Below are 144,179 nucleotides of genomic sequence, written 5' to 3'. Positions count from 1 at the left end.
TAGGGTTTCATACATAAGAGCTCTCTTTCTTCATTTGAAAGGATCGGATTTTTGTTTCCAGGAACCTCATATGCAGCGAAAGAGCAGATCTTTGAAGACTTCAATCACTTTCAACATCCCTCTATCAAGCATTTATCAAATCCATTCATCCATTTAGGGCTTGGAAGACATTGAAGAACAATAGGAGATTACCGACTGAAGATTGGCTTGTACCCCTCCCTTGAGGGTTGGGTATGATTTCATGTTGTTTTCATGTCTTTGCATAAGATTCAATATATCCTTTATTCATGCTTTAGATCACTTTGCATCTTGATTTAGAGCATTTACATTATCATTTACAAGCAATTAGGGTTTACTTTCTAGGTTGCTCTAGTTTGCTTTCTTGCATTTTAGGACCTTGCACACACACTAGGTCTGCACACACATTTTACAAAACAACTTGGCTATTCGTGGAGGTGGAAATCACCGAAGCAGGGGTTTGACTAAGCCAAAACCCTATATAGCCGCCTATACACACTTTTTCAGATATCAGTACAGGTTTCGGGACTCGGGGGATGCTGCAGGATACAGATCCGGAGAGAACAGGTCGAGACAGCACTCTGCATCAAATTGTAGAGCAGAACACCAGGACAGGGGCGTGGGGCGCCCTGGTCCTGCCAGGACAGGGGCGCTGGGCGCCTTGGTCCCTGGGATAGAGGCGCTGGGCGCCCTGGTCCTCCAGACAGACAGCATTTCCGACAGTTTCCGACAGTATTCCAAATTGCAAAACAACAGTTTCCGGTGCAGAATCAGGACAGTGGCACCCGCGCCCCCGTCCCAAACATTCTCAGTTCGATTTTGACTCCGGGTACACATTTGCATTCTTGTTTTATCCTTGTGTTTATAGCTTTCCATTGTCTAAGTTCAATTCTGCAATCTTGTTGTTAGTTCATACTTACATTTTAGGATTAGGAATTGGACTTGCATAATCTTACCTTTCAATTACAACAAAGGAATAGAAACCCTAATAGGTAGCCCGTGGCTCTCTCTTTCACAAAAAGAAGTAGCCAATTGTGTGATACCTCTAGGCTCTTTCGTATTCCGTAGTGTGTGACAAGAGGTAGGATTAGGGCATGATAACCTAGTCTTGCTTTTTCCCCCACACATTTTGGTGAACCCGACGTGAATCTATCATTGCTTCTTCTTGCATTGCATCTATTAGATCTAGATCTAGATTTAGTGTGTTTTCATTTCATTTTCATTAAAAAAAAAGAAAAAAAAAAAGAGTGTGTTTCTTTGCATTGTGTGTTTAAATTTCATGCAACTTTTATTTCAAAATGTCCGACTTTTATTTGCAAAATGTTCATGCTTATGATGATTATTATGAGTATAGCCAAGATGAATTAGATGAAGCTTTAGATGAGTTTTTGAACCCTAAAGATGCCAAACCTTCATTTTACCAAAATCTCATAAACCTTGTTACTATGCCATTTCGTTGTGATGAGAAAGATAAGTTGAATGAGTCCTCTCAAGGGTACATTCCTATCAACTCTTCCACTAAATCTAGTAACATGGTTGTTTTCAACAATCCCCTCTATGAGGAGATGTCTCCTTTTGAATCAAAAGATAAACCTTTTAATAGATATGATCATGCTTTGTTGGATGATGCTCTTGATGACTTTGTGGCTTTATCGAAATCTCTAAACAAAAACAAAACCTCTAAATTGGTTAACATGATAAACTTGAATGAGCATAAAAAGCCTCTCTTTGAAGTCCAAGGTGCTTATCCTTCTCCCACCTTTCAAGGTCCTAAATCACCTCTCCTTACTGTCCAAGGAGGGTATGATCATGATTCCTTTCGTACTCTGAATAAACCAATCATCACTGTGCAAGGAAGAAAACCTATAAGTCCTTATAGTTATGCCAAGCAAATAACTAGAGAGAGTTATCATGCGGTTGCCCATACTTATCATACCAGAAATAATAGGCAGCCTAGTCCTCCTCCTATTATTCCAGTTTCTCTTCTGAATCCTCAACCAATTCTTTCACAAGCTCCACGTATTTCACAAGTTCTTAGTAAGGAATATGATCTCATAGAACAACTTAAATTTACCCCTGCTAAGATATCCCTTTGGGATTTGATTCAAACTTCTTCCGCTCATCATGGAATGTTACAAGATGCCTTGAAAGATTTGAATGTTCCTCCACCGAATACATCTAGTAATATAGCATCTTTGGTTAACTCTGTGATGAATCCTAAAGCTCAAATTGTGTTTACCCAAGATGAGTTGCCTACTAGTGAAATCCAACATCAATATGATCCCTTGATGATTGTGGTTATCATGAAAGACACTGCTATAAGACGAACACTAGTAGATAATGGCTTTGGTCTTAATGTGTGTAGCATTAATCTTTTGCATAAGATGAATGTGGATACATCTCTAATTGAGCCAGACTCTCATCCTATTCGAGGCTTTGATAATGTGGCTAAAACTTCATTAGGTACTATCACCTTACCCATCACAGTGGGGCCTGTTACTTTGCCTACTCCTATCCATGTTATGTCAGGAAATCTAACATACAACTTGTTATTAGGGAGACCTTGGATTCACAGTATGCAAGCTGTCCCCTCTACATTGCACAGACAAGTTAAGTTTATCTACAACAATAAGACATATACCTTGATAGGTGATACCAATTTTCAAGCTTGTTTGCAAACATCTACTTCCAAAGGGGGTGCCTCTAGGCCGCCCTCGTCTAGTGGTGACTCTTTAAACAAGATACCTATCGGTGAATCCTCACTCTCTGATGATCAAAATTCTTTGGATGAGTCTGGAGCTCCTGAAGAAGACTCTTCTCGACTTGAAACTACACATAAGAAGGATTTTGATCCTGAGAAGATTCTCGCAGATGACAATTGGGGATCCCTTGATTTTAATCCTACCTTTGTAGGTGAATATAAGGTTCCTTCTAGAGAGCTTAAAGCTGAAAAGAAGGAAGAAGCTAAAAATCAATCAACACTACCTGAACCTATGAGTAATAACTTTGTGGCCGCTTCTCAAACTTCTTCTCCCCACACCTCTAATTCTGAAGAGTTTGATTCTTTGTCTTATGAAAAACCGCCTTCTCTGTCTAAAATGGCTGATCGTTATGGTCGTGGTTTTCGCATTTTTGCTAAGCATGGGTATCATGGAAATGGTTGTGGTGCTCACGAACAAGGAATAAAGGTTCCTCTAGAGAATAATCTTCACAACTATGCCTTTGGACTTGGCTATAATCCCTGTAAGTGCACTAAAGCTTCTAGAAGACCATGTATTAGTGTTAATGCTATTTCTACATCTCTATCAATGCAACACCCCGAGTACATTGATGAGGATCCTTCGTGTGCCTGTGCTTTGTATTTTTTTCCTACCGATGATGCTTTAGCTGAGTTTTTAGGAGCATATGATACTCTTCCTCGTTATCATCACAATAGGGGACTCCCTTATTGTTTGAACACTGAAGCCTATTTTGGAAAAGAGACGGATAACGATGAGATTGTGAAAGAATTCCCTCAGCTAAAGGATACTCCTCAACAAAGTAATCTTCTCATAAGTGACACCACTAATGTTAAGATGGATCCTTGCAATGAGGAAAAAGTTATTAAAATTGGAAAATGTTTGGATGAAGAGGAACAAAAACAATATGAAGATTTATTGCATGAATTCCCCAAGATCTTTGCTTGGACATACTCTGACATGCCTGGTATAGATCCTAAGATTGTTACTCATAATATTGTCTTAGTCCCTGATGCTAAGCCCGTGAAACAAAAGATTCAAAAAATGAATCCTAAGGTGGCTTTGCTTGTTAAGGCTGAGATTGAAAAGTTATTGGAGGCTGGATTTATCCGCCCTATTGATTATTCCCCATGGATTTCAAATATTGTCGTTGTGGCTAAACCAGATAATAAAATAAGAATGTGTACCGATTTCCGAGATTTAAATAAGGCTTCTTTAAAAGATGATTTCCCTCTTCCGAACGTTGACATGATAGTTGATTCCACGGCAGGACATGCCTTATTATCCTTCATGGATGGTTTTTCAGGATACAATCAAATTTTCATTAACCCTCAAGATCAATTCAAAACTGCTTTCACCACTCCTTGGGGTACGTTTTGTTGGATAATGATGCCTTTTGGACTTAAAAACGCCGGTGCAACTTATCAACGAGCGATGACCCTTATCTTTCACGATTACATGGATAAGATTCTAGAAGACTATGTTGATGATGTTTTAGCCAAATCCATTCTTCGCATAGATCATATTAAGATCCTTCGTCAAATCTTTGAAAGGATTCGTAAATATCACATGCGCTTGAATCCCCGAAAATGTGTTTTTGGTGTGGATAGTGGAAAACTATTAGGATTCATAGTTTCGCATCGTGGGATTGAGGTGGATACTAAGAAAATAGATGCTATTGTCAACATGCCACCTCCTAGAAATGTGTCTCAACTCAAAAGCTTACAAGGAAAAATTCAAGCTATTCGTAGGTTTGTATCTCAACTTGCGGATCGTACTTTTCCTTTCACTCAACTTCTCAAAAAGAATATCACTTTTCAATGGAATGAGGATTGTCAGCAAGCATTTGAAGATTTAAAAATGTATTTGGCTAATCCTCCTATCCTTCGATCGGCTGAACCTTCTAAACCCTTCCTTCTTTATACGGCTGCGTCCTCTCATGCTCTTGCAGCATTATTGGCACAACATGATAAAGATGGTAAGGAGTGTCCGATTTATTATATAAGTCGTACCTTACTCGATTATGAGACCTGATATTCTGCGATAGAAAGACAATGCTTGGCCTTGGTGTTTGTGACTCAGAAATTGAGACATTATCTCTTAAATTCAGAAGTCCACGTCATGGTAAAGTTTGATCCGTTGAAGCATCTTTTCTCTAAAACTGATTTATCAGGATGCCTAGCTAAGTGGGTTATGATGTTAACTGAATTTGACCTTAAATTTGTTTCACAAAGGGCAATTAAAGGGCAAGCGTTGACCGATCACTTAGTTGAGGCCCCTTCACCTTTCTCCTTCCCTAACCCTGAGTCTTTTCCCGACGATTTCATCCTTTGTACAGAGAAAGATGAAACTTGGGAGTTATACTTTGATGGCTCCAAGTGTCATACGGGATCGGGGGCAGGTGTTGTTCTGATTTCTCCTACAAGGAAGTCCATTCCCTTATCTTATCGTCTAAATTTCTTATGTACCAATAACATTGCTGAGTATGAGGCTCTTATAGCAGGAATAAAGGCAGCCTTGGCTCTGAATATAAAACACATACATATTTTTGGAGATTCTCAACTGATTATAAGGCAAGTAACAAGACTGTATCAAGCAAAACAAGACAAGTTATCACAATATAAAGACCTTGCTATCTCTTTGTTACAAAAATTTGATTCGTACACCATAGAACCTATTCCTCGAAAAGATAATCGACATGCGGATGCAATGGCATGTGTGGCTTCTCTTGTATCTTTAGAGGACCCTGTGGTTGATCTTAAATTTGTTATTCACAACCTTACTTCTCCAACTATTGTAGATGATTCCAGTCTGGTAACATGTTGTGACTTTATAGACTCAGATGAATGGTACTCGCATATCGTAAGATATTTGACCGATGGTACCTTTCCTGATTCTGCTAATAGAAACACTAGGGCTAGAATCCGCAAGTTGTCTGCTAGATATATCATTCTTTCTAATGTCCTTTACCGAAGGGGTTATGATGGTCTTCTCCTTCGCTGTCTTAACAAATCAGAAATCCCCGTTGCTCTTGAAGAGGCGCATTCAGGTGCCTGTGGGGGGCATTTTGGAGGCAAATCCTTGGTTCATAGATTTCTTCGTATGGGATACTATTGGCAAACTATGCAGAAGGATTCTTTTTCATTTGTTAAGAAATGTCATCAATGTCAACAACATAATAATTTGATTCATGCTCCTGCCCAAGAACTCCGTTCTCAAGTAGCTTCTTGGCCTTTTTCCGCATGGGGTTTGGATCTTATTGGTAAAATCTCTCCTCCTTCATCTCAAGGACACACCTTCATTATAACCACAACAGATTACTTTACGAAGTGGGTAGAAGCTATTCCCCTTCGCTCTACCACTGCTGAAGTGATTTGTCAATTTCTTCTAGAAAACATCATTTCTCGATTCGGGATACCTTCTACTTGTAGCGTCCTAAAATTGCGACACTTGCAATTTCGACTGCATTTCGGTCTTCATGATGGCGACGCAACACGCAACCTGAATGGAGACCCCAAAACTTGCTCACGACACTAAAAACTGCATTTTTCATGCACCCTGGCCTGAACCTCCTTTGCACCCCGCTGTCCCGGAGGTGGGACCAGAGCACCCAGCGCCCTGGTCCCTCAGGACCAGGGCGCCCAGTGCCCTGGTCCCTCAGGACCAAGGCGCCCAGTGCCCTGGTCCTCCAGGACCATGGCGCCCAGTGCCTTGGTCCCTGGGTCCTATTTTGGGCCCGGTTTCCTAAGTGATATCGGGTCTTTTTGATTGCAATTTGGAAATATACTTCCCTGGTCGGCCTAAGGTCGGGAAAATCAGTCTATCAACCCTAATTGGCAAGTATATAAATGAAATTTTCCTCTCTCATTCGATATGATAGAAAAGGCGTGGAAACGATACTCAAGCATTCAAGCATTCAGGCAATTGATCATTTCAAGTCTCCATTCAAGGCTAAGTGTTGCATTCAAGTCAAGGATTCAACCATTGAAGAGGAGATCACTTATTACATGCTACATAGTACAACATACAACATCTAAACCTTCGCACATAAGGATACCAACATCCTTAGAACAAGGTATTAGTACTTGTTTTACATTACAGTCATTTACATTTACAGCTCTTGCTCATTTCTTGGTTAATTCCAAAACTGGGGTTTGACCTAAAGGCAAACCCCTAATCCCTAACCCCCCATCGTCTTCACTTTTCTGTGTGTAGGTTGCAGGTACGCGGCTGAGATTGAAGATCTGGAATCCTTGTGCAGAGACGAACCGATCCCCCTTCGTTTCGCGGATTTTTCGGAGGATCGTGGCGCCGGGCGCCATCGTCCCGACAGCTTTTTCTCAAATTTGCAGGACAGCGCCGTATCGACATTTTACTGCTAATTCCAGGTCCGCAGCTTCATCCTATAACCTAAACTCAGTTTATAAGCGAATCTTTATGACTTTCTATGCATCCTTAGCTTAATTTCCTTAATCAACATTCTTTACAAAAGAGAGTAACTTTGCTTTCCGAACCCTTGAAATTCATCTAGCATCCAATCTTACCTTGTGTGGGATTGGATCTTATGAGTTTCAACCCCTCTTTTGAATGTAAAGTCTTCCCCCTAAGTGAAAACCCATCGAATCCTAGCGAACCTCCCTTCTCTCTCCTCGGAGTTAGAAGAGGGGAGACCAACTAGGGTTCGACAACGATTTTCCGCTTTACATTTTGGTGAACCCGACGTGAACATCCTTTCTGATTTTTCATGCTTAGATCTGAAAATTGATTCCTTGATTACATTTCCATGTTTGATCTTTTGCAAAATTTTAGAGGTGATTGCATAAAAACCCTAAAATTTCTTTTTGAAAATTAAGCTTGTGAAATGTTTAATTATTAATGCTTGCTTCAGATCTGCTTTTCTATTATAAATTATCAATTCATATCTGTACTTTAATTTTGAAAATTAAGTGGTTAAAATGTCAAAACCCTAATTTTTGAAACCCTCTTAATTCAACCTTTGTCCGACAATTTGACCGATCAAAACATCTCCAAATCAGCTGTAACTTTGGATTCTGTAATAAAATCACAATATCTTTCATCCCTGAAAATTTGGAAAAAAGTTGCGAGGACCGTGTTGCACTCCGAGCGCCATCGTCCCCGACATTTTTTCCAAAATTTCGGGAGCGAGATCTTGCTGTATTTTCCTGCTAAAATCCAGAATTTTGGTTGATTTTGTCAATTATAACACTTTCAAAATTACAGTCAAAGTTGGTCTTGTGATTGCTTGGTTTAAGGCTTCTAATCATTCAAAAATCATTGAAATTGAAATTTTGTGTCAAAATTGTGTTCTTACTGTCCTAAATCTGAAAAGTGTGTTTGCATTCATTCGAAATTTCAGTGCTTTATTCAAATTCTTGCAATTTGTGACTTTTGAAATTAAGTGCTTAATTACAACAACTTTGATTTCCGCTTTCAAAATTGAATTTTGTATGAAATTGAGTCAATTTTTAAAATTCAAAACTTGCACTGCTTTTGACATTTCCTCTAAAATCATAAAATTCAAAATTTCAGTTTCCCTCTCTTTTTCAAAATTCAAATTTTGCATTTTTCGACAATCTTGATAGGGTTCAATTTTGAGATTGCAACTTTAATTTGGCCTATCTACAAATCGTAAAATCCCTCAATTTTTTCAGATTAGCTCTAAAATCATCATACCTTTCATCCCTGCAAATTTCGAAAAAAGTTGCAAGGACCGTGTTGCACTCCGAGCGCCACGGTCCTGAACATTTTTTCCGAAATTTCGGGAGACTGTTGTGATTGCATTTAACAGCTTAAATCTGGAAGATTGGCTGTTTTTACTGAAAATTGCTACCTCTAAATTCAAAATCTTTTCTCTCTCTCTAGTGCATGAGTTTTACAACAACAAGTCCTGCTTACACTATTCCCGTTAGACGAAGCCGTAGAATTAAGTCTTTCCAAGGTTTAACTACCGAGGAGATGGAACCTAATTTGAGTAGCCTTTTTAACGAGGACATGGGTAATTCCTCTAATCCTCCGAATGATGAAGAAGCTCTCCATGAAGTTTCCGTTGAACAACTTTCCAAATTGGATAACCAATTTGACGATTTTCACCAGTGGATGTCTCATGAGTATCCGGATAGTCAAGCTCTTCCTTTAATTGAGGGTCTAAAATGCATGCTTCAAAGTGATAAGAATGGAATTGATGTTTTGCGTGGTATTGCACACATTGTGGATTCGAATGTGATGCCTATGAAGAGTTGTGTTGAATCCTTAGGTTATACACAACCTCCTACACAAGTTAATCATTCTATTCCTTTGACCACTCCTATTGCTAGTATACCTACCTTTACATCAAACATCATGGCTACTTCTATACAAGACATTCCTCCTGTGATTACCAGTCATGGGGGCAATCCTCCTTCTTCAGTTAATCCTCTTCCTTCATTCAATCCAACTTCTTCGTACATTCCTTCAATGAGTGTTCCTATTACATCTTCACAAATGAACATGACGCAAGGGGGCAATTCATTTAACCATTCCATTCCTCCTTGTAGTGTTCCTCCTATCCAATCATCCCCTATGGTTGACTATCATAGGGTCCCACCACCTTATTCTCTACCTTCTTTCAATAACATAACACCTCCATCTCAATCTAACACACCTAATATGAATTCTTTGACTGAAGCGACCATTAATAATCTTGCACAAACTGTCTCTTCTTTACAACAACAAATTGCCTCTATGAATCAATCTAAGTTTAGTGTGCCCACATTTGATGTTGCGAGCCCACTTTCTCTTGACATTGTTCGAGCTATCCCTCCTAAACATGTTGAAATCCCACATCTAGAGCTTTATAATGGTAAAGGAGATCCTCTAACACATGTTAAGACTTTTCAAACAATTTGTACTGATTTTGCTTACGACCCAAGGTTGCTTGCGAAACTATTCACTAGAACATTAAGAGACAAAGCCCTACAATGGTATTGCTCGTTGCCTTCTTATTCTATTACTTCTTTCGAACAACTTGCAAATGCTTTCATTCAACAATTTCAAAACAATATAAGTCCTAAAGTTACTTTGATTGATTTAATGCATTGTAAACAAGGTGTTAAAGAAAAAGTGACTGATTTCATTGGTAGATATAAGCATTTGTATGCTCAAATTTCTTTTCCAGTGCCTGATAATGATATTCAAAGAATCTTTATTTCTAATTTGCAAAAAGATATTCTAGACAAACTTCTGTTTTCTAAGTTTACTTCTTTCCAACAGTTGTGTGCCACTCTTCACAATTATCAACTGACTGTGAGTCAAATGGAACAATCACATCCTATGGCTCTGAGTGATAAGGGTGATAGCAGTCAACAACCATTTGGGAAGTTTAAACCGAACAGAGATTCCATCAAATTCAATGAAAACATCATCAACAACAATGTGAATACAGCATCAGGTGTGCCTCCTATTTCTAAATTTTTCAGGAAAGAAAGAAAGTATACTCCTTTGAATGAATCATTGCATGATATTATGAATAAGTTATTGGGACAAAATGTGCTTACTCTTCCTCCTATAAGACAAATTGATCCTGCAAAAATTACTTCCCCTTATTTTGATCACAAAGCTTTTTGTCATTTTCATCGTCAACCTGGTCATGATACTGAAAAATGTTTTTCTTTAAAGGGTAAAATTCAGGATTTGATTGATAATAATACTATCTCTGTTTCTGGAGTGAATGATAAAGGCAACACATCTGTATCTCCTCCTAACCAAAATCTTCAGATTTTTACTGATCCATTGCCTTCTCATACCTCTAATGCAATTGAGGCTAATGATTCCTCTCTTTCATCTGATGGTCTTGTGTCTATGACTCCGAATGTGATTAACTTTGTAGAGCAGCAAGAAATCCCTAAAGAACCTTCCATCACATTTAATTCTAGTGAAACCATTAGAGCACCTGATGGTCCTTTATACATAGTTGCAAAAGTTAAGAATATACCTTGCCGTGGAGTGCTTATTGATCCTTCGTGCATGGTTAATGTTATTACTGAAGAATTTCTTTTTACTTTGCAATTGAATCAAGTGATATATGACAAAACAGATGTGATTGTGAAACTATTTGATGCATTTTTTTCTCTTGCAATTGGTTCTATTACATTGCCTATTGAGGTCCATAATAAATCCCTTGATGTGAACTTTGCTATTATTCCTTCTTCCGAACAATTTTGTGTGAAGCTTGGCTATCCTTGGCTATCTTCCATGAAAGCTATTGCTTCTCCTATTCATAAGTGTTTAAAATTTCCCCATAATGGTGAAGTTGTTACTGTCAATCATAGTCTCTTTAAACCAGCTGAAAGAACCTCTAGTGTTCCTATTGATTACTTTTGGCCTAAACAATTCCAATCTCTTCCTCCGCGAAGTGATCATATTTTCAAGAGTGGAAAACAGATATGATCCTATCTTTAAGTGAACCTAGAACACCTAAACTTGACATTCCTATCATTCTTGAGAAGGAAATTCTTCCTTTGAAAGACAAAACTAATGTCTTTCCCCAAGAAGATGCCCAACCCGTCCCCATGGATGTAACTATGTCTATGCCTAATAAATCTTTTAAGAGTAGATCTATACCTCCTCGTCATGATGGACTTGGTCTTCTCCCTAAACCAAAAATTCCTCCTTTATATGGAGCAGTTCCTCCTCTTGCCTTTTATAGAGAGAAGAGACCTTCTTCTTCTCCTATTATTCAACCGAAGAGGCCACAACCTAAACACCCAAGTGCTAAGGATGAGAACATTCCTCCTCCTCAATCTTCTCCACTTCCTACTAAGACTAGACGAAATCGTTCTGCACGTGAACGCCGGCGAAAGTGTCGCCTTAGAGCTCAAACTTTACAATCTCCAAAAACACCTTCAACAAGCATTATTCCATTTTCTCCTCAGCCGGATATTGAGCCTAAATCTCCTAAACATAAGATGCATGATGGTCTTGATCCTGTGCGAGTTAAAGATCCTATTTTTATAAATCTTGATGATGATATAGATGAAAATGTTATTCATGATGATAATGTTACTCCTCTTGCTTCTGATAGTGAATATGAACTTGTTGATGTTGATAACCATTTATCTAATGAATTTTCTAAAGCACTTATCCTAGCTCCTAGACAAGAACAATGTGGCTCGGAACATGAACATAGCCCTTGTTTGGATCTTGTGATAGCTCCATCTGCTGTGTTGGATGTTCCTCCTCTAGCATGTTCCCTGCCTTCCCGAAACATTGATCAGCAAGATCGGGGGGTAGATGACGTGCTAGACTAGTTACATTAGCATGGCAGATTCTCTCCCCCTCTCTTTTGTTACTTCTTCTATATGTTATTCTCATTCTTCTATTTGTCGTCCTTAGTGTTGTCTACTTGAGGACGATGCAAAGCATTGAGATCTCTTTGGTCTCTCTCATGTTGACTCAAAAGACACATGTGTTCCCTTCTTCTAGGTGACCTTCCTTGATTGGGGAATGAAGAACAATTATGCATACATACATATGATATATACATGACTTATCATACAGCATACTGACCCCGAGGCAAGCAAAGTCACCTCGTGCTTTGTGTTTGTGTTCATTATCCTTAGGTTTATCTCATACTTGGGGGCTAAATCTTTGCGATAACGTGCTCCTTTCCTTTCTCATTTTCTATGTGTATCACTACGTTAAAACAATCACCCCCGTTGAGGCATGTGCGATCGCTTTAACGTAGGGGGGCATACACCCTGACTATCCCTTCACGATACTTGAAAATTTCTTGGCGAACTTAGCTTTGCCTTGAAAATTTTTGGTATTTCTTTTGCATGACTCATAGTGAGGGAACCTTACTACTGACAGTCATGGTTCTCCCTCGTGATCTTCCCTTTTACTTTGTCAATCAAAGTCGTAAGATCCTTAGTCCACTGGGGGCTTGGTGTGTCTTGCTTCCTTGACGTGGTGAAAGTCTTTCAATGTTGTTTCCTTGTACTTTACCGGAAGTATGAGCATACATACTCCCGCTAAAGTGGGGGCTAAATGTAGCATCCTAAAATTGTGACACTTGCAATTTCGACTGCATTTCGGTCTTCACGATGGCGATGCAACACGCAACCTGAATGGAGACCCCAAAACTTGCTCACGACACTGAAAACTGCATTTTTCATGCACCTTGGCCTGAATCTCCTTTGCACCCCGCTGTCCCGGAGGTGGGACCAGAGCGCCCTGGTCCCTCAGGACCAGGGCGCCCAGCGCCCTGGTCCCTCAGGACCAAGGCGCCCAGCGCCCTGGTCCTCCAGGACTATGGCGCCCAGCGCCCTGGTCCCTGGGTCCTATTTTGGGCCCGGTTTCCTAAGTGATATCGGGTCTTTTTGATTGCAATTTGGAAATATACTTCCCTGGTTGGCCTAAGGTCGGGAAAATCAGTCTATCAACCCTAATTGGCAAGTATATAAATGACATTTTCCTCTCTCATTCGATATGATGGAAAAGGCGTGGAAACGATACTCAAGCATTCAAGCATTCAAGCAATTGATCATTTCAAGTCTTCATTCAAGGCTAAGTGTTGCATTCAAGTCAAGGATTCAACCATTGAAGAGGAGATCACTTATTACATGCTACATACTACAACATACAACATCTAAACCTTCGCACATAAGGATACCAACATCCTTAGAACAAGGTATTAGTACTTGTTTTACATTACAGTCATTTACATTTACAGCTCTTGCTCATTTCTTGGTTAATTCCAAAACCGGGGTTTGACCTAAAGGCAAACCCCTAATCCCTAACCCCCCATCGTCTTCACTTTTCTGTGTGTAGGTTGCAGGTACGCGGCTGAGATTGAAGATCTGGAATCCTTGTGCAGAGACGAACCGATCCCCCTTCGTTTCGCGGATTTTTCGGAGGACCGTGGCGCCGGGCGCCATCGTCCCGACAACTTTTTCTCAAATTTGCAGGACAGCGCCGTATCGACATTTTACTGCTAATTCCAGGTCCGCAGCTTCATCCTATAACCTAAACTCAGTTTATAAGCGAATCTTTATGACTTTCTATGCATCCTTAGCTTAATTTCCTTAATCAACATTCTTTACAAAAGAGGGTAACTTTGCTTTCCGAACCCTTGAAATTCATCTAGCATCCAATCTTACCTTGTGTGGGATTGGATCTTATGAGTTTCAACCCCTCTTTTGAATGTAAAGTCTTCCCCCTAAGTGAAAACCCATCGAATCCTAGCGAACCTCCCTTCTCTCTCCTCGGAGTTAGAAGAGGGGAGACCAACTAGGGTTCGACAGCGATTTTCCGCTTTACACTACTATAATCTCAGATAATGGGACATCATTTAAGAACAAGGACGTGAAGAAATTCCTCAAGAAGTATCATATCAAACATCAATTTTCTACACCATACTATCCTCAGTCAATCAAGCCGAATCATCCAATAAAATAATCGAACAAATTCTTCGCAAAACCGTGAATAAGCATGGTAAGGATTGGAGTAACCAGCTAATCTATGCTCTTTGGGCCTACCGAACGAGTGTACGAATTGCTACAGGAACTTCTCCTTATAATCTTGTTTATGGTGCTGATGCTATCATGCCTTTAGAATTAGAGATTCCATCACTTAGAGTTTCTCTCAAAGGTATAATAGATGATGACTCCTATAGAGAACAACGACTTCAACAGCTTGAGATGCTTGATGAACAATGTATAAACGCTCTTGAGCATATTCAAGCGTATCACAAGACTCTACAACGAAGCTATAATGATAAGGTTATTCAACGTTCCTTCTCAGTAGGTGACTTAGTCCTTTATGAGAATCAACGCAATGTGAATGCCTTACCTGCAGAAAAGGGAAAATTTAGTCCTAATTGGCTTGGACCATACATCGTTATTGAAGATTATGGATCAGGTGCTTACAAAATAGCGGATGTAGACGGTACGCCTCTTAAAGAACCTATAAATGCTATGCACTTGCGTAGATATTATGCTTAATTCTTCATTCCTTATTTATCTTCTTTTCAGTTCTTCAACATTGGGTAATATGTTAGTATCTCCTAATTAGAGCAAAATAGAATTAAATGTTATGATGTTTAATCTATATTGCTTCATTCTTGACAAGCGTGTTTCCTTACTTCATGGTTTGTCTTGAATTCATTTATGTAAGTTGTAAAAGATTTACATTTCCATTATGCTAGCATATTATACAGTGTCTTTATGTGTTAAGTAGAATCGTATCATGTTGTGTTTAAGTTCAAAATTAAATCACGTTAGTTATATGATTCTTAGACTTAATGCATATTTCTTCCCTATCATCAATGTAGTACTTGATTAAATATTTTAATTAAGTCACACATGTATCAATTTAATCACGGAGCATTGAGAAATCAATCACATGGAAATTAAATTCTGAACATACATGTACATTTACCAAATGTATTAGATTTAATCAAAGCAAAATATACATTGTTTTAAGCATTAAAGATAACACATTTGAGACAAAAGAGAAGCATGTATATATACATATATATATGTGGATCGTATACAAATATAGGTCACTATACATCCAAAATGTGACCTCTCCTACATCATAAAATCATCTCCTATCCTTAGGACTAGTGGCTGGAGAGTGTTGACTGGACGCTCCCTCCTGATCTGGCCGTGAAGGTGGACCCATGGGTGTGTAGCGCGATACAGACCGTGAGTGACTCCGAGAGGAACTCCTATGATAAGGATCGCGCGATAGGTGGTAGCCTCGGCCTGAGCTGCTGCTAGATCTCGTCGCGCCCGCTGAAGGTCCTCTGATAGGACTCTCTCTCTCTCCCTCCATATGTCTACCTGAACTCGGAATGGGGAAAACAAGTCCTCATGCCGACCCGCGTTCCCTTGAGGCCTATAGGCAATTTGTGAGGAACTGGGGATCTGTGCTATCATGGAAATGTCTGTCACTGCCTGCTGAATCAGGGAATGCCACTCCTGCACATTAGCTGTGGCAGTAGAATAGATTTTTGTATTAGTACCATTCTATATCATCAAAACATTAATAATCAATTTAAACCTACTATACCTGGGTCTCCCTCGTGCCAGTAGGGATCATGATATGGTAGCATCTGTGATTGGGATCTACTAGGCTCCCCTCGCTCGACTAATCTGTGCACGATGGGTGTAGGCTGGACGGTACTAGGAACAGGTCTCCATATCGCCTCATGTTCCCCCTGTTGGGGAATAAGAGGAGGATCCAGAGCTATGGTATCATCCCCTGAATGGTGAGGAGATGCATCTGACTCCCCCTCATCATCTCTATCCTCATCTGCATCCTCATCCTCATCTACATCCTCGTTCTCCTCATCATCAGTTCTCTCCTCCTCGTCCTCATCTCTATCTGTGTCCTCCTCCTCCTCGGCGCTGGGCTGATCGCCTGTAGGTGGATCATGATCTCCCACCTCCTCATGACCCTCTCCCTCCTCTGGCTCCTCTGACCTGGATCCCTAGTCCTCATCTCGGTCTCCATGTCTCCATGGGCCTGGGTGGCCTGTCGGGTGATCCGGTGGAAAGATAGGACCTGGATATGATCTCATAAACCATGAGACATACCTGTGCTGTGCTCCAGGCTCTGCAGAATAATCAGTGACTACATCCTGATCAGATCCCTCTATATCTGTAGTCTCGATGTCATCTATCGTCGGTCTCGCTACTGCTCTAGGTCTGGGAAGGACCCGTGAGTGTCGAGTATAGATGGGCACATCGGCTGGAACACACTGCTCTAGCCCGAACTGCCTCCGTACTCAGTCAAAGTAGAAGGGGACTATGATGTGTGAATATCGTCCCTGCAGTAGGCGGTTCCTTTGTAAGCATGCTAACTGTCTCTCCATCCCATCCCATCTGTGCATCCGCAGGTAAGGTCTCCACACTGTCACCTCGGCTGTCAGTCTATCAAAAATCACTCTCCAATATAACAGATCTCCAAATCTCCACTCGCTGGTAAGTGGATAAGCAAACACCCTAGGTCGCTCGCTAGCCGTACTCAGCGGAAAGCCAACAGGCCTGGTGCATGTGAAGTGCTCTAAAATCCATACCTGCAGAAGTGTGCATGTCATCAAACTGCAACCCTGTCCAAATACATACTCCTCAAGGTCGTGATAGAGATGTGCAAGCATACTCCGACCCCAAGCATACACTCTCCTGTGTCTCTCCATTGCTCTGATGCACCATGTGAGACCCCCATGCATGTGCGTGCTTCGCCCATTAGGGCAAACGGCTAGTGCTATGATGGCGATCATAAGGCATCTCAGAAGGGGTACCTCCCCTGTAGGATGTAAGATCCAGCTGACCATGATGCGACCTCTCGTCTCGCTCGACATGACTCTCCCTATGCAATATACCTGCTCCCTTTGATGATCCTCCGCTGACCGATCGGTCGCGTATGTAACAGTCGCTCCTCTGATAGGAAGACGAAGTATACGGTACACATCCTCGAGTGTAACCGTCAGCTCCCCTACTGGAAGATGAAATGTGCATGTGTCAGGATCCCATCGCTCCATCAATGCCATCAGCATTGCAGGATGGAACCGAATGGCTGGCATGAGGATCACATACCATAATCCTACTATCGACAATGTGTCTCTCTCTGCCTGAGTAAGTCGCGGAATCTGATCTCGCAAATTGCGAAGAATATGTCCCGCTGTATGCTCTCTCATGTACGGAAGGCCCTGCAACACAAAAACATAACTGTAATCAGTACTCGATCATCAAAATCGTTCATGCAAACTGTCGAACATCGTATGCCAAGCCCTGATTGGGACCATGGCGCCCTGTCAGGGACCATGGTGCCCTGGTTGGGACCATGGCGCCCTGTCAGGGACCATGGCGCCCTGGGGGGACCAGGGTGCCCCACAGGGACCATGGCGCCCTGGGGGGACCAGGGCGCCCCACAGGGACCATGGCGCCCTGGGGGGACCATGGCGCCCTGGGTGGGGCCCGGGTCAGCCTTCAAGGCCCGCAAACGATCACAGAAAAGTCAAAATGCAAAAAATCAAAAGTCAAATGTTCAGTCAACTCACCTCGTCCAGTGGCTCGTCATCAATCACGGCCTGGCGCAGGATCTCAACCCTTGTGGGATGCTCCGGTCGTCGTGAAGGCATGATGATGGCTATGTGGGCTCCGCTGCAATGAACAGTACTCAGAATCAACAAAGTGACAAATGCAAATGTCTCCTTCAAGGTATATACTTTCATTTCTTTATCTTTACCTTTCAAACCCTAATTTTCCTCTTTCACTGATTTCATCATAACTTGAGTTTGGGAGATGCGATTTTTGAACCGTTTGTTGCGTAGGAATCATATTTTCACTCCCCTACTTTCGGGATGTTCCAAAAAGTGCTCTGATGAAGCCTATTTAGTGAACGTCCCTCATCAATGCTCTCTTATACAATTTGTCGCAAGTAAACATGCTACCCTATTTCACCTCCCTGATAAGCAAGTCGAAACAGGGGGGGCATATAGCTACTCACAAATTTCATCACTTTCTTTAGTAAGGATTAGGTGATTTTGTGATCTAACGTGTGTTTTGTAGGGTGCGGTTCCTAACTGTGTACTGCAGATACCGCTGGGGGCTTCGTCTGACAACTTATGGATATATCCTTTTTTTAAATGATGTTTACTTTTCTGTACTTTAGCTTGCATATGCACGTAGTACTCATATGACCGCTAAAGTGGGGGCTAAATGTAGCGTCGTAAATTGTACGCACTTGCTAGGGTGGTACAATTTCACACCTAGTTTAGCACCCGCCTTAGTGCATTTTACATTTTGCATTGCATTGCTCCTTTAGCACTTAATTAATCAAATTAATTAGGTCTAAGGTCCTATTTCATCATCTTCCACATCACAAAGTCGGGCCCTTTCATTAAAGCGTGCCCCTTTCATTTTATTCCTCCAATACATCACTTAATCAAAAACCCTAATTAAGCCCTATTCTGAGCTTGGGGGCTTGATTTCGGGGGTCAAAACATCTCAAAATCACCTGTAACTTCGGGATTCTCTCTAAAATCATCATATCTGACGGCCCTGAAAATTTGGTGAAAAGTTGTCGGGACAGTGGCGCCCGGAGTGCACACGGTCCCGGACATTTTTCCCGAAATTTTAGGAGCGCGATCCAATCATAAAATAAAGCTTAACCCCAAGAAATTGGCGGGATATTCGATCTCTAGGTCGGCCAAAAGACGAAATTGCGACCTAGGGTTTCATACATAAGAGCTCTCTTTCTTCATTTGAAAGGATCGGATTTTTGTTTCCAGGAACCTCATATGCAACGAAAGAGCAGATCTTTGAAGACTTCAATCACTTTCAACATCCCTCTATCAAGCATTTATCAAATCCATTCATCCATTTAGGGCTTGGAAGACATTGAAGAACAATAGGAGATTACCGACTGAAGATTGGCTTGTACCCCTCCCTTGAGGGTTGGGTATGATTTCATGTTGTTTTCATGTCTTTGCATAAGATTCAATATATCCTTTATTCATGCTTTAGATCACTTTGCATCTTGATTTAGAGCATTTACATTATCATTTACAAGCAATTAGGGTTTACTTTCTAGGTTGCTCTAGTTTGCTTTCTTGCATTTTAGGACCTTGCACACACACTAGGTCTGCACACACATTTTACAAAACAACTTGGCTATTCGTGGAGGTGGAAATCACCGAAGCGGGGGTTTGACTAAGGCAAAACCCTATATAGCTGCCCATACACCCTTTTTCAGATATCAGTATAGGTTTCGGGACTCGGACAACGCCGCAGGATGCAGATCCGGAGAGAACAGGTCGAGACAGCACTCTGCATCAAATTGCAGAGCAGAACACCAGGACAGGGGCATGGGGTGCCCTGGTCCTACTAGGACAGGGGCGCTGGGCGCCCTGGTCCCTGGGACAGAGGCGCTGGGCGCCCTGGTCCCTGGGACAGAGGCGCTGGGCGCCCTGGTCCTCCAGACAGACAGCATTTCCGACAGTTTCCGACAGTGTTCCAGATTGCAAAACAACAGTTTCCGGTGCAGAATCAGGACAGTGGCGCCCGCACCCCCGTCCTGAACATTCTCAGTCTGATTTTGACTCCGGGTACGCATTTGCATTCTTGTTTTATCCTTGTGTTTACAGCTTTCCATTGTCTAAGTTCAATTCTGCAATCTTGTTGTTAGTTCATACTTACATTTTAGGGTTAGGAATTGGACTTGCATAATCTTACCTTTCAATTACAACAAAGGAATAGAAACCCTAATAGGTAGCCTGTGGCTCTCTCTTTCAAAAAAAGAAGTAGCCAATTGTGCGATACCTCTAGGCTCTTTCGTATTCCGTAGTGTGTGACAAGAGGTAGGATTAGGGCATGATAACCTAGTCTTGCTTTTTCCCCCACACACTCCTCAAGTGTTCAAATTGTTTTTTAAAGAGGTGATCAAGTTACTTAGATTGTGCAAAAATATGAGTAATGGAGATAGTGGATCCCATAATACTTTTTGGCAAGAATTGTTTCACTTGACAGGCACAAGATCCAAGAACGATGGTACAATTATTTTCATAAGCTAACTAATCATGTACATTTTTTAAAATGGCCCAATTGATTTTCAAATACATCATTAAGTCACATATATTGCCTAACAATATTGTAAATGCTAGGAATAGTAGATTTCTTGGCGCGGTTGCAGGAACTATTTCAATTGACAAAATTGTATTTAGCCTGAGAACAATTCACCACCCTCACAAAAGTGGATGGACAAAGGGAGAAAACACATGGATCAAAGAGAACTTAAGGAGCTACAACACTTCTATCACATGTCTGCAAGTATGTATCCATTTATAACACGTAAGGCTGTGATACTCTATTTTTGGTCATTTTGGTGTTTGCAGATAGGAGGGTAAAGGCTACTAGTGACTTAGGTGAGCATCACCAAGACAAATTGAAATTGTAATATGCAGCCCTGTTCTAGTTCTTTATTAATTTATTTTGCCTTTCCCAATATGTGTAATTCTGTCAAACAATTTATATACATTTACTGACAAACTACATTAAATTATTGATTCATGAAAACTGCCAATGCAAATAAATATTTGCAATACCAATCTGATTTGTTTCATTCATTCATAGCAGATACAAACTTTTGTTCACACAATTAGGATGTTTTCACATTCAATTTGGATATAACAATCAAGTATGCACTAAGCAAATAGACTAAGCACGAGTACCTTCTAAAATATGCCTCTTCTTGCTGCTAAAGGTATGAAATGTCCTTCAAAATCACCATCAAATGCACATACAAAGATTACTACAGGTCTTCCATGATATTTTAGTCATGTCACAGTCCAGAAACCACCAAACCAAGCCTTTAATAATCAGAAAATGTAACTCAAAAGTCTGCTCCAGCAACTACATGCAAGGAAAAGCACAACGACAATTCACATAAGAAATTCCAATCACTCCTTTTACCCTCCAAAATGACCCAGATCTGTTAGAAACCCTTAAACACCTCCAAACGATGATTTTGGAGCCTTCAAACACAAGAAAACACCTCAAATTCTCACGTGCCAATACCCAAGTTGGTTGTTGCCTACAAGGAGTGACTTGAGCTAGAAAAATAAATGCCAAACCAAAACCCACATATTATAATGCATCCTCATCACCTAGCCATAAGAAAACCTTTGTGACAATACCCAAAATAATGTCTTATTTTCAGAGATATGAGAAAAAATATGAATCTCAGGGTATCTAGAATAGTATGGCCAGCACTAGATAATGTTTCCAAGAGCTTTTGAAACTCGAACAACACTCAAAAAACTAAAGTAGAAATGCACTATGAAATACTTATAAGATATTTCCAACAAATATCAGCTAAAGTAGATCTTTCACTATTAAAGCTAGCCTTCTTCAAGAGGGATTTGGTCCTCAAAAAAGGTGAGATGGACCAAGTCCAAATCTCTAGAACCACACAAGGTTTTCTCAAAGAGAGATATCAAATATAATAAACTCAACCTACCAAATGAGCTCTCAATTCCCTTTTTATAAGCCATTTAGGGAACTTTCCAAAAACTTGCTTTAAAAACACTTTATTAATTTATTAACCCTTTTAACTCCAAAAAGTGATTTAATTTATTTTTAAAACATTTTCAGCATTTAAAGTCACTATTAAGCATTCCATCATTTAAAATTTTCATTCTCTTTCCAATGAGCTACAACACTAAGGTGCCTAATAAATGCATTTATAAGTAAATATAACTTAGTATTACACCCAATTGACGAAAACAACCAAAAAGCATAAAAAATGAAATCTGACTATGTAGGAGTGATCCAAATGATAAAAGATGATAAACGGACCTGACTTGGTGACTTACTAAAAATAGATGTTCCCTCCAAGAATATTGGAACCCAAATAGGAAGCCAAAAATAACCATCAAAAAACATCATGTGACTCCTACAAACTATCTGAGCTTATTGGTGAAATCAAATTACCCCTCTGAACATGTTGACACAAACCCTAAAAGTTAGCAACAACTGCACTACTAGAGAACCTAAAAATGGGGACATTAAAGTCTACCCTTCCCAAAGATTACTTGTCCTCAAGTACTACCAATACAATCCCACAATAATCTAACTGGTCCAAACTAAAACCAAGAACAATCCTTAGGTCCCAAGTTAACCTAGGAGATATGTAGCACCATGCACACAAGGCATTTCCCTACAAGGTAACAATACAAAAGACCTCCCGAAAACCTCTTGTAAGAAGAGCAATTAGATACTACATAAACTCAATCAACTCCTTTAGGAATTTCTCTTTGAGAGAGCCAAACCAATGCACCATATGAGTAAACTCCAAAATGTCAACACTAGCTCTCTCACTCACATCAACTACAAAACTACAAACCAATGTGATCCCAAGGTTCCAAACCAATCTAAAAAAGGAACCACCATGTTGACGCAACACCCCTCTAATCAAAATTGTCAGATCATCATACTCAAACTGCATTCTCCTCTCCTCAAACTCAAAAAAGTAACTATCATCAAAACCCAAAGTAAAATACCTGAAAAAGTTGAAGTCAAAACCATGAAATATATCCTACAAAGGCACACATTAACTGTGAACAAAAATCATTTGACATGAAACATATTGTATGTTTGTTTGCTTATTTCTTTTGATTGTTTTTTATTTTATCTTTGGTGACATGTCTTCTAGCTTTCTGGGATGTTTGTGACTAGAGATTTTATCTCTAGGATGTCTTTGGCTAGAAAGGCAAGGATGGGGCATGTTCACTAGTTTTTTGTTTGTGGATTGTTCCTTAGTAATATGATGACTCACCTTAGGACATGATTGTCTAAGATCATCAAGGACATATGGGTCTCATGTGAACTGGGGCATTCTTTAACTGTCTAATGTGTTTTCCTACATGCACTTGGTGTTGATTCATTTGGGTCTAATCCATATCCAGATGAGTTTTATCATTTTTCCATAATAAGTTTGATGATGACTTAAGCACTTAAAAAGAACAAGAATTTTCATCACCTTCATATCCTCTTTCTCATCACTCTTTCTTCTTTCTCATCACTTTTCTATTTTCATCCCCCTTTCATCTCTCTCTTTTCATCATTTATTTTCATCCTCTTCATTCTTTTCATTGCAGCAAGATCAATCAATCAAATTACTTTATTCAACTAATGCATGTCTATTTATCTCTTCATCAATTGATTTATCAGATCAATCAAATGGCTTCTTGAAATCTCAACGCCCCTGGATCAATCAATTGATCAATAATTAGATCACCTTATCTTTGCTATCATAAATTCATATTAGCTTAATCAGTTCAGTTAGCTTAATCAACTCCATAAACTTATCAATGTTGCTATACTGTTCATTTTCACCAAGTGTTTAGTTATGCCTCATCAACTGTGCATTTCATCAAATGTGCATCTCAGCTTAATAACTTGCACAATATCAATCATCCAATAATTTTCCCATAATCTATTGAGAGATCAATCTCTCGAGGGGGCATAACCAATCAATCACCATCCTTACCAGGATATCTATGGGGCATATATATCAGTTGATCAAATTGTTTTTCTTTGAAACAACGTGACAAGTTGCATTGTCTCAAATAGGGGCAAAATGTAGACACATAAAAATTGTTCTCTTAAATCAATCTCAATTTTTTTCACTAATCAAGTGGATCCATTATGTAATAATCTCATTTTCCATTATAGTCATCCACAATATTATTCTATTTTCTCCATTATGCCATTATTCTTCACTATATCATAATATTCATAGTATATCATATATTAAATAAATCCATTTAATAATATTATTTTTCATTAAATCTATTTTTCATCCATTTCCTAAATCTCTTTCATATCTATTTCATCCCCTGTTTATCATTTTTCATATCCATCTAATCTATTTTTCATAACATATAATCCATTTTATTTATTTTAAATAAAACCATTTTCTCAAACCCCTTTCATATCCACATCATCTCTTATTTATCATATTTAACCTCTATCTATTACACTCTATGCATGTGGGACCAACACCTCCAAGCTAATATTTTATCCCACATTCACTCTAATATATGATCCACCCCTCAGAACATCTATAAATACATTGCTCCCCCTCATGTCTAAGCCTGGTAAATCAATCCATCTCTTGCATCTTTTCTTTCTTTTGCATTCTAGTTAGTTTACTTTTACATTCGTCTCTCATATCTTTCAATCATCTGTCACTCATCCTCAAAATACGTCCATCATAGCTTTTTGTGCATGTGCTTTCTAAGAGCACCCATAATTTGAACACAAGATCTTGAGTGGTAGGAGAAAAATGGAGACAAATTCTTGTTGATGCATGTGTGTGTGTTTTGTTTATTTTGTCTTTGCATGTGTGTCTTCTCTTGTAGGTTCTTCATTGTCTAATGTTGAATCAACTAGATCTTCTTTCATAAGATTTCAGATTCAATTTTCTCCATCTACAATTCTCATGCCAGCTATGATGAGAATCATGTTTACAGTGATTAATATCTTTCCATGTTGAATTCAGGAAGAACATAAATTGATAGAAAGTATGCAGAGTCAACATACAACAAATGAATGACTAGAAGGTGACATTTTGAATTTCTCTATTTTGTAGTTTCCAAGAAGTTCCCGGCCTTTTATGATACTTGATAGAGATTTCCAACTCAATATCTAACTACAAGGAAGCCAATACAATACATAAATTTATGATTACTGTTTTTTTTAATACAATTTATTACAAATACCATTCTAGACCTACTCATTGATTTATGCCATACTTATGTGGGATTTGGTTTCACCAAGCTTTTATTTCTCTATTCACATTTTTGGTCTGCTACGACTGTTGCTTCTTCAACATATCAAACTTTCTCTTATTCCATTGACGCAGTCAAGTTAGGGAGACCCAATCAAGGACATCCCCGCCTTGCAACCTATAACACAAAACACCATGCAAGATATCGGCAACTGGTAACAGATCACAAGATATAGCCGGTAAGCAACCCTAACCGGTAATTGTTGGAATCCAAGAACACTAAGAGGGGGGGGGGGGGTGAATCAGTGTTCTGTCACAATGTTTACTTTTAACCTTATTAAAACATGCATTCACCAACCGATGCATATATAATTGAAAGAAGTAAAGCAATCAATGAACCAATCACAAAAATGAATACCATAACAAAGAGAATTTATACGTGGAAAACCTCAGAGAGGAAAAACCATAGTGGGATTTGTGACCCACAATATCAATCCATTGGCCATATGAAAAGATATTACATAATATGGGGGCCTGCACCTGCAGAAAGGCTTACCGCCTAGAGAATACTGCTCAATACAAATGAGTCTCACTAACTACAGTCAATTTGAACAAGAAAATATAAAACTTAACTCATTTAATGCATCTGTTATGCCTGATTGAGTTTCGGTTCAAGCTTTGATTGTTCTAGTTTTGTAACCTTAAACCCTTACCGAAATAACCTTCGGATTACTGATCTAATCACACAACATCCTCATTACAAATCATCATCTCTACTTTTTTACAAAATGATCTATCAACTGACCTAAATACCCTTACAATCCTTCATGACTCATGTTGGCTTACATAGATATTACAAAATGATTATACATGTCGGCTCATTACATATATACATAAATAACCAAATGAATTGTCGATTGCCAAGTCTCCCAATGATGTCGTCCTCCAATGTCGATACCCTGTATGTAAATCATGTCGGCCTCCAATGCTGGGTCTCCCATAGAATCCTTCCTACCGGTGAAGATACATGTCGGTGCCGGTGAAGAACCAAAGAATGAAGCCGGAACATGTTGCCATCAATGACAACATATGAAACCAATCAAATGAGTGTCAATTGACAAAAATATCCCCCTTTGGTTTTGATGGCAACACTCATGTGAAAAATGATAATGGTTTCCATCTCCTGGTTTCACCCTGAGATCGCTTCCTCCGAACTGAATATTCATCTATGATTATGATCTATACAAATACTCCATATCTCTTGATGTCAAGGATTTATTTTTCACCTATACCTCCCCCTTTGACATCAATGCCAAAAAAAACACCAAAAATCGAGATGAAAAATGAAATTTTGTACAAATAATGTGTCCCAAAACACCTTATCGGAGTTGAATATACTTGAAAATTTCCAAATAGGCTTTCTCCAAAATCTCTAGACAAGTGTCCCAACTGGATTTTAATGTGCCACAAATTGATACAAGTTCGTTAAGCATATGAGCATGTGACTCTTTCTCCTTAAGCTCTTCCAGTGTGGGCTTACCAACCATATCAAAGCATTCCTTCTTATGTACACTCAAAGAGTCTAACCGGGGACTCACCAATCCTCTGAGCCCTATAGCTCTCCTTATGATTTTGTCTCTATCCCTTTCAAGAGCTAAAATTTGAGCTTCTAATACCAAAATCTGCCCATCAATAGATGTAGTCAAAGAATTGGAACCATCAAAAGAATTGACTATACCTACAATTTTATCCTGAAAATATTTAATCACTTTATCTATATCTGCAGTAAATAATCCAGTGTTACATCATACTCCATATATATTAGTACATTTCCTTAAAGCATTATCAGTTAAATTCAATTTGTCAGAAATATCTTTCTTCTCTGATTCAATCAATTGATCAAAAGTGGCTCTCTTAGCTTGAGTGAATCTTTCCAATGCCTGTCGGTTAGATATTTACTGCAGTGATTGAAAATCTTTGGAAATGTGCTCAGTAATTATTTTGAGCTTGTTAGATGGGCTTGCTCCTTTGTCAAACTGGCACTACGGGACAAGTCTGTGCAAAATTGTAATTGACTGATCAATTATCCCTTTGTCCATTAATCCTTCCTTCATCATCTTCTGAGCTGCAATCATCATGAGCTCAATAGAACTCATCTCAGTTATGCTCTTCTACTCTACCTGGGAGGTGTCAATTGAAAACAATGATGTGCTTGCTGACGGTTCCCTGTCGGATTCATCTCCCTTATCCTATGATGGTTTAATACCTTTAATAACATCCTCTTTTGCATCAGTGGCTTCGCCACTTTGTGTAATATCAGTTTCTGCCTGTTCCACATGAACTGTATCATCAACCTGTACATTATGTGTATCTATCAGTATCTCCTCTCTGTCATGTACATTTGATTCTACCAGGGGTTCTACATCCAATTTCTTAGCATCTATCAGAATTGAGGGTGGAGTACCCACTATACCTTTTCCTTTCCCTTCAACTAGAATGTCAGTAGTGTTTGTCTTAGCTTTCAGTGAAGAGAAGAAATCAGGGTTGACAACAAAGAATTGTACCCATGCCTTGTGAGTTTCAATAATTATTTCATTTATTTCATTTACCCTACCTGCCATAAGACTAATTATCATGTGCTTGCTACAAAAAATTGTTCTGTCTGCAACTTCAAGTGTCATATCCAACTCATTTGGAGTAATAGAACCACAAGTAGTTAATAACTCTTGAATTTTTATGCGCTTGTCCTCCTCCATATCAAATATCTCCTAGCATCTAGATTTTCATATAGTTGTGTCAGTATTTTCTTCTCAATTTCTAACAAAGCATTCTTAAATATATCTAGGTATAACAAAATTGCTTCCTCAATTTATTTCTAGTCATCATCATCTAAGTGCTCATAATAATATTGTATATTTTTTAACATACCATCCTTAGTGATTTCATCTATCAGTTTTGCACAAGTCTTGGGAGGGATTATAGATATATTATCGGATACAATAGAAAGGTCTATGCCATCCATCTTCTTTCTTATGCTGGTATCACATGGTGCAGAAGGTGTATGAGATGTTTCCTTTGGAGCTCTTTTCTTTGCAGGTTGACTAGCCAATACCTTTATTGTGACCTTCCTTACCGGTTTATTCCTTGCTTCCTCGTTAGACTCCTCACCTTTCTTAATCAATACCCTCTTGAATGCTAAAGGAGTGTCATCTTCAGTTCCAGAGTCTGATGGAATAGGCTCAATGAAGATTTCAGGCTCTTTCCTCTTCCTTCCTTTTGCTGGAACAATATCCATTAAGGCCTTGATGTCCTGGGATACTTGTTCAACAAATTTGTTGGCCTTACCTTATTTTTGGATTATGGGAAAAACAGGTTTTGAAGGGATCCCGAAACCCTTTACAAAAGAACCTTAATAGATAAAAGCATTAAGAAACAAGAAAAGACATTTTGCCAAAAAACCGGCATAGTTCTGGGCAAAAATCAACATAAAAGCCCAACAAAACTAGCAACATCTAGCCAAAATAGAAAAAAAACAAAAAACAAATTACTTAATGTTTTTAAGGGCATTAGCCAAATTTTTGCTAATCCCTTGCAAATCTTTAATATTATCCTTGAGCATAGGGATTTCCTTGGAAGAGGCCAAATAAGCTTTTTTCATACTCGCCCTAGTTCTTTTTGCCGCACCACCAGGAACACTTTCCACTGTCCTTGCCTCAGTAGCATCCTCATCAATATCTAGGTCCACAATAGGTTTGGAAGTGTTGGAGCCATCAAGGAACTTGGTAATTTCCTCTAAATTCTTAGTCACAGAAGTAAGGATATCTGAAATCATTACCAAAAAGTTTTTCATGGTTGTTTTTCCTTTCTCTAGTTTACTAATTTGATCTTCCAGCTTCTCCACTTTTTCCTCCATACCCTTTTTCCACTACTCCTGGTTACTTTCTTCTTTATTTCCCTTCTCATCCTGCTGCTTATCAATTTTTTCCAAATTCTTGATTCTTTCATATACCCACTTGTCAAAACACATTTGAGCCTCAAAATGGTTTTTGAGTTTATCCAGAATAATCCCATCTCTAGCTTTATCCTGATCCCTGCTCAATTTCTCCTTATCCTTCTCCTACTTAGTTTCCATTTCCCTTTCCTCCTTATTATTCTAATTGTCCCGCTCCTCCATTGGCTGGCTAGTTGTTGGCCTTACCTTGTTGTTTCTCCAAATTCTTCCAATTGAATTATGTTTGAACCTCTTGCTTCTTTTTCTTTGCAGTACCAAAAGACTTTTCAGCCTCATCAATGGAAGCATCAAACAAAATTTTGGCATAAGCATCCAGAATCTCAGCATCAACCTCATATCCCATCTCTTCTATCCATATCTTCTGGGGTTTAACTACTTCCATTAAGGTTTCATCCTTTTTGACCATAAAGAAGATCTTAGTTGAGTATTTATCAACAATATGTTTACAAACCCTCTCTTTGGATTTCATTGCTTCTTGAAATGCTTTGAAATAAACCCAAAACTTATCATCTCACTGGATACCCAAGCTAGCAATAGATTGCTTCAATTGTCTTCCTATCGGGATATCAAATGCCCAATGTCTCTTTCCAAAACTGGGAGTTTCATTAAGGAAAAATAACATCAAGCAGACAATAAGATTCCCATACCGGAATATCCCCTTCTTCTCTCATTTAATCTTATCAAGGTTAATTAACAACTCATCATTCATCCATCCATAGAGATCTATTTTCTTATTTTCCCTCATAATCTTATGTGCGACATATATGCAAGAGCTAGAAATAGAATTGAGACAATTGGATTGAGTTACCTTATACCCAATGATCATGCTGCCAAATCTAATGTCTCGATTAGTGATGGTGCTGACCCTCATTGATTGTCAGTCTGAAGTTGCATTGGTGAGTTTGTTAACTTGATCATTTGAAATATTTTTCTCCAAACGCTGACCAATCTGTGGCAAACCGATGATGGCCCTAATGGCCTCCTTTGTGATCTTATATGGCCTGTCCAACCAAATGAACTCTCCATGAACTCTGCTCAGTACATATTGGATGATCTCATCTTCGAATTTAGGGATATCAAGAATGCCAGTAAACCCTAGATCCTCAATGTGCTTATACTCGGGCTTGATCTTTCTGGAGTCACCCATCAATTCATTCGTGTACATATTCTTGATGTCACTAGTAGCCAAATCGTCAATGTGGTAGTGAATGTATGCTCTGACATCTTCCACACAAACAACTCCTTCCAGAACACGGGAAAATTCGCCAACCAAATCATCCAAGGTGGCAATATGTGGGCATTGCTTGAAAATTGGCCTGGGACGATCCTTGACCTTGACAACAGTTGGATTTGCAATGAAAGTAGGTGCAGAGGATGATCCAGCTTCCATGATGAAAGATGATTGCGATAAATACCTGAGAAATGGTTGCTAGTGAATAACCCTAGAGAATTCTTTTAGGTGTTGGTAGAATCACTGATGAAGATTTCTGATCACATTGAATCACCTTAGACTCACTCTTTATTGCTCTTAATCACTTCGAATGTGAGGTGATAAAAAATGAAGTGGATTCAACCTTTTAACCTTCGAAAAACCCTAATCCGCCATTGATATGAATGACTTCCAGTGGAACATACTGGATCTCGGTCAAACATCTCCTTGTTGGATAAACTTTTTCCAATGTCTGGAACATCTTCTAGATCTCCTTCTTGGGGTTTATGTAATATTTTCCATGAAATTTTCCTACCCCTAAGGCATCTGCCTTAGTTACCGAATGAGCTTCTTGCCAGTGCAAGAACAATCTCCTATGTCGGTTGAGTAACTAGAGCACTTCCATCTACTGATTGATCATCTGACTTCTTGACCCATCTCTTGGTATGATCTTGCCGGATTTCATTGATCTTTTCTTTCCCTTTATCATTTGATCCATCATTGCTAACTAGTGGATTTTTGCTTCTACAAAACTTAGCTATGTGTCCAATCTTATTGCATGCATAACATGTAATATTGTTCTTTTGAATTGATTTGCTATAAACGATATAATTTATTGACCTGCACTGATTATCCATATGTCTAAATTTTCCACATACATGACATTTTACATTCATTCTGCAATCTTTTGTCTTATGACCATTCTTATTGCATTTAGAACATTGATCGGGAGTAGAGTTATAGTTCTGATTTGCTCTATTTCTACATTGCCTAGCCATATGACCAAATTTATTACAAACAAAACATCTACCATTGAATTTGTAAGAATTGAGTTGCCTTACCGGTGCCTTCTGGTTCTGATCTTCATTTATAGTACCGAAGCTTTGACCTTGTTCAAATCCAAGTCCACTAGAATCTCCATTTTGTCTTTGGCTTTTCAATAATTCATCAAGTTGTGCTAAACTAACCTTGAATTTATCCTTGTACTCACTTGCAATAGTTAGATCATCTCTTGGGATTATCATCTGTCTTTCAAGTTCTTGTTCATTGCTTTGTGATTGCACTAATTCTGTTCTCAACATATCATTTTCATGAGCCAACTGGATGCATTCTTCAGATCTGTCTTTCAGAGATCTCCCAAGGTTTTCTTCATTCATCTTCCGGTCTTCAATATCCTTTGACATACTCATAGTTAGGGCTTGCATTTCATTCCTCATGACCATATTCTCTTGACTCAGCTTCTGACATTTTTCATTAAGGGCATCTTTCTCTTTATTATCCTAATTTTGCATAAGTTCCTTCCTCCTAGCTTGAACTTATGACAACTATTGGGACTCATTAAATTTGAGTCAAGTTTTGAGGCCCACTACAAAATTTTGCATCTTCATTTTCAGAAGACCACCTAATCTCATCCGGAGTGGCCTAATTAGAAAGAGGGTAAAATGGAGCCAGTTGATTATTAAAGGGTAAGGCTTGGGAAATGTGTCCTATGTTAGGATTCCCAAAGATACTGAGAGGGGGGGGGGGTGAATCAGTATCTAACCGGTTATAGAATTTACTTGATTTAAAACATGTAAAACATATCAATACAGTATACTGGTAAACTAGAAATAATGCAGCAAACAAAGATAACAACAACCACATGAAAAGCACACCATAACACAGTAGTTTAACGAGGAAACCCGGTGTGGGAAAAACCTCTATGGGATTTGTGACCCACAATATTCACTTACTGGCCAATAAGTGAATATTACTCTTACAATAGGGGCTTGCACATGCAGGAAGGCCAAGTGCCTAGAGTTCACTGCTCAATTACAAAATAAGAAGTCACACTGACTTACAGAATGGATTATACAAATCCAATGGCTTGTACTACTTCAAATTAGCATCTGCTATGCCAGATCCAGTACTGGTTTTAGCTCTGCTTCATACATAAACCCTTAACCTATAATTCGCATATTAGGTCTGCCTTATTTCGCCTATCCCATTCTTACAAAATGTTCTACAATGATCTCATACATATATGATTCATATTACAACTTGCCATGTCGACTTACAATGATTTTACAATTAATTACAAAATACATTATAAACAAAATTCCTATCGGCTAGGGTGTCGGTATCCTTCCTTTGTCTGTCGGTGTCCTGTGTGCTGGTGTAGAGCCTGTCGTTGCCAGTTCCAGTATATTGTCTTGCCGGTATCATATGATTGCAAGATTGCCATCAATGACAAAACCTTCAATCACCTACAATTTATCATTGGAGTGTGCATTTGCCAAAAATCTCCCCCTTTGGCATTGATGGCAACACTCATGAGAAAAATCCAAAAAGTGTCATCCAAAAAATGAGTCTGCTAGAATTGTCTTACCAAAAAAATATGAGCTCCCCCTGAGATGATGAGCCATTTGCTGATCATTTTTCTCATAGCCTCTACTCCCCTTTTGACATCAATGACAAAGGTTTTCATTCGCTGTCAGTGGAGTCCTGCCTATTTTCTTGTAATTGGTGGGTTAAACTCTGAAAAATATCTGTCAAAATTGAATTGATGTCGTTGTTGAATGTTTTACTGTCTTTTATAGCCTCATGGGTTCTCTACACTGTACCGGTGAGTATGTGCATTTGCTCTTTCGGTGTCTTTAGTCCAGGAACCAGAGCCTCAGATATTTCTTTTCTTAAAGAAATAAGATACTCTAATCTTGGACTAAGTCGGCATTTTAAGTCCTTTGCTTTGTCCTTTATTCTTTGTTTTTCATTTTCCAGTTTCGTGATTTTCTCTTCTTGCTTTGCAATTTTCTTTTCAAATTCCAAAAATGAATCTGATGTCCCAATCAGATTGTCAGCAATATTGTTAATCTTATCATGTGTCTTTCTGATTTCCTTGTCAAGATCTTCTGTTAATACATCCATTTTGCATGTATCCCTGTATAGTTTCTTGAAGTGAAAAATGATTTCATTGAGTTTCGGTAAAAGAGTGTCTATCTCTCCCTTGTTCTTCTTAACTATATCCTCAAAGAATTTTTCTTTTTCCTTTATCAATCTCTCCTTAAATGTATCCTCATTTATTTTGTCCAATGTTATTAGATTATCAGTTATATACTTAGACAATGTGTCTAATTGGTTCAAAGAATCTTTGTTGTTTATGTTACACTTTGGAGCTATCATCTTCAAAATTGGTATGGTGTCATCAATAGCATTATATGCTAGTGCATTACAATCTGTTATTTTCTTAATTGAATCTAGCAGTACCTCTGTCACATTTGTTGGTTTGAATTCAGACATGGAGATTCTGGATGTCTATCCAACTGACTTCACAATTTGTAATCCATCAGTGGTGATAATAGCATTGCTTTCCTCTTTTACTAGAGGATCAGTTTGTGTCTCCATTTCAGCTACCAAAGGTTTAGGTTTTTCAATTGTAGCCGGTGGCACTGTCTTTGAATGTACTTGTGAATGAACTTGTTGTTCTTCCTGTTTCTTTGTGCTCTCTACTGATGGTTTCTCCGATGGTACCTCTGATGATTTTTAGTGGTATCCAATGCCGATTTCTTTGCTTGTGACTCTGTATTTTCTACCAGTTTCTCTGTGCTTGCCCCTGAAGTGTTTTTAGTTGGTTGTTCAATACCAGTGCTATCAGTTTTTCTTGTATCCATTGTCTGTTCAATTTTTTGCTCACTCCCAATTTCTATGTCTCCAACTCTATCTTCAAAATTTGTCTCAATTGTTGTGTCTTCTACCCGTGGCTCAATTGCCACATCTCTTTTCTCACTTGTTTCCTTATCAACCACAATGTTGACTTCCTGTGTGTCGATATTCATTGTGTACAACACCTCATAATCAGGATTTGTGTCCTCATGTGTTGTCTTCATAAACTTTGTTGCCGGTTGATTTTCAGTAGTGTCTACCAGTGGAGTATCTAAAGGCGGTGGGGGTAAGTTGTCTGTTATCTTTATACTGGGAGGTCCACAAACCTTGCCTTTTCCTTTGTCCCTATCCTTTTGATATACCTTGAAGGTTTTAGGTTTTTGATACTCTTCTTGTTTTTCTTTTTCTACCAGGAATATATCCCATGCATCTGTTGTTTCCTCTGTTATCTGATTCACTCTCCCTGCCATTAGTGCTACATGCCAGTGAGCAGTTGAAAATACTGTCTGGTTAGCTTCAGAGATCAATTGATCTATCTCATTAGGTGAGTTAACAAGATGTACAACAAGTAATTTTTCAATCTTTATTTTCTTGTCAAGCTCAACAATAGCTACTCTTCTAGCTTCTAGTTTGTTGTATAGATCTGTCTGTATTTCATCAACAACTTGCATCAAAAATTTCTTCAAAATATCGAAGTGTAATATTATACTATTCTCTACTTTCTCCTTGTCATCAGTGGATAGTGTGTTATACAGTTTGCTGATATTCTTCAACTTGCCATCCTCAGTAATTTCATCCAGTAATTTATCAATAGGAACTATAGTTTGTTTTGACTTCTTCTTAGGAGTCAACTTCTTTTTCTTTGGAGTTAATTTCTTTGCTGGGGGCCTTATTGCCTGTTGCTTCTATCTTTTTGGTGTAGGAGAAGGTGTCGGTGAAGGTTTTCTCTTCTTCTCAACTCTCTTGAATACTGCAGGCATGTCACTTTTTGAGGAAGTTCCCATCGGTGAAAGGTGTGTTTCCGGTTGGATTGCTTCTAATTCACCTTCAGTTATACCGGTTTTCTTTAGCACATCTTCTTTAATAGCTTTTTCCTACCAGGTTCCTTTTTTAACAGTTGCCTCAAACTTTTTAACTCTTTTCTTTGATTGAATTTGACTTTCTATAGTTTCAGCATTGCCAAATACTTCTTCTTCAGGTTCCTTAGGAGCTTCTAGGAGGGCTTTTGCATAGGTTCCTATTATGTTGTCATTAGTCTCATACCCCATTTCAGTGACCCAGATGGTTCGAGGAACAACTGCCTCCATCCAAATTTCATCTTTCTTTATTACAAAACAAATTTCCTTTTGGTACTTATCTACAATAGCCTATGATAACCTTACTCTTGTTTTCATTAGAGCTTTCAAAGCCTGAAAATACTCATTTAAGTTCTTTTCCCTATTCTCTCCCATGTTGTTTAGTAATACTGATAGTTGTTTTCCTACCGATATATCATATCCAAAATCTTTGGTGCCAATACCGGGTACTTGTTTGGTTATATATAGCATCAGACAAACAAGTAGGTTTCCAAATCTGAATGTTCCTTTCTTGTGTTTCTTTATCTTTCCCAAATTATCAATCAGTTCATCTTTAAGCCATTCACATATGTCTATCCTTGCATTATCATTTACTATATCATAGGCACTTTTAATGCATAGGCTAGAAATTCAGTTTAACTTATTTGCATGTGGTCTTGTAACCTAAGATCTGTTGGCATATGCACACTCCAATGAGACATTGTATGTGATTGAAGGTTTTGTCATTGATGGCAACCTTACAATCCTATGACACCGACAAGTTAGTGCACCGGCATCAGCAGATCACACTCTACACTGGCACTCAGGACATCAGCACCGGCACAGAAAAAAAAAAGTATACCGGCATAGAGGCCGATAGGATTTTGGTATATTATATTTTGTTTATTTTATTATTGTAAAAATGTGTAAGCCGACTTGGAAATTTGTAAAATGACTCTTATATATAAAAGAGATCATTGTAGAAATTTAGAGAAGTGTAGTAGAAGCATTTAAAGAAAATATTAAGCAGACCTAATGTGCGAAATATAGGTTATGAGGTATATGTAAAGAACATAGCAGGAACCAGTACTGAATCTGGCATTGAAGATGCTATTGTAAAGCAGTACAAGATATTGTATTTGTGTAATCCTTATTGTAAGTCAGTGTGAGTTCCCATTGAGCAGTGAGCTCTAGGCAGTTGGCCTTCCTGCATGTGCAGGCCCCTATTATAAGTAATATTCTCTTATTGGCCAGTGAGTGAATATTGTGGGTCACAAATCCCACCGAGGTTTTTCCCACATCGGGTTTCCTCATTAAAATCTTGTGTTATGGTGTGATTTTCATGTGGATGTTCTTGATTCTGTTTATTGCATTATTTCTTGCATACCAGTACACTGTTATATTATGTTCTACATGTTTTAAGTTAAGAAATTCTAACTACCGGTTAGATACTGATTCACCCCCTCCCTCTTAGTATCTGTGGGATCCCTAACAATTGGTGTCAGAGCTTGGTCCTCTATTTTCAAAAGCCTAACAACTTGAGGAATATCTTGACACTGGTAAAGATGGAAAATCTGATGAAGCAATTGGAAGGAGCTCTTACAGACTATGATGCAGAAAAGTTGAAAAATATCAAATTAGAAGATGATTTAAGAGCAGCTCAGGATATCATTCAGGCACTTCAAGAAAATCTTACTATTGCAAGAAATAAGAGAAGATAACTTTGTGAAAAATTGCAAAATGAGAATGATGAAAAGGAATCACTTAATGATCAGATAAGAAAGTTGAAACAAGAGAACATGACAACAAAAAATGAAATCCAGGATATGACTATGAGATTTTGCAAAGAAATTGAGGATAGGAAGAAGAATGAAGAAGAATTGACCAGAAGACTAAGTGATGCAGAAAATGAGAACACAAGACTTAGCTATGAAAATGACATGTTGAAGACAGATCTGATGCATACTCAGAATGACTCAAATGAACTGATGAGACAAAAAGAAGTCTTAGAAAGAGAACTAGAAACTGCAAATCAACATAAAGAAAAATTCAAGAAAAGCTCAGAGGAACTTGGCACCTTGCTGAAGAATCAAAAACCTAAAGGTGACACTTCTGGAATTGGCTTTGAAGTTGGTGAAAGCTCCGGTACTACAAATACTCAGGATCACAACAAACCGGTAAGACAACCTAATGCTTATAAATTCAATGGAAAATGCTTTAACTGTAATAAGTATGGTCATAGAGCAAATGAATGTAGATCTAGAAATTATCAGAATATCAACATACCCACCGGTCAATGTTCTAAATGCAACAAAGTAGGTCACAACTTTGAAAACTGCAGAATGAATGTGAGATGTTATGTTTGTGGAAGGTTTGGACATTTATCTAATCAATACAGAACACAAATCGGCATAGGTTATGGGAAAGCTATTCAGAAGAATAATGTAACTTGTTATGCATGTAACAAGATTGGGCATATTGCTAACTTCTGTAGAAGTAAAGGGACACCGGTAGACAACAAAATTTCTAGCTTGAAAGATAAAGAAAAGGTTGAAGAGGTTAAGCAAGAATTCTCAAAACAATGGATTAGAAAAGCTGATCTAAACTTTGAGAATATTCCTCCATCGGTAGAACCAGTCAATACTTCACCGGCAGGACAGAATGATGCTTCACCGGAAGGACATAGTAGTGCTCCACTGGCAAGAAGTTCTTCATCTAATTGAAGAAAATTTCCTTGAGGGTTTGGCAATCTATTGATACATGTGCTATTATTCCCTCGGTTAGAGATAAGAAGTTGGAAATTACTTATTACCGGCAAACAATGTTAAGTGAATACTTAACCGACATGCAATTAATGTGGTAGATGGTGAAAAGACACTATAAAAGTAAGGTTTTGGCTCCATTTCACTTCACCAAGATTTCAAATTTACGAAGAGCGTGAAGACTCCGAGCTAAGGCATTTCGAGCAAGAAGCAAGAACACTCCAAGTAATATCATCCATCCTAAAGGCAGTAAAAAGTATTTAATCATGGCATCCTCCTCTGCAATTGAATACATAGCAAACCCTACTGTTGTTGAAGTAATAAAAAGACCTAGGCCCATATTTTAGTTAGTTCTTGAGATAGCAAAGAAGGATGATACCTTAGGTGCTTTTTCTCAAATTCCTAAGGGAGTTGTTTATGCTGAAGACCCTAGAATGTACATCCACTACAACATTGAAGAGTTAGGAGATGAAGAAATTAAAACCATGTATAAAACTGTGATATGTGATAAAATCGGCAATGTAAAAGATGAACACAAGATCATTGAAACCCTAGGATTTATAGAGATCCTTAGCATTCCTGAATTTCCCAAGGATGTGATTAGGATAGTCTTAAGCAAGGAACATGGAGAATTTTTCTGGTTAGATGCAATCCATAAGATCACCAAGGAAGCTGTAAAAGCTGTCACAGGGTTATCGACCACCGGTAAGAGACCGGATAAAAACAAGAAGGTTTCAAATGACCTAGTAATAGACCTAACTAGTGCAACATTCGACAAGAGGTCTCTAAGGGTTAATGATGTAAAAGATATCAATGTGAGATTCATCAGTATGATATTAGGGTATAAAGCTACTCATGCTAATAGACTTAATTCTGTTTCAAGTTTATGCATTAAGAGTGCTTATGACGTGGTCACAGATAATGCAAAAATTGACATATGTGAGTGGTTAAAGGATGAACTAATTGACAACCTTGGAAAGATCAAGAAGGACAAGAAAGGAACTTTCAGATTTGGAAATCTATTAGTATGTCTGATGCTACACATAACAAAATAGGTTCCCAGTATAGGTTACAAAGAACTTGGATATGACATACCGGTAGGAAAATGATTGACTGAACTATTCAATAACATGGGTGAGAACAAGGAAAACAACATTCATGACTTTTTCCAAGCATTAAAGACCAAAATGAAGAAAAGAGTAAGGTTATCTTAGAAGATTGTAGACAAATACAAAGATGATATATGCTTTGTCATTAAGAAAGATGAAATTTGGATGGAAGCAGTCATCCCAAGGACAATTTGGGTAACCGAGATGGGCTATGAGACAGATGATCACATAGTTGAAACATATGCTAAAGCACTTCTGGAAGCCCCCAAATGAACCTAAGGAAGAAGTATTTGGTAGTGCTGAGACTATAGAAAGCCAAATACAATCAAAGAAAAGAGTAAAGAAGGTTGAGGCATTTGTAAGAAAAGGTTCTAGACAAGCAAAGGCTATCAAAGAAGATGCATTGAAGAAAACCGGTATAATAGAGGATGAGTTGGTAGCTCCACAACCTGAAACTCACCTATCACTGGTAGGTACTTCTTCGGAAGGTGACATGCCAACAACTTTCAAAAGAGTTGTAAGAAAAAGAGATCCCTCACCAACAACCACACCCTCTCCTAGGAGGACAAGGCAAAAGCAGTAGGCAGTGAGATCTCCGGTAAGAAAGGCCACACCTAAGAAGAAACTGACACCCAAGAAGAAGAAAAGGACAAACAAAGACTTGGCCCCTCTTGATATACTACTGAATGAAATCACAGAGGAAGGTAAATTGAAGAACATAGAGAAAATATATGACACTCTAACAGCTAATGAGAAAGAACAAGTAGAAAATAGTGTTATATTACATATGGATATGTACAAGAAGTTTTTGATGGAAGTAGTCAATGAAATACCAGATGAATTATTCCAAAGACTAGAGGCAAGAAGACAGGCAGTGATAGAATTGGATAAGAAAATAAAAATTGAGAAACTGCTTGTTGTATATCTAGTAAACTCTCCACAGGAAATTGATGATTTGATTGCTCAGGCCAACCAGTCAGTATTCTCTACTGCACACCGACATATTTCACTAATGGTGGGAAGAGTTAATGAAGTGACAGAGGAAACAAAAGATGGATGGGATATATTCTTGGTTGAGAAAGAAAAACAAGAAGAGTTCAGGAACCCTAAACCTATAAAGGTATATCAGAAAGATAGAGACAAGGGGAAAGGTAAAGTTGGTGGACCACCAAGTATCAAAGTTAGAGACAACTTACCCCCACCTCCTTTAAATACTCCACCGGTAAAATCAACAACTACTGAAGATCAACCGATAGCTAAGAGAATGGATGTAGAGGATAATAATCCTAATCCTGAAGTCCTATATACTATGAATGTTGATACTCAGAAGATCAACATAGTGGTAGATAAAGATACAATAGATAAGACAGATATGGCTAGTGAGCCTCCGGTAACTGAGGAAACTGATAACAAATAGGAGAAACCAACAGAAGATAATGAACAAAAGGTAGAAACTGAGACACAGATTGAGGAAATGAAACATACAGAGAAACAAACAGAGCAGAAGGCTCCGGAATAGCAACAAAAACAGGTACATAAGGAAACAGTGCCACTAGCAACTAGTGAAGAAGGAAAACCAGTGCCTAAAGAAATGAAGACACAAACAGACCTACCAAAGCTCAAAACAAGCTTGGTTACTTCCACCGGTACTTAGATTGATGGATCATCATCAGGATACAAATCAACCAATGTGACTGAGGTGTTATTAGATTCTATCAAGAAAATAACCGACTGCAGCTCACAGGCTTACACAGCAATTGATGATACCTTACCAATTTTGAAGGTAATTGCTCCTAATTGTAATATAGATAACAAATATTCTTTAGGACAATCGGATACACTGTGTAAATATATTTCAGAAAATATTAAGAAAATAAAGGAAGATTCAGTGAAGGATAAAGTAGAAGTTGAAAAACAGAAATTCTTTGATGAGGAAATAAAGAAGTGTAATAAAGATTTTGACACAATTCTACCAGAATTATGTAATTTATTGAAAAAGTACAAAAATTTGTATAAGGATACCTATAAAACAAACTTTTTGACTATAGATATAGACAAGAAAATGAGCAAGGTACATGATGAGATCAATAAACTTGCAAATAGTTTTGTCAACTCACCTAATACACTATCAGTTTTTGAGGAGAAGATAACAAATTTTGAAGAAGAACTACTTAAATTAGAAAGAGAGAAAGGAAGGATAATAAATAAGGCAAAGCATCTGAGATATAAACTAAGTCCAAGATTGGACTATCTAGCATCTCTGCGGAAGGAAATTTCTGAGGCACTGATACAGGGAAGCAAAACACTGGCAGAGCATTTGCAGCATCTCACCGATATAGTGAAGAGAACAGAGACAACAATAAAAGATAGCAAGAAGTTTATGGACAGTATAAACTTGATTTTGGGAGATCTTTTTCAGATTATAACTACCCAGTTACAAGGTTGAAACCACAAACTCTACTAACATCTTAACAACCTTTGTCATTGATGCCAAAGGGGGAGTAGTGGGATGAGAAAATTCAAATCACAGGACATGAATCATATGCTCAGGGGGAGCTCTCACACTTTTGGTAATATTTTTGGACTACACATTTTTGGATACTTTTTGAAATTTCTCATGAGTGTTGCCATCAATGCCAAAGGGGGAGATTGTTGGCATATGCACACTCCAATGAGACATTGTATGTGATTGAAGGTTTTGTCATTGATGGCAACCTTACAATCCTATGACACCGGCAAGTTAGTGCACCGACATCAGCAGTTCACACTCTACACCGGCACTCAGGACACCGACACTGGCACCGACACAGAAAAAAAGAAGTGTACCGGCACAGAGGCCGACAGGATTTTGGTATATTATATTTTGTTTATTTTATTATTGTAAAAATGTGTAAGCCAACTTTGCAATTTGTAAAATGACTCTTATATATAAAAGAGATCATTGTAGACATTTAGAGAAGTGTAGTAGAAGCATTAAGAAAAATATTAAGCAGACCTAATGTGCGAAATATAGGTTATGAGGTATATGTAAAGAATAGAGTAGGAACCGGTACTGAATCTGGCATTGAAGATGCTATTGTAAAGCACTACAAGATATTGGATTTGTATAATCCTTATTGAAAGTTAGTGTGACTTCCCATTGAGTAGTGAGCTCTAGGCAGTTGGCCTTCCTGCATGTGCAGGCCCCTATTGTAAGTAATATTCTCTTATTGGCCAGTGAGTGAATATTGTGGGTCACAAATCCCACTGAGGTTTTTCCCACACCGGGTTTCCTCGTTAAAATCCTGTGTTATGGTGTGCTTTTCATGTGGATGTTCTTAATTCTGTTTATTGCATTATTTCTTACATACCAGTACACTGTTATATTATGTTCTGCATGTTTTAAGTTAACAAATTCTAACTACTGGTTAGATACTGATTCACCCCCCCCTCTTAGTATCTATGGGATCCCTAACAAGATCATACTGATAAATTTGACATTGATATCCGTTACATCATTTACCCTTAGAGACCTTTTGTCGAATGTTGCACTGGTTAGGTTTATCACAATATCATTTGAGACCTTCTTAGTTTTCTTAGGTCTATTGCCGGTGGAGGGTAACCCTGTCACATCCTTTACTGCTTCTTTACTAATCTTGTGAATCGAGTCCAACCAAAAGAATTCACCATGAACCCTACTTAGCATAATTCTTACGATATCCTTGGGAGAATCTGGGATACTAAGGATTTCTGTAAAACCTAGGGTTTCTATTATCTTGTGTTCAGGTTTGACATTTCCCAATTCATCACAAATTATAGATTCATACATATTCTTAATTTCGTCATTACCTAGTTCATCAATATGACAATGTATATACATTCTAGGGTCTTCAGCATATACTACCCCTTTAGGTATCTGAGAAAATGCACCTAAACTATCATCTTTCTTCGCAATTTCGGGAACTAGCTGGAATACAGGTCTAGGGCATTTAATAACTTCAACAACAGTAGGGTTTGCAATAACTTCAGGAGTAGATGAGGATGCCATAGCTATAAATACCTTAATTTGCCTTAGGGATGAAAGATTTGATAGATTGCTTTGCTTCTTTGCTTGGAATGCCTTTGCTCAGGATTTTCACGCTCTCAAAGATTTGAATGCTCGGTGAAATGAAAATGGAACCAAAACACTTGTTTTATAATGTTATTTTCTTCACGTGCCACATTTAATTCTTGCTGGTTAAGTCACAACTTAACTTATTTGCCTGTAAAGAAGTAATCTCAACTTCTCACCATCAACTGAGGGAATAATAGCATGTTTTACATTCAGTTGCTAAACCCTCAAAAGGATTTTCCTTCAATTAGACGAAAAGTCTCCTACTGGTGGAGTGTTACTCTGTTCTGCTGGTGGAGGAGTATTCCCATCAACATTCAGTTCTAATTTTCTGATCCATTGTTTTGGGAATTCTTTCTTTACCTCTTCAACCTTTTCTTTACCTTTCAAACTAGGACCTTTGTTATTTGCCAGTGAGGACTTGCTTCTACAAAATTTAGCAATGTGTCCAATCTTGTTACAAGCATAACAAGTCACATTGTTTTTTCTAAATTGCTTTCCCATATCCTATTCCGGTGTGTGTTTTGCGTTGATTAGATAAGTGTCCAAATACTTGTTACAGTTAAAGCATTTGCCATTAAATTTATAAGCAATTGGTTGTCTTATTGGTTTGCTATGATCATGTGTGTTTGTAGTATCGGAGCTTTCACCAGCTTCAAAGCCAAGGCCATTAGTGTCACCATTAGGTTTCTGATTCTTCAGCATGTCACCAAGTTCTTCTGAGCTTTTCTTGAATTTTTCTTTGTGCTGATTTGCAGTAGCCAGTTCTCTTTCCAAGATTTCTTTCTGTCTCATAAGTTCATTTGAGTCATTTTGTGTGTGCATCAGATCTATCTTCAACATATCATTTTCATAACTAAGTCTTGTGTTTTCATTTGTAGCATCATTCAGTCTTCTAGTTAGATCTTCTTCATTTTTCTTCCTATCTTCAATTTCTTTGCAAAATCTCATAGTCATATTCTGCATCTCATTCTGTGCTTGTCTTAGTTTGTTTACCAGATCATTAAGAGTTTCCTTTTCATCTCCTTCTTTCTGCATCTTCCCACAAATTTCTCTTCTTTTATTCCTTGCTATAGTGTAATTCTCTTGAAATGCTTGAATGATATCTTGAGCAGCTTTTAGATCATCTTCAAGTTTGATATTCTTCAATTTTTCTGTATCATAGTCTGAAAGAGTTGTTTCCAATTGTTTCTTCAAGTTATCCATCTCTACTGGTTTCAAGATCTTCCTCAAGCTGTTAGGCTTCTCAAAATAGAGGAACAAGATCTGATACCAATTGTTACGATTTCCAAAGATACCGAGAGGGCGGGTGAATCAGTATCTAACTGGTTATAAAATTTACTTGATTTAAAACATATAAAACATATCAATACAGTATATCGGTAAACCAGAAATAATGCAACAAACAAAGATAACAACAACCACATGAAAAACACACCATAACACAATAGTTTAACGAGGAAACCCGGTGTGGGAAAAACCTCGGTGGGATTTGTGACCCACAATATTTGCTTACTAGCCAATAAGTGAATATTACTCTTACAATAGGGGCCTGCACTTGCAGGAAGGATAAATGCCTAGAGCTCACTACTCAATTACAAAATAAGAAGTCACACTGACTTACAGAATGGATTATACAAATCCAATGTCTTGTACTGCTTCAAATTAGCATCTGCTATGCCATATCCACTACCGGTTTTAGCTCTGATTCATACATAAACCCTTAACCTATAATTCACATATTAGGTCTGCCTTATTTCGCCTATCCCATTCTTACAAAATGTTCTACAATGATCTCATACATATATGAGTCAACTTACAACTTGCCATGTCGGCTTACAATGATTTTACAATTAATTACAAAATACATTATAAACAAAATTCCTGTCGGCCAGGGTGTTGGTATCCTTCCTTTGTCTGCCGGTGTCCTATGTGCCGGTGTCGAGTCTGTTGCTGCTAATGCCGGTATATTGTCTTGCCGATATCATATGATTGCAAGATTGCCATCAATGACAAAACCTTCAATCACCTACAATTTCTCATTGGAGTGTGCATTTGCCAACATCCTACACCTTTCATTTGGCCTATGAAGTGTTTTGCAACTTTCAGATTTTAGTTTGGATCAGTTTATTAGGTACCCATTTCAAAGGGTGAGCTGAAAGTGCATTTTTGGTGCAAATGCAGACTTTATTAAGTGGCCTAATTTGAGTGCCTATAAATTTTGACCGGTTGATCGTCATATTGAAATTTAAAGTGCATTGAATGCTATGCATAAATGTGAGTCAGAATGCCAAGTATCAGGTCTTTATGAATCCGTTTGATCAGTTTTCCAAGATGATTTCTTGAGCCACTTCATTCAGTTTTCTGCATTTTCATTGCTACATCTTTTTAAGTGGCCATTTTCATGAACCCACCATTTGCACCCAGTCAACCTTTTGGTCAAACTGAGCATTCCAAGGTCTTCTTTGTACTTCAAGGTATCTATGCCTCAGATTTGGGGGTTTACGAAGATCGTTTGATATTTTTAAGAAAGGCACTTTGAGGTCCCTGCGCATTGGTTTTATCAGGTTCACAGTGTTGACAGAGCCATTTGGTCATCTTTGACCATTAATATTTCTTCACCCAGGATTCGTCTTGAGAAACGGTTTGGCAGAGTGAATGTTTGTATATCAGACAGTACACCTGTTAGTTTGCGAAGTCCAGAAAGGTGTTTTGACCAATTTGAAAATTACATCTTTGGGATTAAATGTGAAAATGTGGCACAAGCGCCTGGAAGTTGCAAAACTCAGTTTAATGATCAGAAAATGGTGCTGATCGATTCTAGAGGCATGCTCAAGATGTCTGAGGCATTTCAAAGGTTAGTTGCGTGAAAACAATTTTTTTTTTTAATCGGACCCACATTGGGGCCCGACCTGGCTCATGCCCATGCATTAATTTTATGGCAAAAATGGTCTTAAATTCATGGCAATGCATATCCATACCGGCTCGATTGCAATTCGCCAGTTGGACAGTGAGAGAGCAGATAAACTCCAACACCAAATGCAAATTGGCATGTGGCAAATTGAAAGATTTGAACATCAAGGATGTTGTTGGAGGCTCATATAAGATAGTAATCAGAAATTTCATTGTACATGTGACTGAGAAATATTTGGAGATCCACTTTTTTGGGCTGGAAAGGGAACATATGACATACCAATGCAGGAGGGCATTAATAACTTTCAACAAATGCCATTGATGGTGTGTGGCAAATTGGTTGGAAACGCCATTGAAGTTTCAAACAAATGCAATTACCAGTGTAGAGCCAATCTCCTCCTATGTGGTTGTTGAAAAGCTCAAGAGGAAATTTAAGTAAATGCATTTGGCAGGTGAAAATAGAAAATGAACTCTCCTGCGCAGTGGCAAGTTAAAAGGCATTGGAAATTCAAACGAATGCAATCTCCTCCCTGCATGGTAGCTATTGAAACCCTCCAGCCATTCCCTCCTCCCTCATGTGGTTTGTAAAGATCATTAAACACCCCAAACCAAAGTCCAATGCAGTAGGTGGAAAATGGCATTGAAAAGGTTTAGAAGTTTTCAACCAAATGCAAGATAGCGGGTGTAAAGATTAATTCCATAACCTTTATCAGCTCCTCCCTGCTATGGGTTGAGCTTGCGCCAGAATGGTGAGAAAAGGTTAATAACTTTTAAAGTAAATGTGATTGGTATGTGTTAAGATAGAATCTCCCTGCCATGGTGTAATAGCATCCTCCCTGCATGCGAAACCTTAAGAAAAATGCAGTTCCAGTTATAAAGCCATTATCCCATATTGGCTTGGCGTGGGAAAATTTATGTATTTAAAAGAAAAGGCACACTTAACCATAGTGCCAAAACCTTGAAGGATTTTGACACAAGTGCAAGCTTGGCGCCCAATGGACCCCACGTGTGCGTGCATGAATCCCGAGGTGACAAGGAGGCTAGCTGGTGACCAAGTGGACCCCATATGTGCATGATTCCCGAGGTACCCAGATTTTGTGACTGAAAGGCGAATTAAAGATCGAGCAAGTTGAAGAAGATTCGACGATCATCATTGTACTACAGTGGAAATGCATCCGAACGTTAACCATGCAAACCAGCAACAAAGCACATGCAGAAAATGGTGGATTAACAAGTGAGCAAGTTCAAAGATGATCAATGGTTGTTCCTGATTTCACTATGGGAAGGTGCATGAAAGTTACCCTCGTAGAGTAGCGACCGATGAGCTGGCAGGTTCGACTGGCAGGTGAGCTGGCAAGTCCCGTTGAGGTGACGATGATGGAGCAGTCCAGTGGCAGACAGGTGGCGGTTCGCATGGTCAACGAGTGGTGGATAGGTGAGGTGTCATCCCAGGTGGCGAATAGTGGACCCTACTGGCGAATCACAGGCTGCAACGTGGTAGGACGCAGGGCCAAAAACGGAGTTGTACCACAGTGGAAATGCATCTGAACGTTAACCATGCTAACCAGTGACAAAGCACGTGCAGAAAATGGTGGATTAACAAGTGAGAAAGTTCAAAGATGATCAACGGTTGTCGCTAATTTCGCTATGGGAAGGTGCATGAAAGTTACCCTCGTGGAGTAGCGACCGATGAGCTAGCAGGTTTGGGTGGCAGGTCCCATTGAGGTGGTGATGACGGAGCAGTCCAGTGGTGGTCTGTGTGGCCGATAAGTGGCGGAGAGGTGAGGTGTTGTCCTAGGTGGTGAATAGTGGACTCTGCTGGCAAATCATAGGCTACCACGTGGTAGGACGTAGGGCCAAAAATGGAGAAAAATTAAAATTAAATGTAAAGTCCTGACTATAGAGAAAAATAAAAAATTTAAACGATGGGCTCACATGAGTGATTAATTGGCCTGAGGGTTATTTTTGCTCAAACATAGACATAGCATATACCATTGGAAAGCTCTATGAATGAGGAATCCATTCATGCAGTTTGTTTCAACAGATCTCAGATATTTTGAGAGAAGTTTCCACGGGAAGGAGAAAGGAAATAATTTTCCATTGGGGAAAGAGGACACTTGGCATGTGTGATGCATTCTAGTCTTTTCCCTCTCCTTCATATTCCCATTTCTTCTCATTTGTAAGGGTTCCATATTTTTAGGGAGAAATGCTCTAGATTTCTTGGTTTCCAATTCTAGGTTTGCTTCAAATTTGCAGTGTAATGTCTACTTTCAAGTAATGGAGTTTTATTTTCTTGCTGTAGGTGTTATTTGTTGCAGGTTCTTGTGTATGTAAGGCATGCACAAATTCACACAGAGTTTGTCTTTGAAATGTACTTTCATTTTATTCAAATCTGATTCTTAAGGAGGATCAAGTTTGTCATGAGCAGCTGTGTCTATGAGTGTAATGCTTGTTTGTAGGTAATCTTCAAGGAAGATTTTAAGCTCTGTGAGAAAACATTAAATAAAATAGGGCTCATGTTTTTGGATTTGATATTTTTTGTGTATAAGCTTAGTAATGTAGGAATATTTCATGATGAAGATGGATTTGCAGTGAGTGTTTTCATTTGTAGTCTGATGTATGACTCTGTTGCCCTTGGATAAGGCACTAGTCTTGCAGATTCTGGGGTTTTGTCAAAGATTTAAAATCAAATTAGAATATCATTCTTTGTTTTCTATTCTGTGAAATTGTTCCACTTATCTCATGTTCAAATCTGTTGAGTTATCAATGTATATTTAGCCTATTTGCATTACCCTCCTTGTTGTTTTAACCTCTTATGAGATCTATCTACGTTTATTGATGTTGCCATATGTGTGTAATGGGTCTGAGTAAATGCATCAAAGGTATACCCACCTAGGTTTTGTAGAGCCTGAAGAGTATAAGGATTCATATCCTTGTTATGTTGTCCAAGTCCTAATGTATGTTATAGGTTGAAATTGGCCATTTCATAGATTAATTGCAGGTGAACTTGGGTTAACCAGTTTTGGTGAACAACAACAGCCTCTCATGTACGATAAGAATGAATTCCTTTGCAGAATTTAATTCCTCTTGTAATTTCAAGTTCTTCATCCTTTCAACATCATAATCTTCAAGTGCTACCTTAAGTTGCTTCTCCAAACTCATATCCATGGATTATGGATTCAGGATCTCCCTCAAGTTGTTAGACTTCCTCCGAGGCACAAGGCTCTGATACCAATTATTGGATTCCAAGAACACTGAGAGGGGGGGAGGTAAATCAGTGTTCTACTAGAATGCTTACTTTTAACCTTATTAAAACATGCATTCACTAATCGGTAAACTGGTACATATATAATTGAAAGAAGTAAAACAATAAATGAACTAATCACACAAATTAATACCATAACACAGAGAATTTATACATGGAAAACCTCAAAGAGGAAAAACCATTGTGGGATTTGTGACCCACAGTATCAATCCACTGGCCATATGAAAAGATATTACATAATATGGGGTACTGCACATGCAGGAAGGCTTACCCTCTAGAGCACACTGCTCAATACAAAGGAGTCTCACTGACTACAGTCACTTTAAATAAGAAAACATAAAACTAAACTCATTTATTGCATCTGCTATGCCTGATTGAGTTCTGATTCAAGCTCTGACTGTTCCAATTCTGTAACCTTAAACCCTTACCGGAATAACCTTTGCATTACTGATCTAATCACACAACATCCTCATTACAAATCATCATCTCTATTCTTTTACAAAATGATCTAACAACTGACCTAAATACCCTTACAATCCTTCATGACTCATGTCGGCTTACATAGATATTACAAAATGATTATACATGTTGGCTCATTACATATATACATAAATAACAAATTAAATTGTCGATTGTCGGGTCTCCAAATGATGTTGGCCTCCAATGCTAGGTCTCCCATAGAATCCTTCCTACCAGTGAAGATACCTGCCGGTGCCGATGAAGTGTTTGTTGGTGAAGAACCAAAGAAGAAGCCAGAACATGTTGCCATCAATGACAACATATGAAACCAATCAAATGATCCGTGTCAATTGCCAACAGAAGCAACACAAGATATGATCAGTAACCAAATAAATCAATCACTATATCCATTTAATGAATTACATAAGCCTTTAGTGGCTACACATGCTGGACCACAGGGCAGGATTACAAAACAATCCATAAAACACAAATCTAAGATCCACATATCTTCTACTCGACAAATAGGCCTCAGGTAATAGTTTGCATTTCTCCTCTACTCTAATCTGGACCTCAGTCCCTTCGGACTTCAGTCCCCACAGACCAAAATCTCTCTGAAAACTACATCTTTGCTTGATCTCTTCTTCCTCCGACCCCTGTCCTCTAAAATGAATCTCAAAACTTTCCCTTTATACCATCCGCAACCAATAACAACTCGATCAAGTCAGCTAAAGACCAACCAGTTCATGATGAAACGTGCAAATGATAACATGTCGGCCCAAATCACCAAGAACATCTTCAAATGCATAAACCTACACGCGGTCCTCCAGGAACATCAGACAAGGCCCAAAACAACATTGCTCAACAATCTGCAAGTTACAAAAATCACCCACAACCCAATTCATCTTCCCTCCATACACTGCAAAACCAACCGGTAAGAGCACACCAATACCAGGCCAATACCGGGATCAATGTCTCATCGGGATCAAATCCAAATGTCGGTTTGAACTACTCCGGTGCTCTTGCATCATCCATACTTATTGCTTTGTATATAGAAACACAAATTCATTTATTTTTGTATATGTATATATATGCATAGATGTGCATGCATATATATTTGTTTAGGTGGATAATCAAAACCCAAAAACATTTAATGTGCAAGTGGCTATTACAGCCGCTTGGATGACTAGATGCAAGAAGCAACTAAAAAAAATCCTTGCTAGAATATTGAAACCAAATAAATGTAAAACCTACAAATAATAATTGCAAACAAGTGAGAGGAATTCAAAGTAAACACTTAGTCAAATGTGGAAACCATAACATTTTGAAACCACAAGTTGCTAGACATGTTTGTTATCTAGTGCCAATAGAATACATATCAATTCAACAAACATTTTTTATAGTCTTTTCAAGCAAACTAATTAGCATGGCTCCAAACTAAATATCATTTACCTTTGTTCCAAATATGGCTCCTTACATGGGGTCACCATGACAAAAGATTACATATGTATGTATGTATGTATGCATGTATGTATGCATATATATATATATATATATATATATATATGTATGTATATATGTATATGTATATATATATGTATATATATATGTATATACATACATACATACATAAATACACACACACACAAACACACACACATATATATGTATGTAACATACATACATACATACATACATACATATATATATATATATATATATATATGTATATATATATATGTATATATATATGTATATATATATGTATATATATATGTATATACATACATACATACATACATACATACATACATACATATATATATATATATATATATATATATATATATATATATATATATTTGCAAAAAAGAAAAGGAAAGTGTTAAAATAAGCTTGTTTGTACCAAAAAAAAATGTACAACATTTAATGTGGGAGTGGCTATTATATGTGCTACACCAAGCAGATGGAAGGTCTATCAAACAAACCCTTAGAAAACTATGAAAGCCATATAATTTTAAACTTGTAGATCAAATAGTAATTATATAAAAACAATCATAAAAAAAGCCTATGTGATTGAGATATGAGAATCATGTCCATATGAATCACCATATGCATGTGTTCTGATGATGGATGGAAATGCTACACACGCACACAAACATATATACATACATGTATATATACATACACACATATATATATACATATATATACATATACATACATATACATACATATACATACATATGTACACATACATACATAAAAGCCCAACAAAACTAGTTACATCTAGCCAAAACCAAATAAAGACAAAAGACAAATTACAATGTTTTTTAGGGCATTAGCCAAATTTCTGCTAATCCCTTGCAAATATTTGATATTATCCCTAAGCATTGGGATTTCCTTGGAAGAGGCCAAATCGACTTTTTTCATACTCACCCTACTCCTTTTTGTCGCGCCACCAGAAGAACTTTCCATGTTCCCTACCTCAATAGCATCCTCATCAACATCCAGGTCCACAATAAGTTTGGAATTGTTGGAGCCTTCAATGAACTTGACAATTTCCTCCATATTCCTAGTCACAAAGGTAAGGATATCTGGAATCACAACCAAAAAGTTCTTCATGGCTCACTTTCCTTCCTCTAGCTTACTAATATGAGCTTCTAGCTTCTCCACTTTCTCCTCCATAACCTTATTCCACTACTCCTGGTTACTTTCATCTTTCTTTCCCTGCTCTTCCTTCTTCTTATCAATTTTTTCCAGATTCTTGATTCTTTCATATACCCACCTATCAAAACCCATTTGAGCCTCAGACTAGTTTTTCAGTTTATCCAGGATAATCCCATCTCTAGCTTTATCCAGTTCAATGCTCATTTCTTCCTTATCCTTCTCCATTTCCATTTCCATTTCCCTTTCCTCCTTATTAATCTGATTGTCTTGCTCCTCCATAGGTTGGCTATTAACATTACCAATACTCATGTTGTGGGTAGGGCTATTCTGATCAGAAACATCCTCTACTTCTCCTTCCTCTTCCCTCACTTCCTCTTCTTTCCAGCTCTCCTCTTTGTCAGACTCATCGGTCTCCATCTCACTTCCATTTTTGCCATTGTCCTCAGAATCAACCTCCGTATCCTTTTGTTTACCCATGTCCTCTTGAATTTTCTCCACAGTGGCTTTCTTGACCTTTTTGCCCTGTATCAGCACATCCTTACTGGGCCCACATTCCTCAATTTTCCTCTTTCCTTTCTCTGGTGAAACCAACAACCTTTTGTTCTCCTGAATAGCCAAAATCTTGCAATGCTCATAAATGAGCAAAATAAGGCCACCATGAAGCACTGGAGAAATGGGGTTCTTACTGTTGGCATTATGTGAACCAGTATGAGGACATAATGACATTGTGTGTTGTCATTGATGACAATATGATGAAGAGAAGAGAACCAGTATAACACTGTGAACCGACATTTGTGCCAAAGTGAAGTGGTGTGCTTGTTCAAGGTGAACCGACATATGGTTATGGGAACTGGTACATGGAAGCATTGTATGACTACCGGTTGGTAGTCTCAACTTTAGGGTTTCCGGTTGAAGTGCTTCAAGCCAGTGTGGCTCAATTGGTGACTTTAAGTGATGAGTCAGCATGATAATGAAGAATAGATCATGTTGCCACATATGCCTTGTGTGCGTGAAGGATCTTGCATGAAGGAGATTGTTCCTATCTACCTCGGGAATGTGCGAAGTCTGTAAACGGTGATAACGTGTGATGGGTTATCAGCTGCCATGAAATCGGTGGAAAATAAATGATGGAGATTAATGCAGTGTGCTCAACGGTTAGGATTGAACCGTTTGAATTCCTTAACCTAATAGGTTTAGGGTTTAGGGTTTATGCTACTGACCTATCTATTTTCCTATAAGGTCGATGTTGTGATTCTATTTGAGGTTGTTGGCAAAAGTTGTGTGTGTATCCAAGAGAAGAGATACGTGATTCTTGCCAAACCAGAGGAGAGAAGTGATACCTCCAGAGTGTAAGTGCAAAAGGTGAAGAGGAGCTTAAGTGGATCTGCATTGGCATTGAGTGCTATTACTAGATCATTGTAATACCTATTGATCTCTAACCACCTCAACAGTTGGAAAATCCCTTAATAGGGTAGCTTTAACCGGCTTGCTGTAAATCCTTTAACAGGGTAACTCAAAACCATTGAGTTCTTGAAATCCTCTAACAAGGTAACCTTTAATAGGGTTTAACCCTTAACCGGGTATTCTAGCCATCCCTTAACTAGGTGATCCCTAACAGGATTGGTTCCTAATAGAACCTATTGCATCAGTCTTTAACCGGACAAGGCTCTTAACAGAGCAGACTTCTAAAGAGTTCAAAAACAAGCTTGTGGGTATTCATACCCACCGTGGTTTTTCCCAGTTGGGTTTCCACGTGAAAAATATGTGTGTCATGTGTGATGTCTTCTTCATGTGATGCTATGTTGTTTTCTGTCAAGTGGTGAATCATGTTGATCTAGTTGCTTATATGTATATCTTTGATGGTAGATTACCTGTTCATGCATTAGGTTGAAATGGAAATGAAGTGTTAGGTTATATGAGAAAATAAGTGTCAACCGGTTTATGCTTGTCTCAGTTATTCTGGGTTTTGCTGGTTGTACTCTGTCTAAGGACCGGTGTTACTGTTTGTCTGTCAGTGCACAGTGTCTGCTGACAAACCGGTTTAAGATTGCGTTTTTGTCTGTACAGATTCACCCCCCCCTCTCAGTACCGGTTTGGTACTATTCATTAATCATTGAGTTATCAGTTGGTATCAGAGTGTCCTCCAGGTCCTTTGTGTTATAAGCTTAACCGCTTGAGGTAAAGATCCCAGTCTAATGATGAAGAGGGAAGGTCCAAAGTTTAACAGAGAAAATTTCAGTATATGGAAAGACAGAATGAAGATATACATTAGAAGCATGGGTGCTCAACACTGGAGCTATGTTGAGAATGCCTATTTTGCCCCTACTGGTACTCTCACCGATGACCAAAAGAGAGAGATGCAGGAGAATGGGCAAGTCATGGAAGCCCTAATTAGTAGTTTATCTGACATTGAGTTTATTGATGTCCAAGATAAGGTAAATCCCAAAGAGGTATGGGATACTCTTGAAAATATCTATGGTGGTGATGAGCATGTAAAACAAGCTAAGGAAGAAAACCTTAGAGGGAAGTTTGAAGACATGCAGATAATTGAAGGTGAGACCATTCAATAGTATGGAATAAGATTCAAAATTGTTGTTGGAGATATCAAGAGTGCAGGTGGTAAAATGGAAGATTCCACTGTGGTAAGCAAAGTCCTGAGATCCCTATTGCTGGTCTATGCAATAAGGGTTGCTGCTATTCAGGAGATGAGATCAATAGACAAGACTAAGGTATCCCTAGACTCCATCATTGCAAAGTTGATAGCCTATGAGCTAAATAGTTTTGATGGCAGTGTTCAAAAGACTGAATCAACTTTTAAAGCTTCTGTTGTACCATCCAAAAAAGGAAAAGAAGCTAGCACTAGTGGTGAACCAAGACAGAGTAGAGAAATGGATGATGAGGAGATTCTGATGGCATTTGAAGCTCTCCTTGCTAGGAAACTTCCTAAAGGAATCGGCAAATACAGAGGTAAGCTTCCTTTGAAATGCTTTTCTTGTAACTGGATAGGACATATTGTTGTAAACTGTCTTAATGACAACAACAAGGACAAACCGAAAAGGTTCAAGAAATTCAAAGGAGGAAACCAGAGAAACTGTTTTGTGGTAGTTGATGAAGGTGTCACAGATGAGGAATCAAAAGATGAAGAAAATGAAGATATTGTGTTTGTTGCTGTCAAGGAAGATGTGTCAGACAAGAAGGCTCTTGTCTCCCAGTTTGATAATTCCAATGAGTGGATTATTGACAATGGCTATTCTCACCATATGACTGGTGACTGGAGCAAGTTTCTATCCTTGGAAGAGTATGATGGTGGCGTGGTTCGCTTTGGTAATGATGTACCATGCATGGTCAAAGGCAGAGGGTCCATCTCTCTGAATGGAAAGAGTAGTGCTAACAATGTGTACTAGGTTGATGGTCTTAGACACAACCTTCTGAGTGTTGCCCAGCTGAACAATAGTGGTCTCACTCTGGAATTCAAGAATGGAGTGTGCAGAATCAAAGGAAAGAATGGTGAATTGGTGGCCACAGGCATGCAGATTAAAGGTAACCTATTTCAGCTGAATGCAAATATAAGTACATGTCTTATGGCTAAATTTGATGATAGCTAGATATGGTATAGGAGACTCTACAATGTAAACTTTGATAACATTGTGAAGGCTAGTAAGATCAAGGCAGTTAGAGGGTTGTTGGTGCTAAGCAAACCGGATAATACCTTGTGCAGAGAGTGTTAATTGGGGAAAATGTCTTCCTCAACCTTTAAAGGTAAATCTTTCACTACTGACAATTTTCTTGATCTTGTGCATACTGATTTGTGTGGTCCTATGAAAACTAGGAGTGTGCAGGGTGATAGGTCCTTCATGATTCTCACTGATGACTGCTCAAGAATGATGTGGGTCACATTCTTGAAAGATAAGTCTGATTCTTTTGTAAAATTCAAATCTTTCAGAGCATTAGTGGAGAAGGAAAGCGGTAAAAGGATCAAGTGCCTGAGAACTGATCAAGGAGGGGAATCCACTTCTGGTGAATTCAACAAGTACTATGAAGAACATGGCATCAAGAGACAAATGTCTGCCCCCCGGACTCCATAGCAGAATGGCCTAGCAGAGAGGAATAATCGGACTATGGTTGAAGTAGCTAGAACTATGTTGATTCAAGGAAAGGTAGTCCACACCTTTTGGAGAGAAGCGGTGAGCACTGCGGTCTATACAATGAACCGGGTAGTCATCAAGAAAGGTAAGGATAAAACTCCTTATGATTACTGGACCGGTAAGACACCTATGGTTAGCTACTTTAGAGTGTTTGGTAGCAAATGTTACATCAAGAGGAGTGAACACCAGAGCAAATTTGATGCGAAATGTGATGAGGGAATATTCCTAGGGTATTCCACCAAGAGCAAAGCTCTCAAGTGTTTCAATAATAGGACTCAGAGAATCATGGAAAGCATCAATGTAAGAGTTGATGAAACCTCTGAGAAAACTAAGGAACTGGCAGTAAGAAAGTGGTAAATGAACTAGTTGTAACCTTCTGGGAACCGGTTGTCAGTCAACCAAGTACCAGTAACAGTGTTCCTACACCGACAGATGTAGATGTTGATACTGATGGAGATGAGCATGAAGAAGAAAAGCAAGAGGAATCTATCAAGACCATTCCTTGGTATGCCAAGCTGAATCATGATCCTAAGCAGATCATAGGAGATAAGGATGCATGAATCCTTACAAGAAGAAAGGTCAGAGAAAACTCATGTATGATCTCTGAATTTGAGCCCAAATCATTCAAAGAGGCACATAAAGATGAAGACTAGATCAAGGCAATGGAAGAGGAACTTGACCAGATAGAGAAAAATGGTACATGGTCTTTGGTACCCAGACCGGAGCATAAAAATGTCATTGGTACTAAATGGGTCTTCAAAAATAAGCTGAATGAGGATGGCACAATGATTAGGAACAAAGCCAGATTGTTGTGAAAAGGATATTCCCAAGAAGAAGGAGAAGACTATGGAGAAACCTTTGTTCCTATAGCCAGATTGGAAGGAGTTTGTATGCTTCTTGCATATGCAGCTTTTAAAGGTTTCAAAGTATATCAAATGGATGTAAAATATGCATTCCTAAATGGTGTACTTGAAGAGGAGGTGAATATAGAGCAACCAGATGGGTTTTCCCTATCTGAAGATAGTGACATGGTATGTAGGCTACATAAAGCCTTATATGGTCTAAAGTAGGCACCTAGAGCTTGGTATGAACATCTGCATTCCCATCTTGTAAATATTGGATTTGAGAGAACAAGTGAAGATAGAAATATCTACTTGAAGTTTGAAGGAGATCAGATCCTGATCTATGAGGTATTTGTTGATGACATTATCTTTGGTGGAGATGACAAGATGAGTCATGAGTTTGCAGATGAGATGAAGAAAGAGTTTGAGATGTCACTCATAGGGGAGATTAAGTTCCTCATTGGACTTCAGATCCAGCAGATAAAAGATGGAATCTTTATCACTCAGTCCAAGTATGTCAAAGAGGTGTTGAAGACCTTTGGCATGGAAGACAACAAACTGGTTGGTACTCTGATGGTGACCAGTTGTAAACTATCCAAAGAAGATGACTCAACATTGGTTGATGAGAAGGAATACCAGTCAATGATTGGTAAGTTGCATTATATAGTGCATAGAAGACCAAATATTGCACATGTAGTTGGCATTACTACAAGGTTCCAAAAAAGCCCAAGAGAATCCCACTTGGTTGCAGTCAAGCGGATTCTTAGGTATCTGAAGGGAACTGTTGATTATGGATTGCGGTATCCATATAGCAAGGATTTCAACTTAAAAGTATACACAGATGCTGATTGGGAAGGTAATGTAGATGACCAGAAAAGCACAACCGGTGGTGCATTCTTTCTCAATGGAAGATTGATCTCATGGAAGAGTAAGAAGCAGAGTTGTATCTCTCAGTCTACAGCGGAAGCAAAGTATGTTGTAGCTTTCATGAACTGCACTCAGACAATTTGGATGAAGCATGTATTAAATGGCTTCAAAGTTCCTGTATCTGAACCGGTAAGTATATTTTGTGACAATACTAGTGCAATTAATATCTCCAAGAATCCAGTTTTACATTCTAGAACCAAGCACTTTGAGCTGAAGTATCATTTCTTGAGAGAAAAGGTTTAGAACAAAGAGATTGCACTGGAACATGTTTCCAGTAAGGAGCAATTAGTAGACATATTCACCAAGCCTCTCCCAAAGACTACATTTATGTACTTAAGAGGTGAATTAGGGGTGTTTCCCCTTCAGGAGGCAAACTAAAGGTATATGCTCCACATCAGTCAGATATTGCATAGTCAAATTTTTGTTTGGATTGATGTGTTGAAGGATGCTACTCCTCAGGGGGAGTAGCATAATGGAACAGGGCAACTTGTGCCTCCACTTTGGCATTGTTGTCAAAGGGGGAGAAGATATCTATAGAAAATGGGGAGAAGATGTGAAGCAGAGAGATATCTTTGTATATTTCCATCAATGCCAAAGGGGGATATTGTTAGCATTATGTGAACTGGTATGAGGACATAATGACATTGTGTGTTGTCATTGATGTCAATATGATGAAGAGAAGAGAGCCGGCATAACATTGTGAACCGACATTTGTGCCAAAGTGAAGTGGTGTGCTTGTTCAAGGTGAACCGACATATGGTTATGGGAACTAGCACATGGAAGTGTTGTATGACTACTGGTTGGTAGTCTCAACTTCAGGGTTTCCAGTTGAAGTGCTTCAAGCCAGTGTGGCTCAACCAGTGACTTTGTGTGATGAGTCAGCATGATAATGAAGAATAGATCATGTTGCCACATATGCCTTATGTGCATGAAGGATCTTACATGAAGGAGATTGTTCCTATCTACCTTGGGAATGTTCGAAGTCTGTAAACGGTGATAACGTGTGATGGGTTATCAGCCGCCATGAAATCGGTGGAAAACGAATGATGGAGATTAATGCAGTGTGCTCAACGGTCATGATTGAACCATTTGAATTCCTTAACCTAACAGGTTTAGGGTTTAGGGTTTATGCTACCGACCTATCTATTTTCCTATAAGGTCGATGTTGTGATTCTTTCTAAAGTTGTTGGCAAAAGTTGTGTGTGTGTATCCAAGAGAAGAGATACGTGATTCTTGCTAGACCAGAGGAGAGAAGTGATACCTGCAGAGTGTAAGTGCAGAAGGTGAAGAGGAGCTTAAGCGGATCTGCATTGGCATTGAGTGTTGTTACCAGATCATTGTAATACCTATTGATCTCTAACCACCTCAACAGTTGGAAAATCCCTTAACAGGATAGCTTTAACCGGCTTGCTGTAAATCCTTTAAGAAGATGACTCAAAACCATTGAGTTCTTGAAATCCTCTAACAAGGTAACAGGGTTTAACCCTTAACCGGGTATTCTAGCCATCCCTTAACCGGGTGATCCCTAATAGGATCAGTTCCTAACAGAACCTATTGTATTAGTCTTTAACCAGACAAGGCTTCTAACAGAGCGGACTTCTAAAGAGTTCAAAAACAAGCTTGTGGGTATTCATCCCCATCGTGGTTTTTCCCAGTTGGGTTTCCACGTGAAAAATATGTGTGTCATGTGTGATGTCTTCTTCATGTGATGCTATGTTGTTTTCTGTCAAGAGGTGAATCATGTTGATCTAGTTGCTTATATGTATATCTTTGATGGTAGATTACCTGTTCATGCATTAGGGTGAAATGGAAATGAAGTGTTAGATTATATGAGAAGATAAGTGTCAACCAGTTTATGGTTGTCTCAGTTATTCTGGGTTTTGCCGGTCGTACTCTATTTAAGAACCAGTGTTACTATTTGTTTGTCAGTGCACAATGTCTACTGACAAACCGGTTTAAGATTGTGTTTTTGTCTATACTGATTCACCCCCCCTCTTAGTACCGGTTTGGTACTATTCATTCATCATTGAGTTATCACTTACTATGCTTATTCAAAGACCGTGACAGAGACCTAAAGAGGTAATAGGGCAAAGAAATCATCTTTTCATGTCTAAAGTGATTTAGGAGCACAAAATGGTAGGTGTGGACCCTGGTGAAGCAACCCTACACATTAATATATTCCATAGTTGCATTAAGCACACAACCCCAATTTTTTTTGATGTTAGAAGCATCATAATACTCCCCAAAGCTTTTCCTAATTCCACTCTCTCCTTCTCTTTTTACGGAAAAAGCTTCACTACATTATTAGACACTTTCAAGTCCCTAAAAAAATTAAGACCAAAATGTGTCATACCTGTGACTGTAGAAATGAGGTCCGTGTCCAACTTGAATCTAACACCATTAATTTTGAAGGAGCCATCTTTCTAGTTTTCAGTAACTTTGGTCACCGCTAGGTTAACTCTGTTTTTATCATAGTCTACCAATTTTTCCATGAAATGCATCATGAAACCCTTCTCCAGCTTTTTCCATACCTTAGGCATCTCCTGCCATCTGGAAATATTATCAGGTTCCTCTCTTCTTAGACCCCCCCCCATTTTAGAATTCATTTTACGATTTCTTTGCTTCTGCAACTTCAGAGATTTCTTCCAAATGACACTCGGCTTTTTGAAAATGCACACCCACAAAGCATGCAAAATTTTAATATTCTTGTTTAGGACTCTGCCCATCTGACGAGCTATAATAACCTTTCTAAAAATTTGATTAATAATCATTAATACTTCCATGATTAATGTGCGATCCTTCTTTCCCCATAAATCTGTCCTTTCTAATGAGATCTTTGATATTAAAGTCAATATTATCTTCCCCATTCCATATGCTTTGAGCTTTGGAAATAATGCCAATGTTAGCAAGGCTATCCGCTACAACATTTTTTTCCCTAAAAGCATGCTTAATAATAATAGATTTAATGCTTGAAATAATTTATCTAGCTTTAAAAATAATATTTTTTATAGTCCACGTAGGCTCAACTTCTCCCTTAAGACATTTAATAACATTAAGAGAGTCTCCCTTCAACCATAGATTATCATGATTAAGAATTTTAGCTATAATAAAAGTGTTTAGTGTAGCTGATGCTTCAGCATAATGACTAGTTTGGTTACCTAAAGGGCCAACAACAACCACAAGGCAACTTCGAGCAAAATTCCAGACAATGCCCCCATAACCAACTTTCCCAGGATTTCCCTTAGAAGCCCCATCAAATTTGGCCTTGATCCATCCCCGGGGAGGAAAGCACTAGAAATGACCATCCCTACCCTTTTCCTTTATGTTTCTATTATTGGAGATGTTCCATCTTTCAATAAAGTCTTCTTTAGCAGCTAAACCATTATCAATTCCATATAAACATTCATAGATCCCTCTATAGATTTTATCCACCACCACTTCAGGGTTCACACTTTTTTCCCTGAAAATCCTATTATTACGCTCCTTCCAAATGTTTCATATTGCAATAGGGAGAGTAATTTTCTAAACCTCAACATTCTTAGAATCAAAACTAGGGCAAAACCATTGCTGCCATAACTCCTCCAAAGAGTTTGGGAAAACCCAGCTCAACTTCCACCTATTAAAAATAATATTCCAAATTTCCTGACTGAAATTGCACTGGTAGAGGATATGGCAAGTAGACTCCTCCTCCCTGCAGCAAAGAGAACACCTGTTAGGAAAAAAAAATCCACGCTTATGGATATTATCAAGAGTTAGCACCTTATTTTGGATAAAAATCCAAACGAAGATATTAATTTTGGGCGTCAACTTCTTTATCCACACTTTAGCCCACAAAGGGATCACTTCTAAAACTTTGTAATGGATAGACACTGCTGAAGACATAGAGTATTTCCCATCAACAGTTTCCTTCCAAATCAAACAATCCTCAGAATGCTCCATAAAGATTTTGGAAGAAAGCAATATCTCCAAAAAATTTAATCCTGGACAAAGCTGGCTGAAATCAATCCACTTCCCATTTCTTCAGTAGTCTCTAACAAAGTCTCCATACCTTCTTTTGAACCCATCTTTCCATTCCTTAAGAATGGGGATTTCCTCCAGCGGTTTATCCATTATCCATTTGTCCTTCCAAAATCTAATAATTCTCCCATTCCCCAATTTCCACTTTCTACAAGCTGCAGCCCAAGCTTTAGCTGATTGAACTGCATTCCAAATTGCAGAGCCTTCCACAATAAAAGAATTATCCATAAATTCTTCCTCAGATGGTTGTGTTAGGTCCCGAAGGTAGCTAAGAGGGGGAGGGGGGGTTGAATCATTCCAAGTGTCAGTGATCATTATATCTTGCCGGTGTACCAGATACTGGTGACTGTGCATGAGTCACTTGCTTGCCGGTGAATGTTGCTGATTCTCCAAAGTGCCAAAGTTGATAAATGTTTAGTAGGTGTTGACATCAATGACAAAACCATACCAAAATACCAGCAGGTTGCATGTGAAGGTATTTCTTTTTCCAAATTGAATTCCATTCTCTTTCCTCCCCTTTCATTCTCCAAATTTGTTTTGCTAACAAGGAATTATTCATAGTTATAATTTTCCCTAATCCCAAGCCCCCAAAAGCCTTCAGAGTACAAATATTATTCTAGGCAATAAGGGAGATTCTATTTTTGTCTTCCACTCCCAACCATAAGAATTTTTTTTGAATTCTTTCAATTGCCTCAACAAACTTCCTAGGGATTTTGAATAGACTAAGAGCATAGATAGGCAAATTTTGAAGGGTAGCTTTTAGCAAAGTCACCTTACCCGCTTGGCTAAGGAGGGCTCCTTTCCAACTAGCTAGTTTGGAAATGAATCTATCAACCAGCTTCATCTAGAAATTCTCTGAAGGCTTTAAGCACAAAGGGAGACCCAAATAAGTAGAAGGGAACTCAACAATTTTGCATCCAAGGATTCTTTCAATCCTTCTTTGTCTATTCAAAGGGGTATTGATGAAGAACAAAGAACTCTTTTCCCAATTAATTTTTTGACCAGAAGCTGCTTCATAGGAATCCATAACACTCTTCATGTTTCTCGCTTCTCTTATGGTAGCTTCTCGCATAGTGATAGAATCATCAACAAACTGTTCCTGAGTACAAGTTAAGCTGGATGAGGAAGGTTTAAGGCCTTTGAGTTTCCCTTGTTCCACACTTCTCATAATAAATCTACCCAAACTTTCAGCTAGAATAGTAAACAAAATAGGAGAGATAGGATCCCCCAGTCTTACGCCTCTAGAACTTTTGAAGAAATTGGAAGGGGATCCATTAATAATCACTCTTGAAGTAGAAGTGTCAGTCAACTGAGAACAAAGTTGAATCACCTTTTCCCCAAACCCAAAATGTTTCATGATTCTGAAAAGGAATTGCCAATTCACTCTGTCATAGGCCTTGGACATGTCCAACTTAAGAAAAAAGCCCTATTTTTTAGCAGCAGTTAAAGAATGAATATTCTCATGAACAAAAATGATGGAATCCAGAATCTGTCTGCCAGGGACAAAACTATTCTGCTGAGCCGAAATGATGCGGGGCAGAATATCCAACATTCTAGAAGTAAGAAACTTAGATATAATTTTGTAAACAAAATTACAAAGACTGATAGGTCTGAACTTATTGAGAGAGTCAGCTCCAAAGATCTTAGGAATAAGAACTATAAAAGTAGCATTGAGTTCTTTTAGAAGCCTCCTTGAACCACAAAATTCTTTAACTCCATTACAAATATCAATCTCCACTATATGCCAAAATTTTTGGAAGAAGAACATAGGGAATCCATCTGGACTAGGCAACTTGTCTCCAAGAAAGGAAAACACAACCTTTTTGATTTCCTGATTCGAAGGGATCCGAGAAACATTTTTGTTGTCATCCTCATTTAAAATGGGAGGGATAGCTTGAGCTAAAAGGTCTTGATTTCTGATATCCAGAACATCCACACCTCCCAAAAGATTACTAAATAAATCCATAGCTTCCTTTCTAATTTCATTTTTATTCGACAAAATCCCCCTATTGCAAGATAAACTAGAAATCCTGTTGGCCGCCTATGCTTAAGAGTAGTCATGTGAAAAAACCGGGTATTTTTATCACCTTCCTTCAAATACAATGCTCTTGATCTTTGTCTCCAAAAAGTTTCTTCATGAGAGATAATTTCATGGTATTTAGTCAGCAATCCATTTTTAACATTCCTCAAATCCTCAGAAAGCCCTTCCACTTGAATTTTATCTTGAACTTCTTTAATATCCATCTTAATATGAGCTTTCATTTTAAAAATATCTCCAAAAGTCTCTTTGTTCCAGATTTTAACTTTGGCTTTGATAATATTAAGCTTTTTTGCCACTCTAAATAAGGCAGTACCCTCAACCTCTAAATTCCACCATTCAACAACACAACTTTCCAATGAAGGGTGGGACAACCATGCTTTTTCAAATCTAAAAGGAAAATTATGCTTTGCAGAAGTTGAAATGGCAGTGAAAGAAATAGGATAATGATCAGATCCAATCTTAATGATAGACGCCAAAGAACAATTATACTTAGAAAGCCAATCGAGAGAAATTAGGGATCTATCCAACCCGACTTGAATAAGATTAGAACCAGTTCTTCTATTGGTCCAAGCATAATTAATCCCTTGGAGATCCACATCCATCAAAGCTTGATCATTAATAAATTCCATAAGATCTTGTCTTCCCTCCAGCTGCAAAGGAAGGCCTCCCATATTTTCATCCTCTTTTAAAGGGGTATTGAAGTCTCCCATAATCATCCAACTTTTATCAGAAAAACTTAGTCTATCTTCAGCCAGGCTCCTCCAAAATTTAGTTCTTCCAACTTTAGAATTAGGCGCATAGATATTAGTGATTACCCAAACAAAGTTATCCTTAATATGCTCAAGAAAAACTGAGGTCCTATTAACCCTTGAAGCTATTTCCTTACCTTTAATAGTATTCTGATTCCAAAAGATAGTTGTACCTCCAGAGGCACCCTCTGAACTTGTTCCAATTACCCCATTACTTTTGAAAATTCTAATCCTTTCCACTTTATCCTTACACATCTTAGTTTCTTGAATAAGGACTACATCCGGTTTATGATCTCTTACAATATTACGCAGCACATCCTTCTTGTGGGGGGCATTCAACCCTCTAATATTCCATGAAATTATCTTCATACTTTAACCGAGGATAAAGCAAACTCAATGGAGCTCTATATTCCATCAGCATGGTTCTTCCAACTTTCCTGTTCCCTCTGATTCTTTAGAGAGGGTCTTTCCTATTTTTTGCTATGACTTCCAACATCTGCCACCTTCTTATTCTTATTTCTGGTTGAAATACCTCCATTGGATCCTCCATTATTTGACTTGCCTTCTTAAATATCAAAAATCACAAGATTTTCCTCAAGAGCCACCGTTTCCATACTTTTAGGAGGAGTTTTGCATTGGGATTTCATGACCATATTTCCAGTTTGCTCAGGACTTCAATTGGTTAATAACAACAAAGGCACTATTTCTGAAATATTATAGTCCTGTGCTTCATTAAGGTCTTCCTCATTTTCTTTATTATTAGATGAAGCTGAAGCATCAACATAGGAAAACTCATCAACTTTACCCTGGGTGATAGGACCAACCTTCAAATCCTCTGATTCAGATTTTTGAACCTTTTCTTCTTTCCCATACTCTTCCTCCTTGTTACTTTCTTTTTGACTGTTAGAATAGACACAAACTGATTTTTCATTGTTATTATTCAAACCTTTCTTAACCTCATTTTCCATTTTGGTCACTTCCTTCTCAGGGACAACTTCTGAGGGTGGATCATCATTCTTCCCTTTCATTTGCCATTTCTGCTTCGAATTGCTATCATTTTTACCATTCTTACCCTTCTTGGATGGACAAGATTTTGCCCAATGACCCAACTTTTTACAATGAAAACATACAAATGAGAGAGATTCATATCCAAGCACTTGGGCCCATTTCCCCAATTTGGACAAAATCTCAATAGATTGAGGCATATCTGTCATTTGATTAACATTTACACAAATACGAGCAAAAACCAACCTGGATTTAGCTGCAGTCATCGGGTCAATTGATAGTTCACCGAATGAACCCACAATCCCTTTAAAGACCTCCTCATTCAAGAACTCTAAAGGGAGGCCAGGAAGACGCGTCCACACAAGAGCCAACACAAAAAAGGAATCATCCGATAGAAGGTTAGGAGCCCATTTTTGTAAAGACAAGGCAGGCTTGTCAAACATCCACGACCCTTCACAAAGCACTTTATTCTTATCTTCTTCATTATTAAAAGCAAAGGAGAAAAAACCCCTAGGCAAAGCCGCCACATCCACTTGACCTTTAAGAACCCATTTTATCCTTATAAAGTTTCTTACAACATCGATGTCAGGTCTAAAACTAGCAAACCGTCCAACCAAGGTCATAGCTAGACCAGACACAGTGAAATCAACCAGCTTATCTGGAACATATATAGTAAAAACTCCTGTCGCCAGATCAGAAAGATTTTTAACTTCCGTAAGACCAGATTGCATCAAAGGCTTGACTCCAAAAAGAGCTGACCATTTGTTTTCTTTACCTCTATCATGTGGTTCCCCAGTTTTGGAATCTTTATCTTCCACCGATTTGACTGTTGCCTTGACCCCCTCAGTACCCTGAGATGCTTGTGGACCTGCATGATTACCAGCTCCAACCGCAGAAAGACCGCCATCCCCATGTTTGAAATTTGAATTTCCCGCTCGCCTCTCTGATTGCCGCTCCTCTCCTCCTCCTCCCATGTGAAAGTTTTGGACAGGCAAAAGGAATTTGGGATGTGAGTTGTTGTAAGTGAGATTTTGGAGAGTTTTGGTTTCTGGGTTGGATTATTTGCATTGTAAAGGGTTTCTAGAGAACTCTGTAAGCTGTTGTATTTCATCTTGTGAGGATTATTCCTCTTATTTACATGTATGTATGTATTGTAGATAGTTTTCAGATAATAATAATAATATCTCTCATCTCTTTTATTGCAATTTGTCATGTTTTCCTATTTCTCGGGTTCTTCCCTCATCAATGTGATACCCCTCCCTTGTTCAAACATTATCTCCTGTTCTGGTTGGACTTTTGTTGATTTTCTCAGTACTCATGTGTTTGGACGATACTCTATTATATGATAACTCTGGTTATGATACTATGTTATAATGTTTTGATTTGATATATGTTGATTATGCACTTTATCTTATGGATGATTTAGACGTTATATTTTGGTTTATACGTACTGACCCATGGACTGACATATTTATGAGATGTATTATGTATCAGATTTTGATGTATGTGTTTGATTCTATATGGGGTGAGAGGGGATGATCTTATGTCACTCTTTTCAGGGAGACATGAAATGTCACAATTCCCCTTCTCTAGTGTGCATGTATTTGCTGCTTATATGTATGTCATTGGTATATATTCTCTTCTCAGTGATGCAAGATTGCAGGTACAAGGCATTGACTCCACCTGGTTCTGTCTAAGCAGGCCTACATAATCTCAATGGAAGTTGTGGGAGATAACATAAGGCCCGATGCCCTTACCCTTAGTTATGCTCGGTCATAGGACAATGTTCTCTGTTTAGTGTCAACCCAATCAGATTGCCACATAGGCAAAAATCTAATACCTTAGTATGTTGTGTTGTGCCCTTTTTGGTCTTCATGTGGGTTTATTGCATTTTTGTGCTGGCAGAATTTATTTGTTAATTTATTTAAAGTTTTATTCTTTTTGGAGATTAAATTATTTATTTGCTTATGAGTTATAAAATAAAATATATGTTAATATTCTGAATAAATTAATTAATATTAGTGCTCAAGTTAATAAAGTTGAATAAAAGTTTATATTTTATTATTAATTGAGCAAACTAATATTAGTGTTTTGTATAATTAAAATAATATTAAAAATGTTTTTTTTTAAAAAAATTAAGTTGTTTTAATTAAAGAAATAATTTAATGCATGAAATAAATGTGATCTATTCAAAATTAAATTTATTGAATTTTTTTTTTTTTTTTGGAAAAGTTATTTTGGGGTGTAATTAAAGATTTTGTTAGGGAATTTCGTGTTTCTGGGAGTTATGTTGGGGAATGTAACAAAATATTCTTTTGGGGGGGAGGGGGGAATTTTGTAGAAAAGGGGAGATCATGCATTATGGGGGGAGTCTAGTGAATTTTTGGGGAAGATTGAATTCTGGTTTTGGGAATTGTTTTTTAAGAAAATCTAAAAATAAAATACAGAGGAATTTCCTAGAGCTTTTTGGAATTGTGTTGGCTATGTTATGCGGGGTCGTGATTGGTGAAGCCGTGGATTTCTTTGGGTTTTTTTTTAGTTTTGCCTCTGTGTTTGATTCCAGATATCACATAGAGGTAGGGATTTAGATCCCCTTTTTACTTGTGTAATTTCATCAAAGTCTGAAAGAAAACTATTTTGTTTTGTTTTGTTTTAATGGAAAAATGAAATAGAATTGTGTGTTAAATGGGAAAATTATGGTTTATTAATTCTCAAATTTAATTTTGGATTTAAAATATGTATGGGAATAATTATGTCTCTGGCTTTGGTTTTGTAATTTTTAGTAGCTTTATTTACATCATATAATCTTAGTCATTGAATTGATTGTGATTCTAGGTTATAATCCATGTCAGTGGTCTTAAATTTAAAGTTTTTTTTTCCTGGTTGAATTTGTTATAAGATTTTAATTGAATTTTGCGCAAAAAAAAGAGGAATTGTTCTTCGTTTGTGAATTTTGAATTATGGGTCCTTATGGTTAAACTTTCTTTACCTAAAATTTGACTGGAGAGTTTTTGTTAAAAAACATATATAATATTTATTTCTTTTTTTGTATTTTTTTTTTGCTTTGTGTGTTATGTTGTGGGGAGCCCACCCACCATCGTGGTGAAACCAACATTGTGGGGAGTCCACCCACGTGTTGGGCGGCTCTACCCACAATCGTGGGGAAAGCCCACACTGTGGGGAGTCCACCCACGTTGTGGACGGCTCTACCCATAGCCGTGGGGAAAGCCCACACTATGGGGAGCCTTCCCACAACTGTGGGGGCTCTACCCACAACAATGGGTACTCTCCCACGACTCCCCCATAACATTCTATATCACAGGGTATCTTGTTTAAAAGGAAAATCACCTTGTGAAATATTATATGCTTTGTGTTGTGTTATTCGATATATATTTTTTAATCTTTGCATACCGTTTGTAATATTAATAATATTTTGTTTTAGTTATTTTATATATATATATATATTGTAAAGGCAAAAAATATGTAACTTGGCAATTTGCAATAATGAAGGAGAAATCACCAAATTACCTATTTTAGCTTGGGGGAGATGGATGATGCCTTTACATTGAAAGAGGGGGTAAATCCACTAGATTCAGTCACTAATCAGATTGGGATTGAATACTAAGTAGTTTGATTGAAATGGAATGTTTGACCCTCTTTTATAAGTTGACTAGTTGAATTAAAACTAAGTGCTGGAAATGAAGACAAATATGAGAAACCAATGAGCTATAGATTTGAGATTTCATCATGCACTTGGATCTAATAAGTTTGAGATGATTCAAAACTGCTTTGTGAAATTTGCCAAAAGTAGCAAGGACCGTGTGTTCGGACCAAGACGCCCACCCTTTTGGTCCTCTGAACTCTCTGCACGTTGAAAAGGGTTCTTCCGTCTCTGCAAATAAACCTTAATTCCAGAGGTACAACTGCACACCTACTTCCTACACACAGAAGGAGAGGGAAATGTGTTGGGAATAGGGGTTTGCCTTTAGGTCAAACCCCAGTTTTGGAATTAACCAAGTGGTTAAAATAATGTAATTGAAATGACCAAAAGTAGAAATCCTCCTCTTTGAGGGGATGTTGAATGAAATGCTTATACCTCCTTGTGAAGTTTTGCTTGCCTCCACATGGAATTATGACTTCATAAATTAGAATGATGATCTCCTCTTCAATGCTTGAAATATTGACTCTAATGTTGCTCCAAAGCTTGAAGGAAGACTGAAAATGCTCAATTTTTCTTGAATGTTTGATCTCTTGAATGCTTGCAGACCTCTTGAATTTTCCTCTTCTTCCTTTTCTCTTTTTTTCCCTCTCAAATGAGAGGGGAAATCCCTCTTATATACTTGCCAGTAGGATGAATTAATTAATTTTTTGACATAAACCGACATAGAGGGGTGTTTCCCACTCAAATTTGAGATGGGTCAAGGGGTCCAATTTAGGTCCCCTTTAGGGAGGACCATGGCGTCACACCCTGGTCCTGTCCTATTTTGGGGCAGGATCAAGGTGGCAATGTGGTGCACCTTTGAGATGAATGGTTTTTTTGACATGTGTGAGCATAATCAGGTCTCTGATCAGGCTGAGGGGCACAAACACTAAGGCAGAGACCCAAATGTGATAAAAAATTGTGAAGCGTGCAATTTTAGGATGCTACATTTAGCCCCCACTTTAGCGGGAGTATGAGATAACACAAATACTTGCAATAAAGTACAAGGAATTCAGATAGAAATACTTTCATCATGTCAAAGAGACAAGATACACCAAGCCCCTAGTGGATTTTAGGATCTTATGACTTCAACGATAAGGTAAAAGGGAAGACCATGGGGGAGAAAGAGAGAACCATGACTACAAATATTTAGGCTCTGTTACTATGAGTCATGAAAAAAAAAACCAAAAATTACAAAGCAAAGAAAATTTTTGCTAAGTAACTTTAAGTAGGAGAGAGAATCATGAGTGAAGTGTACGCCCCCACATTAAAGCGATTACACATGCCTTACCAAGAGTAATTCCTTTAAGGTAGGACACACCCAAAAAGACAAGCACATTATCGCAATAATTTAGCCCCCAAGAGAGGATAAATCAAAAGATAATGAACACAAAGCACAAAACACAAGGTGGTTTCACCTAACTTTGGAGTCAGTATGTTATTTATGATAACTCATGTATATCATGTATATATATATATATGTGCATAGAATTGTCCTCATCCCCCAAAGAAAGGAAACCACCATGGAAGTGTTGGCAATATGAATGAATTGATTATTTGTTGCATTGATGTTTTGTCAATGATGTCAACACTAGCTATTATGATTGGTTACTGATAGAAGAACTAGTGTTACTGATAGAAGGGACTATCATTTGGATCTACCGACATGTTTGGATCAAAGCAATATGTTTGGTTTGATGTTTCTAGGGTTTGTTCTGGTCAGTTGGTATTGACTTGATAATCGGATGCTATTATACACTCTAGTAAGCCTATACTAGTAAGGATTTAAGGTTTTACCGGCAGAGCTTTTACTAAGAATCTTTGATAAGATGCATAAGTGGTGTTGGTGTGGCTTCTAGATGGAATTTAGGATACAGAAGGTGATCTTTGTTCATGCCTCGACTGATTGGAGACATTGCTTTGGCATGGTGAATATATTTGGGTCCAAGTTATGGATCGATATCATGTTACGTGTTCTCTACACATTACTGGGATGATTTATGGATTAGTTAATGTTGTTTTGGTCTAAAGCTGACATGGTATATCATTGTAATATGGATGTATGTAATGATCTTATTGTAATATCTTTTAGGTGGCCGACCTAATTGGTTTAGGCCTTAGGGTTTGTATAAATTGATGTAAGATCTCATTGTAGATCATGGTGGTAATGGTCATGGAATGAAATATCATATGCGAAGGAGGTTTGGTCGATCATAGGTGATCAAATTGGGTTTATGTAAGAGGTCAAAGGCCTCCAGTATTGAGCTTAACCGGGACTATAATCAGGCATGGTAGATGCTATCATTGGCAGTTCATTCTTTTGGATTGTTGTCCAATTATATTAAGGTGGTTATAACCTCTTTGTAGTCAGTGGGACACCTTTGTAATGAGATGTATGCTCTCGGCAATGTGCTTCCCTACATGTGTAGGCTCCTTATTGTATCACATACTTTCTACAAAAGTATTATTTGAATGTGGGTAGGCTTCCCATCGTGGTTTTTCCCTTTACTAGGTTTTCCACGTACAAATCATGGTGTTATGTGGTATGGTTGCTTTGTATTAATTCTTAGTTTCATTCTTAAGTTTTATTGCTTACGGGTATTTGTTTTTGCTATTCCAATATTCAATGTTTATGTGCTCTGATTAAAGGTTATAAAGTGGTTTGATTAATATAATTTGTTGACAACTGATTCACCCCCCCTCTCAGTTGTCCACCAATTATTCTAACAATTGGTATCAGAGCTTTGGTCCTCTTTTATAGAAGCTTAACCGCTTGAGGTAGATCATATGGCAACTAATAATTCAAATCCACTAGCAACTATTTTTAGAAGAGAAATCCCTAAGCTTGATGGAACAAACTATGGTATATGGAAAATCCGAATGGAGACCCATCTTAGATGTCTTGGCAAGAATATTTGGGAGATCACTGAGAAAGGATATATACCTTATGATCTGGCATCTGGCAATCCTGCTCCAACAGACTTGGACAATTTTTTTGAAAATGATTGCAGAGAAAGAGAAGCCCTCTTGTGTGCACTCACTGATTAGCAAATCATGGGATTGACTGATAAATCATCTACAAAGGTTATGTGGGATAAATTGCAAACTCTGAATGAAGGTGACCCTACTGTCAAAATTGCTAAACTTGATGGTTACCGAGTAAGATATGAGAACTTGAAGATGGAAGATAATGAAATAATTGCTACATTTATGGAAAGAGTAAATGAGATTGTCATGGGAATTCAATGTTTTGGAGGATCTCTGAGTGAAGATGAAATAGTTTCTAAAGTTTTGAGAGCCCTACCATCGGCTTACAAGATGAAGGCTACTGCAATTAATGAATTGATAACAATGGCAAACACTTCAGTTAACAGAGACATTTTTATTGGGAAATTATCTACTTTTGAGCTTGAAGAATTTGGACCCTCTGGAGCTACAAAATTTGAACCTGCTTTTCATGCATCATCATCTACAAACAAAAGTGATTGGAAAGCCCTATATGAAAAAGAATTGGAAGATATGAGGAAAGAGGATGAAGAATTTGAGCAACTTGAAGCCCTATTTGCTATAAGAGTACCTAAAGGACTGACAAGAAGTAAGTATGAAGGAAAAGTACCTTTTAAATGTTTTACATGTAATAAGATTGGTCATTTTGCATCTAGATGTCCTGAAAGGAATGCAAGATTTGAAGAAAGAGTTAAGAAATCATTTAAGCCTAATTAGAACAAATATAGATTCAAGAAAAACAAACTATGCTACATAGCGAATGAGGAAGGAGTAAGTGATGACTCAGAAGATGAATTGACAGGAGACTCTGCTAGTGGATCCGACAGTGGAAAGAAATGGGTGTTCTATGCTTTAAAGGAATATGAACCGGAACCGGTAATCAAGAATGAAGAAAAGGCCCTCGCAAAAAAATTTGAAGACAAGGATGAATGGGTAATTGATAGTGGATGCTCACATCATATGACTGAAGATAAAAGAAAATTTATGTCCCTACAAGAATACAATGGTGTTCAAGTCAGATTTGGGGATGACAAAGCATGTATGATCAAAGGTAGAGGTATTATTTCTCTGGATGGCAAGCATAATATTGATAATGTCTACTTTGTAGAAGGTTTAAAGCATAATCTTTTAAGCGTTGGTAAATTGGTGGATAAGGGATTCCAACTTCAGTTCATAGATAGAAAATGCAAAATCATTAACAGAACTAGTTTGGAGATTGGAATTGGTACTCAGACTGGAGGTAATATCTTTCACTTGAACACCAGTAATAAGACATGTTTGATTGCTCATATTGATGAGAGTTGGTTATGGCATAAGAGGTTGTGTCATATTAATTTTGATTGTATTATTAAGATCAGTTCAACAAAGGCAGTTAGAGATATAGCTAAGATTATAAAACCTCATAATCTGGTATGTAAGGAATGTCAATTGGGAAAGAAAGTTGGATCTTCTTTTAAGAGCAAACATGAAAAATCTAATGATGTGCTTGATTTGATTCATACTGACTTATGTGGTCCAACAAGGACCAGGAGCTTTCAAGGTGATAGGTACTTCATGCTAATAATTGATGATTATTCTAGAATGATGTGGGTGACTTTTCTAAGGGATAAATCTGAAGCTTTTGAGAAATTCAAGATCTTTAAAGCAAAGGTGGAAATAGAAACTGGATTGAAAATTAAATGTTTGAGATCAGATCAAGGCGGTGAGTTCACATCTCATGAATTTAACAATTTTTGTAAGATAAATGGAATTAGGAGACATTTATCTACACCCTAGACTCCTCAGCGGAATGGAGTAGTGGAAAGGAAGAATAAAACCATTTTGGATGCAGCAAGAACTGTGATGATGGAAGCCAAATTGCCTCACATCTACTGGAGAGAAGTAGTGAGTATAACAGTCTACACATTCATTGAAGTTCATATCAAAGGTGAAACCAGTAAGACTCCTTATGAATTATGGTTTGGACATACACCTACTCTTAAATATTTTAGAATTTTTGGAAGTAAATGTTATATCAAAAGGGATGATTCGATTGGGAAGTTTGATCCTAGATGTGATGAAGGGATATTTCTTGGATATTCAACTCAGAGAAAATCACATAGATGTTATATCAAAAGATTGCATAAAATTGTGGAGAGCAAAAATGTGAAAGTGGTTGAGCAATATCGAGATCAATCTATATCATATGACAAAGAACCGACAGTGGAAGTGATCATAACTGATCCGACAATGCCTCAATTGATACAAGACACTGTTGGCATTATACACTATAATGAGAATTGAAGGTGTTGTCATTGATGGAAACCTTGTGGATACCTTCAGGCAACCTTGTGGCATTCATCTGGTAAACCACCGGCAGACATAACCATCGGCAGGCATCGACATCGGCAGACACTTCACCAACAGCGGCAACAATGTATACCAACACCCCAGCCAACAGGAACAAACTTTTGTTTATTGCATTTAATTGTAAATATATTTTGTAAAGCCGACATGGCATATTGTAATAGGCTCATATATGTATGAGATCTTGTAAATCATTTTGTAAGTAAGTAAGACGATAGAAGGAATGAGCGAATATTAAGGAATATTTTGTATAAGGTTTATGGTTATAGTATGAGCTTAAACCAGTACTGAACCTGGCATAGCAGATGCTGAATTGTAGCAGTACATTATTTTGGCTTCTCATAAACCATTTTGTCAGTCAGTGAGACTTCCATTTTGTAAATTGAGTAGTGAACTCTAGGCAGTTGACCTTCCTGCATGTGTAGGCACCACATTGTAAGTAATATCCATTAATTGGCTAGTGAGTGAATATTGTGGGTCACAAATCCCACCGAGGTTTTTCCCACACCGGGTTTCCTCATTAAAAATCTTATGTTATGGTGTGTTTTCTATGCTGTCTTTATTGTTCCTATTTACTGCATTAATTCTTATTTACTGGTACACTACTTTGAAATGCAAAATACTAAATAAGGTCAAATATTCAGTAAACTGGTTAGATACTGATTCACCCCCCTGTCTCAGCATCTTTGGGACTATTATTAATCCTAACAATTGGTATCAGAGCCTGGTCCTCTATTTTCAAAAGCCTAACAGCTTGAGGAAGATTCTAACACCGGTACAGATGGAGAACTTGAGAAAATAATTAGAAGGAGCTCTTATGGACTATGATTTAGAGAAGTTGAAGAATATCAAACTTGAAGATGATCTGAGGACTGCACAGGAATTCATTGAAGGACTTCAGGAGAATCTTACTATTGCTAGAAATAAAAGAAAAGAACTTCATGAGAAGATCCAAAGTGATGATGATGAAAAGGAATCTCTTAATGATCTTGTGAACAAATTGAGGCAAGAAAACAATACTATGAGGAATGAAATGTAGGACATGACTATGAGATTTTGCAAAGACATTGAAGATAGAAAGAAGAATGAAGATGACTTGACTAGGAGTCTCAATGATGCTGGAAATGAAAATCTAAGACTCAGTCATGAAAATAATATGTTGAAGACAGATTTGATTCACATGCAACATGATAAAACTGAACTTATGAGACTAAAGGAAATTTTGGAAAATGAGTTGGCTACTGCAAATCGACATAAAGAGAAATTCAAGAAAAGTTCAGAAGAACTTGATGATATGCTGAAAAGTCAGAAACCTAATGGAGATACTAATGGACTTGGATTTGAAGTTGGTGAAAGTTCTGGTACTGCAAACAATCATGATCACAGTAAACCGGTAAGACAACCTAATGTTTATAAATTTAATGGGAAATGCTTTAACCGTAACAAGTATGGTCATAAAGAAAATCAGTGTAGATCTATAAACAATCAGAACATTAATGCACCCATTGGTCAATGTTCCAAATGCAACAAAATTGGTCATAATTCAAAAAACTGCAGAATGAATGCGAGATGTTATGTTTGTGGAAGATTTGGGCACTTATCTAATCAATGCAAAACACAAACCAACATAGGATATGGAAAGGCTATTCAGAAGAATAATGTGACTTGTTATGCTTGTAACAAGATTAGACACATTGCAAAATTTTGTAGAACTAAGACTTCACTGACAAATAATAAAGGACCCAGTTTGAAAGGCAAAGAGAAAGTAGATGAGGTAAAGCAAGAATTTTCAAAAGAGTGGATTAGAAAGAGAGATCAGAATGTTGATGAGACTATTCCTTCACCGATAGAACAGAGTATTACTCCACCGGTAGAAGATTCTTCATCCAACTGGAAACTAACCCTTTGGGGATATTGCAACAAGTTGAATATCATGCAATTTACCCTCAGTTGATGGTGAGAAGATGGATTTCTTCTCTATCGGCAGATGTGTTAAGTTTCACTTAATCGATGAGCATTTAATGTGGTTGTTGGAAGAAGAGACATTATAAATCATCGGTTTTTCCCTCTTTTTCAATTCATCGAGCATTCAAACTTTCAGAGAGCGCAAAATCCGAGCGAAGAAGTGAAGTGATCTCTTTCCAGCACACAAACCATTATCAGGCAGCTTAAGGTATTTTTCAATGGTTTCCTCCTCTACTCTAGAATTTATTGCAAACCCTACTGTTGTGGAAATTGTGAAATGCCCTAGGCTCATTTTTAATATTATTCCTGAAATAGCTAAGAAAGATGATTCTATAGGCACTTTTTCAAAAATTCCTAAAGGTGTTGCTTATGCCAAAGACCCTAGAATTTACATTCACTACAATATGGAAGAATTAGGTTCTGAAGAAGTATTGAAGATGTTTAAAACTGTTATTTGTGATGAAAATGGCAATGTAAAACCCAAACATAAGGTAATTGAAACTTTAGGTTTTGTGGAAATATTGGACATCCCTGAATTTCCTAAGGAAGTAGTAAGAATTGTCCTTAGCAGGGTACATGGAGAATTTCTTTGGCTAGATTCAGTTTGCAAAATCACCAAGGAAGCAATTAGGGCAGTGACAGGTTTACCCTCCACCGGTACTAGGCCAGATAAGACTGAGAAGGTACCTAACAACATTGTCATGACCTTAACAGGAGAAACATATGATAGCAGATCCTTGAGAGTAAATGATGTCAAGGATGTAAATGTCAGATTCATAAGCATGATCTTAGGCTACAAGACCACACATACAAACCAACTTAACTTAGTTTCTAGTCTTTGCATTAAAAGTGCTTATGATATGGTCAATAATGATGCAAAAATAGATGTATATGAGTGGCTAAAGGATGAACTAATAGACAACCTGAAAAAGATAAAAGGAGATAAGAAAGGAACATTTCATTTTGGCAATCTTTTGGTATGTCTTATGTTATATTTCACAAAAGAACTTCCCGGGATTGGAAAGAAAGATTTTGGATATGATATACCGATAGGCAAACAATTGCTAGAAATCTTCACCAGCATGGGGACTGATAAGGAAAACAATATAACAGAGTATTTTAAAACCTTCCAAGCAAAAAAGAAAACCAAGGAGAGATTGCCACAAAGTGTAGTAGATAAGTACAAAAAACAAATATGTTTTGTGATAAAAAAGGATGAAATCTAGATGGAGGCAGTTCTTCCTAGAACTATATGGGTAACTGAAATGGGGTATGAGGCAGATGTAAATAGTATTGAAACTTATGCTAAAGCCCTATTAGAAGCACCTAGAGAACCAGCTGAAAAAGTTTTTGGTAATGCAGAAACAATAGAAAGCGGTATACAGACAATGAAACAGAGAAAGAAAAGAGAAAAGTACATAAGGAGTGCAACAAAACAAGTAAAGGAAATCAAAGAAAACATAATGAACATCACTCGAATCAAGGAAAGTGAACTTGAAGGATTACAACCAGAGACACATATCTCGCCGGTTGGTACATCATCTGAAAGTGAAATACTTGTTGAGTTTAAAAAAGTTGATAGGAAGAGAAAACCCTCATCGGTACCCTCTCCTTCACCCCAGAAAACAAGGAAGAAGCAATAGGTAGTAAGACCACTGACAAAGAAGTTGACACCAAAGAAGAAACAAAAATAGGTTATACCATCTTTGGATAACTTATTGAGTGAAATCACTGATGATGACAACTTAGCTAATGTTAGCAAACTGTATAATACATTCATTGATGCAAAAAAGGAAAGTATTGAGAACAACATAATTCTACATCTAGACATCTACAAGAAAGTGTTAATTGAGGTTGTAGATGATTTTCCAAATGAATTGTATAGAAGGTTAGATGCTAAGAGGATTTTGGTTATGGAGCTAGATAAGAAACTTAAAATTGAAAAACTTCTAGCGGTACATCCAGTTAACTCTAAAGAGGAGATTGATGAACTAATTAGTGAAGCTAACATATCATTTTTTGCAAGTGGTCACCGACATGTAAGCTTAATGGCTGGAAGAGTCAATGAAATTGCAGAGGAAACAACAAACAAATGGGATATCTTTTTTGTTGAGAAAGAAAAATAGGAAGAATTAAACAGACCTAAGAAAACTTTCAAGGTTTATCAGAAGGATAGAGACAAAGGAAAAGGTAAAATTGGTGGATTACCAAACATAAAAGTAACTGACAATGTACCACCACCTTTGGTTACTCCATCTGTACAGACTGATGACATTTCGGCTACTGAAAATGTTGACACACCACATGAGGACACTAACCCTGAGTCACAAATTTTATACACCATGAATATTGATACTCAAGAAGTAAACATTGTTGTAGACAAGGAGAGCATAGAGGTAAAGAAAGATATTGCTACTGAGCAACTGACAAAAAATATTGAGGTTGAAATACAAACAGAGAAAGTAGAGAAAGCAGAGCATTCAGTGGAACTTTTGAACTATGGAATAAATATTGGAAGTACTAATGCTAACATTGAAAAACCTACAGAGACAGTAACAGAGATACCGATAGTAGATAATACAGAAAAACCAACAGAGAAACCGACAGATACACAGGTACACATTGAGACAGTGCAACCGGTAATCACTGAGAAACCAAAACTATTGCTAGTAGAAATGCAAACTCAGACTGATCCATCGGAGGTTGATACAAGCAAATTGGTTACTCATACTGCAAGCACTAAGATAGTAAAAGTAGCTGGTTAGACATTTGGTACTTCACTGAGCAAATTCAGACCTACAAATATGACAGAGGTACTTCTGGACTCAATAAATAAGATAACTGATTGTAATGCATTGTCCTATAAGGAAATTGATGACACAATACCTATTCTTAAAATTGTTGCACCAAAATGCAATTTAGATCATGTAAAGGATTCTTTAAGTCAGTTAGACACATTGTCTAAATTCATTGCTAGAAATATTTTGACAGTTGATCAAATAAATGAGAAAACATTCAAAGAGAAAATGGAAAAGGAAAAAGAAAAATTCTTTGAGGAAACAATAAAGAAGTGCACGAAACACATTAACACACTTTTATCAGCACTAAATACAACAATTTTGGAGTACAAGAAACTGTATAGGGACACATGCAAGCCACATCTGTTGACAGTGGACATTGATAATGAAATAATTAGAGTACAAAAAGAGATAGATGATATAGCTGATAATATTGTTGGTTCATCTGAACCTATATCAGTTATTGAGCAAGAGATAGCAGGATTTGAGGAAAATATGGAGAAGCTAGAGAAAGAAAAATAAAGGATCAAGGCAAATGCTAGAGAGCTTAAGCATAAACTTAGTCCTAAACTAGGCAACCTTATCTCTTTGAGGAAAGAGATCTCTGAGGCATTAATTCAAGGGCAAAAGTCACCGAAGGAGCATATGCATCATCTCACTAGTACAATCCAAAGAGCTGAGGCAACCATGAAGGACATCAATAGATTCATACAGAGTTTAAACTTGGTTTTGGCTGACATATTGCAGATTGTAACCAACCGGTTACAAACTTCAAGGTGAATACTGCATTCATTTGAAATTTTTTGACAACCTTTGTCATTGATGTCAAAGGGGGAGTAGTGGACAGAGAAAAATGGTTAATCAGAGGAGATCATCTGCTCAGGGGGAGCACACATTTTTGGTAAAATCCTAGACTTCATTTTTGGAACAGATTTTTGGATTTTTCTCATGAGTGTTGCCATGAATGCCAAAGGGGGAGATTGTTGGCATTATACACTCTAATGAGAATTGAAGGTGTTGTCATTGATGGAAACCTTATAGATACCTTTAGGCAACCTTGTGGCATTCATCTGGTAAACCATCGATAGGAACAACCACCAACAGGAACAGGCACTGACAGGCATCGACACTGACAAACACTTCACCGGCAGTGGCAACAACATATATCGACACCCTAGCCGACATGAAAAAACTTTTGTTTATTATATTTAATTGTAAATATCTTTTGTAAAGCCGACATGGCATATTGTAATAGACTCATATATGTATGAGATCTTGTAAATCATTTTGTAAGTAAGTAAGAGGATAGAAGGAATGAGAGAATATTAAGGAAGATTTTGTATAAGGTTTATAGTTATATTATGAGCTTAAATCGGTATTGAACCTGGCATAGAAGATGTTGAATTGTAGCAATACATTATTTTGGATTCTCATAATCCATTTTGTAAGTTAGTGAGACTTCCATTTTGTAAATTGAACAGTGAGCTCTAGGCAGTTGGCCTTCCTGCATGTGCAGGCACCACATTGTAAGTAATATCCATTAATTGGCTAGTGAGTGAATATTGTGGGTCACAAATCCCACCGAGGTTTTTCCCACACCGGGCTTCCTCATTAAAAATCTTGTGTTATGGTGTGTTTTTTATGCTATCTTTATTGTTCCTATTTACTGCATTAATTCTTATTTACCGTTACACTATTTTGGAATGCAAAATACATAATAAGGTCAAATATTCAGTAAACCGGTTAGATACTAATTCACCCCCCCCTCTCAATATCTTTGGGACTATTATTAATCCTAACAGACATTGAGATAGTTACATGAGTACAATCATAAAATTCAACTATGATTGATGATTAGAATAGAGAACCTGAAGTTCAGTAGACACCAAGGTATGCAAGATTAAATCATTCTGAAGATCATATCATTAGAGACAGGAACAAGGGAGTTATGACAAGAATAAGACTAGCAAATGAAGAGGTATGTCTTATTTCTTAAATTAAACTGACATCTGTTATTGAAGGTTGTAAAGATAAACATTGGTTAAAGGCTATGGAAGATGAATTAGATCAAATAGAGAAGAATAAGACTTGGACTTTAGTTCTCTGGCCTAAAAATAAGAATGTTATTGGAACTAAATGGGTTTTTAGAAATAAGATAAATGAGAATGGTCAAGTTGTAAGAAACAAGGTTAGACTGATTTGTAAAGGATATTCTCAAATGGAAGGAATTGATTATGGTAAGACATTTGCACCAGTAGCTAGAATTAAAGCTATTAGACTATTTCTTGCCTATGCAACATACAAGAGCTATAAGGTCTATCAAATGGATGTTAAATGTGCATTTTTAAATGGTGAACTTGAGGAAGAAGTATACATTGAGAAGCTTGATGGATTTTCACTAAAAAAAGACAAAGATATGGTTTGTAGGTTAAGGAAAGCATTATATGGATTGAAACAAGCTCCTAGAGCTTGGTATGCAAGATTGGATAAATATCTTTTGAAGCTTGGTTTTACTAAGGGCAGTGCTTGTTGGTATTATGGATGTGTTGCATTAGTTTTGTCATTGATGTCAACACTTATCCTTCTGGAGATCTACATTGTTGATTTGGAACTATGGTTATATTGGTTTACTATTGAACCGACACATTGTGTTCACCGGCAAGGTCAGTGACTTATGCACAGTCACTAGTATATGCTCTCTGACAGGTTTTATGGTTCACTGGTACTGATGATGACTTTCTATCATCTAGAGATCACTTGATTATGTCTAAGACATGGTTTGGATACTTGGTTTTGGTTTTTTGGTTATTGATCTAATCAGGTTGACATATCTGTTGTTACCGATAGATTGGTCTAGGTTATGGACTGATATACGTTATCTATTCCAGATCAGCATGACAGGTTATGGAGATGATTTATTGATTGGATATTTTTGTAAATGTATTGAGTCGACATGTTGTATCACATCAAGACTTATATGTAATTGATTTAATTGTAATATTCTTAGTGAGTTGACCTACACATTTGGTCTTAGGTTTTGTATAAATGTAAGATCTCATTTGTGAGATGAAGTGTGGAATTATGGTATTATTGAAGATCATATGAACATATCATCAAGAGAATCAAGAAGACATCATTTGAAGGTCCAAGGAAAGTTTGAAGGTGTTTATTAGAGCTTAAACCGGTACTGAATCCAACATTGCAGGTGCACTTTGAAGAAGTAAATTATTCTAGGATTTAACCATCCTAGTATAGTCATTGCAACTCCCATTTGAGCAGTGTGCTCTAGGTGGTTGGCCTTTCTGCATGTGTAGACCCCATTTGTATACACATACTATCTATAGTAGTATCATCTGATTATGGGTAAGGTTTCCCACCATGGTTTTTTCCTTTACTGTGTTTCCACATCAAAATCTCTATGTTATGTGTTGTGGATGTTGTTTCTCTTTCTGTTCCATGCATTAAGTTTCACCGGTATTGATATAAGCTACTAATCTATTAACCAACATTAAGTTTGGTTTACCGGTATTAAGTATTAAGTTGAATTAATTTATAATTGGGATGAAATTCATTGACAACTGATTCCCCCCCCCTCTCAGTTGTCCTTCCGATTCCTAATAGTGCTGACAGTAATTTATATTACAAGATCACTGATGATGATATTCTTATTATTGAACTATTTGTTGATGATATCATTTTTGGAGGTGAAGATAAATTGTGCATGGAATTCTCTAATAATATGAAGAATGAATTTGAAATCTCTATGATTGGTGAGATGATATTTTTCTTAGGTTTGCAGATTACTCAAACTGACAAAGGCATTTTTATCTATCAAACTAAGTATCTAAGGGAATTGTTGAAGAAGTTTGGTATGGATAATTCCAAACCGATAAGTACTCCTATGGTGACAAGTGAGAAATTATCTATCTAAGACATGTCTACACCCATAAATTTGACAAGGTATAAGTCTATGATTGGTGGCTTGTTATATCTAACTCAGCCTAGACCGGATATTATGAATGTAGTAAGTATTGTTTCAAGATATCAAAGTAATCCTAAAGAAAATCATGAATGTGCAGTGAAGAGGATATTCCGGTATTTGCAAGGAACAACATAATATGGCTTATGGTACTCTAGAGATGATAACTTCACTTTATGTGCATATATAGATGCAGATTGGGCAAGAGATATTGATGACTGGAAGAGTACTTCTGGTGGAGCTTTCTTTCTTGGAAATAAATTGGTTTCATGGATCAACAAAAAATAGTCATGCATTTCTTTATCTACTGCAGAAGCTGAATATATTGCAACAACAACTAATTGCACTCAAGTCTTGTGGATGAAGCAAATGTTGAAGGATATCAAGGTAAATTGCAGTGAACCGATAGTTATCTATTGTGATAACTCTGCATCTATTCACATATCTAAGAATCTGGTATTTCACTCTAAGACTAAGCACATTTCAATAAAATATAATTTTTTGAAAGAAAAGGTGGAGGAAAAGGAAGACAAATTGGTTTATGTGAACACTAAAGAGTAGATTGTAGATATATTCACAAAATCGCTGTCTAAGGAATCATTCGAATATTTGAGAGATGGGTTAGGGGTATCTACCCCTCCGATAGAAACTTAACTAATGGAGCAGAGCATCAGTATGGTATACATCATCAACTTTATCCTTTTCTCCGGATTGATGTAATGGTGCTACTAATCAGGGGGAGTAATCAACTTTGTGATTCACAAGATTTTGATATCTATGTCATATCTTTGTTAGGCCCCGGAGACAAATGAGAGAAAGGGGGGGGGGGGGGGGGGTGAATCAGTTGTCAAATAAATTCAAACCAAAAATAACTTAACCAACCTTAATGCTTAATACCGGTAAACCAAAATTTATGCCGGTAGACAGTTTATCAGTTAATTACAGTACTAGTAAAGATTAATGCATGAAACAGAAAGACAATAACATCCACAACACATAACACCAATATTTGTACATGGAAACCTTGTAAGGGGAAAAACCACAGTAGGAAACCTTACCCACAATCAAATGATACTACTGTAGATAGTATGTGTATACAAATGGGGTCTGCACATGCAGAAAGGCCAAGTGCCTAGAGCTCACTACACAAACACAAATAGGAGTCACACTAACTACAATTGGATGGTTAAATCCAATAATAATGTACTGCTAAAAATATCATCTTCATATGTTGGATTCAATACCAGTGTAGTTATGATTGCCTTCATAAAAACCTTGCTTCACCTTCAAATGATATCTACATGTATACCTCTGCTTATTCTCGCATATACCTTCTTACAATTCCTTATCCTAATCGCCTATCGATCTTACAAATAAGATCTTACATATATACCATAACCTAAGACCAATTTTAGTAGGTCGACTCTAAAAGATATTATAATAAAATAATTACAAGTAAATCAATAACCGATGTAATATCCGATTAAACATGTCGGCTTTAATGCATTTACAATAACAACAAAATCATCTCCAAAGCATGTCATGCTGATCTAGAATAGATAAGCCCGTTGGGGCTTATTCTAGACCTATTTGTCGGTAACAACAAATATGCAAATATGAATATGCCAATGAACAAATCTCCAAGACAAAGTGTCAAAATGATGTCTTTGACATAACCAAGTGTTTTCCATGTCATTCCAAGTGCCAGTGAACAATATATCCTATCAGTGTACCAGATACCAGTGACTGTGCATAAAGTCACTTGCTTGCCGGTGAACATTGCCAATCCTCCAAAGTGCCAGAGTTGATAAGTATTAAAGGTGTTGACATCAATGAAAAAACCATATCAACATAACCAAAATACCAACAATCTCCCCCTTTGGCATTGATAGCAACACAAGATGGAAAAACCATCAAAGTGCCAAAACATAAATGCCAAAAACCAATAAACCAATAATCTCCCAAAAGAGATCATAACCAGAAAAAAAAAATCCAGATCCAAAGTAACAATCTCTCCCCTTGAGAGTAAAATGTGTTTTCCTTGTGTTTTTCCATATCAATCTCTCCCCCTTTGACATCAAATGCCAAAGCCAATACAAAATATCAACCAATTTTAGTATGCAAACTACTCCCCTTGAGAAGTAGCTCTCCTCATCAAAGCCGGAGTAAATATTTCTCTGTTAATTCTGCCAGTTGATGAAAAAATATCAACTGTCTAAGTCTCTACCGGTGGGGGTATGACCCCAAGCCAATCTCTGAGATATTCAAAAGTTTCCTTAGGTAAAGGCTTAGTGAAAATATCTACAATCTGCTCTTTAGTATTCACATAAACCAGTTTTACTTCTTTTGCTTCAACATTCTCTTTCAGAAAATTCAATTTGATAGAAACATGTTTAGTTTTAGAATGTAGTACCGGATTCTTAAATATATCAATTACTGCAGTGTTATCACAATAGATAGTTATAGGTTCCTTGCATTTTACCTTTATGTCCTTCAACATTTGCTTAAGCCATAATACCTGTGTATAGTTAGTTGTTGATGCAACATATTCTGATTCTACTGTTGATAAAGATGTGCAACTTTGTTTCTTACTCAACCAAGAAATTAATCTGCTTCCAAGAAAAAATGCTCCGCCGGTGGTTCTTTTTCTGTCATCCACATCTCCTGCCCAATTTGCATCTGTGTATGCACATAATTCAAATTTTTCATCTCTAAGATACCATAAACCAAGATTTGTAGTGCCTTGTAAGTACCAAAAAATCCTTTTTACTACTGATTCATGATTTTCTCAAGGATTACTTTGAAATCTTGAAATAATACATACTGCATTCATAATATCAGGTCTTATTTGTGTCAAATACAGTAGGCCTCCTATCATATATTTCTACCTAGTCGGATTAACAGGTGTAGATTCATCCCTTAGTGATAATTTGTCATTTGTAGTCATAGGTGTGCTTACCGGTTTAGAGTTCTCCATCCCAAATTTCTTTAGTAACTCCTTCAAGTACTTGGATTGACTCAAGAATATACCTTTATCAATCTGTGAAATCTGCAATCCTAAAAAGAATTTTATCTCTCCAATCATAAACATTTCAAATTCATGCTACATTTCAATAGAAAAGTCTTTACATAATCCATCTTCTCCTCCAAAGATTATATCATCAACAAAAACTTCTATAACCAAGATGTCATCATTAGTCACTTTATAGTATAATTTGCTATCATCGTTACCTTTAGAAAATCCAATCTTCAAAAGATATTTATCCAATCTAGCATACCAAGCTCTTGGAGCTTGCTTCAACCCATACAAAGCTTTCCTTAACCTGCAAACCATATCTTTGTTATCTGTCAAAGAAAATCCATTAGGTTGTTCAATGTAAACTTCTTCTTCAAGATCTCCATTCAAAAATGAACATTTTATAACCATTTGATATACTTTGTAGTTCTTGTGTGTTGCAAAAGCCAAGAATAATCTGACTGCCTCAATTATAGCTACCGGTGCAAAGGTTTCATTATAATCAATTCCTTCTTTCTGAGAATATCCCTTACAGACTAGTCTTTCTTTATTTCTAATTACCTTCCCATCTTCATTAAGTTTGTTTCTGAATACCCATTTTGTTCCAATCACAGTTTTGTCTTTAGGCCAGGGAACTGATGTCCATGTGTTATTCTTCTCAATTTGTTCTAGTTCCTCTTCCATAGCTTTAATCCAGTGTTTATCTTCACATGCCTCATTAATTGATGATGGTTCAATTTGAGAAATAAGACATACCTCTTCATTTGCTAGTCTTCCTCTTGTCATAACTCCTTGATACTTGTTCCCAATTATATGATTTTCAGAGTGGTTCAATCTTACATACTGGGGTGTCTTTGTTTGCTGTTGTTCCTTAGTTACAGTGGAATTTTCAGAGGACATCGGTGTAACTGGATCTTCATCATGTACTGGTGGATTCAATGTAGGCTCATTTGTCAGTATCTCTGTTGCCTGTTTAGAGTCTATATACCTTGAATTTCCTCTAAACTGTTCATCAATCTTCACATTTGTACTCTCAACAATTTTCTACAATCTCTTGTTAAAACATCTATATGCTTTTCTCTTAAATGAATAACCAAGAAATATTCCTTCATCACTTCTAGGATCAAATTTGCCAATATACTCATCTCTTCTAATATAGCATTTACTTCAAAATATTCTGAAATATTTAAGACTGGGAGTAATACCAAACCATAGTTCATGACGGGTCTTATCGGTTTCACCTTTGATGTGAACTTTGTTGACTGTATAGACTGCTGTGCTTACTGCCTCTCTCCAATATACATGTGGTAGATTTGCTTCAGATAACATACTTCTAGCTACATCCAAGATAGTTCTATTTTTCCTTTCTACAACTCCATTCTGCTGTGGTTTCTGGGGTGCTGATAACTATCTTATGAATCCATTCACTTCATAGAATGTATTAAATTCCTTAGATGTGAATTCACCTCCTTGATCTGATCTCAAACATTTGATTTTCTTATTGGTTTCATTTTCTACCATTTCTTTGAATAGTTTGAACTTCCCAAGTGCTTCTGATTTTTCTTTGAGAAAAGTAACCCAACACATTTTAGAATACTCATCAATGATTAGCATGAAATATCTATCACCTGGGAAGCTTTTAGTTCTAGCTGGACCACATAAATCAATGTGAACTAAGTCAAGAGCATTATTGGATTTTTCTAGAATACTTTTAAAAGACATTCCTTAAATATCGGATTGTGAGGTTTAACAATCTTAGGTGTCTCTAACTACCTTAGTAGTATTGATTTTTACCATGCAATCAAAATTTACATGATAGAGTCTCTTATGCCATAGCCAACTTTCATCAATGTGTGCAATCAAGCATGTCTTTTCACTGTTATTCAAATGAAAGATAATACCTCTAGTTTGATTACCAGTTGCAATTTCCAAACCAGTTCTGTTCATAATTTTGCATTTACCATTCTTGAATTGTAACTGAAATCCTTTCTCAACTAATTGACCAACACTCAAAAGATTATTCTTTAAACCTTCTACATAGTAAACATTGTCAGTATTATGCTTACCATCAAGAGATATAGTACCTTTTCCTTTGATCAAACAAGCTTTATCATCTCCAAATCTTACCAGACCTCCATTATATTCCTGAAAGTTCAAGAATTTACCTTTATCATCAGTCATATGATGTGAACATCCTGAATCAATGATCCATTCATCCTTAACTTCAAATTTAGCTGCCAAGGCCTGCTCTATCGGTTGAACAGTAGGCGTCGGTTGATCTTTTGTTATAGCAACAAAAACCCATTTATTGTCTATTGGATCCTCATCAGAATCATCAATGACTCCTTCATCAGCAAGATAACAAGATTTATCTTTATTCTTCTTAAATCTGTATCTCTGATATTCAGGGTTAGGCTTGTATGTTCTTCTAGCTTCTTGTCTTAGTCTAGCATGTCTATCAGGGCATCTTGAAGCCATATGACCAATCTTATTGCAGTTAAAACATTTAAAGGGTTCTTTACCTTCATACTTACTTCCAACTGGACCTTTAGCCATTTTCCTTGCAAATAGTGCTTCAAGTTCTTCAAGTTCTTCATTTTCTCTCCTGCTTTCCTCAAGTTCTCTTGCATAAAAGGATTTCCAATCAGATTTGTCAAAAGATGGTGCAGATGATGTTGATGCCTTAAAAGATAAATCTATCTTTATAGTAGCAACAGGACCAAATTCCTCAATTTCAAAAGCTAAAAGTTTTCCAATCAATGTATCCCTAGTTACTGATGTATTAGGCATTGTTCTCAACTCATTTATAGCAGTAACTTTCATTTTATATGCCGATGGAAATCCTCTTAAAACTTTTGAAACAATTTCATCTTCACTTAAGGTTCCTCCACAACATTTAATACACAAAAAAAATTCATTTACTCTTTCCATAAAAGCAGAAATCCTTTCATCTTCTTCCATTTTCAGATTTTCATACCTGACTTGGAAGCTTTCAAGTTTTGAAATTTTAACATTTAAATCTCCTTCATTCAATCTTTCCAAATGATCCCAAATAGCTTTAGCAGTAGACCTATATGATAATCCCATGATTTGCTGATCTGATAATGCGCTCAAAAGTGCTTCTCTTGCTTTGCAATCATTTTCTTCATCTTTTTCTAGGGTAGGTGGATTAGGCTGACTTTGAGTAGGAGCAATATAACCATCCTTTGTAACATCCTAGATGTCCTTTCCAATGCAATTTAGATGTATCTCCATTCTGATCTTCCATATGCCATAGTTGGTTTCATCAAGTTTAGGACTATCCTTCCTGAAATAGTTAGTAGACATTGGATCTCCTCAAGCTATTAAACTTCTGCAAAAAGAGGACTAGGCTCTGATACCAATTGTTAGGTCCCAGAGACAACTGAGAGGGGGTGGGGTGAATCAGTTGTCAAATAAATTAAAACCAAAAACAACTTAACCAACCTTAATGCTTAATACCGGTAAACCAGACTTTATGTCGGTAGATAGTTTATCAGTTAATTACAGTACCGATAAAGATTAGTGCATGAAACAAAAAGACAATAACATCCACAACACATAACACCAATATTTGTACGTGGAAACCCTGTAAGGGAAAAAACCATGGTGGGAAACCTTACCCACAATCAGATGATACTACTACAGATAGTATGTGTATACAAATGGGGTTTGCACATGCAGAAAGGCCAAGTGCTTAGAACTCATTGCTCAAACACAAATAAGAGTCACACTGACTACAATTGGATGGTTAAATCCAATAATAATGTACTGCTAAAAAATAGCATCTTCATATTCTGGATTCAGTACTGGTGTACTTATGATTGCCTTCACAAAAACCTTGCTTCACCTTCAAATGATGTCTACGTGTATAGCTCTGCTTATTCTTGCATACACCTTCTTACAATTCCTTATCCTAATAGCCTATCAATCTTACAAATGAGATCTTACATATATACCATAACCTAAGATCAATTTTAGTAGGTCATCTCTAAAAGATATTATAATAGAATAATTACAAGTAAATCAATAACCGATGCAATATCCAATTCAACATGTTGGATTTAATGCATTTACAATAACAACAAAATCATCTCCAAAGCGTGCCATGCTGATCTGGAATAGATAAGCCTGCCGGTGCTTATTCTGGACCTATTTGCCGGCAACAACAAATATTCAAATACGAATATGCCAATGAACAAATCTCCAAGACAAAATGTCAAAACAATGTCTTTGACATAACCAAGTGTTTTCCATGTCATTCCAAGTGTCGATGAACAATATATCCTACCAGTAGTACCCCTCCTCAATCAACCTCTTTTGTATGTCTTGAGTTACTTCAGTGACTGTTCTGTGGAACATTATTGTATTTTGATTTCGATATTATGCGATGTTATTTCATCCTTTATCTAGATTTATGGTGTATGATTTTATGCAGTATTTTAGTGCTTATGATTAATGTTATTTTATGGATCATTATCATGGACTGACACTTTTCCCTTCTATTGCGATGCGTTATTTATATGTTGCATGTTTGTAAGTGTATTGGGATGCGAGGGGATGATTTTCCTTCACTCACTCCGGTGAGACAGGGAACGTCACGATTCTCCTTCATCGGTGTGTTTACCATGTCTGTATATATATATATTGGTCTATATGCACGTGTGGTTCTTTGGTGCAGGACATTGCAGGTACTAGTACCGAGAAGGTACGGGGTATTGACTCCACCTAGTTTTGCAGGTCTGAGCATGCCTTATATATCCGATGGGAGTGGAGGAGATAGTTGTTGTACCCTAGCTTGACTGCAGTTATGCTCATGTGAGTGTTGTCAGTCATTTGTGTTTCCCCGTTTGGTTGTTATGCATGTCATGGTGCCTTGGTTTGGTCATTTGAGAGTCATCATTTGATTTGTCTTGGTTTTGCATGTTTCCATTATTTAAATGGTTATTTAATTTAAATGGATGATGCTGTCTTATGTTGGTGTAATCATTTAATTAATATGCTTTGTGATTATTGTTTATTTAAATTAATGATTGCTAGATTAAATGGTTAAAATGACTTAATTTATTGTGTAAAGTTGCATGGATATTTTTGTGAAATAAATAAATTGCCTAGCCATTTAAAAAGGTAAAATGATTATGTTGGAAGAAAGTAATTTGGAAAAAAGAAATTAATAAAAGCTTTCCCTTTTGCTTTCCTTTTGACTTTTGCTTTTTCATTTTAATTGTTGGAAAGAATTATTATTTTTTTTGGAAAAGAAATAAATCTGATTGCCTTTTAGTTTTAAAATATTTAAATTTGATTGGATGAAAAACTTTAACCTAGAAGCTTGGGTTAAAAGATATTTTTGGGGATCCATTCAAAAAAAATTCATGACAGGAGAAGAAGAGGATTTTTGGAGAGAAAATTCTAGAAAAACTTCCTAGAGGAGCTGGAAATTCGTCCTGGTTGCAAGATTGGATTTGCTTCATTCCTTTTGCTTGCTAATTGCTTCAAGGTTGGAGGTTCCCTTCTTGTTTTGAATTTGTTTTGTAATTTTCAGTTTGCTTCCTGTGCATGGAAATTTATTGAATCTTCTTGTAGATGTTTGTGGAATGATTGAAATGAAAGAATTAGTGTTTACTACTGCTGGTTTTGTGAAATCTATATCATATGGTTGCATTCAGGAAAGAAATGGTTCATTTCTCTATCTGCTATGTGTTTTGTTCTTGGAAATCAATTTATTGATTTACCTCTTCTTTGAGAAGAAAGAATTTTATATTGGACTTGGTGGGTGCATCCTTGTTTCTATTTTGTCATGATTTGGTTAGTCATTATTTCTAGTATGTTTATTTCACCATTTATCTTGCTGGTAAACTCTTCCTTGAAATTTTGGAAATTGGCACTGTATGTGTGAGCTCGTGAAATAATTCTAGAAATGTAGTATTACTTGTTTGAAGAGGTAAATTACCTGTTCGAAGAGGTAAGTGTCACCGGTTCGAAGAGGTAAATTACCTATTCGAAGAGGTAAGTGTTACCGGTTCAAAGAGGTAAATTACCTGTTCGAAGAGGTAAGTGTTACCGGTTTGAAGAGGTAAATTACCTGTTTGAAGAGGTAAGTGTTAGCTGTTCCTATTTGAAGAGGTAAATTACCTATTCCTGTTTGAAGAGGTAAATTACCTATTCCTATTTGAAGAGGTAAATTACCTGTTCCTATTCGAAGAGGTAAGTGTTACCTATTCCTATTTGAAGAGGTAAATTACCTGTTCCTGTTTGAAGAGGTAAATTACCTATTCCTGTTTGAAGAGGTAAATTACCTGTTCCTGTTCAAAGAGGTAAGTGTTACCTGTTCCTATTTGAAGAGGTAAATTACCTGTTCCTATTTGAAGAGATAAATTACCTGTTCCTATTTGAAGAGGTAAATTACCTGTTCCTGTTTGAAGAGGTAAATTACCTATTCCTTTTTGAAGAGGTAAATTACCTGTTCTTGTTCAAAGAGGTAAGTGTTACATGTTCCTATTTGAAGAGGTAAATTACTTGTTCCTGTTTGAAGAGGTAAATTACCTGTTCCTGTTCAAAGAGGTAAGTGTTACATGTTCCTATTTGAAGAGGTAAATTACCTGTTCTTGTTTGAAGAGGTAAATTACCTGTTCCTATTTGAAGAGGTTACCTATTCCTATTTGAAGAGGTAAATTACCTGTTCCCGTTCAAAGAGGTAAGTGTTATCTGTTCCTATTTGAAGAGGTAAATTACCTGTTCCTTTTTGAAGAGGTAAATTACCTATTCCTGTTTGAAGAGGTAAATTACCTATTCCTATTTGAAGAGGTAAATTACCTATTCTTGTTTGAAGAGGTAATTGTTACCTGTTCCTGTTTGAAGAGGTAAGTGTTACCTGTTCAAAGAGGTAAGTGTTACCAGTTCAAAGTGGTATTGCATGATGTAATGTGATTTTTCATGTGAATTTTATTATGTGGTTAATGAATTTATCAATGAAAATTAAGGCATGAATTAGAGATTCAAATGGGTAGATTTGGATTATTGATTAGATGTGACTGCTGGAAAGGAGTGTTTATTTATTTTTCAATCAATGATGTTGCAAGTGTTTATGATGCTGATATTTTCAAAAGATTGTCTGAGTGCGGATTTGATATATTTTGTTGTCCTTGTAAGTGTGTATTGTGATATTTTGGTCTTTGGTTCAGTCATCCTATGGTGGTGTAATTGGTACCTTTGACCAAGTGATATATGTTGGCTCCGTTGTCTTAACCATGTAGTGTCTTTGCCTTATGGCTAGTCAAGAGTTAGTATGTCCTTGTTTGACCACTTGTTTTTCTGATAGTGGTGTTATGGCTATCTGCCTCACCATAGGGTCCTCGGGGAGTGACCATGCTTGTGTAGTGTCCTTTGAGTGAGTGGCTTTCACTTGGGGGTTGCACCCAAAGTGGTAGGCATTACGACCCAGTGAAAGTCAGATAATAACTGGTAATCTAATGAAATGATTAGGTGGGTAGTATCATAACATTAATAAAGATAATTGTACCTCGTGCATAGGTGAGTGCTAGTATAGGGCTCATAATGTTTCGAGAAGGCCTGGAATGGCAAACCAACCACCTTGTCTTCATGAAAGGCTAGTAGGGTCCGCATGAGACTTAGTTGGAGCCGGAGGTTCGGGAGAGGTTACCAAGACAGAGAGCCGGGACCTATGAGGGCCTACCAGTGTACCCATCTTAAGCTATGTGATGACACTCTCTCATTTGGTTCACTTGTGTTTTGTGATGTTAGTTCACTTGTGTTTGTGAAGTTGAGTCACCTAGATTCTTGTGGAGTCTTATTGTTTTGTCGACCATGTCATGTTTATGCTTGTTTGAGGGTCCTCAGCTATCTCCTAGCATGGTGGGGTGATTCCATTTGGGAATTACATGGTCGGGTGGTAGTGCCACTTCCCATCGGATGTTCGAGTTTGTGCCTTCATGTGAGGATTGGCTTCGCAGGTGTTCTTGTGGTTCGTGACTCATGCTTCATCTCATGTTTTGGAGATTATTGGTATTTGTAGACCTATGTGGTCATTGTATCATTGTAATATTGATCTTATGTAACCTTGTAATTGGATGAGATCTATCCTTTATGTTTATTGAGAAGCTATGTATTGGAAGAGCAATGTAATCCTACGTTTAGATGTTTTTATCAGTTCCTTGATGATGATAATAAATGCTTATAGAAGTGGAGATTATGTTGTATCCTTTCAATCTTTCTATGATGAATCTTTATTTGCTTATGGCTTCTTGTGATCATTGAGTTATGATGCATATGTGGAATTTATGGTTTTATGGAAGTTATTCTTGAAGTTAATTCTTTGTTGGTAACCCTTAAGGAATTCTGGTGTAAGTCTTCCACTTGTGTTATCATGCATGTTGTGTAAATGCACTTATGATGTTTATACTTTAAAAAAAAAAAAATTGTTTCACCCTTGTTGTGGGTTTTTCCTTCGGGGTTCCTAGTGGGGCATTACATTTGGTATCAGAGCCAAGTTTCAACATTGGGTACTCTGGGTTTCTAGTGAGCCCATTTGCCTTGACCTTTTTGTGTAGGTCTTGTGGTGTGACTTCCTTGTGTCTTTCTCTGCCTTTGATTTGAACTTTTTTTTTCCTTGTGCAACATTAGGTCATGGCTAGGAAAGCCAAGGGAGGTGGCCGTGTTGGCGGCCGCACCAAAGGCAGAGGAGGAGGAAGGGGTCGAGGTTCTGACCGCCATAGTCCTTTGCCACCACCCACTCATGCGAGTGTGGATAGAGAGAAGTTGGTTCATCAGGAGGAACTGCCTTCAGTAGAGCAGGTTCCCAAAAGGGAGGAGCTGCGTCAGATGTTTTAGGAGGTGCTAGCTAGACTAGGCCCCAAACCCAAGATGGATTAGCCCATCCATGGCCGAGGGGCAGGAAGACCTTTCCAGGATAGTCTTCTCAGGGAGCATCTCAGGCCCCTAGTGGGCAGAGCTTTCAGAAATCTAGTGGACCGTCTGGGAGTAGAGGACCTGGCAGTGGAGCTTGCTTTACTTGTGGTCAGTTTGGCCACAAGGCCGCTCAGTGTCCTCGATGTTTGCATCAGTTGGTTATTCAGAGGCCAGCTGCATCAAAGCCGATAGTGGGGGATGCAAGTAGATCCCATAGAGTTTTTGCAGTAGTGGATGACCGCTAGGCTAAGCATCGAAGTACTATGATTAAGACCATAGGTGTGTTACGTGGAACCCCTATCTCTGTACTTTTTGATTCTGGTGCTTCAGATTCTTTTATTTCTTCTTCCATTATGGAGCGGTGTGGGCTCGTGTTTGCTAAGTAGGCAGATAGGTGGCAAGTATAGCTGGCTACTAGTGTGCGAGTGTATGTAGATGCCTTCGTTCCCAGCTATGAGTTGGACTTAGGACTCTTTGTCACTTCGATGGAGCTTCGAGTCATTCCTTTGGGGTCCTATGGAGTTGTGTTGGGGATGGATTGGTTATCATCTCACAACGCTTGTGTAGATTGTCATCAGAAGACAATAGAGTGTGTAGATGACCTTGGCAGGAGAGTGGGCATTGTTGGAGTTCAACGATCGATATCCTTACGTATGATTTCTGCTATGCAACTTAGGCGGTGCATGCATCAAGGGTGTTAGATTTTTGTAGTTACTCTTGAGGATGTTGATGAGGGAGAGAGTCGAGAAATCTCTCTTGATGGTCACCCTATTCTTCAAGAGTATGCAGATGTGTTTCCTTTGGATATTCCCGGTATGCCTCCGAAATGAGACATAGATTTTCGCATTGACTTGGTTCCTAGAGTGAAACCTATTTCGAGAGCACCATATCGGATGACTACTCAGGAGTTGAGTGAGTTGAAGTTGTTGAGGAGTTTTTGGCTAGGGGATTCATTCGCCCTAGTGTTTCTCCTTAGGGTGCACCAGTTATCTTTGTCAAGAAGAAGGATGGTTCTCTTCGATTATGCATTGATTATCGACAGTTGAATAAGCTAACCATCTGGAACTAATACCCGTGGCCACGGATTGATGATCTCTTTGATCAGGTGAAGGGAGCCAAGGTGTTCTCTAAGATAGACCTAAAGTTTGGGTATCATCAGTTGCGCATTCATGATGCCGACATTCATAAGATGACGTTTCGTACTCATTATGGTCACTATGAGTTCACTGTGGTGCCATTTGGGTTTACGAACGCGCCTTTAGTGTTCATGAGTCTTATGAATGGGGCTTTTTACACCTACCTTGACCACTTTGTTCTTGTGTTCTTGGATGACATATTGATTTATTCTAGATCCAGGGAAGAGCATGAGGGTCACTTGCATTAGGTATTGCACTGCTTGAGGGAGAATCAACTTTTTGCAAATCTGGCAAAGTGTGATTTCTTCCAGTTAGAGGTGGGCTATCTTGGTCATATAGTTTCGGGAGAAGGTGTATCCATGGATCCTTCTAAGATCCAAGCCATTGTTGATTGGCTAGCACCGACTAATGTTTTTGAAGTTCGTAGTTTCATGGGTCTGGCCGGATATTACCGTCACTTTATTCAGAGCTTTTCTCGGATAGGCCATCCGATTACTTCTCTTCAGAGGAAAGGGAAGAAGTTTGTTTGGACAGAGAAGTGCGAATTGGCTTTTTGTACCTTGAAGGAACTCCTTGTTAGTGCTCCGATTTTGGGAGTTCCTGACCCATCCAAAGATTTTATGGTATGCACAGATGCCTCTTTGGAGGGTATAGGTGCAGTGCTTATGCAGGATGGACGTGTGGTTGCCTATTAGTCTCGCAAAATCAAGGATCACGAGTTGAAATATCCAGTTCATGACTTGGAGTTGGTAGCTGTAGTGCATGCATTGGTTCATGGGAGACATTTCCTATTGGGGCGTCGGTTTGAGCTGCATAGTGATCACCGCAGTTTGTAGTATATTTTCAAGCAACCGAACTTGAATGCTCGATAGCGAAGATGAATGGAATTCCTCTGCGAGTATGATTTTGAGGTTCGTTATATCTAGGGGAAAGAGAATGTGGTGGAAGATGCTTTGAGCCATAGGCGACATGAGGTTGCAGCATTGTCCCTTCATGTGGAATTGAGTGAGAGAATTCTTGGAGTTCTTCCTCAGGACACTTGGTATCAGGATGTTAGAGTCATGGTGGAGTCTGGAAGACCGTTGGAGGGTGGATTTTCTGGATATACTCTTGAGTTAGATGGTGTTCTTAGACATCTTGGACTGAGGCCCATCATGCACCTTACTCGGCACACTCTGGTGTCAAGAAGATGCACGTAGATCTTAGACAGATATATCATTGGGTTGGTATGAAATGTGACATTGCTGATTTTGTGTCCAAGTGTTTGGAATGTCAGCGAGTGAAGGCGGAGCATCAGCACCCTGCAGGGCTTTTACAGCCGAATTTGATACCAGATTGGAAATGGGATATCATTTCTATGGATTTCATAGTAGGGTTGCCTGTTTCTTTGTGGTGTCATGATGCCATCATGGTAATTATGGATAGATTGGCCAAAGTTGCTCATTTTGTTCCTATTCGATCTTCTTATACCGCAACAATGGTGGCACGAGTCTTCTTGGAAGATGTGGTGAGGTTGCATGGGATTCCAAGGTGGATCATTTCTAATAGAGACCTTGTCTTTACATCGGCCTTGTGGACCTCACTTCAGCATGCTTTGGGGACCCAGTTGAACTTCAGTTCGGCTTATCACCCAGAGACCGATGGCCAGACTGAGCATGTGAATCAGGTCTTGGAGGACATGCTTCGCATGTATGTTATGGATCAACAGTCGCGCTGGGAAGAATATCTTTGCCTTGTGGAGTTTTCTTATAATAATGGATATCACAACTCTATAGGCATGTCACCCTTCCAGGCATTGTATGGTCATCCTTGCCGTACTCCTTTGAGTTGGGATTGGTTGGAGGATAGAGTTTGTTTAGGTCTGGATTTGCTTCATGAGATGGAGAAGCAGGTTGAGCAAATTCATGGGCATTTGGTTGCTGCCCAGGATAGGCAGAAGAAGTATGCTAATGCTCATAGAGTCGATCGCTAGTTTTCGGTTGGCGACCGGGTGTTCTTGAGAGTGCATCCATGGAAGAGTGCGATCCATTATGGAAAGGGTTCTAAGTTGGTGCGTCATTTTGTAGGCCCAATTGAGATCCTTGAGAGGATAGGACCGGTTGCCTACCGTCTTGCCTTGCTACCGAGTCTATCCCGCATCCATGATGTCTTTCATGTTTCTGTTCTTCATCCTTATCATTGAGATGTGACCCATGTTCTTGATTGGAATGCTTTGCAGGTCGAGGATGGGAAGCTATCCATGGAGCCCGTGCACATCCTTCAGCATCAGGATTTGACCCTCAGGGGTCGCACCATCGAGCAAGTAAGGGTCCTATGGGACCCCAGTGATGAGTCCTTTGTGACTTGGGAAGATGCAACGAAGATGAGAGAGCTTTATTCTTATCTGTTTTAGGCTTCCAGGAGTAAGCCTAGGCTTGGGGGGGAGGATGTAGTACCCCTCCTCGATCAGCCTCTTTTGTATGTTTTGAGTTACTTCAGTGACTATTCTGTGGAACATTATTGTATTTTGATTCGAATATTATGCGATGTTATTTCATGCTTTATCTGGATTTATGGTGTATGATTTTATGCAGTATTTTAGTGCTTATGATTAATGTTATTTTATGGATCATTATCATGGGCTGACACTTTTCCCTTCTATTGTGATGCGTTATTTATATGTTGCGTGTTTGTAAGTGTATCAAGATGCGAGGGGATGATTTTCCTTCACTCACTCCGGTGAGATAGGGAAAGTCACGATTCTCCTTCATTGGTGTGTTTACCATGTCTGTATATATATATATATATATATATATATATATATATATATATATATATATATATATATATATATATATATATATATATATATATATATATATATATATATATATATATATTGGTCTATATGCACTTGTGGTTCTTTGGTGTAGGACATTGCAGTACTAGTACCAGGAAGGTACGGGGTATTGACTCCACCTGGTTTCGCAGGTCTGAGCATGCCTTATATATCCGATGGGAGTGGAGGAGATAGTTGTTGTACCCTAGCTTGACCACAGTTATGCTTGTGTGAGTGTTGTCAGTCGGTTGTGTTTCCCCATCTCATTGTTATGCGTGTCATGGTGCCTTGGTTTGGTCATTTGAGAGTCGTCATTTGATCTGTCTTGGTTTTGCGTGTTTCCATTATTTAAATGGTCATTTAATTTAAATGGATGATGCTATCTTATGTTGGTGTAATCATTTAATTAATATGCTTTGTGATTATTGTTTATTTAAATTAATGATTGCTAGATTTAATGGTTAAAATGGCTTAATTTATTGTGTAAAGTTGCATGGATATTTTTGTGAAATAAATAAATTGCCTAGCCATTTAAAAAGGTAAAATGCTTATGTTGGAAGAAAGTAATTTGGAAAAAAGAAATTAATAAAAGCTTTCCTTTTTGCTTTCCTTTTGACTTTTGCTTTTTCATTTTAATTGTTGGAAAGAATTATTATTTTTTTTGGAAAAGAAATAAATCTGATTGCCTTTTAGTTTTAAAATATTTAAATTTGATTGGATGAAAAACTTTAACCTAGAAGCTTGGGTTAAAAGATATTTTTGGGGATCCATTAAAAAAAAATTCACGGTAGGAGAAGAAGAGGATTTTTGGAGAGAAAATTCTAGAAAAACTTCCTAGAGGAGTTGGAAATTCATCCTGGTTGCAAGACTGGATTTGCTTCATTCCTTTTGCTTGCTAATTGCTTCAAGGTTGGAGGTTCCCTTCTTGTTTTGAATTTGTTTTGTAATTTTCAGTTTTCTTCCTGTGCATGGAAATTTATTCAATCTTCCTGTAGATGTTTGTGAAATGATTGAAATGAAAGAATTAGTGTTTACTACTACTGGTTTTGTAAAATCTATATCATATGGTTGCATTTAGGAAAGAAATGGTTCATTTCTCTATCTGCTATGTGTTTTGTTCTTGGAAATCAATTTATTGATTTACCTCTTCTTTGAGAAGAAAGAATTTTAGATTGGACTTGGTGGGTGCATCCTTGTTTCTATTTTGTCATGATTTGGTTAGTCATTATTTCCAGTATGTTTATTTCACCATTTACCTTGCTGGTAAACTCTTCCTTGAAATTTTGGAAATTGGCACTGTATGTGTGAGCCCGTGAAATAATTCTGGAAATGTAGTATTACCTGTTCAAAGAGGTAAATTACTTGTTCGAAGAAGTAAGTTTCACCGGTTTGAAAAGGTAAATTACATGTTCGAAGAGGTAAGTGTCACCGGTTCAAAGAGGTAAATTACCTATTCGAAGAGGTAAGTGTCACCGGTTTGAAAAGGTAAATTACCTGTTCAAAGAAGTAAGTGTTACTAGTTCAAAGACGTAAATTACCTATTCAAAGAGGTAAGTGTTACCTGTTCCTATTTGAAGAGGTAAATTATGATTGGTTATCGACAGACAAATTTTGGTTACCGGTAGAAGAACTAGTGTTACAGGCAGAATGGACTATCCGTTAGATACTACCAACATGTTTGGATCAATGGAATATGTTTGGTTTGATGTTTCTAGAGTATGTTTTGATCAGTTGGTATTGATTTGATGATCAGATGATATCATACACTCTAGTAAGCCTATACTAGTAAGGGTATAAGGTTTTACCGACATAGCTTTTTTTGAGAATCTTTGACATGATGCATAAGTGGTACTGGTGCGACTTCTAGATGGAATTCAGTGATGAATACTAAGAGGGGGGGGGTGAATTAGTATACAAAAAAATAGTGTAAACAAACTTCTAAATAGTTTAACAGATAACCGGTGTAGCAGGTTCACTAATAAACCGGTCAGGATAATTGCAAACCAAATAGCAAACAAAGCATTCACCCACAAGAGAACAATCACCATAACACAAGATATTTGATGTGGAAACCCAAATGGGAAAAACCACGGTGAGAAGAAACTCACAAGTAACTATCTGCATAATAGAAACCAGACCGGTTAAGGTCATATAATGTTATTCACCAGAACAGATCCTATTAGGAATCTAGATCTCTGTTAGGAGATAAGTCCTGTTAAAGACTACCTTGTTAGGGGGGGGGGGTGAATCAGTTGTCTAATAAATTTAAACCAAAAATAACTTAATCAACTTTCTGCTTAATATCGGTGAAACAGTCTTTTATACCGGTGGACAGTTCTATCAGATAATTGTAATATCAGTAAATATTAATGCATGAAACAATGACAAAGTCATCCACAACACATAACACCAATATTTGTAAGGGGAAACCTGTACAGTTAGATGTTGCTGCAACATATTCTGATTCCGCTGTTGATAAATATGTACAACTTTGTTTCTTACTCAACCAATAAACTAGTCTTCTTCCAAGAAAGAATGCTCCGCTGGTGGTGCTTTTTCTATCATCCACATCTCCTACCCAATTTGCATCTATGTATGCACATAATTCAAAGTTTTCATCTCTAGGATACTATAATCCAAGATTTATAGTGCCTTATAAGTACCAAAAAATCCTTTTTACTGCTGATTCATGATTTTCTCTAGGATTACTCTAAAATCTTGAAACAATACATACTGCATTCATAATATCAGGTTTGGTTTGTGTCAAATACAGTAAACCTCCTATCATAGATTTGTATCTAGTTGGCTCAATAGGTGTAGATTCATCCCTTAGTGATAGTTTGTCATTTGTAGTCATAGGTGTGCTTACCGATTTAGAGTTCTCCATCCCAAATTTCTTTAGTAACTCCTTTAAGTATTGGATTGACGCAAGAATATACCTTTATCAGTCTATGAAATTTACAATCCTAAAAAGAATTGTATTTCTCCAATCATAGACATTTCAAATTCTTGCTGCATTTTAATAGAAAATTCTTTACATAATCCATCTTCTCCTCCAAAGATTATATCATCAACAAAAACTTCTATAACCAAGATGTCATCATTAGTCACTTTATAATATAAATTGTTGTATGCATTACCTTTAGAAAAACCATTTTTCAAAAGATACTTATCCAATCTTGCATACCAAGCTCTTGGAGCTTGCTTCAACCCATATAAAGCTTTCCTTAACCTACAAACCATATCTTTGCTTTCTATCAAGGAAAATCCATCAGGTTGTTCAATGTAAACTTCTTCTTCAAGGTCTCCATTCAGAAATGCACATTTAATATCCATTGGATATACTTTGTAGTTCTTATGTGCTGTAAAAGCCAAAAATAATCTAACTGCCTCAATTCTAGCTACCGGTGCACAGGTTTCATTATAATCAATTCCTTGTTTCTGAGAATATCCCTTACACACTAGTCTTTCTTTATTTCTGATTACCTTGCCATCTTCATTAAGTTTGTTTCTGAATACCCATTTGGTTCCAATTACATTTTTATCTTTAGGCCAGGGAACTAATGTCCAAGTGTTATTCTTCTCAATTTGTTCTAATTCTTCTTCCATAGCTTTAATCCAATATTTATCTTCACATGCCTCATTAATTGATGATGGTTCAATTTGAGAAATAAGACATAACTCTTCATTTGCAAATCTTCCTCTTGTCATAACTCCTTTACACTTGTTTCCAATTATCTGATCTTCAGAATGATTCAGTCTTACATACCAGGGTGTCTTTGTTTGCTGTTGTTCCTTAGTTACAGTGGAATTTTCAGATGATACTGGGGTAACTGGATCTTCATTCTATACCAGTGGGTTTAGTGTAGGTTCATTTGTCAAAATTTCTGTTGCCGGTTCAGAATCTATATAACTTGAAGTTCCACTAAATTGTTCATCAATCTTCACATTTGTACTCTCAACAATTTTTTGCAATCTTTTGTTAAAACATCTATATGCTTTACTCTTAGATGAATAACCAAGAAAGATTCCTTCATCACTTCTAGGATCAAATTTGCCAATATACTCATCTCTTCTGATATAACATTTGCTTCCAAATATCTTGAAATATTTAAGAGTAGGAGTAATACCAAACCATAGTTCATGAGGGGTCTTACCGGTTTTACCTTTGATGTGAACTTTGTTGAATGTATAGACGACTGTACTTACTGCCTCTCTCCAATATACATGTGGTAGGTTTGCTTCTGATAACATACTTCTTGCTGCATCCAAGATAGTTTCATTTTTCCTTTCAACAACTCCATTCTGCTGTGGTGTCTGAAGTGTTGATAGTTGTCTTCTGATTCCATTCACTTTATAAAATGCATTAAATTCCTTAGATGTAAATTCTCCTCCTTGATCTGATCTTAGACATTTGATTTTCTTACCGGTTTCATTTTCTACCATTTCTTTGAATAGTTTGAACTTTCCAAGTGCTTCTGATTTTTCTCTGAGAAAAGTAACCCAACACATTCTAGAATAGTCATCAATGATTAGCATGAAATATCTATCACCTTGTAAGCTTTTAGTTCTAGCCGGACCACATAAATCAGTATGAATTAAATCAAGAGTATTATTGGATTTTTCTGGAATACTTTTGAAGCTAGCTCCAACTTGTTTTCCAAATTGACATTCCTTACATACTGTATTATGAGGTTTGACAATTTTAGGTAAATCTCTAACTGCCTTAGTAGTACTGATTTTCACCATGGAATCAAAGTTTACATGACAGAGTCTCTTATGCCATAGCCAACTTTCATCAATATGTGCAATCAAGCATGTCTTTTCAGTGTTATTAAATGAAAGATATTACCTCTAGTCTGATTACCGGTTGCAATTTCCAAACCGACTCTATTCATGATTTTGCATTTTCCATTTTTGAATTGTAACTGAAATCCTTTCTCAACTAATTGACCAACACTCAAAAGATTATGCTTAAAACCTTCAACATAGTAGACATTGTCAGTATTATTCTTACCATCAAGAGATATTGTACCCTTACCTTTGATCAAACAAGCTTTATCATCTCCAAATCTCACTAAGCCTCCATTGTATTCTTGAAAGTTCAATAATTTACCTTTATCTCCTGTCGTATGATGTGAGCATCCTGAATCAATGATCCACTCATCCTTTACTTCAATTTTAGCTGCCAAGGCTTGCTCTACCGGTTGGACTATAGGTGCCAGTTGATCTTCTGTTATAGCAACAAAAACCCATCCATTCTCTGTCGGATCCTCATTAGAATCATCAGTCACTCCTTCATCAACAAGATAACAAGATTTGTCTTTATTCTTCTTAAATCTGTATCTCTGATATTCAGGGTTAGGCTTGTATGTTCTTCTAGCTTCTTCTCTTAGTCTAGCATATCTATCAGGGCATCTTGAGGCCATATGACCAATCTTATTATAGTTAAAACATTTAAAGGGTGCTTTACCTTCATACTTACTTCCAACTGGACCTTTAGGCATTTTCCTTGCAAATAGTGCTTCAAGTTCTTCAAGTTCTTCATTTTCTTTCTTGTTTTCTTCAAGTTCTCTTGCATAAAAGGCTTTCCAATCTGATTTTTCAAATGATGGTGCAGATGATGTAGATGCTTTAAAGGCTAAATTTGTCTGTATAGTAGGAACATGACCAAATTCCTCAATTTCAAAGGCTAAAAGTTTTCCAATCAATGTATCTCTAGTTACTGATGTGTTAGGCATTGTTCTTAATTCATTTATAGGCAATCCTCTTAAAAATTTTGAAACAATTTCATCCTCACTTAAGGTTCCTCCACAACATTTAATACCCAAAACAATCTCATTTACTCTTTCTATAAAAGCAGAAATCCTTTCATCTTCTTCCATTTTCAGATGTTCATACTTGACCCGAAAGCTTTCAAGTTTTGCAATTTTGACTATAGAATCTCCTTCATTCAATGTTTCCAAATGATCCCAAATAGCTTTAGCAGTAGACCTATCTGATAGTCCCATGATTTTTTGATCTGTTAATGCGCTCAAAAGTGCTTCTCTTGCTTTGCAATCATTTTCTTCATCTTTTCCCAAGGTAGGTGGATTAGGCTGACTAGGAGTAGGAGTAGTATAACCATTCTTTATAACATCCCAGATGTCCTTTCCAATGCAATTTAGATGTATCTCCATTCTGATCTTCCATATGCCATAGTTGGTTCCATCAAGTTTAGGACTGTCCTTCCTGAAATAGTTAGTAGACATTGGATCTCCTCAAGCTATTAAACTTCTACAAAATAGGACTAGGCTCTAATACCAATTGTTAGGTCCCAGAGACAACTAAGAGGGGGGGGGGGGGTGAATCAGTTGTCTAATAAATTTAAACCAAAAACAACTTAAGCAACTTTCTACTTAATAACGGTGAGACAGTCTTTTATACCGGTGGACAGTTTTATCAGATAATTGTAATGTCGGTAAATATTAATGCATGAAACAAAGACAAAGTCATCCACAACACATAACACCAATATTTGTACATGGAAACCCTGTAAGGGGAAAAACCATGGTGGGAAACCTTACCCACAATCAGATGATACTACTGCAGATAGTAAGTGTATACAAATGGGGTTTGTACATGCAGAAAGGCCAAGCACCTAGAGCTCACTGCTCAAACACAAATAGGAGTCACACTGACTACAATTGGATGGTTAAATCCAATAAAAATGTACCGCTCAAAATAGCATCTTCATATGCTGGATTCAATACCGGTGTAGTTCTGATTGTCTTCACAAAAACCCTCCTTCACCTTCAAATGATGTCTGCATGTATAGCTCTGCTTATTCTTGCATATATCTTCACACAATCCTTTTTTGCATTCCACATCCGATCTTACATTTATACCATACCTTAAGACCAATTTTAGTAGGTCGGCTCTAAAGGATAATACAATAAAATTAATTTATAAATCAATTAATACCCGATGCAATAACTGATTCACCATGTCGGCTTAATGCATTTAGAACAACAATAAGTCATCTTCATAGCATGCCATGCTGATCTGGAAAAGATAAACCTGCCGGTGTAACCTGGACCTATTTGCCGGTAACAACAAATATGCAAATACGAATATACTAATTAACAAACCTTCAAGACAAAGTGTCCAAATGATGTCTTCGACATAACCATGTGATTTCCATATCATTCCAAGTGTCGGTGATCATTATATCCTACCAGTGTACCAGATACCAGTGACTGTTCATAAGTCATTTGCTTGCCGGTGAATGTTGTTGATTCTCCAAAGTGCCAGAGTTGATAAGTGTTTAGTAGGTGTTGACATCAATGAAAAAACCATACTAAAATACCAACAGTTAGAGGATTTCATATCCATAGTTGTAAACCTCCTTGTTAGAGGATTTACAAAGGCTTTGCTAGGCCTACCCGGTTAAGGCTTTCAGACTTGTCGAAGATGTGAGTAATCAACAAGTGAGTGATCTAGCTAATAGCATAGTTTGCTTAATTAGATCCTTGATAGCTCATTGTTAATGCATTTCAGCATTACTTCCGTCTTCAATATCTCCACACTTTAACTCTTCACACAGACTTAATCTTCTCTACAATGATCACACATAACCTCTTCTATCACACATCTCTCATACTCTATCTCATACATGCAAACCCTAGACATGATGTCCTTATAAAGGAATCTGATTTCATGTCGGTCCAATAGGATTAGATTACAAGTTCCTAGGTTCAGTGCATCTAGACACATTTGGTAACACGACACAAAATCACCACCAAAGTGTCGGTGGATGATAACTCATCACACATTACAAAAATACTGGTTGGTAACTCATCACAGAGTAATACCGGTTAATAGAATATACCGATTACCGGTTTGTCAAAAATGAAGACTGGTAGATCATAGTGTTCCAATCAAAATTTAACTACTGCTTGGGTCCTTCGTACTGCTTGTGATCCTTGAACCACTTGAGCTCTTCGAACTGCTTGGGGTCTCCATACCGCTTGAGCTCTTCAGTCAATCTGTGACCGGTAAACATCTTCTACAAAATACTGATAGTCTAAAGACTATACATTACACAATACACAATATTAGTTGGAACAATTACCGGTTGAGTCATAACTCTTACATCAAGAAAGTTTGTGTCCATCATAAAGAAAGTGTGTGTCTATCAATGACAATCAAAACATCATCAAAATGCCAACAATCTCCCCCTTTGGCATTGATGGCAACACTTAGGAAAATTTTGACATCTAAGTGTTTTTACAACAAAAATTGTCATAATCAAAATTACTCCCCCTAAGCATATACACTATCCCTTTTGCAGAAATTACAATGTACACTGTAGACGTATAAAAATGACCATATTCCTAAATGAATATTTTATGTTCATTTGTCTATTTAATTAAATCTAATTTAATTAAATTACCCACATTCCTCTATTTAATTAAGTAAATTACTCAATTTATTTAAATTAAATTCACTAGACTTATTTTTACCATTTAATGAATAAATCATTTTATTCAATTAAATCCCCCCTATCCACTTTTAATTAAATTCAAATTTAATTAAATAGTTATCCTAAATTGAATAAATCTAATTTATTTAATTTCCCCAAATTGCAACCAAATTGAATTAAATTAACTTTATTTCAATTAAATCCTATTATCCCTCCATCCACTTGCATTTTCCTACATCTCCCACTTGCTTCCTAAACCCCTTCCTAATTTCTTCTAGACCCTTCTAATCACTTCTATATTAACCTAACCCATCTTCTAAACTTTGTCACATCCCTAAACAAAGGGAAGTCACTTCTCAAAACCTTAAAGTCTTTGATAACCATTAAAGGCTTCAAATCTTCAACCACTTAATATCCCCAAAGTCTCCCAAACCATTAATGGTTAATTCAACCCTCTTACATGGTTAGAGACTTTTTGCCTAACTTAACCTTCATCCAACCCAAGGGTCTCATCAAGCCTTTAATGCTTTGACCATGATTATCTCTTAATCATTTGCACAAGGGTTTATCCTTGGATTAACTCTTAATCCAATGGGTAAGCCTAACTTAAGCTTAACCCTTATCTCTAGATAACCATAAGGTCTTCTCAGGCATTTAATGTCTCCTACCCCTTCTCTCAACCCAACCCTATGTTGACACTTGTCACCATTTCATTGGTGCAAATTGCAAACATGGATCCCCAACTTTCAAACTCAACCCTTGATCAACTCTTTCAATCCTGACCATCCATTGCCCTGTTTTTGCTATAAATAGAGCTCTCATTCCTCCATTTTGAATATCCTCCAAATTTGTAGTATCACACTTATGCTCAAATACATTCAATCTTTCATATCATTTTTATGCTCATCATTTTAGCCTCTTTGAAATCAGGAATTAGTCCAAATATGCATGTTTAGAATACTTTCTTTATCATTTAGCTCAATCATAGACTAATATATATCATGTTAGGATAGTATTTATACTAACCTTGTCATCTTATAATCTAGTTTATTGCATTTCTAGAATCATGCATAGCTTAGGATGCATTTCATTCTAAAATCTATCAAAGGATCCCTCATTCTTACATTTGCCATCCCTAAACCATTTTGCTTAGTGATCTGAGAGCAAAAACATTGGTTTGAGGGACATTGTAAGATAGAGAACCATGGGACCAACCTTGGGAAGTTGAGTTATACTTTATGACTCCATAGCTTGCACCAAGAAGTCCTGTGTGTGTGTGTGGACAAGTCTTTTGGAATATTTTCACATTTTGAGTTCTATCGACCCATTTTTCCCGCATACATACACTACTCCCCCAAAGTGGTAACATGAAAGTATACATGAAATGGTAACATTCACCAAAATTTTAATGTACTACTCCCCCTTTGCCAACAATGACAAAGTAATGCAGAATAAACCCTTTTTCTCATTATCATTAAAAATAGAGTAAATGTTTATGACAATAAGGAATGAAACTTATCAAAAATAGATTTAAAGTCCTGCATAAAATTTTTCATGGCCAATGTCCATGACTCAAGTAATGAGGTAGCAACCTCACTTTCAGTCTGCATTTGGAATACTAGTTCTTCCATTGCATCAATGGTACTCATTTCTTGAGTTGCCGAGATAGCCTCCAAGTTGAGAAAACATTTATGAAGAATCTGCAGTCTAGGAAATAAGAGTAGTTGTAGCTCCTGCAAATATTTAGACTGGTTGCTGATCTCTAAGTCCATCTTGGCTATCTGCTGCTGATAACGATGAACCGTTTGCCCATATTTAGTGAATGAATCATATGGCATCTTGAAAGTGCTGATATATGCCTGGAACTCCGATTTGAGTTTAGCTTTCTGGTTAAGCACATTTTCACAAAATAGATGAGTTTGGCAGATTTTACTTAACAGTAATTTACCTTCACCCATAGCAACACTGATATTATTCTGCTATTTCAGTAGTTGTGTCCGTAACTCATTCATTTTCTTGACTAAGGTAGCATTGAGTACCTTTTCATGGTTCTTCTTTGCAATGGCTTCAATAGCATCTCCTAAGCATTGTACTTGATCCTCCACTACGGTACAAAGAAGTTTAAGCTTGGACAAAGAGGAATCGATACTGGGGAGGTTAGTACAAGGAATCAAACTGGTAAGGGTGTCAATTGCATTTTGAATGACATCTCGTTCCTTCTTCCTTTGCAATTCTTCTAGTCTCTCCTATGCAAGTTTTATGCTATGAAGCAGCTCAGACTCATCTATAGATTGAAGGTCAATAGGACTGGTGGTGTCAACCGGTTTGGCTTGACCACTGGTTGCCTTAGGAGTCTCTGCTTGTTTTTTTTTCTCTGCTTCCTTCTCCTTTTTTGCTCTTTTCTTATCCTCTTCTTTCTTCCTTTTCTCTTCTTCTTGTTTCTTCTTCAGTTCTTCCTTCTTCTTCTCCTCTTCCTGGTTTTTCTTCTCTTCCTCCTTCTTCTTCTCTTCTTCCTTCCTCTTGTCTTCTTCTTTTCTCTTCTCCTCTTCTTTTCTCTTCTCCTCTTCTTTCCTCTTCTCTTCTTCTTTCCTTTTCTCCTCTTCTTTTCTCTTCTCCTCTTCTTTCCTCTTCTCTTCTTCTTTCCTTTTCTCTTCCTCTTTCTTTTTCTCTTCCTCTTTTCTCTTGATTTCTTCTTGCCTTGCTTTTTCCTCTTGCTCTTTCTTTGCTTTCTCTTTATCAGCCTTTTCCTTGTTCTGTTTCTCTCTCTCTGCTTTTTCTTTGTCCTATTTTTCTTTCTCTGCTTTTTCTCTGTCATGTTTCTCTTTCTCTACATGTTATTTGTTAGGAGTGACATCCTCAACATCTAATGCATCCACATCAATGGGATCCATTTGCTCTATCTCTATTTCACCTTCACTGTTAAATACTTCATCCGGTTTACCTGATGATCGGTCAGGTTCTTGTTCAACCTTCATATTTGCTTCAGACACTTGGTGTAACCTGACAGTAGCTTTTGCATGTAAATGAGTATCCTTCTCCACTTCAGAGGCTTTACCTTCCAATAGCCTTAGTCTTCTCCTTCTCATAAAGAAGAGGCCTTTGTTCTTATCCATTATCTCAAATAACTCTGAATTAGAGGCAATAGGACAGTATTGTGCAAAGACTTTCTCCCTTATTTCCTGTTCTTTTTCAATGGCAATGCACCGTTTATTATCCAAAGAATTATATAAAGAATTAGGTGTAACTGATCTAATTTCTAATGGCAACCAGTCATTAACACACAAATATTTGATAACTTCCTTCTCTACTTCTTCTTTCTCACTATCAGTAAAATCATCAAAATATTATTTTAAATCATCAAGCACTTTCCTCTTAATATTCTTAATAGTCCTTTGACAATGTGTCATTGGTTTCTAAGAGGAAATATCTATATTTACTGGTGTAGAAGTTGCAGGTGCATTATCGGTAGATTTTGCCTTCTTGCTTGATTGTCTGGTCTTCTTTGGTTGAATTTTTGGTTCAGTATCCTCTAACTCCGGTGAGCTGGTTTTGGTTTTCCGCTTCCTCTCAAAAACTTTAGCTGGAATGACCTCAGGTTTCTTCTTAGCAGGTGACCACTTGGTCACTTTAGGACTGGTAGAGGTAACCAGTGCAGATACCGATGGCATTGCTTTGTCCTTCTATTTTGGTTCTTCAACTAGTGTGACCCTCTCTAAGTAGGTATGGGTTCTCTTTTTCTTCACATCTAATGGTGAGGCAAGCAGGGTAGAGGCATACCTGATCAACATATCATACATCACTTCATACCCCATTGGTTCAACTGCTTCCTTTCTCGGTTCCACTGCTTCCATTATGCAGTCATCAATCCTTATTGTGAAGCAGATGTCATCTTCATACTTGTTCACAATATCACCAGATATCCTTATTCTTTGGCTCATTTTCTGCTTGAATTCATCAAAATACTTGTTAAGCACCTCAGGATATCCAGTTCCTACTACTTGAAGACTTTCCTTGATTTGCTTGGAAACTGGTAGGTCAGTAGACCATTGCACATCACCTACTCTAGGGAAATAACCTTGAAAGTAGAAGAATAAACCAACCAAAAGTTGTCCAAACCTGAACCTTAGAGCATTGTTCTGTTTGATGGACTTCAGGTTCAATAGCAATTGCTTCTGTAGACAAGTATAGAGATCAAATGTAGTATCTTCCTTAATCATTCTATAAGCGACATTCACCGTAGTAGTAGGGACATAATTCATTCTGCTGGCATAGAATATTTGGTAACCAATTGCCATGCAAGCATACTTCACCAGATCATCTTTGATGGTGTTGATGGTCATCACCCGTTGGTCACTCACAGAACCAGTGAGCTTAGTCATTTCAGTCTTGGTGACCTTTCTTAGAGTTGGTACTTCTCTAATGTTACAGAAATGAGTGACGACATGAATTGCTTCTGGTGTAATGTCATGCATCCTCTCAAGATACATTTTATCACCATGTACTCTGGTCAGGATGATGCGGATATGTTCTTCTGTCATCTCTTCCAGAAAATATACCGCATTGTGCAGTTTCTTCTTCTCAAGGATATTAAATTCAGGTTTGATCTTCTTATCATCCCTACAAAACAAACCTAGCTGGGAATGAATCACTAGCGATCCTAGGTCTTCCAGTTTACAGTCAATATACCCTGCAATATCTTCTTCAACAATAACTCTGGCGGGTATTTGAGATAGGGCATTGTATTTTTCTTTCTTTTGAAGGAATTCAGCTAAATCTACAGGTGCACTAGAACTAGAGTGCGATGCAGAAGCCATGATAAGAAATAAATTTGAGAAATACCTTCACTCTAAAATTTAGGGTTTTGCAAATGTCTCCCACAATACTCCACTTCGATTGCTAGATTACCGCTTAGTGTTCTTCACTGATAAATTAAAAAAGATCTCTGGATTTCTCTGTAAGATTTTTGAATTCACTCTGAATCACAAACCAAATCGCTCTTTGTCACTCTGCTCTTGAAAATTCTTCACTCGAAAATAGATAAGTTAAAATGATGACCAAAATCCTTTTAAACAGATTTTTCACCTACCATAATAAATGCATCACCATTAGGGTACAAACCCTAATTTTTCCTTTTACCACTTCAAAATCTTCTGTCAATTGATAGGTAACCTATACCAGTTAAGGTCTTTACTGATATAAACCAGGGGTTCAAAAATATTTCATTGATATGTTCCCCCTAAGCTTTTCTCAAGCTCAGTTTGCCAATTCAGAGATTTCCACACTAGGTGCAGAAACTGGTTCATCCTGTGACATTTCTTCTAGTTTCTTTTTCCAAGTTTTATTCATATCTATTTGAACGGTTTCAAAATCAATGTTCCCTTCTGAAGTGATTGGTATATTATCCGATATGTTCTTTCTCAATCTGCAAGTTCTAGCAGTGTGTCCCAATTTGTTGCAATGATAGCATACCATTCCAGGTGTTCTCCATGGTCCATTATTCATACTTCCATTCTTTCTTCAGTATGTTGCAGCAATATGACCGCTACCATAATAGATCAAACGGGTTGCTCTCCAACCAGTTTCCGCTTGATAACCACCTGACCGATGGTCATAGGTATTGTACCGGTTGGGATTCCGGTTCACAGAAGGTTCCTGGATAACTCCTTGAGTCCTTGGAGGATGTCTCCCAGTGTTGTGCAAAATAGACTTGCATTCAAATTCTCTATGCCCAAACTTGTTGCATGCATAACAACTACCATTGAATCTATTGGATCTAGGCTTATTGTTTAAAAAATAAGGAAAGTTGTTGTAGGCCTTGCTTCTACACACGTTAGCAGTATGTCCTTCTTTGAGACAATTAAAGCAAACAGGTTTAAATTTTTGCTTACCTTTATCCTTGGATGTTGGTTGCTTCTTTGATGCTTCAGCTTTGTTCCAGAAGTCTCACCTTCCTCATACCCAGAGAAACCAAGTCCAGTGGTATTCTTTACCGGTTTTGCCAATTCTAGCTTTTGCTCTAGCTTAACAGTACTCTTATTGAATTTGGCAAGTATCTCCTTTGACTTAGTAAGTTCCTTGGAATTAACAGCATTGGATTCCATCAAGGTTACATTTTGAGAAACAGCCATGTTTAGTTCACCTTGCATTTCTTCTTTTTCCACTTTACTCTCTTGGAGATGAGTGGTAAGGGCACTGATTTCTTGCTTCAGCTTGGAGATCTCATGATCTTTGTCTTTTACCAGATCTTCATCTTTCCTTTTGTTCTCAAGCTCTTGACACATTCTGATAATTAGTCCTTCTAACTCTTTTCTCAGATTGGCTTTAGATTCATTCAGTTTTTCAACTTCTTCAACTAGGGCATCCATATCTGCTTCATCAGAAGAGCTATTTTCAGTAAGTTCCATCAGTTTCTCAACATGCTCTCTTTTTCTTGGCCAAAGAGGCTTTATATTTGATTTGAGTTCATCATAGGCTCTCTCAGTCTGAGTGAGATGATGAGTAAGTTCCCTCACACTGTATTCCCCCATATCTCCTTCCAAGTGGTTAGACTTATAGAAAGGTTGGCTCTGATACCAATTGATGAATACTAAGAGGGGGGGTGAATTAGTATACAAAAAAAATAGTGTAAACAAACTTCTAAATAGTTTAGCAGATAACCGGTATAGCAGGTTCACTAATACACCAGTCAAGATAAATGCAAACCAAATAGCAAACAAAGCAATCACCCATAAGAGAACAATCACCATAACACAAGATATTTGATGTGGAAACCCAAATGGGAAAAACCACGGTGAGCAAAAACTCACAAGTAACTATCTGCAAAATAGAAACCAGACCGGTTAAGGTCATACAATGTTCTTCACCAGAACAGATCCTGTTAGGAATATAGATCTCTATTAGGAGATAAGTCCTGTTAAAGACTACTTTGTTAGAGGATTTCAGATCCACAGTTGTGAACCACCTTGTTAGAGGATTTACAAAGGCTTTGCTAGGCCTACCCGGTTAAGGGTTTCAGACTTGTCGAAGATGTGAGTAATCAACAAGTGAGTGATCTAGCTAATAGCACAGTCTGCTTAATTAGATCCTTGATAGCTCATTGTTAATGCATTTCAACATTACTTCAGTCTTCAATATCTCCACACTCTAACTCTTCACATAGACTTAATCTTCTCTACAATGATCGTACATAACCTCTTATATCACACATCTCTCATACTCTGTCTCATACATGCAAACCGTAGACATGATGTTCTTATAAAGGAATCTAATTTCATGTCGGTCCAATAGGATTAGATTACAAATTCCTAGGTTCAGTGCATCTAGAAACATTTGGTAACATGACACAAAATCACCACCAAAGTGTCAGTGGATGATAACTCATCACACATTACAAAAATACCAGTTGGTAACTCATCACAGAGTAATACCAGCTAACACAATATACCGATTACCAGTTTGTCAAAAATGAAGACTGGTAGATCATAGTGTTCTGATCAAAAGTTAACTACCACTTGGTTCATTCATACAACTTGTGATCCTCCAACCACTTGAGGTCTCTATATCACTTGAGCTCTTTGAACCACTTGGGGTCTCCATACTACTTGAGCTCTTCAGTCAATCTGTGATCGGTAAACATCTTCTACAAAATACCGAGTCTAAAGACTATACATTACACAATACCGGTTGGAACAATTACCGGTTGAGACATAACTCTTACATCAAGAAAGTGTGTGTCCATCATAAAGAAAGTGTGTGTCCATCAATGACAATCAAAACATCATCAAAATGCCAACATTCAGGATGCAAAAGGTGATCTTTGTTTGTGCCTCAACTAATTGGAGACATGGCTTTGGCATGGTGAATCTATTTGGGTCCAGGTTATGGACTGGTATCATGTTACTTGTTCTCTACATGTTACTGGGCTGATTTATGGATTAGTTAATGTTGTTTTGTTCTAAAACCGACATGGTATATCATTGTAATATGGATGTATGTAATGATCCTATTGTAATATATTTTAGGTGGCTGACCTAATTGGTTTAGGCCTTAGGGTTTGTTTAAATTGATGTAAGATCTCATTGTAGATCATGGTGGTAATGGTCATGGAATGAAATATCATATACGAAGGAGATTTGGTCAATCACAGGTGATCAAATTGGGTTTATGTAAGAGGTCAAAGGCTTCCAGTATTGAGCTTAACCAGGACTGTAATCATGCATGGTAGATGCTATCATTGGCAGTTCATTCTTCTGGATTGTTGTCCAATTATATTGAGGTGGTTATGACCTCTCTGTAGTCAGTGAGACTCCTTTGTAATGAGCAGTGTGGTCTAGGCAGTGTGCCTCCCTGCATGTGCATGCCCCTTATTGTATCACATACTTTCCGCAGAAGTATTAACTGACTGTGGGTAGGCTTCCGATCATGGTTTTTCCCTTTACCAGGTTTTCCACATACAAATCATGGTGTTATGTGGTATGGTTTCTTTTTGTTAATTGTCTATTTCATTCTTAAGTTTTATTGTTTACTGGTATCTATTTCTGCTATTTCAGTATTCAATGTTTATATGCTCCGGTTAAAGGCTATAAAGTGGTTTGATTAATATAATTTATTGACAACTGATTCACCCTGCCCTCTCAGTTGTCCACCAGTTATTCTAACAAGAAGAAGGGAACATATGTGTCTTTTGAGTCAACATGGAAGAGACCAAAATAGATCTCAATGCTTTGCATCATCCTCAAGTAGACAACACTAGGGACAACAAATAGAAGAATGTCACAAATAAACAAGAGAGGAGAGAGAAAGAGGATCTACTATGTTAATGAAGCTAATTAAGCATGTCATCCTCCCCCCAATCTTGCTGATCATTATTTCAGGAAGGTGGACAACATGCAAGAGGAGCCACATCGAGCATAGTAGATGGAGCTATCACAAGTTCCAAACAAGGACCATGATTTAATGATGAGTCATTTTGTTCACTACTAGGAGCTAGGATTAATGCTTTTGAAAATTTTACAGATAAATCATTGTCAACATCAACATATTCATATTCATCATCAGAAATATTAGGATTAACATTTTCATGATTAACAACATTTTCACCTATTCCTTCATCAAGATTAATAAGAATAGGAGCTCTAATAGGAATAAAACTTAAACCATCATTTTTTCAAAGCATTTTGCATCTTGGAGAATTAGGTCGAACATGTTGTTTAGGAGAAAATGGACTCATGTCAACAGTTGGTGTTTTAGGAGAAGAAATGGTTTGGGAAACAATTTCATGAGCTCTAGCACGACGTCTCCATTGACATTCTCTTGCACAATAGTTTCTTCTAGTTTTAGCTGAAGGTTTAGGTTCATTAGGTTTTAGGCTTCGTCTCTTCTTTTAGGGAAGGATGAATGGCCTAAGGTATTTTAGGTTGGACAATAGTTGATGTTGGTCAGTTTTCTCTATAAGATGAAGGAGGAGGAACCACACCATATAAAGGTGGAATGGGAGATGTAGGAAGGAGACTGGGTCCATCATGAGGAGGAGGGATAGGTCTACCCTTAGGAGGAATAGATTGATGTTTAGGAGGAAGAGCTTTTCCACCTTTGAGAGGAAGAGCGGACTCATTCATAGGAGGAGGAATAGATTCTTCCTTAGGAAAAAGGATATCACTTTCCTTAGGAGGAAAGATAATCTTATCCTTAGAAGGAGATGTACTAGATGTCTCCTTGGGAAGAAGATTATTTATTTCCTTAAGAGGAAGGATAATCTTATCCTAAAGAAGGGATGTATGGTCATCAAGAGGAAGGCTATGTGTTGGATTTATAGTTTTACTCAAGGATAAAATCATTTCATTTTTCCAGTTTTGATATGATCTAAAGAGAGCATCACTTCTAGGTTGAAGAGGCTAGAATCATTCAAACCAAAAGTAAACAAGACAAACATCTTCATTCCTCACTATAGGTTGATACATGCTATGATTGATACTTATGATTTTACCATTATGAGGAAATTTCAAACACTTATGAATAGTAGAAGCAATCAATTTTAGGGAAGAGAGCCAAGGATGTCGCAACTTCACATGAAATTGATCAGGTGTAGGAATGATAGCAAATTGAACATCTAAGAATTTATTGTTGACATCAATAGGAAGTGTGATATACCTTTGATTTTTTCACTTATGTATAATGGGCCATCAGGCGCTTTAATGATCTCACTAGGATCAAATGTGATGCACAAGTCCTTAGGAGGTTCTTGTTGATCTACAAGGTTTACCACATTGTTAGATTCAAGGCCAACATCATCGAGAGAGAAAGAAAGATGATCATTCTCAATCACATTAGTGCAATGGGATGGTAAAGCATTAGTGAAAATATGAAGGTTTTGATTAGGAGGAGCTACAAATTTGTTTCCTTTATCATTCACACCTACCATAGATATGGTATTATTATCAATCAATTCTTGAATCTTACTTCTCAATGAAAAACATTTTTTAGTATCATAACCAGACTGACAATAATATTGACAAAAGGATTTATCATCAATGTAAGGTGAAGTTGTCTTAGATGGATCGATTGGTTTGATTTGGGGAAGTTTTAACACATTCCTTTGTATTAATTAATACATAATGCTATGCAAAGATTCACTCGAAGGAGTAAATTATTTTTCTTTTTTAAAGTATTTAGACAAAGGAGGCACACATGTAGTGGCTACCAGTTGATTGTTGTTGTTTTTGTCATTGAAATTGATGAATCCTTTGTTTGGTTTGAACTTCACAAATAGTTGTTGAGCACTATCACCCTTATCACTCGGAGCCATTGAAGAAGATTGCTCCAATTGACTCCCAATCAGTTGATAATTGTGAAGTATTGTGTACAACTACAGAAAGGAAGTAAACTCAATTAAGATAAGTTTATCCCTAATATCTTTTTGTAAATTAGCAATAAAAATATTTCAAATATCTTGGTTAGGCACATGAAAAGAAATATGAGAATACAAATACTTATATCTACCAAATCAACCAGTTTTTCTTTAACACCTTGTTTACAATGCATCAAATTAGTCAAAGTAACTTTAGGACCAATGTTATTGTGAAATTGTTGAATAAAAGCATTAGCAAATTGTTGAAAAGAAGTAAAAGAATAAGGAGGCAAAGAACAATACCATTGCAAAGATATATGCCTTAATATTCTAGTAAATAATTTCACTAACAATATTTGATCATGAGAAAAGTCATTACACAAAGTTTGGAATGTTTTAACATAAGTTAAGGGATTACCTTTTCCATTATAAAGTTCCAATTGAGGGACTTCTACATATTTAGGAGGGACAACTCTAACAACGTCATTGGATAATGGGCTCACTACATCAAATGTGGGCACAATATGCTTATATTTATTCATAGAAACTATTTGTTGTTGTAAGGAGGAAAATGTTTGGGCTAGACTATTAATTGTAGCTTAGGTAGAAGGATTGAAATTAGACATGTTGGATTGAGAGGGAGGAGTAACATTGTTAAATGAAGGAAGATATTGAGAATAAGGAGGTGGGACACTATGATAAGTAGGTAATGGATAAGGTTGGGTAACATATGGAAGACTCATAGGAGGAATGAAGAAATTGTGATTTAAGGAGTTGTCCCCTTAACTAATATTTATAAGTGGTGAGCACGACTGTGTAACAAGGGGAGCACTTATGGTAGGAGTCCAATGAAAGAAGAGGTATTACCCCCATTACTAACATTTGTAGGTATGAAATTTTGTATAGAGGTATCCATGACATTTGATGTGAAGGTATGAACACTTGTCACTAAGGAATGGAATGATTAACGTGACTAGGAGGTTGTGTATAATCTAGGTTTTCAGCACAACTCTTCATAGGCATGATGCTAGAATAAAAAATATGAGCAATACCACACAAGATATCAACACCATGTTTATCACTTTGAATCATTCATTTTAATCCTTCAATCAATGGAAGAGCCTCACTTTCTGGGTATTCTTGACTCATCCATTGTTGAAGATTGTCAAATTGATTGTCCATATTCACCAATTTGTCAATGGATGCCCTAGTTAATGATTCCTTCACATCATGAAAATTATCAAGAGGATAAATGGGGACATCTGTAGGATCAAAAGAAACATCAATATCCTCATTGAAAAATCTAACCAAATTAGGCTCCATTTCCTTGGTAATTAAACCTTGGGCAACCTTAATTCTACAACTTCTTCTTATGGGTATACTATAGGTAGGATTAATAGTAGTAAAATGCATGCACTGATGGAGGGAAATTGGAAATTTGAATTTTGAAAAGCTAAGTTGCGAACTAGCTGAATAATGCAAAATTCTAGGAAAATCATTACTCAATTAGATGAACAAATTAATTGAAAGAGCAATAATGCAATCTCCTAGGAAATTGAAAGTTATCCAAAGGTGACTGAATTTAAAATTAGGGCCTAGTGAAAATAACCTCTTAATTTTAAAATTAAAAATTGAAAGGAGGGAGGATTAAATTGAAAATTATGTTGGCAACAATAATGAAGGAAAACTGGGGGAGGGGGGGAGGGGGAATCAATTTTCACTAGATTAAACAATTTAAGCACAATCTCAAATCTAATCAACTGCAAGAAGAATATAGATAAACAAAATAACCACAACACACATAACACCAAGATTTTGATGTGGAAAACTTGGTCAAGGGAAATACCATGGTGGGAACCTACCCACAATAAGATGATACTTTGCAGTAGTATGTGTAAATATTATAATGATGAATGCACATGCATTTAGGCACACTTCCTAGAGCTCACTGCTCAAAATATGATAACACGAAAGGATACAAACCTCAGGGAAGGTTCGCTACCTTACAATGATATTTGGATTACAATCTGGTTAAGATGAACTAAAAGAATAACATCTCCTAATGCTTGATGATAGTTCTAGTTAAGCTCATATGTCTACCCTACAACACTTTCTGCTCAATACACCACATCGAAAGAAGTATTATCTTATTTGCACATATACCACTCTCTGATAATATAGATACAACCACCATACATCACCAATATCCAAATTACATGAGTATAACTCTTATTTATACAAATCATCAAGTGTGACTACAAGGTCGGCTCAACCCTTAAGACCTAATTACAAAATTAAATCACACGATACATAAATAAACCACCAGACCAATAAAATATCATAGAAAACATAATATGGACCTGAATCAAATCCTTGAATATGCAACACCACCAGAAATCTTGCCAAGATCATCCGCAACACGCTACACCACTGAAAATATTGCATAACATGAAGAATATCACCAAACCTATAAGATCTTCAACAACACACACAATGCTCAATGCAGACCACCAAAAAAAATAGGACGTGATTAGGAAACACCAACAAGAACATTAGAACCATTCGTAATAGCTGCACCAACACCACCTAATCAAATCTTCATCGATCAACATGTTAACACTCAAGAACACTCAACAACAACAACTGGGACAAGAAAGAGAACTTGTGGAGCACCAAATCATGAACCATCTGAATTACACACAAACATTCCAAACACTCTTTGAAATATGCAAACAAAGATATGATCACACCAGAGCTCAATAGATCAAATACCAGAACTCTGCAACACAGCCATCTCAACTTCTCTGCAATCACCAGAGCACCAAAACATAGGAATATGTTGACATCAATGACAACAACATATCCTAGTAGCAACAATATCCAACAATCTCCCCCTTTGGCATTAATGGCAGCATATTAATGTGAAAAACAATCAATGTAAAGAAATAAATCAACACCAACAATCTCCTCCCAAGATCATGCACACAAAGCTTCCAAGATAAGGCTATTTCTCACACACTTCTCTCCCTGTTTGACAACAATGCCAAAGACAAATCATTATTCTCTCCCTCTAAGAAGGAAAAAAACTCACACAAATACAAACCCATGAACCACATACTGATTACTCTGACTGAGTAGAAACACCAACTTGTCAATCCGGATAAGAAGATAAGACTTTGAAGTCCACCGGATTGATGCATCTCCATGCATCTAGTTCTTATCAGGAGGGACAAAGGACCCTAACTTGTCTCTCAAATAAACAAATGTATCTGCAGGCAAAGGTTTAGTAAAGATATCTGCAATCTGATCCTTAGTAGATACATACTCCAATCCTTCATCACCGACTTTCTCCCTCAAGAAGTGATACTTAATTGATATATGCTTTGTTTTAGAATGCAGTGTCAGATTCTTGAAAATATTAATAGAACTTGAATTATCAAAATATATAACAGTAGATCATACACAACTCTAATGTCCTTCAACATCTTCTTCATTCAAATTACTTGAGTACAATTGCTAGCAGTAACAATGTATTCAACTTCTGCAGTAGATAGAGATATAACATCTTGTTTCTAATTGGACCATAAAACCATCTTCTTTCCCAAAAAGAAAGCTCCACTAGTAGTTCTCTTCTGGTCATCAACATCACCTACCCAATCAACATTAGTATACTTACATAACATGAAATTATCATTCTTCAAATCCCATAAACCATAGTCAACAGTCCCCTTCAAGTATCTGAAAATCCTCTTCATAACAAGGTGAACTCACAGTAATGGTTCCCACTTTATTGCCAACTTTGACACTAAGATGAACATTATTAAAATAATCTTCAATTTCCAATTTTTAAACCATTAAGAATTTGAAGATGATGTATATTGGTGATTTGTAACATCTTGTCTGTAGATTCTAAATATATTTTTTTTCGATTTTTTCGAAGAAAATTGTTTTTATTTTTCCATCTCCCTTGAAAAGTTTTTTTTTTTTTTTTTCAGAAAATAGCATTTTTTAAGAGTGATGTGCCTCCCAAAATGCATATATATTTTTTTCTATAAATGATTAAAAATCAATTCTTTCAAATTTTGGTTTGTAACATCAATATATAGGTCATAGAGTTGGTTTGATAATGATATGTTGAATATTTTTCATTTTATTAAGTTTTGAAGTCTGAGTAATTATAATTTAGACCAAGGTGTACATTTGAACACATAACTTGTTCTATATATATTGAAATTCTTTTTTTTTGTTAGAAAGAAGATATCAATATGCAGGGCATAGATATTTTTCAATTTTATTTTTGAATTAGTTTACTATTTTTCCCAAAGCGTTGAACAAAGAAGTTCATGTTTGGTGAAAAACCTATATTTGGTAAAATTTAAAAAAACAAGATCATAATAAATTCACAATGTAATAAAATTATAGTCATTGGAAAGCTTGCTTCGATGACTACTATCCTACATTTTGGGTTATCAAGATTGTTCCATTTGAGCCTTCAACTAGAGGTTTGAAGGCCAAAATTCTGTAGAAAGTTGAAGAGTTTGGGGGGGAGAAGAATATAAAGGGGGTTCAAATGAACATCCCTTTGAATGATCCCCCCTATGTTCATTTTATAGTGCTTAAAAAATAGTTAAAAAGGGTTTTCTCAAAGGGGGGGTTTGAGTGAACCCCATAAAATATTAATAAAAAGGGGGTTCGAGCGAACCCTAGTGATGTCACATGTACAATCAAAGTGGGGAGTTTGCTTGAACCCCAAAGGGTAGTTCTCTCAAACACCCATAGTATGAATGAACACCCTTATATTTTTTTTCCCCCATCCACGTTTTTCCTTCATGGGTGAAAGTGGGAACCATTATTGTGATATGACCCAATAGTATCATGACTCTTTTTAGGATCAGATCGAAATCTTGCACAAAGACAAACAACATGCATAATATCGGGTCTAGTATGAGTCAAGTATAGCAGTCCACCAACCATAGATCTATACAAAGTTTGATTAACTTTGTGAGATTCAAAATTCATAGGACATCTTGCATCTAGTCACCATATGAGTTCCAACAAGTTTAGAATCATCTAACCCAAACTTTTTCATCAATTCCTTCACATACTTTGATTGAGAAATGAAAATGCCTTTACTAGTCTATGTAATTTCCAATCCTAAGAAGAATTTCATCTCAACTATCATATTAGACATCTCAAACTCTTTTTGCATATCATCAATAAAATTCATACTCAAATCATCATCTCCTCCAAAAATAATGTCATCAACAAAAACTTCAACAATAAAAATGTTTTTGCTATCAATCTTAAAGTATAAATTACTATCAACAATACCTTTACTGAATCCCAACTTCATCTAATACTTGTCCAATCTAGCATACCTGGCTCTAGGGGCTTTCTTCAATCCATACAATGCTTTCTTCAATTTACACACCATGTCTCCTTCATCAATAATGAAAACCCATCCAGTTGCTCAATGTAAACTTCCTCTTCCAAATCACCATTCAAAAAGGCTGACTTAACATCCATTTGATATACCTTGAAATTCTTGTAAGCAGCATATGTAAGAAGTAATCTAACAACTTCTATTTGAGCTACTAGAGAAAAAGTCTCATCATAATCAATTCCTTCCATCTATGAATATCCCTTACATACCAATCTTTCTTTGTTTATAACCACTTCACTAGCTTCATTCAATTTATTCTGGAACACCCATTTAGCACCAATCACATTATTTTCTTTAGGTCTTGGAACAAGCTCCCATGTGCTATTCTTCTCAATCTAATTTAGCTCTTCTTCCATTTCTTTTATGCAATTCTCATCTTTGTATGCTTCTACAACATCTTAAGGTTCAATCTTGGAAATCAAACATATCTCTTCAGCAAAAATCCTTCTCCTATTCATCACACCTTTATTTTTATCACCAATAATCTGATTTTCTTAATGATTTAATTTCACATACTTTGGAGTCTTCTGATTGTTTTTATTCTCAAGCTCTTGAACTTCTTCATCGACAGTAGCGATATCTGGATTAACTGTCTCTACCAGAGCATTCTGCTTTAAGATCTCAGTCTACACAGGCTTTGAAATAATATCTTGATCATCAAATTCATATCCACATGCTCTGATCTTCTTCCCATGACATTCATCAACCTTCACATTTTGACTTTCTACTATCTTCTTCAACCTCTTATTCTAACACTGGTAGGCCTTTATCTTAGTAGAATAACCCAAGAAGATTCCTTCATCACATCTTGCATCAAACTTTCCTATATCCTCATCTCTTTTGATATAACATTTTCATCCAAAAGCTCTAAAATATCTAACTATAGGAACATGATCAAACCATAGCTCACAAGGAGTCTTACCAGAATCACCTTTTATATGCACCCGATCGAATGTGTAAACAATAGTGCTAACAACTTCTCTCCAAAAGGTTTGTACAACATTTCCTTCAATCCACATAGTCCTAGTAGAATCTAAAATGGTTTTGTTCTTACTTTCAACAACTCCATTTTGCTAAGGGGTTAGAGGATAAGATAACCGTCTTCTAATTCCATTCCTCTCACAAAATGAATCATACTCACCAAATGTGAATTATCCTCCTTTGTCAGATCTTAGACACTTCAGCATCAATCTTGTTTCTATCTCCACCTTAGCTTTGAATATCTTGAATTTCTCTAGTGCTTTTGATTTCGCTAACTTACATCATTCTATAGTAGTTATCAATCAACAACATGAAATATATGTCACCCTGCATGCTTCTCACTCTTGTAGGACCACATAAGTCAGTATGCACAAGATCTAATAAACCGTTAGATGTATACATCTTACTTTTAAACGAGATTCTTGTTTTCTTTCCCAACTGACATTCTTTACACATCGGATTAGAAGGTTTTACAATTTTAGGCAAATCTCTAACAACTTGAGTAGAACTTATCCTTATCATGCAGTCAAAATTAACATGACACATACTTCTATGCGACAACAAACTTTCATCTATTTGAGCAGTCAAGCAACTTTTCTCACTGTCTGCTTACCATCAAAAGAAATAGAACCTCTATCATGAATCACACAAGCTTTGTCATCTCCTAATCTCACTATACCACCATCATACCTCTCCATATTCATAAATTTTCTTTTATCACCTGTCATATGATGTGAACAGCTGCTGTCAATTACCCATTCATCTTTCTCTTCAATCTTAGAATTGAAATATTTCTCCTCAACAATGCAGCTTGTAGAATTAATTGGTACCGAATCATCTTCCTTGATAACAAAAAATACAAATTCATCTTCTAGATTCACATTCTTAGATTCTTCATCTTTCACACCTTCATTAGCAACATAATAACATCTCTTCTGATATTTGTACTTCTAGTTAGGGTTATAGGGCTTATCATACTTATCATGCTTCTCATATCTATCATACTTATTAGATCTATCATTCTTTTCATGCTTATTATACCTTGACATTCTTTCAAGACACCTAGAAGCAAAATGTCCTATCTTATTACAAGAGAAAAATCTCAAAGGTAACTTTCCATCATACTTACCATCTCCCTTAGGAAATCTCTGAGCAATAAGTGGTTTAAGCTCATCCAATTCCTTTTCCTATTATTCCATCTCTCTCATTTCCCTTTCATATTTAGAAACCTTAGATGAACTCTCTCCCAGATCATATTTTTTCTTCCTGGATATAGAGGCTTTAAATGTAGTCTCAGTTTTTCCAAGAGATTCTCTAAATTCACTCATCTCAAATTCAACAAGCTTACCAACCAGCATGTCTTTTGTTATAGTAGTCACACTCTAGATTTTATCAATAGAAGCAACTTTAGATTTGTAAGAAGGAGGCAAAGATCTCTGCACCTTAGCACTCTCATCTTCTTCAAGAGTTCCACCGACACATCTGATGTTCATGACAAGTTCATTCACTTTAGCCTTAAAGGATGTTATGTTCTCATCTTCTCCCATCCTTAACGTCTCATACTTTCCTTTCAAGCTCTACAACCTAGCAATTTTGACATGTTTATCTCCTTCATACAAGGTCTCTAACTTTTCCCAGATCTCATGTGCAATCTCTAGACCCATCACATTAGTCATCATTGAATCGGTCAAGGCACTAAGAAATGTTTCAATAGCTCTTACATTATGTTCAACACCCTTGATCTCAGCAGCAGTAACTGGACCATTCTGAGGAACATTGTAGGTGTTATTTGTAATCTTCCAATAATCATCTCCAAGACACTTCAATTGACACTCCATTCAATCCTTCCATATAGTGTAATTATTTCCATTAAATATCAGACTCTCTTTCTTGAAAACATAGGTTTCCATCCCAGATCTCCTCAAGCAGTCAAGCTTATTCCGAAGGATCTAGCTCTGATACCAATTGTTGGCAACACCAATGAAGGAAAATTGAGAGGGAGGGGGAATCAATTTTCACTGGATTAAAGAATTTAAGCATAATATTAGATTTGATCAACTGTAGCAAGAATATAGGTAAACACAATAACAACAACACACATAACACCAAGATTTTTATGTGGAAAACCCGGTCAAGAGAAAAACCACGATGGGAACCTACCCACAATAAGATGATACTCTACAGTAGTATGTGTAAATATTATAATGATGAATGCACATGCATTCAGGCACACTTCCTAGAGCTCACTACTCAAAATATGATAATCCAAAAGAGTACAACCCTTAGGGAAGGTTCACTACCTTAAAATGATATTAAAACTACAATCCAGTTAAGATGAACTGAAAGAATATCATCTCCTAATGCTTGATGACAATTCTAGTTAAGCTCATTTGCCTTCCCTGCAACACTCTCTGCTCAATACACCACACTGAAAGATGAATTCTCTTACTCACACATACACAACTTTTTGATAATGCAAACACAACCATAATACATCACCAATCTCCAAATTACATGAGTATAACACTTATTTATACAAATCATCAACCTTGACTACAAGCTCAGCTCGACCCTTAAGACCTAATTACAAAATTACATCACACGATACATAAATAAAATACAAGGTTGATACAATGTCACAGACAACATAGCATGGACCCAAATCAAATCCTTGAATATGCAACACCGCCAAAAATATCACCAAGACCATCTGCAACACGCTACACCACCGAAAATACCACATAAAATGAAGAATATCACTGAGCCCATAAGATCTTAAACAACATGCACAATGATCAATGCAAACCACCAAAATAAATAGGACACAATTAGGAAACACCAACAAGCATGTTAGAACCATCCACAATAGCTGCACCAACACCACTTAATCAAATCTTCATCGGTCAACATGCTAATACTCAAGAACACTCAATAACAACAATTGGGACAAGAAAGATAACTTGTGGAGCACCAAATCATGAACCATTTGAATTGAAGATACACATGAACATTCCAAACACTCTCTGAAATCTGCAACCAAAGATATGATTATATTGGAGGTCAACATATCAAATATAAGAACATTGCAGCACAATGAACTCAACTTCTCTGCAATCAATGGAGCACCAAAACATAAGAATATATTGACACCAATTACAACAACAAATATTAGCAGTAGCAATATCCAATAATTTAGGGTTGTGCAAAACTAACCTCTTAATTTTAAAATGTTTGAAATCTTGAAATATTGCAGAAATAAATTTAATTTTAAAAATCAGGGTGTATTTGATTAACCACTTAATTTTAAAATTTAAATTGAAAATGTTGAAATTTAGATTTTCTTTCGACCTTAGGGTGACGTAAAATCAATAACATTTCATAGTCAAAATAGGCACTCAAAATTTGAGGAGAAAAAAGTCAGGACCAGGTAGCTAGCTACGTGGTCCTACCAACTTTTTACCAAATTTTCGAGGAAGCAAGATATTGTGATTTTAAGGCATATTCCAGAAGGATATGGAAATTGGAGATGTCTAGATATGCGAAATAAGGCCTTGAAAGTCAAAATAGGACACACTTAGGATGTTTAAGAAAGAAACAAAAAAGGGCACTCTTAAGGTTAAGGGCCAACTTTTATGAGCTTTAGATCTAAATAAATTGATTAAATGCTTAAAGGTAAATTTGAAATTGCACAAGCTTAATTTAAATTTTAAAAATAAGGTTTGTTGCATAAATAACTTAATTTTAAAAATTTAAATTTGAAAATTTGAATGTTGTAAGGTGGGATTTCGAATTTTTTAATTTGAAGCAAGGATTCAAATTTGAAAATTAATTCAAGATATGCACAATCCACGACTTCAATTTTAAAATTAAAAATTAGGATTTTTTTTATTTAACCACTTAATTATTTATTTTTTTTAAAATTGAACATGTAAATGGAAACTTGAATTGTAAAATTCAAAAGTTCTCAAATCTGAAACAATCAATCCAATTTAGACAAATCACAAGCTCAATTTTGAATCTAAAAATTAGGGTTTTGGTGAATTTAACCTCTAAATTTTTGAAAATTGCAAGGAAATTAAACTTGTAAAGGAAAATTTGAATTTTAAATTGTATACACTCAAATCTGAAAACAAATATCAGAATTAAGGGTGTAAGTAGTCAGGTTCACAATAATGTAAAGGGGAAAATTAGGTGACTTGGGAATTCGCATCAATGAAGGAGAAATGACCAAATCACCTATTTTCGCTTGGGGGAGATGATGCCTTTACATTCAAAAGAGGGGGTAAATCCACTAGATTCAGTCACTAATCAAATTAGGGCTGAATACTAAGTAGATTGATTGAAATGGAATATGTTTGACCCTCTTTTGTAAGTTGACTAGTTGAATTAAAACTAAGTGCTGGTAATGAAGACAAATATGAGAAAACTGTGAGCTACAAATTTGGGATTCCGTCGTGCACCTAGATCTGAGAATTTTTAGATAATTCAGAGCTGCTCTATGAAATCTATCAAAATTATCAAGGACCATGTGTTCGCACCAGGATGACCACCCTCTTGGTCCTCCAAACTTTTCACACGTCGAAAAGGGTTGGGAATAGGGGTTTTCCTTTAGGTCAAACCCTAGTTTTGGTATTAATGAAGTGGTTGAAATAACTGAAAGTAGAAATGCTGCTCTTTAAGGGGATGTTGAATGAAATGCTTATACCTCCTTGTGAAGTTTTGCTTGCCTCCAAATGGAATTATGACATCATGAATTAGAATGATGATCTCCTCTTCAATGCTTGAAATCTTGTGTTGAATATAATGTACCACTGAGAGGGGGGTGAATTAGTGGTTCCTACAAAATCTTTACCTTTTAAACCAAGCTTTGAGCACCAGTTGACAACCTAAGCACAAGCAATCAAATTGGTAAGATATGAGAGGATATCAAAAAGTAAAATACACAAATGCATAACTCACAACACCAGATATATGAGGAAAACCTAGTCTAGGAAAAACCTCAGTGAGAAAAGTTGTTGGAGTCTACTGCTCCAATCTAGCCTCACAATAGAACAATGAATTACAATGATTTAGGGCACCAACCCAAGGAGCACCAACCCCTACTGATTTAGGGCATCAACCCAAGGAGCACCAACCCCTACACTAAGCATCAACAAGCACAAGGATCAGATCGTCTTGCAAGATCAGTTCAATCACCTTTCCACTCTGTCTCCCTCAAGCCACAACGTCCTGCCATCGTCCCATGATTTGCGGGCTCTCCATTAATATCAACCTACTCATCAATTAACACATTGATGAACACATCACCAACCTCTGTGTGCTTTCCACCTGGTATCCATCTATCATTCTTATCAACATCCACCTATGCTGAGACTGCAAAGTCGGTTTGATATAATCTTTAGATTGCTATGTCAGTTTGACATCCTTCACTGACCAAGACTCATTATTGGTTCAACTCACCTTATCGGTGGACCTTCATTCCTACTCACCTCTTCTTTTTCAGTGGATCAAGTTGATCTGAAATCAAACATACTGGTCCATTCAATAAGTCCATTTACTAGTTGCATTAAACTTCTCTATATATACCAGTGATCACATCACTTTGTTCTTCTTTTCTTTCTTACCAGTGGTCCTGCTTTGCTGGTAGATGTTGCACTTCATGTGTACTGGTAACATACCTTTTTTGTCTACTTACACACTATGTCCTTCATACCAGTCACCATTACTTACTCACCAGTGACCATTCCATACCAGTTGACATCAATGATAACCTAATGCCAACAATCTCCCCCTTTGGCATTGATGTCAACACAACTGCAAGTCTCCACACCTATAGATTTCTCCCCCTTTGATATAATGACAAAGGGTCAGGGTATTTTATTGTCCGGTTTTTTCTCCCCCTTTGAATCATACTGAACCTGCTAGACTGTTGGTACTCCCCCTTAGTCAAGTCTCCTCTTTGTGATTACAATCGGTACTAAGACATACAATCCTGAACTCTCCTTGTGATTAGCATGTGGTTCAAGAGATATAGATACTGCTATTAACTCCCTCTAAACCATATATCTCCTTATGAACTTAAGTGTATGAGGTAGGTGACACAACTCCCAACTTGTGTCTCAAGTACTCAAAAGTGCTTACTGGTAATGGGCTACCACTTGTTCTCCTATAGGGACATGTTCCATCATTACTTCCTGTCCTTCAACCTTCTATCTAAGAAAATGATACTTGATGGCTATATGCTTTGTCCTTGAATGCATCATTGGGTTCTTTGATATGTTGATGGAACTTGAATTGTCACACTAGATGGGAATAGGATCATAGATGTCCACTTGTATGTCCTTGAGGGTTTGCTTCATCCAAAGCACCTGAGAGAAACATGTGGTAACAACAATGTATTCTGCTTTAGCAGTGGATAGGGAGACCGAATCCTGCTTCTTGCCATGCCATGAGACCAATTGGTCACCTAGGAAGAATGCACCATCACTTGTGCTCTTTTTGTCATCAATGCAACCTGCCCAATCAGCATCTATGTATGCTTCCAAGGTAAATTCCCCTTGTTTATGGTACCATAATCCATAATTGAGTGTCCCTTGCAGGTACCTAAAAATTCTACTGATTGCATTCATATGTGATTACTTAGGTGCTTCTTGAAATCTAGCCACCATACACACTGCCTATGTTGGTATTTTGGTATGGTTTTGTCATTGATGTCAACACCTACTAAAACACTAGCACTTTGAAGTTCCAGCAACATTCACCGGCAAGCAAGTAACTATTGCACAGTTACTGGTATATGGTTCACCGGCAGGATATAATGATCACTAGAACTTGGAATGATATGGAAGTCACTTGGTAATGTCGAAGACATCATGTGGACACTTTGTTTTGAAGAATTAATCATTGGTATAATCATATTTGCATATTTTCTTTTACCGGCAAATAGGTCCAAGGTTACCTAGGGTTACACTGGCAAGTTTATCTTTTCCAGATCAGCATGACATGCTATGGAGATGATTTATCATTGTTGTAAATGCATTAAGCCGACATGTTTAATCAGTTATTGCATCGGATATTATATTGTTTGTAAAATGTTTTTATTGTAATATCTTGTAGAGCCGACCTACTAAAATTGGTCTTAGGTTATGGTATAAATGTAAGATCTTATTTGTAAGATCGAATGTGGAATGCGAAAAAGAATTAAGAGAAGGTATATGCAAGATTAAGAAGAGTTATACACGAAGATATCATTTGAAGGTGAAGCTAGGTTTTTGTGGAAGCATATCAGCATTACACCAGTACTGAATCCAACATATGAGGATGCTATTTTGTGTAGTACATTCTTATTGGATTTAACCATCCAACTATAGTCAGTGTGACTCCCATTTTGTGATTGAGCAGTGAGCTCTAGGCTGTTGGCCTTTCTGCATGTGCAGACCCCATTTATGTACACTTACTATTTGTAGTAGTATCATTTGATTGTGGGTAAGGTTTCCCACCATGGTTTTTCCCCTTACAGGGTTTCCACGTACAAATATTGGTGTTATGTGTTGTGGATGACTTTATGTTTATGTTTCATGCATTAATCTTTACCGGTATAGCAATTAACTGTTATTAAGAATTAAGTTGGTTAAGTTGTTTTTGGTTTGAATTTATTTGATAGCTGATTCACCCCCCCCCCCTCTCAGTTGTCTCCGGGACCTAAAAATTGGTATCAGAGCTTAGTCCTCTTTTGCAGAAGTTTAACAACTTGAGGAGATCCAATGAATACTAATTATTTCAGGAAGGACAGTCCTAAACTTGATGGAACCAACTATGGGATATGGAAGATCAGAATGGAGACACATCTAACTTGCATTGGTAAAGACATCTGGGAAGTTACAAACAATGGTTATACTACTGCTGTAGCTGGTCAGACTGCTCCAACTACCTTAGCTAAAGATGAGGAGAATGATTGCAAAGCAAGAGAAGCACTTTTGAGCGCTTTATCAGATCAACAAATCATGGGATTATCAGATAGGTCTACTGCTAAAGCTATTTGGGATCATTTGGAAACACTGAATGAAGGATATTCCACAGTCAAGATTGCAAAACTTGAAAGCTTCCGAGTCAGGTATGAACATCTCAAAATGGAAGAAGATGAAAGGATTTTTGCTTTTATGGAAAGAGTAAATGAAATTGTTTTGGGTATTAAATGTTGTGGAGGAACCTTAAGTGATGATGAAATTGTTTCAAAAATATTAAGAGGTTTGCCACCGGCATATAAAATGAAGGTTACTGCTATAAATGAGTTGAGAACAATGCCTAATACATCAGTAACTAGGGATACATTGACTAGAAAACTTCCAGCTTTTGAAATTGAAGAATTTGGTCCTATTGCTACTATAAAGATAGATTTGGCCTTTAAAGCATCAACATCATCTGCTCCATCATTTGACAAATCAGATTGGAAAGCCTTCTATGCAAGAGAACTTGAAGAAACTAGGAAGGAGAATGAAGAACTTGAAGAACTTGAAGCACTATTTGCAAGGAAAATGCCTAAAGGTCCAGTTGGAAGTAAGTATGAAGGTAAAGCCCCCTTTAAATGTTTTAACTAGAATAAGATTGGTCATATGGCTTTGAGATGCCCTGATAGACATGCTAGACTAAGAGAAGAAGCTAGATGAACATACAAGCCTAATCCTGAATATCAGAGATACAGATTTAAGAAAAACAAAGACAAATCTTGTTACATTGTTGATGAAGGTGTGACTGATGACTCTGATGAGGATCCAACAAACAATGGATAGGTTTTTGTTGCTATAACAGAAGATCAACCGACACCTACTGCTCAACTGGTAGAACAAGCCCTAGTAGCTAAAGTTGAAGTAAAGGATGAATGGATCATTGACTCAGGATGCTCACATCATATGACAGAAGACAAAGGTAAATTTTTGAACTTTCAAGAATACAATGGAGGTTTAGTAAGATTTGGAGATGACAAAGCCTGTTCAATCAAAGGTAAGGGTACAATATCTCTTGATGGTAAGCATAACACTGAAAATGTCTACTATGTTGAAGGATTAAAGCATAATATTTTAAGTGTTGGTCAATTAGTTGAGAAAGGATTTCAGTTACAATTTAAAAATGGAAAATGCAAAATCATGAATAGAACTGGTTTAGAAATTGCAACCGATAATTAGACTAGAGGTAATATCTTTCATTTGAATAACAGTGAAAAGGCATGCTTGATTGCACATATAGATGAAAGTTGGTTATGGCATAAGAGACTGTGTCATGTAAACTTTGATTGCTTGGTGAAAATTAGTACTTCTAAGGTAGTTAGAGATCTACCTAAAATTGTGAAACCTCAGAATACAATATGTAAGGAATGTCAATTTGTAAAACAAGTTAGAGCTAGTTTCAAAAGTATTCTAGAAAAATCCAATGATGCTCTTGATTTGATTCACACTGATTTATGTGGTCCAACTAGAACTAAAATCTTACAAGGTGATAGATATTTCATGCTTATTATTGATGATTATTCTAGAATGTGTTGGGTTACTTTTCTCAGAGAAAAATCAGAGGCACTTGGAAAGTTCAAACTGTTCAAAGCAATGGTTGAAAATGAAACCAGTAAGAAAATCAAATGTTTAAGATCAGATCAAGGAGGTGAATTCACATCTAAGGACTTTAATACATTCTATGAAGCGAATGGAATCAGAAGACAGTTATCAGCACCTCAGACACCACAGCAGAATGGAGTTGTATAAAGGAAAAACAAAACTATCTTGGATGGAGCAAGAAGTATGTTATCTGAAGAAAATCTACCACATGTATATTGGAGAGAAGTAGTTAGCACAATGGTCTATACATTCAACAAAGTTCACATCAAAGGTGAAACTGGTAAGACCCCTCATGAACTATGGTTCGGTAATATTCCTACTCTTAAGTATTTCAAAATTTTTGGAAGTAAATGTTATATCAGAAGAGATGAGTATATTGGCAAATTTGATCCTAGAAGTGATGAAGGAATATTTCTTGGTTATTCATCTAAGAGAAAGGCATATAGATGTTTTAACAAGAGATTGCAAAAAATTGTTGAGAGTACAAATGTAAAGATTGATGAACAATTCAGAGGAACTTCAAGGTATATAGACTCTGAACTGGCAACAGAAATTGTGACAAATGAACCTACACTAAATCCACTGGTACAGAATGAAGATCTAGTTAACCCGGTACCATCAGAGGATTCCACAGTAATTGAAGAACAACAACAAACTAAGACACCCCATTATGTAAAATTGAATCATTATGAAGATCAGATAATTGGAAGCAAATTTAAAGGAGTTATGACAAGAGGAAGATTGGAAAATGAAGAGGTATGTTTTATTTCTCAAATTGAGCCATCATCTGTTAATGAGGCATGTGAAGATAAATTTTTGATTAAAGTTATGGAAGAAGAATTAGAACAAATTGAGAAAAATAATACTTGGACATTAGTTCCCTGGCCCAACAATAAAAATGTAATTGGAACCAAATGGGTATTTAGAAACAAACTTAATGAAGATGGTAAGGTTGTCAGAAATAAAGCAAGACTAGTGTGTAAGGGATATTCTCAGAAAGAAGGAGTTGATTACAATGAAACCTTTGCACCGGTAGCTAGAATTGAGGCAGTTAGATTATTCTTGGCTTTTGTAGCTCACAAGAACTACAAAGTTTATCAAATGGATATTAAATGTGCATTCTTGAATGGAAATCTTGAAGAGGAAGTCTATATTGAACAACCTGATGGATTTTCTTTGATAGATGACAATAATATGGTTTGCAGGTTAAGAAAAGCTTTGTATGGATTGAAACAAGCCCCAAGAGCTTGGTATACAAGATTGGATAAGTATCTTTTAAAGATTGGTTTTACTAAAGGAAATACAGACAACAATTTATATTACAAAATAACTAATGATGATATCTTGATTATAGAAGTATTCGTTGATGATATAATCTTTTGAGGAGAAGATGGATTATGTAAAGAATTCTCTATTAAAATGCAGCAGAATTTGAAATGTCTATGATTGGAGAAATAAAATTCTTTTTAGGATTGCAGATTTCACAGTCTGACAAAGGTATATTTTTGAGTCAATCCAAGTACTTGAAAGAGCTACTAAAGAAATTTGGGATGGAGAACGCTAAACCGGTAAGAACACCTATGACTACAAATGACAAATTATCTCAAAGGGATGAATCTACACCTATTAATCCAACTAGATACAAATCTATGATAGGAGGTTTATTGTATTTCACACAAACTAGACCTGATATTATGAATGCAGTATGTATTGTTTCTAGATTTCAAAGTAATCCTAGAGAAAATCATGAATTAGCAGTAAAAAGGATTTTCTAGTACTTACAAGGCACTACAAATCTTGGATTATGGTATCCTAGAGATGAAAATTTTGATCTATGTGCATACATAGATGCAAATTGGGTAGGAGATGTGGATGATAGAAAAAGCACCACCGGCGGAGCATTCTTTCTTGGAAAGAGATTAGTTTCTTGGTTAAGTAAGAAATAGAGTTGTACATCTTTATCAACAACAAAATCAGAATATGTTGCAGCAGCAACTAACTATACACAGGTACTATGGCTTAAGCAAATGTTGAAGGACATAAAGGTAAAATGCAAGGAACCTATTACTATATATTGTGATAACACTGCTGCAATTGATATATCTAAGAATCCGGTATTACATTCTAAAACAAAACTTGTTTCTATCAAACTGAATTTTCTAAGGGAAAAAGTTGAAGAAAAGGAGATAAAACTAGTTTATGTGAATAGTAAAGAATAGCTTGCAGATATTTTCACAAAACCTTTGCCTAAGGAGACTTTTGAATATCTCAGAGATCAACTTGGAGTCATACCACCACCAGTAGAGACTTAGAAAGTTGATGATTGTCATCAATCGACAGAACTAAAAGATAAATCTTTTACTCTAGTCTTTGATGAGGAAGCTACTTCTTAGGGGGAGTAGTTGGTATATTGAATTGATTGGTATTTTGTATATGAACTTGTTTTTTTTTATTATAACTTTGGAATTTGATGTCAAAGGAGGAGAGATATCTATGGAAAAACACATTATATTTTAAAGAGAACTTTGGATAACACATGTTGCTCCTAGGGGCAGAGATTGTTGTTTGAGAGAGACTATTACTCTCTATTTTCTAGTAATGATCTTTTTGGAGAGATTGTTGGTTTTTGGTTTTTGGTATTTCTGTTTTGGCACCTTGATGGTTTTTCCATCTTGTGTTGCCATCAATGCCAAAAGGGGAGATTGTTGGTATTTTGGTATGGTTTTGTCATTGATGTCAACACCTACTAAAACACTATCACTTTGGAGATCCAGCAACATTCACCGACAATCAAGTAACTATTGCACAGTTACTGGTATATGGTTCAGCAGCAGGATATAATGATCACCGACACTTGGAATGATATGGAAGTCACTTGGTAATGTTGAAGACATCATGTGGACACTTTGTTTTGAAGAATTAATCATTGGTATAATCATATTTGCATATTTTCTTTTACCAGCAAATAGGTCCAGGGTTACCTAGGGTTACACCGGCAGGTTTATCTTTTCCAGATCAGCATGGCACACTATGGAGATGATTTATCATTGTTGTAAATGCATTAAGCTAACATGTTTAATCGGTTATTGCATCAGATATCATATTGTTTGTAAAATGTTTTTATTGTAATATCTTGTAGAGCCGACCTACTAAAATTGGTCTTAGGTTATGGTATAAATGTAAGATCTTATTTGTAAGATCGAATGTGGAATGCGAAAAAGAATTAAGAGAAGGTATATGTGAGATTAAGTAGAGTTATACACGAAGACATCATTTGAAGGTGAAGCTAGGTTTTTGTTGAAGCATATTAGCATTACACCGGTACTGAATCCAACATATGAAGATGTTATTTTGTGCAGTACATTCTTATTGGATTTAACCATCCAATTGTAGTCAGTGTGACTCCCATTTTGTGATTGAGCAGTGAGCTCTAGGTTGTTGGCCTTTCTGCATGTGCAGACCCCATTTATGTACACTTACTATCTGCAGTAGTATCATCTGATTGTGGGTAAGGTTTCCCACCGTGGTTTTTCCCCTTACAGGGTTTCCACGTACAAATATTGGTGTTATGTGTTGTGGATGACTTTATGTTTATGTTTCATGCATTAATCTTTACCAGTATAGAAATTAACTATTATCACTGTCTACCGGCATACTTAACTGGTTTACCGGTATTAAGCATTAAGTTGGTTAAGTTGTTTTTGGTTTGAATTTATTTGACAATTGATTCACCCCCCCCCCCTTCTCAATTGTCTCCAGGACCTAACAGCCTGCACTATATCTAGTCTATAAGTAGTAAGATACAATAAACTGCCTATCATGGATCTATACAAGGTCTGATACACTACTAGTGACTCATAATTATTGCCCAGTTTGCTTCTGGTCACCATGGGGTACTCACTAGTTTGCATTCCTCCATTTAAAACTTCTTTAGCATGTCCTTTGCATACTTGGTTTGTGAGATGAAGATTCCCTTATCTACCTGAGATATTTGCAAACCAATAAAGTATGTCGACTCTCCAAGCATTGACATCTCAAACTTAGACTGCATCTGATCAATAAAATATTTGCAAAGAGTGTCCTTGTTGCCTCCAAAAATGATGTCATCTACATACACAACCACAATGATCATGTGGTTTCCATCTGCCTTGATGTATAGATTATTGTCAACACTCCCCTTTTTGAATCCTTGCTCCTTCAGGTACTTATCTAGCCTTTAATACCATGCTCTAGGAGCCTGCTTTAAACCATACAAGGCTTTCTTCAATCAGCACACAAAGGTTTCATTATCATGTAACAAAAACCTTCTGGTTGCTCCATGTACACTTCTTCTTCCAAATTTCCATTGAGGAAGGAAAATTTTACATCCATTTGATATACCTTATAACCCTTGTAGGCAGAAAAATCTAGAAACATCCTAATTACTTCTAGTCTAGCTACTTGTGCAAATATTTCTTCAAAATCAATGCCCTCTACTTGAGAGTAACCCTTGCACACAAGTCTAGCTTTATGCCTAATAATTTTACCTTCTTCATTCATCTTGTTCCGGTAGACCCATTTGGTGCTAATGATGTTCTTGTCTGCTGGTCTAGGGACTAATTCCCAAGTCTTGTTCTTCTCAATCTATTGCAACTCTTCTTCTATTGAAGTCATCCATTTCTAACTTCTGTTGGCCTCATTGAATGTCTTAGGTTCCATTTTAGTCATGAGGCAAAAATTGACTTGTTCATCATTTCGGGCAAGTCTTCTTCTAGTCTACACACCATCACTCTTATTACCTAAAATTTGCTCTTTCAGGTGGTTTTTCTGCACATACCGGTTAGGGACCTTATTGGATGCTTCTTCTGGCTCATTGTCTGACTGAGCTTCTTCACCTTCATCACCCAATTCATCAAATCGGTTCACTTGTGCTTGTCTTCCTTTATGCATGTCCTCATCAAATCTTACATGCATACTCTTAATGACTCTTCTTAGTCTTTTGTTGTAGCATTTGTAGGCCCTAGTATGAGCTGGGTAACTAAGGAAGATCCCTTCATCACTGCTGGAATTAAAACTACTTAAACCATCAATGTCTTTCTTGATAAAACATTTACTTCCAAATAATTTGAAGTATTTGACTAATGGTTTTCGGTCATACCACAGCTCATAAGGTGTCATATTACTATTTGTTCTCAACTGAACCTGGCTCAAAGTATATGATGTAGTATGAACCGCTTCCTTCCAATATATATCTGGTAATATTTTCTCATTCAACATAGTTCTGGCCATCTCCTTGACTGTCATGTTCTTCCTTTCTACAACACCATTTTGTTGTGGTGTCCTGGGGGCTGAGTATTGTCTTCTAATTCCATGTCTCTCACAGTAATATTCAAACTCATTTGATGTAAACTCTCCACCCCAGTCGGATCTTAGGCATTTCAGGTTGCATCCACTTTCCTTTTCTACCATATTCCGAAAGATCTTGAATCTATCAAATGCTTTTGATTTATCTTGTAGGAAAGTTACCCATGTCATTCTTGAATAGTCATCAATGAAGAACATAAAGTATCTCTCACCGACAAGAGCTCTTGTCCTAGTCGGACTACACAGATCTATATGTACAAGTTCAAGTGGTCTTAAGGTGTTGTGTTTTTTTTCTTGAAGCTCACCTTAGTCATCTTTTCTTTCATACATTCATCACAAAATGTGCTTACGATTTTGATGATTGGTGGAATATTTCTCACACAACCCTTTTTGCTTACTGCAACTAGACTATCAAAATTTATGTGGCCTAATCTTCTGTGCCACAACCAACTTTCATCCACTTGTCCCAACATGCATTGGGATTCAAAACATTCTTTTAGATTATATACATTTCCACTTGTCCTCTTACCTTCTGCTACAACCTAACCAGTACTCTCCTTATCGGGCAACCGCTAGAGTCAAAAGTGAACTTATAACCTTTTTCACACATCTGACTCACACTTAGCAAATTGTGTTTTACCCCTTCCACATAATATACATCTGTGCCTTTAATTTTCCATCTATATTAAGAGTACCTTTGCCTTTTATCATGATGGAGGAATTATCTCCAAATCTTATTGAGCTTCCATTCTAATCTTCAAGCTTGATAAATTTCTTTTTATCACCGATCATGTGGTTGGAACAACCACTATCTACAACCCATAAGTTTCTTCTTTCTACATGTAGGGCAGTCTACACAATCAGACTTGATTATGCTTTATCCTTATCTTTCTCAACCCAAACTGACTGAGTTTCCTTCTTCTTGTCAACTACAATTTTATGCTCCAGTTTGGCTCCTAATTCCTGATCAGGAGTTGTCCTCTTCTTCTTGATTTTCCTATTCTTACAATGCTTTGCAATATGTCCAAACTCGTGACAATTATAACACTTCACATTCATATTAGAAGATGAGTTTGAAAAATTATTGTGGAAACAGGCTGACTTCTCCTACACTCATAACTCCTATGACCCAATCCATTACATTGATAGCAGATGAAATTCATCTTAGCAAAAGAGTTTTGACTTTCATAACTCACAATGGGCTTAGTCATCAATCTACATTCAACTATCCTATGTCCAAATTTGTTACACCGGTAACAATAGCCATGAAAGTTTGATACATACTGGTTTCGTTGCTTTGGTCCTGCAAACATTTGTCTCATCGGGGGTCTTCCTTTCATGTTGCTGACTCTAGTGAACCCTTCACGATCAACCTTTTCTTTGCTCCTAAGATCTGCATTCCAGTACATTGAGTGTGACCTCTAGCTCATTGATTGAGCATATCGGTTTGTGGGGCCATTTCTAACAACTTCTGCATAAGTCTTCTTACCAGTATCTTTACTTATAGTGAATGTTTTCTTCTCTTCACCTTCACTTGAAGAAGTGAATTGTATCTCCTTACCGGATGTGTCTTTTCTATTTGAACTTTTTCCTTCTTCAAATCCTAATCCACCAGTATCTTTAGATTGCTTTTGTTTGCTCAACATCTTGTCCAAGGCTTCTGTGCTACCCTCATATTTGCTTCTCATTTTCAGTTCATCTTTACTCTTTTCAAGCTCCTTCCTGAGCTTCATAATTTCTTCTTCCAGATTTTGATGCACCTTCTCCTTCTTCATTAAATCAAAGGATGTAACTTCACATATCCTCTTGGCTTCTTCCAACTAGAGTTTCAAGTCAAAAATAACTTGATTGGACCCATCCAGGGATTGGTTCAAGAGATCTTGTTCTTCTACTGCATCAAGCTTGACCTTCTTGAGTTCTCTTCTTGTCTTAATTAATTCCTTAAGTGCACTTATGAGTTCACCTTCTAGATCCACTTCAACTTCAATGTCTTCTTATTCCTCATCTTCACCAACCAGTTCATCTAGTGCCATAAAGATATTAACTTTTCTTTCATCATCATGACAGTCATCTTCTGATGCACTTTCTTCATTTGTGGCATCATCCTTAATGGTATATACATTGTTCTACTTTCGAAACTTCTTCTTCCTTGTTGGCAGACTTTCTTCTCTTTGTCTTTGTCGACAGGTCTTCCAAAACTCCTTTTCTCATCTCTGCCAATTTCATTATAGTCTCACCGGTTGTCCTAATTTCATAGGTAGTTAAGGAGCCAAATAACTCATCCATTGTGAAGGTTTTTAGATCCTTGGCTTCCTCTATAGTAGAGACCTTAGTATCATACTTATATGTGAGTGATCTAAGTATCTTTTTGACAATAATTTCATAAGCAATTTCCTCTCCAACTCCTCTGATGGTGTTCACATTTTCATCTACTATGTGAAGGTAGTCTGCAATATTTTCTTCATCTTTCATCTTCAAACCTTTAAGCTGACCTCTTAGTGATTACAACTTGGCCTCTTTGACTTTGGCATCTCCTTGAAATAATTTCTAGAATTTATCCCAAGTCTTCTTGGCAGATGAGAAGTGCATGACCTTGACAAACTCATTATCTAACAACCTACTTAGAATAGCATGTTTAGCCTTTGCATTGTTCTCATACTCCTTCTTAGCATCCAGAACTATGGGAGGTACACTAGGGACAATATACTCATTCTTGACATACATCCACACATCAAAACCAAGAGAAGAAAGATAGGTCTCCATTCTTCTGCTCTAGAAGGCATAGTTAGTTCCATGAAACATGGGAGCTTTTGAGGAGGTAGACTCATTTCTTGCCATTATGTTCTTTGACTAGAATCTACCCAAACTAGAGAAAGCTTTGACCAATTGGGAATCTAATGCTCTGATACCAATTGTTGAGCATAATGTACCATTGAGAGGGGGGTGAATCAATGGTTCTTAAGAAATCTTTACCTTTTAAACCAAGCTTTGAGCACTGATTGACAACCTAAGAACTAAGCAATCAAACTAGTAAGATATGATAGGACATCAAAAAGACAAACCAACAAATGCACAACTCACAACACCAGATATACAAGGAAAGCCGAGTATGGGAAAACCTTAGTGATAAAAGCTATTGGAGTCTACTGCTCCAATCTAGCCTCACAATAGAACAATGGATTACAATGATTTAGGGCACCAACATAAGGAGCACCAACCCCTACTGATTTAGGAAACCAACCCAAAAAGAACCAACCCTTGCACCAAGCACCAACTCGGTGTAATGTAATGAAATACAATTTAATGTAATAATCACACCTTGTTGCAAATGAGTTTTACAACACCTAATCAACTGATGTCTACCGGTTACCAACATCCTCTGTTTCACTGGTTCTTCCACTACCAGATATCAGATTTCTTTATCTGATTACTTACCGGTTATTCTCTTCCTCTATTCTCTTTCTCTGAACCTCACCCTATACAGTATCACACTTGGATGCCTTCCTAACATTTCAATCTCTACTGGTACTCTTGACTGTTAAGAATATAATAGTTCACCAGTTACTCAATCTCTCCTGATTAGAAACTCTCACTGATTCATCTTGCTAA

This window comes from Cryptomeria japonica, chromosome 2 (genome assembly GCF_030272615.1).
Source record: "Cryptomeria japonica chromosome 2, Sugi_1.0, whole genome shotgun sequence".
Taxonomy (NCBI): domain Eukaryota; kingdom Viridiplantae; phylum Streptophyta; class Pinopsida; order Cupressales; family Cupressaceae; genus Cryptomeria; species Cryptomeria japonica.
The sequence above is the reverse complement of the archived record's forward strand: the minus strand, read 5'-3'. Positions refer to the sequence as shown.